The 131937-nt window shown below is 41.5% G+C and overlaps 1 protein-coding gene across 1 annotated transcript; it reads right to left on the reverse strand.

The window, feature by feature from the left end:
* Positions 1–23537: 23537 nt before the first annotated feature.
* Positions 23538–106646, reverse strand: gcgrb (glucagon receptor b). The gene is made up of 14 exons (XM_034239091.1): positions 106362–106646; positions 50149–50296; positions 49913–50009; positions 49722–49829; positions 38707–38795; positions 38364–38470; positions 36800–36956; positions 35315–35474; positions 30992–31052; positions 30736–30805; positions 27869–27957; positions 27609–27753; positions 25676–25717; positions 23538–25336 (listed from the first exon to the last, which is right to left on the reverse strand). Exons 2-14 carry the CDS (start codon positions 50200–50202, stop codon positions 24926–24928), a joined length of 1590 nt encoding a protein of 529 aa, XP_034094982.1. The 5' UTR covers positions 50203–50296; positions 106362–106646; the 3' UTR covers positions 23538–24925.
* Between the last annotated feature and the right edge of the window lie 25291 nt (positions 106647–131937).

Here is a 131937-nt window from a genome sequence, read left to right on the forward strand (position 1 = left end):
GTGGTGACATCAGATTTCTTTTTAACATCCTTTTCAAACAAATGCAGAAAGTTTGTTTTTTAAAGCGCACTACAAATAAATCTGACGTTGACCATGACCCTGTTAATATTTCGCATCACAGGAACATTTTATAAAAAAAATAATAACCTCCTGAAAACATTATCCAAATTTTGCTTTAAAAATGTTTTTCTTTGGTTATCATGTCAAATTGAGGGACCGTTTTTATAAAGAACATCTTTAATGTGTTACCCAACAACGTCCAAAACACATCCTTAGAATGTTGCAGGCAAAACGTTCCACCTTTGCTGACTTATCACATTAAAGCAGTGGTTCTCTTTTTTTTGACTTTTTCTGTCAGGCACCCCCTTTGGAAAAAAAAAAGAGTCTGGCCCCCCCAACACAAATAGTCAGGCTCAGTTGCGGCGCCAGAGATTTCTTTTGGGGGTGCTGTGGGGCAGCTTGACGTTTCGTAGAGGGTGCTCAAACATTTAGGGATTCCCATTAGTGTACCGGTCGCTACAGTGGAATTTTCTACTGCAACACTCCCCACGCAAATACACAGTGTACCCGCGACTGTTACAATGAAGGCTCGATAATCAGCTCACGGCATATAGGTGTAAGCAGGGGTAAAGTGCTATTTTTACAGGTGGTGTGTGGACCTCACATAGGGGGGTCCGGGGGCAAGCTCCCCCGGGAAGATTTATTTTTAAATATTGAAGTTAAATACATCAATCTGGTGCACTTTGAGAGCAAAATGAAGAGATCTATGGATACATCTCTCAACACCCATTTGAAACAGACCTGTTAACAGATTTACTTTTTCTTTAAGGATATTTTACAAATAACCCTTTTAAACTTTATTCTTTTTTTACTGTCATATAGTATTTCATACCTGTCTTTCATTTATTCTCTTGTTTTTGTATAACTATAATGATCATATAAACGTGTGCCTCGGAAATAATTGTTTACATTAATGGTGACCAAAACATTTGAGACCCACTGAGATAACACTGAGAGAGTCCTTTAGTTCACTGAGTCTCTCAGTCTGACAGGAGAGGACTCTCCTCCACTTTGTTGTTGAAAAAAACTCCTTATATCTGTTAGCGTAGCTCGCTAGCACCAGAAGCTAACAACAACGATCTCCAGTACCGGTGCGCTCTTTCTCTCGCTCGCGCACACAAAATGGCTCGTTCCACACACAGAGTTGAGCTTTAATGAAACACAGAGACCCAGACGTAATAGTACTGTACTGCATCATATTATTTTCGAATCAATACTTTTTCAAATTATGATTTTTTTTTTTTTAAATTCCTTTTTTTTATACGCATTTTTCCTCCTGGTCTCTTGCGCCCCCCCTGGCATGCCTCTGCGCCCCCCAGGGGTGGCGCGCCCCCCACTTTGAGAACCACTGCATTAAAGGAACATTTTATAAAACACTTTCCAAATAAACCACATCTCAGGCCTCATAACATCCTGAAAATATTTTCAGAATGTTGCTTGGAGAATGTTCTTCATTTGTTATCATGTAACATTGAGGGAACGTTTTATAAAGAACATCTTTAATGTGTTACCCAACAACGTCCAAAACACATCCTTAGAATGTTGCAAGGAAAACGTTCCACCTTTGTTAACATATCACATTAAAGGAACGTTTTATAAATAAACTTTCTGTCATCTCAGGCCTCAATAACATCCTGAAAACATCCTCTGAATGTTGCAGTTAAAACGTTATGTCTTAGTTAACCTTAAACCTTATAGGAACATTATTTGAAAAAATAAACATCCTAAAAAGGTTCTTTGAACATCAGATTAAAACGTTTCTTTAAAACCTTATTAGAACCAATAGGTAACGTTAGCCAAAGTTGTGAGAACGTTCCCCGCTAGCTGGGTCAGAGCCTCAGAATACTGAAATCTGTATTTTTTTAAAATATTTTTTTCCTTCTAATTTGTTATTGTCAGAAACATCCATTTGAATTGCCAAGAAATGCAATGCTTGTTCCAGATTTTTATTGAGCATCCAATCGACACATAATGAGGCTTACAGCGAAACCTTAAAAGTGAACTAACTGACTGCTGGGTTAACTTTGGTTTAAACATTTGTAGAATACTAAGAGCTTTATTGAGTAGGTGTAACCGTATTAAGGGTTAAACTCATAACTTTATAACTTAGGATTTAATGTAATTGTAAAACCATTGTGCCACTGAAAAGACAATAACAACTCAGGAGGGAGCCAATCTAGATTTCCTTTTGAGGGCCACCAGCTGCAGAGAGTTAACTAATTAAAGGGGGGTGGCCCCACAGCTGTAAGAACTCAGCAATCAGGTGTCCATTTTAGGTAGCACTTTCCTGGAGCGTCAGCGTCAGACTGACGAAGACTGACAAAGGAGGACAAAGGAGTCCTGTTGGAGTCAAAGACTGACAAAGACAAAGGAGTCCTGTTGGAGTCAAAGACTGACAAAGGAACCCTGTTGGAGTCAAAGACTGACAAAGACAAAGGAGTCCTGTTGGAGTCAAAGACTGACAAAGACATTAGAGTCCTGCGGGAGTCACGAGGGAGGCAAAGAGGAGACAAATCCTACTTTGATTGAGCTAAGTATTACTGGTGTTTTATTTTCTTTAGTTTTGTAGCCCCTGATGCTATAATCATGTGTATTTTCTCCATTCCTGTTTGTGTCTTCTCGCAATTATCACTGGCCCCGTGTATCTCCTAATCGATATAACCGGCCTGCTCTCGTCTATCCCACATGCTCCACTGAGATTCAACATCTAGTTTCAGGGGGCCTGTGGAACTGCCAGTCAGCTGTTCCTAAGGCTGACTTCATCTCTGGCTACGCTTCCCTGCAGTCTCTGGATTTCCTTGCTCTCACTGAGACCTGGATTACTCCATCCAACACATCCACCCCAGAAGCTCTCTCCACAGCATATTCCTTCACCCACACCCCCATACCCTCTGGCAGAGGAGGTGGCACTGGTCTCCTGCTCTCTCCCAAATGGAGCTTTTCCCTCTTCAAGCTACCTAACTTCACTCCTTCCACCTTTGAATTCCACGCCGTCACAGTAACCCATCCTATACAATTAACCATTGTTGTTCTCCACCATCCACCAGGCACCTTGGGGGACTTCTTGGAGGAATTAGATAATCTCCTCTCACACATCCCTGAAACTGGCCCTCCCGCTGTACTTCTCGGAGACTTCAACCTCCAGACAGGGAAGATATCTGAACTAACATCTCTTTTAACCACCTTTGCTTTCTCACTGTCTCCATCCCCACCAACTCATAAAGCTGACAATGTCCTTGATCTCATATTCTCAAGGAACTGTACTACTTCTAACCTCTCTGTAAACCCACTTCACACCTCCGATCACTTTTTCATTTAATTCTCTCTACCCCTTTCCAAACATAACAAACTAATCTCTTCTAACTCTGCACCTGTCCGCCGCAAACTTCGTTCCCTCTCCCCCTCTACCCTTGCCTCATCGGTGCTCTCAGCCCTCCCTTCCTCTGACTCGTTCCAACTCCTGCCTCCAAACTCTGCTGCAGAAACTCTCCTCTCTGCTCTTTCATCCTCTCTGGACTGTCTCTGTCCTTTCACATCTTGGCAGGCTCGTCAGTCCCCTCCTGCTCCCTGGCTAAATGACGCACTGCGTGCTAATAGAACCATCATTCGGGCAGCAGAGCGGAAACGGTAGAAATCCAAACACCATGACGACCTCCTAACCTATCAGGTTCTCCTCTCCTCTTTCTCTGCTTCGATCTCTCAGGCAAAAAGCACTTTCTTTCAAGATAAGATCCAATCTTCCTATTCCAATCCCAAACAACTATTTTCCATCTTCTCCACCCTCTTGGACCCTCCCAAAGCCCCTTCCCTCTCCTCCCTTCTGTCAAGCGACTTTGTTAACCACTTTGAAAAAAAGGTTGATGATATTCGCTCTTCTTTTTCTGACTCACCTTTACTCACCGCTGGGTCACCAGACCCACCGTTCACCCACACACTGACCTCCTTTTCCCCTCTCTCTCCAAGTGAGGTTCTTACCCTCATTACCTCTGCCCGCCCTACCACCTGTCCTCTGGACCCTATCCCCTCAAACCTCCTTCAGACTATCGCTCCTGATATTCTACCGTTTCTCACCCATTTCATCAACACTTCTGGTCACTTTCCAAACAGTCTTAAGGAGTCAAGAGTAAACCCTCTCCTAAAGAAACCCACTCTCAACCCGTCTGATGTTATAAACTACAGGCCTGTCTCTCTCCTCCTGTTCCTGTCTAAAACACTTGAACGCGCTGTCTTTAAACAACTCTCCTGTTATCTCCATCAGAACAACCTTCTGGATCCGCACCAGTCTGGTTTCAAGACAGGTCACTCAACGGAAACTGCCCTCCTTGCTGTCTCTGAGGAACTGCACACTGCTAAAGCAGCCTCCCTCTCCTCTGTCATCATCCTTTTGGACCTGTCTGCTGCATTCGACACGGTGAACCATGAGATCCTCCTTCACACTCTCTAAGAACTTGGAGTTTCAGGCTCTGCACTTTTCCTCCTCACCTCATACCTCAAAGACCGTACCTACAGGGTAACTTGGAGAGGGTCCGAGTCCGACCCTTGTCAATTAACTACAGGGGTCCCTCAGGGCTCTGTTCTTGGTCCCCTCCTCTTCTCCTTGTACACAAACTCGCTCGGATCTGTCATTAGCCCGCATGGTTTTTCATACCACTGCTACGCTGACGAAACCCAATTAATTCTGTCCTTTCCCCGCTCAGAGACCCAGGTCGTCGCACGCATCTCTGCTTGTCAAGCGGACATCTCTCAGTGGATGTCTGCTCACCACCTCAAGCTCAACCTTGACAAGACTGAACTGCTTTTCCTTCCGGGAAAAGAGTGTCCCACTCTTGACCTAACAATCAACATCGGCACCTCTATTGTTTCCCCGACTCAGACTGCAAGGAATCTGGGTGTGATCCTAGATAACAAACTGTCCATCACTGCAAACATCGCTGCAACAACCCGCTGCTGCAGATACACGCTTTACAACATCAGGAGGATACGTCCCCTCCTGACCCAGAAAGCGACGCAGGTTCTGGTCCAGGCTCTCGTCATCTCACGCCTAGACTACTGCAACTCCCTCCTGGCTGGTCTACCTGCATGTGCCATCCGACCTCTACAGCTCATCCAGAATGCAGCGGCTCGTCTGGTCTTCAACCTTCCTACATTTCCCCACACCACTCCGCTCCTCCGCTCCCTTCACTGGCTTCCGGTAACTGCTAGAATCCACTGCAAGACAATGGTACTTGCGTACCATGCTGCGAATGGATCTGGCCATTCCTACATCCAGGACATGGTTAAACCGTACACCCCAGCACGTGCACTCCGCTCTGCATCTGCCAAACAGCTCGCTGCACCCGCACTGCGAGGGGGACCCAAGTTCCCATCAGCAAAAACACGTGGGTTTACTATCCTGGCTACAAAATGGTGGAATGAGCTCCCCATTGAAATCAGGACAGCAGATAGCTTGCACATCTTCCGGGGGAGACTGAAAACTCATCTCTTTCGACTCCACTTCGATCGATAGAATTACTAACAAATAATTGCTAACAAAGCACTTATATACTAATAAAGGGCTGGCTTATCTAAAGCCAGTTGAGTAGTACTTGAAATGTTTTAGCTCTATGAAACCTGATGTGCTTATATGATTCTGTTTTCTTCAAGTTTGTATCTTGTTGGTCGAACGCACTTATTGTAAGTCGCTTTGGATAAAAGCGTCAGCTAAATGCAATGTAATGTAATATAATGTAACCATCCCATGTAAACGACAACCAAGATTTAAGTTTAACATTTGCGTTTTCATCTTGTCACCCCACATTTTCCATGATCCATTAACCCAAGCACTGCTCATTGCAGCTATTTATGGATCATTGAGAGAAAGAAGTATGGAAATAATGAGATGGAAAAATAAAATGGGAGGATAATGGGTGATGATATAAAAAACTTAAAACCGGTATTTTACAATAGCTGAACACAAGAAGACATGTCTTTAATAATAAGAATTACAAAGTAGTAGATAAAAGATCCCTCTGTTCTCATTTACCCATAAAACAGGAGATGGATGACGGAGAGCAACTCATTGTCAAAGCCCAGAGAGAACATTTCCCTCTCCTACACAACAACATATAAAGAAATACCCAGAGGGAGCGATGAGGTGTGAGTGTGTTGGTTGATGTGTGTGTACCACGGTTTGCAGTGGTTGAGGGAGAAAGATATGTTTTGTTTATGACGAACACATACAGTCTCAGACCCAGTGAGAAAATACAAAGGGAGATTCATGCTTCCTTTGAGGTTTTGTTGTCCATAACAAACCTCTTATATTCTGTTATACACACACAAAATGTATGCGCAGCAGAGGTTTCATTTACACAGGATGTTAAATTGAATCTGTCCTTTAATCAAGTCCTGCTGCCTAATGAGCATGTTTCACCTCTCAGAGATGTTGAGAGGAGGCGGTGAGATAGCAGAGGAAGGTGAGTGTGAGCAGAGTGTGATATGTGAGAGATGATGATGATGAGGAGGAGGATACAGATGTGCCAACAGAAATGGCTCCAGGCTCCCTCCCAAACTCATGCGTCAGCAGTTCCCCTCGGACGCTTAGAGGGGGAAGGAGTTCATGGAGACACAAATTATTGAGAAGTGGAAGAGTGAGGAATGAAAGTAAAAGCAACACATGTAGGAGAGGGAAACAGAGAGGGAACAAAGGGACGAAGAGGAGGGATATGGCCAGAGCCGCCCCTCCCTATAGGCACATCACGCAGACCTCACCTCGCGGATGGGGCCTCATCTTGCGAGGGTGCTTAATTTTGAGGAGGGAGCCTCATCTGAAGCTCAAATGCGGTGCACCTACAGTGCAAGCGCGCCACAGTTTCGCCGCTGCGAGGCTCCACTAGCACCACCCACCACACCCCCGGGCCTCATCATATAACTTTGCGTGGGGCCACAAGTTGGCCAGGGGCGGCCCTGGATATGGCGTTGGTGATGTGGCAGCTGCGGGTTACAAACTATCTATTCATATTGTCTCCTAAATTAATTCATGTTGATTCGGATAATTGTCTGTCTCAATTCTCCAACAACTTCTGTTCTCTTTGTATCTTTCTTGTCACATGTTAGCTGACTTTGGAGCTTCACTAAAATAATCACACTTGATTTCAACATTATTAATTAAAGTTGAGTGGGGTAAGATGAGTCAATTAAAAATGTGATAGAACACTAACCTTTACTTCAGGATGTCTCTTATCAATCAAAACAAAAATAATTTCACAATCACGATGGGCCATGAAAATATGATTTTTTAAAAATGGTGTTGTGGGTTAACTTGCCCCAGTTAAGGGACCCCAGTGGCTGCTCTCTCCATCTCCTCAGTCTTTCTCTTTGACTATCTTGGCATAATAGCTTTGCTACAATGTTTAAAATATTTTTTTTAAATCAGTTGTGGTAAACCACATTCAAACACAATGTTATACTACAGAGAGTTCACTTAACTTCAGTGCCTCATGGGGGGTTACGATGAACCACTGGCTTAATTAACCACAAAGCATCTGGCTCACTTGGCCTCACACATACTTTTTGGACAAAAAAAACATCTAGTTTCGTCCTTCCAGCTAAATGTGAATCATATAAACTCAACACAAAAAGTAAGGCAATTTGTGTTTGGTAGATGATTTCTATGTTGTACCAATACTTTTTGGCAATACATCTTATACCGTTGGAAAGCCTGTTTTCTTACCTTTCCAATGGTACCACATTTGTGAGGAACAAACATGTGTGGGATGAGCAGCAGAGCTGAGTATGTGCGGTGCGCCCATGAAAGATGTGACAAATCTCCTCTGCCAATGCCAAACAGCAGCCACTCTCTGGTCTCGTACGGCTGCCAGGGGCCTGCCATGACTGCCCTTCACCTTCAGGCCCGTTTGCACTGGAACCTCAACATGTGGAGGAACATTATGTTCAGCGATGAGTTCAGATTCTGCCTACGGCACATGGATTGTGGGGAGATCGTGTGGAGAAGACGCAGAGAACGCTCTGCTGATTGCTGCACCGATAGAGTAGGAGTGGAGAGGATGGAATGACCTGCAGTCCTGACCTCAACCCCATTGAACCCTATTTCGGGATCAGTTTGGCCCTGCTGTCCATGCCAGAGTGACCAACACAACCACGTTGGCTGACTTGGGACAAATGAAGAATGGGATGCCTGTGTTTGGTTCTTCCACACGCTACTGAGGCTGCTTGTTAAAGGAAGGCTCCAGTCATTAGATAGTTAATCAAAACTTCAGTATTTAGTTAAACATTATGTTTAAACCATACCCTGAAGAAATCAGCGATATTCTCCGGTAAATAATGATTTTATAGCTCTTTTTTATCAAAACCTGTATATTCAGTCAGGCAGCTGCCATTTTGGCCATTTTCAGTAGTCACGTGATCCGAAAAACTAGGTTGTGACGTCATCTATGCGTTCACTTTGTAAACACACAAACAGCTCATTCAACAAAAACATGGCGGAGTATTTGAGTTCGGACTCGTCAGCCGAGGAAGAAGTTTAGAAAAATAAAGTCCAGGCGGACTTACTTTGAATTATCACTATAGGTATTCATTCCATCCAAATATAACTGTAAAAAAAATAAAAAACATACTCTGTTATCCTCTTAGGCCCCACGGAACCGGTTCCGGGGCCGAAATCGCGTCATTTGCAGGAAACAACGTCTAAGGAACCTTAATATTTAATAAACTATGAATATTTTATATCCATATAACGGGAAAAAACGAATTTAACTGATCTTTTTCATTTTTTTCTTCAAAAAAAAAACACAATGCTAACAGTGAGCCTCTGAATTAGCCACGAGCGAAAAATGCTAACCTATTACTGCACCGAAAATCACTCCTAGCTCCCTTATTACTTATCCTGCACATCCAACACATCGTTCATGATCGTAAAGACACAGAATCTAACGGTGCCCACCTCAACACTGAAAGATACAAACTTGCGACGTTATCAACAAAAACGTACATCAAAACAAGTGGCGGTAGGTACTAACATGCGCTAGGCTAACATGGCTTACCTTGGTCTTTGTCTGGTCTAAACTGGTCTTCAATGGCATTACAACGATAAAAACGATGATGTAGTTAATCCATAGGTTAATATCCAATGTGACTGTGTCCCCTTTGAAATGTTCTGATAATCTATAAGCAATAAAACTGCAATTCCGTTATCTGCTGTCCGCTCTGTGCGCTCTGGGTCCTGCAATTCCTGCTTCCTTACGTAGTAAACAATAAGTAACGTCTGCTGCGTAATGGGCTTACGCTGGCTGGCATTGGCAGTGCACTGCATCCCCATTAAGTAATGGTTGATTAATAAATCCCATTTTATGTTTCATCATACTCTCAGAGTAGTCGTCCGGAAACTTGAAATGTTCCCTGCATACATGCGCCTGTGGATCTTTCGGTTCGGGCCGAGCACATTTCGCTAGCCACTGCCTCCGAACGTACTTCCTACGCTTACCCGTTGGCAATAGATGGAACCGAGCATTCCGTGGATTGTTCCTATCCGAATTGTGGCAATGTTTCGCGATACAATGAGGCATATTTCAATAGAATTGTGAGAGTAACTACTAACTAGAGTAAACAACATGAACAAAGCACATACGTCAATTTGTCCTCGACACCAAACGCATAGTTCACGTCACTTCCGGTAAAATAAGTCATGTGACTCGTCAAAATGGCGCCGCCCACAGGGTTGATGTTATTTCGATAATTAATCAGCTTAAAATCACTGATAACGTCATCGAATAAAAAAAAAAAAAAGAAGACTGGCAGAGACTGGTCTGTTTTATCGGATGATAATTATTTAAAAATGCGTGTCATGAGGATTGCCTCCCTTTAAATTAATTATTGTTAATAAATCAATTATTGCCAATATGTCTTTATTTATCAGACTTCAATCATCCAACAACACCAAACTAGAGTCAGCAGCAAAAAAAGCTGTTTGGCATTGGTAGAGGAGATTTGTCACATTATTCATGGACGCAACCCACATACTCAGCTCTGCTGCTCATCCCAAAAATGCTTGTTCCTCACAAATGTGGTACCATGGGAAAGGTAAGCATTGTTACAACATAGAAATCACCAAACACAAATTGCCTTACTTTTTGTGTTGAGTTTATATGATTCACATGGTTTTATACCTTACCTACCTTTAAACATGTACACTCTAAAAACAAATGCCTTGGCTCAACAAAGAAAATCAACGCAACAGTTTGCATCGATGTATATTGAGTTAAGACAACTTCTAATGAAATTGTCTTAAAGCAACAAAGTTATTTGAGTTAGGGGAGAAGGCTTTTCCTCTAGAATCAGAGGTGTTTTTAATTACCACTTACTTAATAATTGGTAGCATAAACACACGTTTTTAAGTTGCTTACTCAAAAGATTAAGTTGTTCCGACTAGTTTTACCACATGATTTAAAAGGAATTTTATGTTGTATGTACTTAATTACCATCATTGTGAACAAATATATTGTATTCAATAGTTTTTTTTCTTAGCTTTTTCATGTTTTTGCCTTTTAAAGAAAGAAATTAATTGATTCCACAACAAAGATATTAGGCAATTCACTTTTTATTTTGAACTGCAGTTGTTTATTTCAACACATGATGTTTCAATCAGGAGAGAATTAATTTAGTTTGAACATTTATTGACACATGCCATATGATAAGGTGCATGAACACCTGAAATCACAGCTGACTGCAGGAGAGAGGAGAACCATTTTATAGTTTGGCTGCAGCACAGTGATTGGCTTCTGGAGAATGAGGTGAAATGTAATTAAAGAGAACGCCTGTGATGAGCTGATTGTATGCAGCAGCAGAGTGAATGTATACACCCAGTCTTCCTGAAAGAACTTGCGCTGAGCTTCATTTAAATCTTGAAAAAAAAGATAAATAACACAAATTTAAATGGCCCCACAAATAATAAATAAACACATTAGCCATATTACCATGAGACATGGGGACACAGCAAATAAATGCTGCCATCACATCGAGGTTAGAGGCCTTTGCATATTTAAAACCAGTGCCAAATATGTAAAATCTGTAAAGTTTTTGTAAAACTACAGCAACAAACTCTCAATGGCCACCAACCTGCAGATCACACACATCCATTTGACAAAGATGTAACAAAGATGTTTACACTGCCGACAGTCATTATTTCAAACAGTATGAACACATTTAACGCAGATTGCTTGCTCATTCATTTGTTTCCCTCGACCACGATGGTTGCCATCGTATGGTCAGATCCTGGGGTGGACCGGTCACTGATGAAGGTGATATTCATGTCATTTTGAAGCACATTAAATAATAGGTTAGCGCATAAGAGATAATGAATTAGGTAATTGCATTCTTTTTAAACTCTTAGCTAATTCAGAGCCATTATTACCAGCTGCTAAAGCAACACTGGTATTGCTTTCCCCTATTGAGTCTGCATGTGTGTGTCATCATGGCAATGTGGTCCTGAAGACACACAGAGGTGCTTTTGAGTACTTTGCCTAGTGTTTAAATGCATGTGAACAGATTTTGTCAATCACAACCGTGCAAGTTTTAGTTTATCTTCTCATCTTTTTTGCTGGTTCCATATAATATGTGAACTGGTTAAGTGAAGAGCAGAAGCCACTTTTCAAATTTTACACAATCCTTTTCCCATGCCATTGCTGTCAACACCTATCCATGCTGAACGTTGCTAAGATATTATTGATTGGGGTGTGGCCAAAAGTGCAATATGCTTCAAAATGTAACTGACAGAGAGCAGTGCTTTTGTCCTGTGTTTTTACACTCTGCCCATGGATTTTATGTTATTTCAAGATTTTTAATTACGTCGCTAAACTCCTTGAAAAGGTCCTCTTCCTTTTCTCCAAGGTACACGACAAGGTAGCGGATGGCTATAGTTCTCTGCGTACTTCAATTGTATTGTGCTATTTTTGAAAAAGGAAAAAAAGAGAAATGACCTAAATGAATATATTCTGAATGGGTGACTGCCAACAACTTGCATTTCAATGATAACTCTAAATAACGATCCTACCTCAAGAAGCATGTCCTTGATCTGCTTCACCGAGATTCATTTTTAATAAAAAGTGATATCACAATAGTAACCAAAGTATTTTTACTCTCACAGTAGCCTCTACTACTTTGTGTCCTCTCACTATTCACAGTTCAAAGGCTGCTAATTTTGGTCAAACAGCAATTTGCCTATACAGTGCAACTACAAGGCTATCTACTGTATTTGAATGACAAAAGATGACACTCACCTTAAAATGTCCTTTGTATATTTCTATTTGTCTTAACTGTGGGAACTTGTCCCGGCATGTTAAGTGGGAGTGGACTTGAAATCCTTAACTCAAGGTGTAGAACAATGAAGTTATCAAGCCAATTGCATTACTTACTACAACTTGAATTTAGTTTAAAGTCAATTAACGCAGAAATCAGAGTTCAAATTACACACAATATTAAGTTGATGTAATTACCAACATTATTACGTCAACACAACTTATAAATTAATATTTGCAACTTAAAATGTTTATCTAAATCAATTAACTCACATTTTTATCTTGCAACCATGCATTTAATTAAGTGGATGTGAAAGGTCGCCTGAATTTGTTTTTAGAGTGTATGATACATAGACCTGGAAATATTTGCTTTGACATGACAGTAATTAGAACTGACATGTTGAACATTTACTTTGACAAGCAAAACATGGTTTATTGTGAAAAAAAACACATTTACAACTCTATCATGAGCTTCTCTCCATCACAGCCAAATATAAATGATTGGTGCTCAAATGGTCCCTGTGGATATCGGAGCTCAGTACTCACTCTTTGAAATTCAGATCCCATACGTTCCAAACATGGCTTTCCATTTCAAAGTATGGAATTTTCTCTATTTCCACATATAAAGGAATATGTTTCGATGATAAGTTCAAAACCATGACACAAGCACACATACAGGCATATTTTACTAAGCTTGTCCCCAAACCTGGACTCTTCATGTTTCGGCCAAACCGTCCACACACACACACACACACACACACACACACACACACACACACACACACACACACACACACACACACACACACACACACACACACACACACACACACACACACACACACACACACACACACACACACACACACACACACACACACACACACACACACACACACACACACACACAGAGAGCAACTGTTTGTCATTAATGAAACCTTGAACAAACACTGTGGAGTCTCTGTGGACACATTTCTCCCAAAATGTGCTACTGTTTATATAGACCACAGCATGAGAGAGGAGATAAGGAAAGCGATTTAACAGCAGAGCCCCCCGGAGGAACCAATGACTGCCAATATGTTACATTTAGTTTAATTTATACGTAATAAGATAAGGTCTTTCAAGCTCTGAGCTTCCTGTTTTGACTCTGATTCAGCAGTGTGAATTATTGTGGGCAGTAATCAAGTAGGCCGATTGTTCCGACCCATAATACGACCCACAGGAGCGTTTTCAATCAACGGGAGAGTCAGCCTGTCAACCCTGTCTCCTAAAAATTATGTTCCCACAGAACTAATCTGCATTCTCAATTACGTTTAATTAGAAAGGTATTTTCTCCCACGTTACGTTTGTTATGAACATATCTCAAATACGTTTATTTTCTACATATCTTCTAGAAACATATCCCACGTTACGTTTGTTATGAACGTGTTATGAACGGTTATTTTCTACATATCTTTGCCTTTTATTGTCTTGCTTATAATAATGATAATAGTAATTTAACAAATATCATTTTAGAGCACACATTTGAAATCGACAATCGGGCTCGATATATGGTTAAATTAAAATCAGTAGGCGAGGCTGTAATTTCGCCAGCTGTTACTCTCATGAGCGAGGCAGAAAATAATAGTTGTATCATGCCAAAAAGCTGCTGTGTCTTTTATTGCACCTCAAACATTAAAACAAATCCAGAGTTACGTTTTTCTGTACTTCCTCTAAGAAGAAAGGACAGTAACAGAAGATCTCTGTGGCTTCAGGCTTGATCGCCGTTCAAATGACAGCATTGGTTTCCCCAAAAGTGGGCAGGGCTGTAAAGTGACGTAGATTTTACTCATCTATTATTCAAAACCATTATATTTATTCTAACGTAAATTACATGCCAGTGTTTTATCTTTTTATTTAGAGATTTGTTTTTGCATGTTTAACTGGGAATGTTTTTACAGGAACAATACCGGAAACAGACGCAGGAAAGATCCTCAGCTCGGTGATTGGATTGTTTAGCCACAATGCACGTTGGGATATGGTGTTTATGCGGTGTGAAATCCGAAAAATATTTAAATAAAATAATACTTTATTCCGAGTGTTCTTACTTTTCTCGTTGGAAGTCATCACATACCGGCATTGTAATAGACGGTTCGGCTGCATTAAATATTACACATCTGCCGTAGTTCTTTATTTATAGAGCCCTGATGAGAAGACTTCTGGACAAACAGGAAGAAATGCCGCCAAAACTGAATATGTGACGTGAATCATAAATATATCAACAATTACACAACATCTTACATTTATTTTCACAAAATACGTCTCCTTGCAGTATCAACATTAATTCGGCTGACATTTATATTTGATCCAATTGGTAGATAAGTTATATTTACACCATGACGGTGCACAGCTGATAGAAAAGGACACCTAGTGGTTAAAAAACGTTGTTGAATTTCTTTGTTGAAATTATGTTATATTTTGTTGAAATTATGTTATATTTGATGAAAAAAATATTAAGAGTACATACATACATACATAGGGGGAAAGTAGAAGGTCAATGATAGTATAGAATAAATATAGAATAGAAAATATCAAGAAGATACTATAGTGATCTCTACAATATAACAGTTTAGTGCAGGACGTCCAAAGATATTAATAGGAGGATGTGCAAAACAGACAAACTAATAAGGCTTTATTTAAACATTAAAGGTCCCATGTCATGCTTTTCCGGTTATTGCCCGTCCCCTTGTGTGTTATGAAGGTTTTTATGCATGTAAACAGTCTGCAAAGTCAAAACCCTCAAAGTACACCCTGTAGCGAGTAAACTCTAACACAGAAAATACCTCCCCCAAAAGCCTCGTTGGAGATTTCTCAGTTTCCATTGTTTACTTCCTGCCCCGCGTGACGTAGCTGCACCGCGTGACGTAGCTGCACCGCGTGACGTCACTTCCTCTAAAATAAAATAAAAAAATAAAAGAGAAATGAATAAGTGTATACAAATAATTAATTATTATATCAATGTTATATTTTTCAGTGTACGTGGGTGAGCTGATGAGGCTGGTGTTTGAAGAAGTCTTTGAGGACCCAACACCCTTTGTGGAGGTGATGAATAAAATCAACATCCCAAAGGACCTGTCCACTCAATTTGACAGGCCCTCAAAGGAGGAAGTGGTAGCCCGCCATGTCTCACGTTTTAGTCTAGGGGCGGTCGGAAGCCCACGTACTGTCCAGCCAGATCAGGGAACTCCTGGCGTATCCGGCGGACCACACACGACGGGATGACCACTCTGATTCCTCGTCCCAAAAAGCCCCAGCACCAGCTTACGAAGCTGCGATAGGCCAGATGCCTAAAACGCCTATAAGAGGAGGAATGGATGATAACATATATGTGCTGTCCTGTTTTTCACCCTTACCCTCTGGCTGCTTGAACAACTGAATTTCCCCACAGGGATTAATAAAGGTCCATCTTATCTCATACAGTGTATATATACACATGATCAATTTGTACATTTATCAAAATAAAGTTTGATGGAACTACTTGATAGCCTTTCTTCCCTGAATTATTTGCTCCTAGATCATTCATGTATAGCAAACCATTATTTGATTTTTCATCTAATACAGTAGTAGTTTATTATAGCTAAAAATAACTTACTATTCTTCAGTTCTACGCCTCAAAGGTCCATAATCAAACCGATAAATATTGTGGAGGTTCTGCAGGGTGTAGGGATTGAGGCAGTTTGGTTCTAGTCCGGGGTGGTCAACCATGCACACAATGGGTTCTGGGACTTGGTGCATTCGTGTTAAAACCTATAGGAGGATAAGATATTTGTAACATAATACGTTTAGCAATTAAATCCAACTATGGCGAGGCAAAATAAACATTCAATTACTATAGAATAAATAAAAGGGCATATAGTCTATTGACTTGACAAGTATGTATGGTGTATATAATGTTGTGTGCTACTGTTGGTGTTTTTGTATTTGTTGTGGTGACAAACTGTTTTGACCATAATTCACCTTTGGTATAGTGTTGCCACACGGACCCTTTAGTGTGTGCTCTTAGGTTTAGCTTGCCATTCCTAGCTTGTCAGACAGAGCAGACATGTATTTTACCTGATTCTAAACACACCGCCCCCGACTCCCTTTCATCGGCACTACACTGTCACCTTTCTAATCTCCCTGCAACAGAGGTTTTCCACCTCGGTAGGCATCACTGCGCAGTTTCCACACGTGCACCTAAATAACAACAGTTGGAAAGTTTGGTTAGTCAGCGGACACACTTGTTACTGTGATGTAGATAAATGATGAAGTTCTAACATTACATCTGAAATGTAGCAGCTATACAAAATTAAAACGTTCCACTGTGAAACCGCCTGCTGTATTCTTGTTTGGGACGGTGGATCAGGTACATCACGGTCCGTTTCACTCTCAGGGTCGGACTCCGGTTCGTACATATATGGCTTTACTGACGCCATTTCATTTCTGCTACTCCGCTCAGAGCCGAAAAAACACCATGGGCTAAGTACCCGCTAAACCACTTTACGGCAGATGTCAACAGGGGCAGAGCCTCTCTGGTGGTTGACAAATCAGAACAGAGGGGCCGAGCTGACCAATCGGAGCACACTGGGCTCACAGGGAGGGGGGGCAAGAGCTGCAACGAGCCCTTTAGTGGAGAGAGTGAATTCACGTAGTTTACAGAGATGCTGTATGCGAAACAATGTGAGTTTGGAAAATTGCACAGTATAAATCTATTCTAGTAGACATTCAATGGAATTATGATCAGTGGAAATGGCCATGACATGTGACCTTTAAAGAATACTTTAAGTTAAGTTCTTCTTTTGAATAAGAAAAAAACGTTGGGGGTATCCACAGATAAATATTAAGTCTGACAAAGTACAATCACCTTCCCTGAATTTGACTCAGGTGTAACTAAAGTCTGATTTAAGTGTTGTTTATATTTCAAATCATTAATCAGAATCTGCAAAGTAACTAAAATAAATGTAGTGGAGTAAAAATACCAGGTTAACCTCTGAATTGTAGTGGAGTAGAACAAAGTAGTATGCTGCTGTAACGAAAAACATTTCCCAACTTGGGATCAACAAAGTATATCTTATCTTATCTTATCTTAAGATGATCGATGGCTACTGCCATATTTGCAAAATGTGCCTCTGAACCTTGACAAGGGCATGTTTCAGGCTTATCAATGAATAACAGGAGGGGTCACAGGCATAAGACCAGCTGTTAAACAAAGCTCTTCTGACCTTAGCTGTCGTGGGTATATTAATGCTGCCCATTATGGACACAAGCAATTTTCACCCATTTATTAATTATATGTTTTAAATGTGATAACACCAATGTGTTTCGTATCCCCTAAACCTCCAGGGTGTACACAGTTTAATACTGGCAACTTCTAATTGTGGAAAATACGAAAACGTCTTATAAAACTACAATTCCCAGTAGAGACGTGCCATAGAATTTGTTGCGAAACACACAATAGCCAGCATGTGTAATTCTGGGGGGGGAACCACGGCATAATCTGCCGTGGTTCCATTCCATTTCAAAGAGCTGTTTGACGCTCGGCGTAACCTTGTCGCACTGCCACTCCAACATCCAATCACAGGGCTTGAGGACTAATCACGGGGTTTGTAAAGCAAGGCGGATGTTGTAGTCCCAAACGATAGCTGGGGATTCTGGGTAGTGTAGTGTCTTCGGAAACTGTAGTGTCTAAACTCCCAAAAAACGATGTGTTTCTCCGAATCGAAGGTTAAAAACACAAAAGCATTGTACACAATTCAAACCAATCAATATTGTGTAATTAACAAGGATAAACTGATGTTTTTTTAGTGGATGAGTAATGCAGATATCACTGTGTAATCATTTGACAGTGAGGGGAATACATCCGGTTTTATTATGAAAACTTAGAGACCGGAAAAACTGTTTTCACCCCATGAGGGTTGACGCTAACTTTACATGGAAGCTGCCGCATATACACGTTATCCTGGTGAGACCTCAAATCATCTTCGTAATATTTATCAAACTATAGATCCTACACATCCACTGGATGTGGATAATAGTACAATATACACTTCTCGCTAGAAATTGAATCAAAAAGCATTTTAATGGCCAAACTATTCCACAATTTAGGATTTTCCAGAGAGGGTTATTTGGGAATAAACGTCCCTCCGGAGCTTTTGCAATCAACGGGAGCATGTTGTTTCTTACACGACCACTAGAGCACCTCTAGTGGTCATGTAAGAAACAACATACACATAGGCGGCGCGTGAGGCTCAGGTTTGGGAAGGCTAAATAACTTGTTTTACCTGACGCTGCCCGCCTCCGGCGTCTATAGAAAAGAGATCAACTCAGTGAAAGCAGTGCACCGCCTGCTGACCAATCAGAGCTCAGTGTGTGGAGTTTAAATCTATCAAGTCATATTACAGGATAAAGGAAATACAGTTTAAACTGCCGTATGTAGGGAAGACGCCGACGTGTCACACTTATCATTCATATCACATCATCAATCAGATCATCGATCATATAATATCATAATATATCATATACAGTGGGGCAAAAAAGTATTTAGTCAGCCACAAATTGTGCAAGTTCTCCCACTTAAAAAGATGAGAGAGAGGCCTGTAATTTTCATCCTACATAGGTACACTTCAACTATGAGAGACAGAATGGGGGGAAATAATCCAGGAAATCACATTGTAGGATTTTTAATGAATTAATTGGTAAATTCCTCGGTAAAATAAGTATTTGATCACCAACAAACTCCACTATGGCCAAGACCAAAGAGCTGTCAAAGGACATCAGAAACAAAATTGTAGACCTGCACCAGGCTGGGAAGACTGAATCTGCAATAGGTAAGCAGCTTGGTGTGAAGAAATCAACCGTGGGAGCAATTATTAGAAAATGGAAGACATACAAGACCACTGATAATCTCCCTCGATCTAGGGCTCCACGCAAGATCTCACCCCGTGGGGTCAAAATGATCACAAGAACGGTGAGCAAAAATCCCAGAACCACACGGGGGGGACCTAGTCAATGACCTGCAGAGAGCTGGAACCAAAGTAACAAAGGCTACCATAAGTAACACACTACGCCGCCAGGGACTCAAATCCTGCAGTGCCAGACGTGTCCCCCTGCTTAAGCCAGTACATGTTCAGGCCCGTCTGAAGTTTGCTAGAGAGCATTTAGATGATCCAGAAGAGGATTGGGAGAATGTCATATGGTCAGATGAAACCAAAATAGAACTTTTTGGTAAAAACTCAACTAGACGTGTTTGGAGGAAAAAGAATGCTGAGTTGCATCCAAAGAACACCATACTGTGAAACATGGGGGTGGAAACATCATGCTTTGGGGCTGTTTTCCTGCAAAGGGACCAGGACGACTGATCCGTGTAAAGGAAAGAATGAATGGGGCCATGTATCGTGATATTTTGAGTGACAATCTCCTTCCATCAACAAGGGCATTGAAGATGAAATGTGGCTGGGTCTTTCAGCATGACAATGATCCCAAACACACCGCCCGGGCAATGAAGGAGTGGCTTCGTAAGAAGCATTTCAAGGTCCTGGAGTGGCCTAGCCAGTCTCCAGATCTCAACCCCATAGAAAATCTTTGGAGGGAGTTGAAAGTCTGTGATGCCCAGCGACAGCCCCTCGTCCTCGTCCCCTCGCGCCACCTCAGACCTGGAGCAGGCTCGACCTCAGACCAGCGGCGAGGAGGAGCTGCAGCTGCAGTTAGCTTTAGCCATGAGCAGGGAGGAGAGTCAGAAGGTAATACACACACACACACACACACACACACACACACACACACACACACACACACACACACACACACACAAACACACACACTCAATGATTAAGCTTTTCATTCCAAACCAAATTCCAGTCACTAAAGGTCCATGAACCATTGCGCAAAAATTGAATGTAGCCTTTAAATGTTTATTCATTCAATTTTAATGAATATATTAAATCATTAATTCAGTCATTATAGTGGCCTTATCATGGCACTAGGTAATGATAATTTCCTCTATCTCCTTTCAATCACACCTTTACCCTCTTCATTCACACTTTGGATATCTCCATAGATCTAAATATTTTTCAGGGATCATGTTGTTGGATACATTTATGGAGGGAAGAGAATCAGCTTGTTGGTCTCCTTGGATGGACGGAAACATAATAATAATAATAGATTTAATTTGTTAACGCTTTTACAGGTGCTCAAAGACGCTTTACAGATATAGTGAAGGGAAAAGAAAAGGAAGGAACAACAAATAAATAATTAGTTAAAATTAAAGTCAATAATACAAAAACAATCACACATTAAAAGCCAGGTTGAAGAGGTGAGTTTTTGTGAGTTTTTTGAAGGTGGTGAGGTCACTGATGGGTTGTGGGAGTGAGTTCCAGAGGGAGGGGGCAGCGACGGAGAAGGCTCTGTCCCCCCAGGTCCGGTGATTGGTGCGGGTGGGGATGGATAGGAGGTTGGCTTCTGATGAGCGGAGGCAGGGAAGGGGCGTGGTGGTGCAGCAGGTCTGTGAGGTAGGGGGGATACTCGAATAAGGCAGAATTTATCATTTGTGTCAAAATGTTATTGGATTGAATATTTTTTCATACATTTAAAATACCTTTGGGCTGGTGGTGTGGGCCGAAATTCACATATAAACATTGCTGTGAAGTGTTTCCTCAATTAGCCGTATCCACCTCTCACAGATGGCTTTAGCAGATTGATCCAGAGAGAGCGGAACACAGGATGGAAGATGTTTTTTGCCCACTGTAATATGTTTTCAATGACCTCCTGTTTACATAATGTATTTTCCACTATCCTCCCTGTAGACTTGCAACATCTGAACCGCCCATCTGGAGCATTGGCTGGCCCCAGTAGTTAGACAAATATGACAGTCCCTAAAATAAAATAGTTTCCGGCAAGGGAGGAGTCAACACAAACCAACTATTTGATCTGTTTTTGTAGCAGGGTGGGTTGAGTCTTTATTGTCAGGGTTTGAGTTTTGTGTGTATAGTTTTGGGGTTATTTTGCTGTTCTGTTCTCCCTGTCTCATGTTTTCCTCCTTGTTTCTTGTCTGGTCCCTCTCCCTGTGTTTTCCTTCCTGTCATTAGTTTCCCTGGTGTGTCTGATTGTCTAATTGTGTTCACCTGTTGCCCTTGTGTTTCTACCTCCCCTGCCCAGCTGTTTCTTACCCCTCTCTGTATTTGGTCTTGTCTTTCCCTGTGTTCCCCTGTCGGTTCATTGTTTTGTCTTTCCTGTCTCCCTCCATGTCAGTCACCGTCAGCTTTTTGGTATTGTATCTTCCTTGTGCTTCCTTTGTGTTTTTTGCCATGTTTTTGCCATCAGCTTTTAAAATAAAGCTCACTTTTGTTTTCTAGACCAACTTACCTTTTTTGTAGTCTGGTTTTGGGTCCTACCTTTCCCAAACCGTAACATTTATTGGTCTGAGCTTTAAGTAATGAGACTCTGGTTACTCATTAAGCAATCAGTAAAAGATTGTTTCTCTTTTGGTGATAGATATTCTTTGTGAGGTTGGGAAAATACCAACAAGGTTTTAGTAAAAGCAGATTTCCTAACAGACTGGTCAAGATTGTGATGCTTAAGAAGATTTACTCAATACTTAGAAATACTAACTAACTTGGGATGTGCTTTCAAGGTCATCAATAATAGTCACACATAAGAACACGATATGAGCAGTCAAAATACTTCTTTATTAAGGTGAGCTTGTATTCTGTGGCCCTATCATCCAAGAGGCGTACAATTATCTAATTAAGGTGAAAAAATTGGTATTTGAGTCTTTCTACCAGATGGTTAGTTGATTAAAACATATTAAAAACACATTTTAACATTAATACAAATCTACCTAGGTTACCTAATGCTATCGGTTGTGCAAATTTGCTTCGAATAAACAGCGGGAGATGGAACGACAGCTGAGCGCACATTCATTAGCATCACAGCCTACACCTAGCAGGATTAGCTGAGTTCTCATAAGAAGAGATGAATAAACACAGAAGAATAACTCGTATTTAGCTATACGGTAATTCATTAAGATAATAGAGCACAGATTTCAACCAACTTCTAATTGTTTCTGTCGCAAAATGGTCAAAATATCTATTTAGGCTTATTAATCATACATTTGACAGAGGATAAAGTTATTTTGCAAATAGGAAATTGTTTATCTGGCATGCTTTTCAATTCAGTATTGAGAGAAAGTCTGATCTCTCTCTCAATACTCACAGCTTAAAAAAACGCAGATAACGTTTTATTCATTTTTTGATATCGCTATCGGTGTATTTATTTATCCTAACTATCTATATTTAATTTCCCATTTAGTTTGGTGAAGGCGATGGGCCCTAACTCAAAAGAGAATGAATGCAGTAATAGCAAAGACTCCATAATTGAATCCAAGATTAACGTTATAAATAATCTATCATGAATCTTGAATGCATTTATTCATATAAAACAAATCCTAATTTGAAAATGGCAATGGATGTTTTTAAGAAAGGAAAATGTGCAATACATACAGAGCCAAAGCCAAACCCTTACTTTCAAAATCCTCCCATGCATTCTCATTCTGTAGTCTTTACATACAGTAGGGTGACATTCAGGCGATTCCCATGAGAGACATTGTGATATGATAAATAATCATGCAATATCCTCTGCTGGCTTATTTTACAGCCACGCAGTGAGCCGCCTCCAGTGGTTTATGTTCTCTGTTATATGTTAATACAGGCATGGGGAGGGAGGCTTTTCAGAGAGATTACAAGATCAATCACACACAAGAACACCCTTACAAAAACACACATTATTGACATGTATGTGCAACCGATATATAATTTATCCGCCAACAACTAGTTACCCTCTGCGCAATAACACGCTGAGCAGTCATTATAATTTCATGTTGCATCTCCAATGAATCACGTACTGTATCTTGATTGATGGTAAGTCCACTGATTGGCTTTGCAGTCAACAATGATGGGGAATAACTGCCCTATGATATGCATGAGCACACCGATATTTATTCAATATTTCAGCCAATGTTGAAACATAGTCGGGTTTTTGTTGTCAAAAGTACGTCAGCAAGTGACTGGCAGACTCACTGCATAACTGCGGAGGAATGACACTCATATCTCTCTATACATTGACAACACTTCCTGACACTTTTTTGCTGACAGAATTCAGTTTAATTGGATCCACAGACATATATGAGACACAACAATTTGGCTTTTATATAAAACTTTTGACATTTTTTTGCTTTGGACCCCGTCCTGACATTTGCAATATGGAAAGTAAAGGACAAGTACAATCATGTTTGTGTCTTTCTCAACGTAATAATTCATGTTTATTCTTTTCTGTCACCTGGACTGCAAGCGAAAGCACAGAACAACAACACATCCCTCCACCAACACGTCCTTGACTCTCTAATACCGGTATTAACTTTTATTACAAGTTAGTTTAATATGTACAGTTCTCTCTCTTACACTTCAATTGAGTGCTTGTTTACTATCTTTGTAAAAATCCTTGTTGGTTTCAAAAATGGATAATACCAAGAATTAAATCCAGATCCGATTCCACATTTTCAAGTGAGTCATGTGTTGTTAATGTGGATTTTGAAATGGAGAACCTTTTTTTATTGTAATTGGACTATTATCCATTGTGTAAAAAAGCACTTCATGTTCTGTTTGCCTCCATTCAACAGAATACTGTTTGACTGAAAAGCAGTTTCTGGTGGCATATTCTTTAATTACATATATACACTTAAATATCACCCATAATTCTCCATTGTCCTTATACATTCAGCCACAAAACTCAGTTTAAAAAGAAAGAAAAGGGGTTATTATAAACACAGAAGGGAGGACAGGAATGTGCATGAAGGATACCAGAATAACTTAAACATTCAAGTCTCTCTAAAGATCAAAGCAACTTCTTCCTCAACACATCAATAGTCGGTAATAGTTCTGTCCTCATCCTGTTACAAACAAGACATCACGAGTCATGCATGTTGAAGTCACATTCAGTATCATGACACCAAAAGAACAAAAATAAATGTTTTTTCTTGGCACTTTTGAGATTTTTTTGTAGAAGAGTACCACAAATGAGCATCCATTGCTGGAACCTTTCATACAACACAAGTGTGACTCACAACTCACGACGACAACATCAGTACACATGACTCATGACATACGAGTGATGTGAGCAGGGTCCTATTGGGAGTCCTCCATATGTACATGCACGCACGCACGCAAACACACACGCACACGTGTACACACACACACACACACACACACACACACACGCACACACACACACACACACACACACACACACACACACACACACACACTCTAGTCACCATTAGAAAGCTTATTTTGAGTGTATTGAATCTGAAGTGAATCGTTCTTATTAGCTTAAGGTCCCAAAAACATTAAATATTAATTTGCAGCAGGCTGGTTAAAACATTGTGACCTTTGGGGTCCTCTTTCTCTTCCCACTCAGGCTGCCTTGTTTGCACATGTTAAAACACTGATCCGAAACATCTATAAGCACAGTTTTATTCTTCGTGACGAGGTCTTTACAGCAGGCCGCCCTCAGACATTAGTCTCCTCCCCTTCAACAGTGTTTGTGTGCAGCTTCTCCTCCAGAAACGCCTCCTCTGTGGCCGTGCTCACGTGACTGCTGGCGCCCCGGTGTGGCAGGAAAGAGAACTGCAGGGTGTGTCTGCTCTTTGTGGTCCCGCCGTTCCCCGTGCCGTTGCTATAGGAAACCACTAGTCTGCGGTTCTCCTCGGGTGCGGCTGAACAGGAGGGCTCAGCTTTGTTGAGGCGAGGCGAGTCACCGCCGGGGTCGCTGGCGTTGTTGTCGTGGAGATAGGGCAGATTGCCAGTGGCAATACTGCCGCTCTTGAGGTGCGGCGTGTGGCTGTGGGTGTGGCGGTACTCCTCGTCAATGTCCTTACCCAGTTTCCACCTCTTCCACTTTTTTAGCATCTCTGACTGCACCTGCAGGATGGGAAAACAGCGGACAGACGAATGAACATATGTGATGAAGATTAAATAAGACACCAAGCACTTCATCAGATGGATTTGTCTTGCGTAACATTATATTTAAAGGTGTAGAGATGAGCTGACATAAGATGTTGTGTCTGTCGCACGTTGTAGACAAAAGGATAAAGTGGATTATTAAGATTTAGAGATACACCAAGGAACGATAAAGGCTGGTAACAGAAATGCTGATGTAAAATGTCTAGTTTATCAGCTCTAAAAGAGAAAGGGAGGAACTCCAACGATAGCAGAGATTACATTAAGGTGCATCTTGATGTGAAAGCACATCTGTCTCACCTCTTTGTTGATGAAGCAGTACAAAATAGCAACCAGCAGGCCCTGAAACACAAAGTGGAGTTTTAATATTTCAGTCATGGAAGATACTGGTGATGAAACCAATGATACGCACTTTGTACTGGGTTTTAACGGACAGAGGTCTAACTATTTCATCTGTTAATTATTATCAACAAATACCCTGGTATCACTTTGGCCTTTATATTACTCCAAAGCAAGCCTGTTGTGAAGTGATTTCAGAACAAACAGAACATGTGTATCATATTTAAATTAGATGGCACACAATGCCAAAGGTCTTTGTTACTAAGTTAGACAAGCACAACTTAAAGGTGGGGTAGGTACGTTTCAGAAATCGGCTCGAGATACACTTTTTTGTTATATTCCATGGAATGCTCTTAACATCCCGATAGCAATGAATATTAAGTGCTTTGACAAAAAAATCCATAACAAAATGTCATCTGTGGAAGCTGTAGCCGGGCCGGCTAAACGGATTGGATTGCCGCCCTGTCTGTCAGCCTTCCATCTCGTGCACGCACAAATGTATCTCGTGCCCTCATTGGGCGTGCCGTCATTGGGCGTGCCGTCATTGGGCGTGCATTGCAGCAGTACTTCAATGACTCGCCAGCAACAGGCGGCCACTTTCACCAGTCTGCTGACGTCATGTGTGCGTTCATGTGTGTTGGAGGAGGTGCTCTGTAAGGAAGTCTGAAGGAAGGGGCGGATTCTTTTCGGCTGTGTACTTTCAAATTTTAGTGCACTCGAGCCGGTTTCTGAAACGTACCTACCCCACCTTTAAAGAGTAGGCTATATAAAAAACTTCGTAGTGAATATTCTTTTGGATGCTGATTGACAGGTTGCTGTAATGCACCAAGGAAATCAGCAATGCAACAACAAAGGCATGGAAGAATAGCAATCACAGCAAGAAACAATACAGGTTTCACATTTTTCAAAGGGATTGACTTTGTAGATTTTATAAGGAAGGAAAAGAGTGTAGTTGTTAGACCTCGAGGGAAAACATCATTCATTTGGTTGAGTGACACTGTATGTAAAAGAGAAACATGGTTATTTAGAAAAACTCCACTGGGCATCTTTAAATATGAATCCTATCAATCCATTATTCATCCATTTGTACAGCATTTTACGCACAGTTACTTGTTCCCAATTAAAGAAATGTTGAGAAAAGGAGAATATGATACTGATTAAACACAGTTTGACACCAACACAGAATAAGATCATTTAACGGTCACCTGTTATGCAAAATCCACTTTTTCTTGTCTTTTACATGTATACATAAAATGGTGTCCCCTCTGTGTTAAGTGATTCAGAAAGTTTCAGGTAAAAAGATTCTCTCACTTTTTGTCCTGATCCATTTATATAAAAAACCTGTCTGAAAATGAGCTGATCAGATTTTGGGCACTTTGTGATGTCACAATGCTTTGTTTGGGTTGTGTAACCATTAGCCAATCACCATCCAATAACCAGCCACCTTATCACCTGGATCTCATCTTAGAGCACCATTGTGTTTTTTAAACCAATCATCTCGCAGAGGGGCGTGGCCAGCAGCAGCTCATTAGCATCTAAAGTAACAGACACAGAATCAGCATTTTTGGAACAGGGCTGAAACAGAGGGGTTTATGGGATGCTACAATGGATGATCTGTTTGGTGTTTCGAGCCAAACTATTCAGAGACATGTTTTGTATATATCTGAGACCTATAATATATTGTTGAGAAAGGGTATAATATGGGAGCTTTAAAGTAGACTATTTATTACAGATTAATCAAAAAGTAATACTTAATACTAGTCAGATGCGTTTAAAGAAATTACAAAAGGCTAAGGAATTACTTTGTATACAACATAAACAATTAAAACAGGAGAGAACACGGATAGACACACTGACATCAATATTTGAGATTCATGTGGAGGTGAGCTCTGACCTGGAAAGAGTTGAAGAGCAGGTCGCAGAAAAGGCGAATGAGGCGCAGCATGGAGCCTTTAGGGACGGACTCATCGATGACGAAGGTGAAGAGGATGGCGTGAATCCCAAGGAGGGGAATGAGGGTCAGAGTGGACTTTGCTAATCTGGACCAGGGAAAGACAAAGAGGGAGATAACATCATATTTCCAAACATGTTAGACACTGCTCATTCTGCTTTGTTACGACTTTCACCAGGTTTCAAGATCGAGGCAGGACTCACCTGAACTTGTAGTCAGTGTATCTCATCTGATGAGCTCTGAGCTTAGACATCAGGATTTTGATGATCCGTATGAATATGAAGACATTAATCTGTAATAAGAAGAGGGGGGGGATCGAAATGATGCAAACACATGCGTTCTGTAAATGTTTACATGACAAAATAGGTAAGAGAGACAGATATTCCCCAAAATGCCTTTCTGAATATTTCTGTGCTCTGTGGGATTTCAGCTGGCAACACACACCACACACACACGCACACACACACACACACACACACACACTGTGATGTAGTGCAGACCCTCTCCAATGACAGAGAACATTAATTATTGCAGCACTCAAGATATTAGCGCTCCAAATTTGGTATCATGTGTGTTGTCTCAACAGATGTGTTGGTCCAAATATGTGTGAGTGCACACAAACGCAGTTTATTTAGGTGTGAATATGTGTGTGTGAACTTTAGAGTTGTATTGTGGATTGCTGGAGGATGACATACACAACTGTTCGGCAACTAATTCAGAGATTACGATTAAGAGAGTTTTTCCACAGAGCACAATCTGTGTGACTTCCACAGTGTATGTATGCCACTTACGGGTGTCTGGATATTTCAGCTTGTGTGTGAACACACGTACGCTTTTGCATGAGTTCACAAAGGTTGCTATGTGAATGTGCACTTGTTCTAATACTGTAAGTGTGTCCATCCATAATGTTGTTTGTCACTATGGGAACAAGAGGCAGGAAACACACAGGTGGAATACCTCTACTTATTTATGTTTGGGAACGTATGTGTGTGTGTGTGTGTTTTGGTTAATTTTATTATTGGATTCTCACTATTATGAAGGTGTTGCCAGTTTAATCTATAAACAGACTCACACTAGGCCGTGAGATGGCTAACAAGATAAAAAAACTTTAATCAAACTTAAATGCTTCACATAATACTTCTCTTTTCCAGAATACATTTTTAGAAGTTTAATATCCTCTTTACCTGGTAAATAAGATAGAAGATAATACACACAAACATCTGTAATTAAAACATGTTTAACAAAAGAGGAATTTTTGGTGCCAATTTATTTTTATTTTTATATTGTGTAAAACTGTGATTCATTTCTTGCTACATTTTGCATGGTTCACTTCAGTGAAAACCTGAGTCCAGTCACAGTCTGTCGTCCCCAGGAGATCTAAAGTTCACCCAAACACTTGACTGAACTGGCTAATTTCATTATTTTCTACTCCATAAAATCATTGTTGGACGCCACACCCGACTGCACGGAGAGGCATTCTGTCGATATTATCTATAGTACTCAGCGAGGAGGGATCATAGTGGCACTGATGTACAAGAGGGGATGCGGGGAAACTGCGAAATTAGGTGTCATTCTAAGAGGAGTTTTACACTCGCAACCCAACTTCTATAAACTTTCTAACATGCATACGTTCATAGAAGCACATAAAGCATGTTTTTAAGGGAGACATTTTGACATGTCATAGTAGGGAAATCACAGAGGTATTTAATCACATGAATTATGGATTCATCTAACTGAGGGGAGGTCCTGCTCTTGTGGCTCATTAAAACGCTAACTTGGACACTTAATGGAACTGGGCCATATTAGCATTTTCATGTGTGCTCTTTCTACACAGGTCAAATTGTCTGCTGTGAAAAAGTTAAATAGTGAATACTCTCTCTGCCTTTTCTGCCTGTGGCGGGGTCATGAGGAAACGGTTCACACCTTTGCTTTCTTCCTTGGGACAAATATTTGACTTTTGGTTGATGATACAGCTCTTTGTTATTCTCTTTTATCATGGCTGTGCAGCCCGGTATTTGACAGTGTCTTTATTCACAGCAACTTCTGCCAAGACTAGGGTTGCAAAATTCCGGGAATTTTCAAAGATGGAAACTTTCCACGGGAATTAACGGGAATAAACGGGAATTTATGGGAATAAACTGGGAATTTTCTAAATTGAAGGATGGCTCTTCATAGGGAAACATAGTTGGGGAAAGTATATTTTAGCATAATATTGACTAAAACAAACAGATGCCATTCAAGTACACTTGAATATCCATGCCATAGCACACTGCTTACTGCATGGCTATTGAGACCACACAAAGGTTCGCAACAGGCTCACAAATGTGAGAGTGGAAAAACTGGTTGGCATTCGGGCAAACCTGGCTCTTTGAGCCTGACACAGAGCCATCCTCAACAAGGCTGGACAGTGACACTGAAGAGGAAGACTCAGAGTTGGATGTTGATGAGGCCCAGGAAGAGCCCGTTGACTGAAAGGCTTTAGCAAAAATGCAGAGGATTGCTTGAAGGAAGATGTTCATGTTTAATGGGACATTTTGGAGGGAGAAGGGCTCTTTTCATTTAACATTTTGAATGGGACTTTGTGGGGATCTTTGGATGGGGGGTGCATTTTTGTTCGTTTTTTAATGAGTGGGGTTGGGGTGGATGAGTAACATTTAACTCAACATTCCTGTTTTCGTTCTTCAATGAAACAAATAATTGTTCAATAAAATAATTAAAACTTGTTCTGTTCTACTTTTTTTTTAAAAGTTAAAAAAAAAAAATCTGTTGAAATGTCATGTTTTTTTGTTTAATTTTGCATTGAATATTTCTGAAATTCCCCAGCTTAACTTCCCATGGAAACTTTCCGGAAATGTACCGAAAACTTTCCGCCCCTTTGCAACTCTAGCCAAGACACACTTTGTGAATGTCAGCTGCTGTGTGTGTCTGTTTGGGTTTGTGTGTTTTTGCGTGCATCTGTAGCTCCATCACATGCCAGCACACTCTGTACCTGAATTTACTTTGACCATTTGTTCAAATGTATAGTGACAGGCAGAAAATCATTGGGCAAGGAACAAACAGACAGACTTACCAGATAAGCAAATAGTATAGGGGAACGGATAATCCACCAATATCCCATGTTAATATTCCTCTCCCAGCACCTACACACACACGCACACACACATTATACATTGTAAATGATTGCTGTTTTTTTTTGTGATTTTGTCACAAGATATTCATACAGTGTGGTAGGAATTCACAGATAAAAGCTGTTACATTCAAACTGCCTTACATATTATGTAACAATAGCATTATTGAATGCTATTACTGTATGAAAAGTGACTTACTCTTCGTTTTCGTACAGATATTTCACTGTGATCCACGGCAACACGAATATGAGCGGTGCACCTGAGAACGAATGTGAGAGTGAACGTTATAAAGTTGTTGAAACAAAGATTAATGATGATATCATGGAAATGGTGCTCCTGATAGATCATCTGCCACACAACTTAATACAGTTTGAGCTATATTTATTATTTTACCCGGTTATCATGATGACAATATTTAATTTTATTGTTCAGTATTACACATGATGATGAGTTTACAAATCTCATTATCTCGAGACTAATAATTCTTGTTTCCCCAATGAGGACATGGAAGGTCTTTAAGTATGAAAGTGTCTGTCTGCCTCTGTAAAGCTTTATCTAATCTGTTCATGAGGCGGGTCTCTTCTTCAGACATGATCTCACCAACAGTTGGACCATCCAGTGAATATCTTAGTGAGACCACGATTTGTTATCTCCGCTCAGTGAGGAGCTTCATAATCAGGGAAAACAGTGTTGGACATCTCAAGATAACTATATCATTTAATTGGAGTAGCAAGCTACAAATTAAATATGAGCATCATAAAGTCATTAACAAGAACATTAAGATGATGTTCCCAAGAAAGCACACATGTTTTTGTTGTAATTATTATGTGTCCTGACAATTCATACTTTTTGAATGAATATATTTGAATTTGTTGATGTACACAATATTTTTCACAGTCTTAACCTACATGATATCCCACTGTCTTGGGCAGTATTAGTGCAAAGTAAAAGAAAAAATAGAAAGCCCTTTGATATTCCAGAGGGAAATCTGAAGCACTTGAGTCAGTCAGTTAGTCTGTCAACTACAAATGTGAAAATGAAATAAATGTGAGAGTGTGCAGTTAGAAAAAGGTGAGATAATCAGTCCTCTGTGGCCAGCTCCTCATCTCTCCTTTTTATTTGTGTTGGCTCCTTATCCTCGCTTGAGACTTAATAACGCAAATAGCTTAATGAGCGGTTGGTCGTCAAGTTGCCTTGTGGGTAACGAAGGTACCAGGTTTTGACGATGAAGTATGTACTGAATAAAAAAATAAAAAATTCTGCTCTCGAGTGTGATACTTTTAGAAAAAAAATTGTTGTTATTAAAAACGATCTCTTTGTGTTTGCTTGTTTGTTTGTCACTAAGTATCATCACTTCAAAACAACTGTTGACAGGAGGCCCTTGCTGATTTGAATCACTTCACTAAATTACCTGACTGCCTGAGAAAGGATACTTTAATGTATCTTGCTTTTCCACTAGGGGTAGTTCCGTCTCAGGGCTACTTTTTCACCTTTTTTCTGGCCCTCCAAAATCAAGGTTCTTACCGGGCCAACAACCGGGCTGAATATGCTAAACTAGTGGCGTAAACACTCTTGACTGGTCGGAGAGAATCGCTGGCAAGGGGGCTACAACAACTACAACAAAATGAACATATTTTACCGTGATTTAATTGTAATACAGTACACGTTTCAAAATGATGCCGAAGCAACAACATACTGATACCGGTCTGCAGAAAAGACGGCAGGCACATTTTTTTTTTAAATGCGTGTTTTCTGAATGGAGATTGGATCAATCAGGCTAAGCTAACGCAGTATGCTCTGACAGTCCACACTCACAACAACGGCCTACAGACATAAATAAACCCGCGACTGTATTCGCCATGACACAGACAGTCTGTGGTTTGTACTTGTTTAACTTGTGTCCAGTTTCTGAACAGATATGAGGAGCTGTGATCTCTGAGTGCTAACAGCTAAGAGAGGGGTCTGCCTGCAGACCTCCACTCTCAGTACAGTTCCGGTGCAGACCTCCACTCTCAGGACACCTCCACTCTCAGGACAGGAAGTGCACGCTAAGAATTCCAAAATAAAATCACCACTACCAGTACAGTGCCACTTTCCAAACAGGAAATGCACGCAAATACAAAATAAAATCGGATCTTGACGGATCGTGACACTTATTATATACATATGTATATATCTATATATATATACAGACACCTTGTATTGTTGTTACTATCAGTACAGCCGCAGCGCCACTTTCCGAACAGGAAATGCACGCAAATACAAAATAAAATCGTACTGACACTTATTATCTACAAAGATATATTTATTTATATATATAAATACGACATCTTGTATTGTAGTTACACCAGCTAGACAACAGTGGAAGGTTCGAGAAATAACCGTGTTTGCCGGGTGCACCGCGGCGGAGGTGGGAAGGTTCCAGCTGGGAACCTCCACCCCGCTGCGGGACCCGTGGGACCCCTGGACGGTGCGTCTTGGTCACGCTTCATATCGGCCGGCCCGGGAAGGAAGAGACACGTAGAGTGGGGGAAGTCCCCCACCCCAACGCAGCACACCCTCCCGGCCATCAGAGTCGAACCCGCAATTCGGAGGAACCGACCGCCAGAGCACCGGCACTAGGCCGGGCCGGTGTGGAGGCCCTCCGACAGTGGGTCGCGTTTGCCATTCGATCAGTGAGAGGAGAGGAGAAAAATGCAACAAAAATTGTCAAAATCCGTTAATATATGGATGAGTGGGGGGAGGGGGGGGCTGGACACAGACCGTGGGGGGACACCCGAGACCGGGCAATGTCCCCGGTAGAAACCGGGTGAAATGGCCAAAAAAATGTAAAATAATAAAACCGGGGAAAAGTGAAAAAAAGTGTCCGAAAATAGGCACTCGTGAGGCGGGCAGAGTCCCCTGTCAACTCCCGTTACATTCCTCCATGGTGTCATTTGAGTGAAAAACTTTGGCTGAGGGGGTCAAACGGGCTTGACCAAGGCCGACCCATAGTGCACGGTGGGCGGACTCATCACCTCCGTGATGAGTCTCCATTGTGATTTGAAAACTTCCATCAAACGAGTCCTTCGGTGGGCGGGAAAAAAAACGCGTCAGAATCGTCACTTCCTGTACTGACAGTGGAGGTGTCCTGAGAGTGGAGGTCTGCAGGCAGGCTCCCATGACAGCTAACGGCTGATGTTTTGGTTTTGTGGTTCGCAAACTTCGCATTGAAGATGACGTCACGGCAGTTTTACGCAGCGCCGCTCGACCCACCTACACTGCGTTACGGTAGTTACGACCCCTGTTACTAAACTGTAATGGAAACACAGCATAAACTGAGCCTGACCTACCAAGGCCTAACCATACCGTACTAAGCCGTGCTAGGTCCTGCAGTGGAAAAGTGCCATTAGATACTTGTTGACCATCCATGTCCGAATACTTCCTGTTGCCGTTAACCTTGTTCCTTTGAACAACTGCTCAAATAGACTGTTTGCTGTTCTCCTTCTTGGTAAAATGTATGTTTTCTCTTCTCACTTAGTTGAACTGTATTTGTTTGGTTAAAAAATAACAGCAATACAGGTTATTTTATAAGTGTCAATGTCTATGTTAGTCATTTTCTAATTTAGATGTAATCAGCGCATTGGATGGGCATCATCAGCCTCATGTATATTGGTAATGAAAAGAAGGTTGATGGGCCGTCATCACTTAAAGGTGGGGTATGTCATTTTGGAGAAACCAGCTCGAGTGCACTAGAATTTGAAAATACACAACCGCAAAAAATCTGCCACTTCCTTACAGAGCCCCTCCTCCAACACACACGAACGCGCACATGACCAATGAGGGCACGAGATAAGTTTGTGCATGAGATGGAAGACTGACAGGCAGGTAGGCCATCCAGTTACTTTAGCCGGGCCGGCTAAAATGATTGGTCGTGCTTTTTACAGCGCTGCGGCTTCCACAGATGACATTTTTTTATGTATTTATTGTCAAAGCATTTCATATATTCATTTCTATCGGGATGTTAAGAGCATTCCATGGAATATAACAACAAGTGTTAATGAAATAAAATACATACCCCACCTTTAATCACATGGTTGATCCACGATGCAAGAACTAAACCTCTTATGGCCATAATTATTATAATGGGAGAGAAAGAGTGTAAAGAGCCTGTGGCCTCCAAGAAGACCTGAGGGCGGCAGAGAGTCATACTTTAAAGAACAAACTCAAGAACCACCTTTTTGATTTGATTTAACAGAATTTTATTTTAGTCTTATCTTATTCCTTTTTATTCTTATATTTATTTGTATTTTTTATTTTATATTATGAACTGTTTTTTTAATCACAAAGCTATGTGTTACTCTGGTTATACCTTGGAAGGAGGGGGATAGTATTGTTTTATTTTTTGTAAATTGTGTTTGGTTTGTGAAGCACTTTGAGTTACCTTTGTGTATAAAAAGTGCTGTATAAATAAAGTTTGACGATTGACGATTGAGGAATCAAATTGCCGATAACACCCAACAGGTGAGCAGTTTTTCTTACCCCAGCCAATGGCCAGATAAATGTAGAAGTACTTCCTCTCGCTGAACACGGTGATGACGAGCAGGCTGTGCAGGTAGATGCCCTCCACCAGCAGCCAATAGTTGTTGGCCATCACGCTGTACTGCATCATCACCATGGCACCTCGACACCACGTAACAGCCTGAACACGACACAGGATGGGGGTGGTGCGAAAAAAACAGTAAGCCAAGGAGAGACCTTCTGTTATTCTACACAAGATGGAAATTGTGCAGCGAAAATACAATGCTCAGAGTCCTTGTCCCTGTCCTTCACATCACGTGTTTGATTCTAGCACACAATCTTTGCTCACAGCAGAATATGTTGAAACACAAATCGTTTGCTCCTATTTTCAGAAATAATAAAATACTTTCTGCACATTAAAGGGGCTTATTCTCATTCATTTGTTAAAATCTGTGTAAATGAGCACTTCTGCTAAAATAATCCTTCCACCTGGCAGTTGAGGCATATGTAGATGCAGATTACACAGCATGAATATCAGGCTAAGGCTGGTCATTTGTATCACCACTTGAGAATGTGCAATGTTATGTTGAAAAACCAATGCATTAGTGACTCTAAACTGTGAAGTGGATGGATTATCTTGGAGCAAACTGCTCACTAACAAATATGTGCACATCATTTGAGAGGCATTAACTTGTTGAGTGCATTTAAAGTTCTCCTGAAAAATGAGAGTGAAAACAAATATGCGGTTTTTATGTGTGTGCTCAGTGTGCAATATCAAACCAAATAGATTTCCAATGTCGCTTACACTTCGGCACTTTCGCAGGAAATCACATTTGTTGTAGTGGCCATTTTGTCATTATTAATGTGAAATGTACGCAAGGCCGTTTGTACCATTTTAAATAAGATAAATTGCATATATCTCCGAAGCAGATGTAGAGAAGCTTAACAAGAAAGGAGTTAGAGGAACTTGAGGGATCGGCATGTGTTGGAGTTTCTGGGTTTTGTTTTTCTCTCTGATATTAAATATTCACAAGTTGAGATGTATTCTCTATGAGCTGATGATGATGTATGACATTTCAAACTAATATTGTCCTTCAGACTTTTCCTTGGGGATTTAACTTCCATTCATGAATCACTTGTAGGGGGACTCAATATTTATTGCTTTGTATAATAGCTCATTTCTCATCAGAACCCTATTAAGTTATGTATCTAGCTGTACAATTTGTAAAAGTCTGTTGAATGTATTCAATGTCCAAAAAGAGGTTGTAACTGCACATATTCAAGAAAAATGTAGTAGCCTAGACTTTGTATGTGCCACAACCCACTGTCACATATTCTCACTATACACTGTAGTGAATTTACAATATGCCCATTAACAGAGCAGGAGGTATTGTGATGTTACCGCAGGGAGAAATGTCCTTATAGAAAGGTATTTCTCTCGTGCTAAATAGCTGCACATCAACACATGAATAGGCGGTGAGGCTGGCGTGATGTTTTGGCTCTGACCGGTATGTTGACCCAGGCTTGTGTCCGGGTGTCCCCCCCGTTCCTGGGGTCCAGAGTGAGGGTCAGCAGGGCGTCTTTGACCAGGATGGACACGGCTCTCAGGATGAACGATGCGAACAGGTTCATGTGGATGTTGTTCCTCATGCAGTGCAGCTTCCTGGTGCAGAGTTGACAGTGTGTGAAATATTTGGACTTTGATATGTTGTATCATATCACTGTAGTAATGCCTGCAGGAACATGACTCTAACACATTCTTCATGTGTTCCTTCCTTATTCCATCAGAACTTACACTGGCTGTCACTATATTGTTTTACACAATGTACCATACCCATCCTGTTCATATTGTCATGTCTAAGAAACTTATTGTGAAAGTTTATTCTTTATGTTAGTTTTGTCATGTCCCTTTGTTCTGTGCTTTATGTTTAGATCGTTAAGTAATTCTCCCTCTCATTTCAGGCCTCCACGCTCCCCGCCCCTATCTGTCTCCTGCATCCGTGATTGTTTTCCCCGCCCTGATTGTTTCCACCTGTTCCCCTTACCCTGTGTATATATTGTGCTAGCTCCCTCCTGTCCATTGCCAGTTCGTTTCCTCATTCTGGACCAGCCTACTCCACGGACATCTCACGTACCTTTAAGCTCTTGATCTTAGTTCTTGTTTTTCCTCAAAAGAGTGTTATTGTTTTCCCTGTTTTGTTACTGTGTCAATTCCAGTAAAGTCTTTATTTTGAACACTATCTGAGTCTGAGTTTGAGTCGTGCATTTGAGTTCATGCCTCAGAGTTCACTCCTTGACACATATTCATACTGTTATATCTTTCTTTTCTTAATGCATATGTATTTATATATTCATACACCTATATGAATATAATAGGCTATATACATCTTATTTAGTTTTATCATGCAGCACATCGTGTCCTATTTTCTGGAACAGTTTTTAAAAAAAAGGTATATCAGGTTATATTTTAAATGTGCAACTGCATGTAATTTATATATATGACAATAAAACATCTTGAATATTGAATTCTGTCGTTCATTCCTTGTTTTTGCATTCCCTGTTTCCCTCCTTTCTATTACTAAACTTATTTTTCCCTGCATCATTCATTCATTGCTTCTTTTTCTTTTCCTTTGTCCTGTTTGTTCTTGTTTTTTTTCTACTACCCCCTTTCTTTTCTTCCCCCTTAATTCATCCCTGCCTTTTCTTCCTTTCTTAGCTTGCTTTGTCTCTTTTCATTTTTCTTCCGCCTTCACGTATTTGTATTCTTCTATTGATTACTTCACCCTTTCTTTCTTACTTGGTAGGAAAGCAAAAAGGGAAAGATTTTTCCCTAATATTATTAATCGCTTCTTTGTCTCTGTTATTCATGCCCTATCTCCTTGCTTTTTTCTCCTTTTCTTTTTTCCTGCCTTCCTTTCTTCTTCCCTTGGTTTCCACTTTATTCTCATCTTTTTCACAACCATTATTGATTCCTTTCCTTTTGTCTTTTCGTTCTTCTACCTCTTTTATCCTCCTCTCTGCCCCCCCCCCTCCTCCTCCCTTCCCTGTTTACTCCTCGTACATGTTGTACCTGAAGGTGATGAGGATGCCCAGGGCCAGTAGCAGAGCCCCCAGGGAGAGCGAGTAGCCCACTGTGTACATGATGCGTAACTGACTTAGGATGCGGCCATACTGCTGCTGCAGAACAAATGGAGAGACATAATCAGTTTCATCGACACACACACACACACACACACACACACACACACACACACACACACACACCTACTACACACCTACACACACACACACACACACACACACACACACACACACACACACACACACACACACACACACACACACACACACACACACACACACACACCATTTTACGTAAATGCGCACAAAGACACAGCACTGTATACACACACCTCACCAGGGTCGTCCTCACACTCGCTGGTATTCTTTCGCGCCCACTGACCGTCTTCACTGCAGACTCTGTAGACCCGACCCTGCTGAACTGTGAGACATTTGACATTACATTTGACATAAGGATGTTATGTGTAGCTCCCACCGTTCAGAAGTGTCTTATGCCCCTTTCACACCAGAGCTTTTTCAGCTCCGGCTCGGAGCTGGAGCCTGAAAAGCGCCGGTTTTTCCTGTTCACACCGCAGCGGCGCCGGCTCTTAGCTCCGGAATCCGGTTCACTTCCAGCTCCAAAAAATTGTCGGTCTAGAGGCAAGAGCTTCGGAGCTAAGAGGTGGCGTCGCTTACGTCTCTCTTACGTCGAGGCGTGCAGGAAACTAAACCCACCTCCCCTGAACATGGGTCGACTGTCATGCCTGCCTACAAGCAGTAGTGCTTATAAACACACTTTATAAGGTCAGGCAACACTAACCAGGCTTCGTGTGATTCTGTTTATTTGTACCTTACTTTGACCATCCGTTCACTGTTATTGATCATTGTGGAGAGAGGCAGACGTGTTGCTTTGTATTATAGCAGCTATCAGATGGAATCAATACATGGGCTGCACAGGTTGTCGTGTCCGACTATCACAAGTAGAATCATAATAAAAATACGCCGGTAAAATGTGCCTGTAGAAAACGGTTTATGCCACAATAGGATAGCAATAGCAAGTAGTCAGTTTAGCTTCGATTGCTATGCTAACATCACCCATTTTATACCAGAGAAACTTTCATAACAGCGTTGTGATGCCAAACAGCGTCAATTCAGACTGACACACATTCAGGGGAACTGGGGATATGTATCAGCTGCTTGTGTGAGTTGGACAGTGAATACTTTAGTGCGGCCGCTGCAGTGTGAGCTAACCGGGTGCTAACGGGAGAATAAACTCCCGTGGAAGATCAGCACTGCAGCGGTCGGTAAATGCTGCAGAAACACATTAATAAACAATGAACCACGGCACTCTGGAGCAAAGTATAAGGTTGGAGAAGTCGTTATAATTTAATCTGGCTTCGTGTGATTAAAAGCAACACGATCATCGACCCGACGCAGTTGTTGTTGTTGTTGTTGTTGTGAACGCCGTAACGCCGTTGAGGAGCAAACCAGCGATGTAAACGGTGAGGTCATGACGCAGCAGCGGCAGCACCCAGTCGGGCTCTGGGCGGTGTGAACAGAGCGGGAGCAGAAAAGGGAAACCGGAGCTGAACCAGAAAAGCTCCTGCTCGGAGCTAGAAAGGGAAAAGCGCTGGTGTGAAAGCCGCATTAATACCCTCACAATCATTTCATTTAGTGACGTTATTTTATCTGAAACAAAAATAAATTGTCAATCCTTCATATGGTTAAAATGAAGCTAAAGCAAGCTAAGCACAAAGACAAGAAGCGGGAAAAAGGTTAGCCTTGATAATAATGAAGGTTAAGGCCCCATTTACACGGGAACGCAAACGAAACGCAAACGACCCGAATTCGATGTCAAAAAAGTATTCCGTTCACACGGATATGGCTCAATAAACGTGTCCCTTCACACGAGACCGCTCGACCCGCTGGAGACGCTGTAGTACATCTGCCGGGCCTGTAAGTGGGGCTGTCCTTCCGCCACAAAATACACAAAAAGCAGCGAAGAAGACCCCCGAGCATGGTTGCCCTTCTGTTCATTCACCGCGGTGGATTTAGTAACATATAGTCAGAGTTGGGTGTAACTGTAATAATATTACTTTTGTCGGTAACGGAGTAGTGTAACGCGTTACTTTTATAATTCAGTAATCACACTACAGTTACTAACATTGCCCCGACACGCGTTACTTCGTTACTTTTATAAAATCAGTCATAATCACTCTGACAGACAAGAGGGGTTTCCGCCGCAGGTTTATATGTACGTAATCTCCGCGACCGCGACTTGCGCGTCCACATCTCCACGTGCAGTGCTGCATAAACATGGCTGAGTCAGAGTTAGCGATAACTTTCGAGGGGTGGAGGTATGCCCATTATTTTGAGTTCGTCCGAAGACTTGACAGGAATGTGACGGTGAGGTGCAAACTGTGTCCAGGCCAGAAGCTGTTATCCACTGCTGTAAACACCACGTCAAACCTAAACAAGCACCTGCAAAGAGCACATGCTAAGGTGAAGCTAATAGCTAAGGACCCCCGAACCCAGGATGTTGTGAGTGCGCTGCCGCCGACTCCGAAGCAGCAAAAAATAGAATTTGGAGGACCGGTAACCAAAGCAGAGATGGACAGGGTTGTAGCATCCTTCATAGTCGAGGAAATGTTTCCCATTTGCACAGTGGAATCACCATCTTTCAGAGATATACTCCACCAGAGGAGGTGGCACTGGTCTCCTGCTCTCTCCCAAATGGAGCTTTTCCCTCTTCAAGCTACCTAACTTCACTCCTTCCACCTTTGAATTCCATGCCGTCACAGTAACCCATCCTATACAGTTAACCATTTTTGTTCTCTACCGTCCACCAGGCGCCTTGGGGGACTTCTTGGAGGAATTAGATAATCTCCTCTCACTCATCCCTGAAACTGGCCCTCCCGCTGTACTTCTCGGAGACTTCAACCTCCAGACGGGGAAGATAGACAAACTAACATCTCTGTTAACCGCCTTTGCTTTCTCACTGTCTCCGTCCCCACCGACTCATAAAGCTGGCAATGTCCTTGATCTCATATTCTCAAGGAACTGCGCTACTTCTAACCTCTCTGTAAACCCGCTCCACACATCCGATCACTTCTTCATTTCATTCTCTCTATCCCTTTCCAAACATAACAAACTAATCTCTTCTCATCCTGCACTTGTCCGCCGTAACCTTCGCTCCCTCTCCCCCTCTAGCTTTGCCTCGTCGGTGCTCTCAGCCCTCCCTTCCTCTGATTCGTTCCATCTCCTGCCTCCAAACTCTGCTGCAGAAACTCTCCTCTCTACTCTCTCATCCACTCTGGACTCGCTCTGTCCTCTCACATCTCGGCAGGCTCGTCAGTCCCCTCCTGCTCCCTGGCTAAATGATGCACTGCGTGCTAATAGAACCGTCCTTAGGGCAGCAGAGCGGAAATGGTGGAAATCCAAACACCGTGACGACCTCCTAACCTATCAGGCTCTCCTCTCCTCTTTCTCTGCTTCGATCTCTCAGGCAAAAAGCACTTTCTTTCAAGATAAGATCCAATCTTCCTATTCCAATCCTAAAAAACTATTTTCCATCTTCTCCACCCTCTTGGACCCTCCAAAAGCTCCTCCCCCCTCCTCACTTCTGTCAAGCGACTTTGTTACCCACTTTGAAAAAAAGGTTGATGATATTCGCTCTTCTTTTTCTGACTCACCTTTACTCACCGCTGGGTCACCAGACCCTCCTTCCACCAACACACTTACCTCCTTTTCCCCTCTCTCTCCAAGTGAGGTTCTTACCCTCATTACCTCTGCCCGCCCTACCACCTGTCCTCTGGACCCTATCCCTTCAAACCTCCTTCAGACTATCGCTCCTGATATTCTACCGTTTCTCACCCATTTCATCAACACTTCTCTAACTTCTGGTCACTTTCCAAACAGTCTCAAGGAGGCAAGAGTAAACCCTCTCCTAAAGAAACCCACTCTCAACCCGTCTGATGTTATAAACTACAGGCCTGTCTCTCTCCTCCCGTTCCTGTCTAAATCACTTGAACGCGCTGTCTTTAAACAACTCTCCTGTTATCTCAATCAGAACAACATTCTGGATCCGCACCAGTCTGGTTTCAAGGCAGGTCACTCCACAGAAACTGCTCTCATTGCTGTCACGGAGGAACTGCACACTGCCAAAACTGCATCCCTCTCCTCTGTCATCATCCTATTGGACCTGTCTGCTGCATTCGACACGGTGAATCATCAGATCCTCCTTCGCACTCTCCAAAAACTTGGAGTTTCAGGCTCTGCACTTTCCCTCCTCACCTCATACCTGAAAGACCGTACCTACAGGGTGACTTGGAGAGGGTCTGAGTCCGACTCTTGTCAATTAACTACGGGGGTCCCTCAGGGCTCTGTTCTTGGTCCCCTCCTCTTCTCCCTGCTCACCACCTCAAGCTCAACCTTGACAAGACTGAGCTGCTCTTCCTCCCGGGAAAAGATTGTCCCACTCTGGACCTAACAATCAACATCGGCACCTCAGTTGTTTCCCCGACTCAGACTGCAAGGAATCTGGGTGTGACCCTAGATAACAACCTGTCCTTCACTGCAAACATCGCTGCTACAACCCGTTGCTGCAGATACACGCTTTACAACATCAGGAAGATACGTCCCCAGCTGACTCAGAAAGCGACTCAGGTTCTGGTCCAGGCTCTCGTCATCTCACGCCTAGACTACTGCAACTCCCTCCTGGCTGGTCTACCTGCATGTGCCATCCGACCTCTGCAGCTCATCCAGAATGCAGCGGCTCGTCTGGTCTTCAACCTTCCTAAATTCTCCCACACCACTCCGCTCCTCCGCTCCCTTCACTGGCTTCCGGTAACTGCTAGAATCCACTTCAAGACACTGGTACTTGCTTACCATGCTGCGAATGGATCTGGCCCTTCCTACATCCAGGACATGGTTAAACCTACACCCCAGCGCGTGCACTACGCTCTGCATCAGCCAAACGACTCGTTGCGCCCTCGCTGCGAGGGGGACCCAAGTTCCCATCGGCGAAAACACGTGGGTTTGCTGTCCTGGCTCTAAGATGGTGGAATGAGCTCCCCATTGACATCAGGACGGCAGATAGCTTGCACATCTTCCGGCGCAAACTGAAAACTCATCTCTTTCGACTCCACTTCGAGCGTTAGAACTATTAACGAAGCACTTTTATACTAATAAAGGACTGGCTTACCTAAAGCCAGTTGAGTAGCACTTGAAATGTTTGGCTCTATGAAACCTGATGTACTTATATGATTCTGTTTTCTTCAAGGTTGTGTCTTCCTGGTCGAATGTACTTATTGTAAGTCGCTTTGGATAAAAGCGTCAGCTAAATGCAATGTAATGTAATGTAATATACTGCGCAAAATACAGGTAACAGGAGACAGAGGACAGCCATGGTCAGACAGGAAAACATTCAGGAGCTATCTGGATCAGTCGTATGCGACAATGGAAACTGAACTAAAGAGAACATTTGAAACTTTAGAATTTGTGTCTACCACTGCTGACATCTGGACTAGCCACAATAAAAGTTTTTTGGGAATGACAGCACACTGGATTGACCCACGCGATTTCCATCGTGAGAAAGCCGCAATTGCTTGCAAAAGGATTAAAGGACGACACACATATGACGTTATTGCTAGTGAAATTGAACAAATTCATTCAAAGTTTGGACTTTCACACAAAGTCACCGCCACTGTCACGGACAATGGATCCAATTTTGTCAAGGCTTTCAAGGTGTATGAGCAGCAGCATCCAGCATCAGATTCTGACGAGGGAGATGATGAAGTAGATCAGGGTGTAGCCTTCACAGATGTTGGAGAAGTGCTGTCTAGCAACCTAGAACAAGGACAGTTTTCTCTACCTCCACACTTGAGGTGTGCGTCACACACACTAAATTTAATTTCAGGCAATGATGTTGAAAAATGGCTTACATCAAACACCGAGTCCAAATCGGTTTACAGAAGTGCCACTGGAAAGTTCTACCGTGGCATCTGATCTCGTCGAGGATACGTGCAGAAGGAAACTTATCGTGCCGACATCAACAAGATGGAATTCATTCCATGATGCCCTATCCCGCCATCCCAGAGTTAAATATTATCTGTAGCCGACTGGGTATTAAAGCCCTCACTGAACGGGAGCATCAATTCCTCAAGGAATACTATACCATCCTGAAACCACTCACAGTGGCGTTGGATATTCTGCAAGGGGAAGACAACTGCTACTACGGCTGTCTTCTACCAACGTTGGCAATTCTGATGTCTAGGACATTGGCACTACAAACTGGGCTTTCCCGGATGACAGCAGGTCTGCCAGATGCCATAGTAACGGTAAACCGAACATAAGATTTGAAATATCAGAATGCATGGATATTTTTTTGTGAAGCTGCAGATTTATGTTAACTAAGCTACATGACACTTGCACTTATTTTTCACCAAACACTATCCCATTAGGCTGTTTTAATTGTAATCCTAAATTAGGCTCATGGGAATGTGCTGCACACTTTTAAGTGTGATGACTTGATGTAGCCTATGGAAATATGTTGCTGCCTGGTGATGATGATGATAAATAGGAGCGTATTCCCTCAAACAGCTGCCTGCATGCAATCTGCGATTTTGTTTAGCTATAGGCCTCTCAAGTTACAGTATAGCCTAGCTGACCTATCCATCTTATCCAATATTTCTATCGTAGGCCATCAAGAGACGGTTTGCACCCGTGCTTGACAGCAGAGATGCCCTTCTTGCTGCTGTGACGTTGCCAAAGTTTAAAGTGCGATGGTTTATGGAGGAGGGAAGGAGAGAAGCTGCACGGGCGCTGCTGACTACAGTGTCGTTCTGCACCCGGTGGTGTGGAGCCGGGTGCGTCTCATCAGGAGTCTGCCGCCTCCTACAGCACGTCCGCTGAGAAGGATTTCTTTGTCTTCGATGAGATGGAGGGAGATACAGCTTCCTTAAACTCTGAGACAGAAGTCATTGACTATTTTAAGTCAGGGTCAGAGCTGGCAGTCTTGAGCCGTTTCCCTAATATAAAGCGCATCTTCCTGAAATACAACACCGCTACCCCATCGAGTGTGCCGGTTGAGAGACTTTTCAGCCTAGGCAGTCTTGTGCTAACACCAAGAAGAAATCGGTTATCCGATAAACTATTTGAGAGACTCCTCCTAATGCGTTATAACCACTGCTTCAGTGACAAACACATCAAATAAGTGTGAAGTGTTCAGTCTGAGATCATGAGAGGGAGTGTGGCCTATGTTCACAGCCAATGCCACTTTGGCCTATTTTCGCTTTTGATTGTTATTAATGATGTTAAAAGGCCATGTTGACTATATTGTATATTTTTTAGCTTACTGTTCAATTAATGAAGCTCATGCTTTAGGTTGTGTTCTTTTTCATTAGCCTTTAGGCTATTTGCTAATAGGCCTTTTTTTTGTTGAGGCAGTCAATATTTGTGTATTTAATGTGTTATCAAGGCCAACCTCTTATTTAGTTTTATACAGGCTATTTATTTGTAAAGTATTTGTTTATTTTGCCAGTGTCACATCACATTGATATGGCCCACTTGTTCCGTTATTACACTTTTTCTCTTGAAATGTTCTTTAAGTTTCACAGACTGTTAGCTTGTTGTGGTAGGCTGGTAGCCTATTTTATTAAAGAGCATATAAAAAGAAAGACTTGTGTTATATCTTCCTTATTGCAATAGTAATTGGGGGTGCAAGTGGAGTCTCGCAGAGGCAAAACTGTGGCGCGCTTACACTGTAGGTGCGCCGCAGTCTGCGTGATCTGCCTGTAGGGAGGGGCGGGCCGGCCCTGCGAGTAAAGTAACGAGTAAAGTAACGAGTAAAGTAACGAGTTACTTTATGTAGAGAGTAACGAAGTAGTGTAATACATTACTTTTTTTTAAAAGTAATATGTAATATGTAATATATTACTTTTTTTTAGTAACGACCCCATCTCTGCATATAGTTCATGTAGTTCTCCATGTCCACTTGTTGCTAATGGTTGTGGTAGAGGAGCTGTAGATTTTTGCACTAACATCTGTAGCATGGTCAGTAGCAGTAGCTACTGATAGTAGCAACTGACCATGCTACAGATGTGAGCAGCAGAGGTGGGGAGAGGTGGGGCTATGGCTTCATCGTTATCAGAAAATTATCGTATAGGACGTACACACGGAGCCGTTTGGCCCCTCTGAGCGTTCCGTCCGCAGATCTATCCACCTTGGGATCCGTTATCGTTTTAGGGGTCCGTTTCCGCATTTCCGTTACGGCCTCGTGTGAACGAACGGGCTATACAAAAGAGAAAAGTAGCGGATACAACCCGTTTCGTTCCCGTGTAAACAGCACCTAAAACTAGCTCACAATTAACATGTCACAGTTTAATTATTGAACCCATTAAAAAGTGATTAGGTGGTGGTCTACTACCTGGAGTAGCTGCTGGTTGCCTGGCAACTGCATCTCATGCAATTGTACAGCACATAATCCCCTGTCAAACTACCACTCAACGTTTTTAGACCTCAAATTACTAATATCTCATTCACACCAACGCAACTCCGGTTCAAGCTCCGTGCTAGAGCTTTTCAGGTTCAGAACCGGTTCTTCGGTTTACCTCCGGCTCTTTTCACACCGCCCAGAGTCCGACTGGTGCTGCGTCATTGCGTCATCGTTTGCGTCATGACGTAACCGTTTGCGTGCCTGCTTCATAAAGCCAAACCGCGCGGAAACCCCTCACAGCTCACAACGACAACAACAACAATGGCCGATTGTGCTCCAGCTTCCTCTGTACCTCTTCGGAAGACCAGATTCCCAGTAGGTAGCTGGTCTCTTCAGTGGACCACTGCTGCTTGTTAAGTTTCTCCATCGTTGTGTACAAACTGGATAAAACGCGGGCTTTGTGTTGTTGTTCAGGAGTTGATCTGCTCCCGCCTCGACGTAAGCGTGACGTATGTGGTGCTTTTGCTCTGGCCGGACAATTTTTTGGTGCTTGAAACGAACCGGATTCCGGAGCTAAGAGGCTGCTCCACTGCGGTGTGAAGAAGAAAACCCGGTGCTTTTCAAGCTCCATCTCCGAACCAGCCCTGAAACACCGTTGGTGTGAATGAGGTATAAGTGAGCTTTATAAGTCTTGTCAGGTTAATTGTATTTTTTTAGGTCTGGGCAAAGCCAGTCTTTTTGCTAAGCTAGCAGACAGTAGCTTCATGTTTACCTTACAAACATAAGTGGCATCAATCTCATCTAACTCTTACATAACCCGAGCGCGTCTTAACTCCTGTTCTGAAGTCTTTACACTGGCTTCCTGTGTGTCAAAGAATAGATTTCAAAATACTGCTGCTGGTTTATAAAGCACTGAATGGTTTAGGCCCAAAACACATTTCTGACCTCCTGCTAAATTATGAACCATCCAGATCTCTCAGGTCTTCAGGGACTGGTCAGCTTTCTGTCCCCAGAGTCAGAACTAAATATGGAGAAACAGCGTTCAGTTATTATGCTCCAAATATCTGGAACAAACTCCCAGAAACCTGCAGGTCCGCTGCAACTCTGACTACTTTTAAATCCAGGCTGAAGACTTTTCTTTTTGTCGCTGCTTTTAATTGAAACTGAGCCGTTATGTTCATCAGTAAAGTGGAACTTCTGTGTGAACTATTCATATCTTAAACTGCACTGTAACTTTTTATTCATGTACTTTTTTATTCATGTATTTTTTCTTTTAATGTTTCTTTTATTATCTTTTCTTTTTAATGACTGTTTTTAAATGCCTTTGTCTGAATGTCTTTCATTTTTGTAAAGCACCTTGAATTGCCTTGTGTTGAAAGGTGCTATATAAATAAATTTGCCTTGCCTTGCCTAAAGATATTTCCCCAAAATGTGAAACTATAATTTTTGTTTTTTTATCGACAAACACGTCTTTTTTTTCTCTGTTATTATGAACCTTAGTTTACCCTTGTGTTTTTTTCTGGGTTAGCCGTGGTGCATTTTCGAGCATTTGGATGTCATTGGGTCATTGTCCAACAACCTGTCCTCCAGTTATCAGATAATGATATTTTGTTTTTACAATGATTAACCAAACTAATAATCTGATCAGAGCACTTACAGTAAATTGCCAGATGTTCCGTGCATTCATGTGACTTGTTTTTATTATCAAATAATTAGCATGGATTAGCCAATTTGTCTATACAACGGTAAATACATATTTTCCATTTCAGTTTCCCAGATCCCACTGTGATCTTTACATGTTTGGTTTTGTCCAACCAACAGTCTAACATCCAAAGAGATTCCCTTTACGTAAAGAAGAAAAAGAGAAGGAGTTGGAAACAAGGGTTTGACTATACACTTGCTGGAGAAAACAAGGAGATCCCCTGCTGCTACTCCACAGGAGATAACAGGTATAATCCTCCCCTCACACCTACCTGCTATCAGGGAAACCTGAACATGAAAAATAACAATTCTATGCAGGAAGAGCAGCAAATCTTAGAGCCTCATGCTTCATGTATCAACAGTTATCTATCTGACAGCCTGCACACTAAGGGAACATGAATCACAGGAGATACTGTTTGAAGCCTTGACACCACTTTCAGGTTGATAATGAGAGTGGTAGCTGACTGATACGTATCACACCAGTTGATGACGTATCCACTCTCTTCTCACTACTGCATTCACTCATCAGAAGGATTATTTTATTTTACTAAATTACAAGGACATATGAGCTTAACTGACTGAATGACTTTAATGAAAACACGTTAAAGAGCACGTGTTCTCATGCCCCTCAGTGCGTCCTTGTATTTCTCAAACTAATTCAAATGAGTTACATACAAGTCACTTTGTTTCCACTAAGGTGTGTTAAAGAAGAGCTTTAGTTTGAAAAGGGGGAACATTTCTGCATACTGGAATTGTTCATTTTAATTAAAGACATATTATTTCAGTTATATTTATGACATTATATGTAAACCTGGTTACATTTATCACATTGTTGCATATGGCACTACTGATATATTCTGTGTATTTTTAATAGATATATTTGCACTCTTTTCCACGCTGCCACTGCTACACAACTATTTCCTGCAGGCAAAATAAAATGAATCTCTTATATCATCTATTTCTAAAGGAGTACTCAACCCCACAACTACTAACACTGTGTTATATAAAAAAGATGTTCACATTCCTCTACGGAAAATAATGAAAAAAACTGAGAAATTCTAAGTAAATGGGGGCCACGTTTAAAAACAGTACGTTTATTTCAAAACATCTGGCTCAATTAGCTCTCACAAAACTCATACAGAGTATTGAGATCAAGTTTTGCTATCTATACTTGTCTGGTATTTTGATCCTTTGTTCACCTTGGCTGTGGGCATTTTCTGTTAACACACATACCTTTGCGGTACCATGGCAGGAACCATGGGCAGGACACATTGACAGTTGTTCCTGGGAGTCCATCAGGCCAGCAGACATACAGATCAAAGGTCCGGTTACACACCAGCCCTGCAGCGGAGAGCAGGTCTGTGAAATCATGCTACTTAATTCTACTGCAGAAAAATGCTAATGCTGGGAGGAGAGGGGCTCACCGGTGGCGGGGGGCGTGGCGTTGAGGTAGTCCAGGCACTGGTCTTTGTAGCTGCTCCACTTCTCCTTCACAAGCTCCAGGGAGTTTGTAGAGAAGACCTTCAAGAAGAGGAAACGTCATCAAGCCTCGTGAAGTTTCAGCAACACCATCATCACATTTTCTACACCTTCATCTTTCTAGATCAAAGACACATCTCCTTGTGGTGTGTGAAAACGAAAGAGACACTATGAGTCGTACCTTTGTGCAGCTGCAGAGCAAAAGCAAGGCCAAGAGGAGACACACCTGGGACATCCCACTGACGCTGGGAGGATGGGGGTGGGTGGGGACCAGAACACAGAGGAGACCCGACACATGAGGCGGTCTCAGCCCTGTCTCTCCGTGTGGCCTACACACACAATATGGAGGAGCTTGTTAGTGGAAAGGTGTGTGTGTGTGTGTGTGTGTTGGTGGCCTTTTGAACTGCAACTGAAAGAGAGACGGAGTGAAATGATGAAGATATCGGTGAACAATGACCAGAAAAAAGTTACAACCGGTGATGTACTGACTGCTCTCTCACACACAATCCTTCACAATGGAAGCTCTGTATGAACAAAGATCTTGTGAACCCAAGGTCCTTGGTCAAAAACATACCTTTTCACACATTTTTTCTAAGCATTGAGTGCGAAAATGCAGCACAAAAGCATCAAGCATGGATGTTTAACATATAGAAAGATGGGATTGGACAGCAATGGTGAATGGATCGGCGTAGAACATGTACCCTATTGGAAGAACAAATATGTTTGTGTGCATTTGTCTATGCATTATGGAAAGTATACCTCATATAAGGTCTGGAAATCAATAGCATCAAATTACAGGTAAACATTTTTGTGTTTGTGTCATTTCCTGTAGATCGTCTTCATCCATGAAGTTGGAGAACAAAACGAAATCTGAAACGTTTCTGCAAAAAACACCTTGACCATGGAAACATTTTTGGCTAAAACGTTTCAAATTCCACTCTGTTCCAGTCTCGGTGCTTCTGTTGGAGTGCCGTAAGGAAGATGTGTGTGTGTGTGTGTTTCATTGTGTCCAGTGCATTGAACTGCTGTACCTGCCTGAGATCTAAGCCAAACATCGATAGCCTGTTGTGTTAGCACAGCAGAATAAGACCTTCATTTTGAAACAGAACAAACAGCCATTCAGTAAGCTGCGGCTGTTTTTTTTCCAGTAACGTTGGGTTACGTATGGTAACCCTTGTTATATTCGCACAGGCGGAGCCCTCTACTGGACTCTATGGGTACTACCTTACCCTGCGAGCATTCTCCCACTGAGACTTCTATAGACGTAGCCGGCCTTGGGCGGGCCTACCTGAATGCGCGCGCATCACACCGTATAAAAGGAGGCCTCACCTCCTGACTATCATCCTACACCTCTCTTCAGCGAGCGGAATAGGACAGACAGTGCCCTGGGTAGAGGGCTCCGCCTGTGCTAATATAACAAGGGTTACCATACATAACCCAACGTTATATCTCTCACAGGCTCCGCCCTCTACTGGACTCTATGGGTACAGTGGCTGGAGCCGCGATGTATACGCGCACTGTCGTCCAACAACAATATTCCACCCTACTGCCCCTGACCGGCTTTTATGGTCAGCAGCTGCTGCCCCACATTCTCCTTTAACCCGGTTGTAACCGAGGAGAAATCTGGGCTGTGGCTGACAGAGCACACCCTGCTGCGCTTACCTCGCAGAAAGTGTGCTCAAAAAACAGTGCCGGGGGACCCCCCCCCCGCCCATAGACGGATGGGGACAGCCCCCTCGGCCCCGAATGGGCTTACTACACGCCTGCCTCCCTGAATCCCTAAGGATAACAGGGAGAGCGTCAGAGCCCACGTCCCACACTCAAACACTGACCCCGTGCAGAGTGTGTGGACTAAAGTGTGGAGGGTTACCCCCCTCCTGCCTCTCGACAGGAGGAGAGTAATCCTCCAGCCCTGTAAGGGCCCAGTGCGCCCCCCCCCCACCCCTCCCGGGACCCTCAGAAGGCCCGAGAACAGCGAAGGCGCATTACGTCCGGGGAGGGGGTCAGATGCCAACTGACCCACAACCCCCCTCCCCCCTACCAGTCCTGTGTTGCCCCCGCAAGCACAGACGAGGAGAAAGAGCCCGACATGTCCAAGAGATAAAACCTTATGAAGGGGCCTGGCGTCGACCAAGACGCCGCTGTGCATATATCCTCCACACTCACACCGTTGAATAAGGCTGTTGACGCAGCCACAGCCCGTGTGGAGTGTGCACGAACCCCCGTGGGGCAGGCTCTCCCTGCCTGTCCGTAGGCATGTGCAATGCACTCACAGAGCCAGCCTGCCAGGCGTTTCTTGGACAGAGCTTTCCCGATCACCCCGCCCCCGAAGCACACGAACAGCTGTTCGGTACGTCTAAGGGCAGCCGTGCGCTCCACATAACATGCTAGCGCACGCACCGGGCAGAGGAGGTGCAGTTTAGCTTCCCTGGTCCCACCATGGGGGGGAAGACTAAAACCCCCTAACTGAATAGCCCTTGACCTGAACGCACTCCTTAGGCTCTTGGGCACAAAGGAGGAGTTCGGTCTGAGTGTTGCGCCGCTCTGGTCACCCCGAATCTGTAAACAGCTCGGGTGCACCGACAAAGCAGTTAACTCGGACACTCTTTTGGCTGACGTTTAAGGCAAGAAGCAAAGCTGTTTTCCACGACAATGCTTTCAGAGAGGAGAGCTCCAGAGGCTCAAACGGCCCAGAGGCCAGAGCCTCGAGCACTAGGGGCAGGTCCCACTGTGGGGTGGAGGCGTGCACTACTGGGCGCAGCCTCCTGACCCCCTGTAAAAACCGCAACATCAGTGGTTGACTAAAGGCTGACCTGCCGCCAAATCCCTCATGGCAGGACGAGATGGCTGCTGCATACACTTTCACTGTTGAATGCGCAAGCCCTCTGTCCACCAGTAACTGTAAGAAGGATAAAATAGAGCCTAACTCACAAGATAAGGGCTCTATTCTCTGCTCCTCACACCATCGCTGGAATCCTAGCCACCTTGGCCTGTAACAGGCTGTGGTGGATCCAGCTCTAGCTGCCTGGATAGACTGAATAACACTATCAGACAATCCACCCTGTCTCAGCCTGTCCCTCTCAGGAGCCAAACCTGGAGAGGACGGCCGAGAGTGGGTAACGCCCCGATTGCACCTGCCTCTTGAGACATCGCCCCCCAGAACTGGGGAACCGCCCAGGGCTGGCCCACCTTCATCTGTGTCATCTCTGAGTACCACGGCGCCCCAACGCGCCACTAGGATGACTGACAGACGTTCTCGCCTCACTCTCCTCAGGAGGGGGAAAATGAGACGCAGCGGTGGAAAGGCGTATAGCAGCTTCCTTGGCCATGGCTCGTGTGCAAACGCGTCCACCCCCAAGGGTGGGTCGTCGCTCCGAGCCACGGAGAACCACAGGGCACAGTGGCTGTTTCGCCGGCTGGCGAACAGATCCACTTCCGCTCTCCCGAACTGGGCCCAGATTTGCTTCACCACCCTCGGGTGAAGCACCCACTCGCCTGGCAGGGGGCCGCTCCTCGACATGAGGTCGGCCCCTCTGTTCTCCAGTCCCGGGATATGGAGGGCTCTCAGAGATAACACCACCTCTGAAGCCCATAACCACAGTTCCTCCGCTGTGGTCAACAAGGCGGCAGATCGAACTCCGCCCTGCCTGTTGATGTAAGCTACTGTGGTGCTGTTGTCGCTCCTGACCATTACATGCCTCCCTTGAATTAGGGGCCTGAAATGCTGGAGGACTAACACTACCGCCCGTAGCTCTAGGAGGTTGCTGTGTCGAGACTCTGTTAGAGCCCAGCGCCCACCTATAGCGCTCTTCAGGCAGGTCCCTCCCCATCCTGTTCTGGATGCATCCGTGAACACTGTGATGTAGGAGGTCACCCGTCCCAGTGGAGACCCCCTCCGGAGGTGATCCGGAGACCCCCAAAACCGGAGGTTGCCCTCCACTGAGGGGGGGGATGGTCACCAGCCGCCGCCTGTGCCTCTTGGGATCCAAGCGCAGGCTGGAGAACCACCTCTGCAGGCGGCGCATATGTAGTAACCCTAACGGGACCACCATGTGAGCAGCCGCCATGAGACCCAATGTCTGCATGACAGTAAAAGCTGTCACTGTTGCCCCCTGTCGCAGCCTGCGCACCCCCTGAAGAAGGGACGCACGTCTGCTCTCTGACAGGGTGGCGCGCGACGCGCCTGCATCGAGCACCACACCCAAATACAGCGCCCGTTGGTGAGGTATGGGGGTGCTCTTTTTCCAATTGATCGCAAAGCCCAATTTGGTCAGGTGTGTGATCAATTGTGCTGTGCAAAACATTTCCTGTTCCCGTGACCCAGCCATGACTATGAGGTCGTCTATGTAAAATAAAACTCTCATGCCGTGTGCGCGCAACGGTTGAAGCGCTGTGGCCACACATTTGCTGAATGTGCGTGGGGATAGGGAATAGCCGAACGGCAGCCTGTTGTACTCGTAGGCTATTCCCTGGAAGGCAAAACGCAGATACTTTCTGTGCTCTGGAGCAATTTCTACATGAAAGTACGCGTCTTTCAGGTCGATGGTGGTGAACCAATCGCCTGGCTGCACAAGCCCCAGTAACTATTTCATAGTTAACCTGCGGAATTTCCTGCAGGAAATGTGGCGATTCAGGCCGCTGAGATCTAGAATAGGTCTAAATTCCCCTGTCTTCCTGAGAACCAGGAAGTACATGGAATAAAGATCATTTTCTCTGTGCTGAGGGTGCACAACAGACACAGCCTGTTTCTGCACCAGAGCCTGAATCTCTGCTGAGAGGAAACACATCTCCTCCTGGGAGGACAGATTTACCTCTTGCATGCCCATAAAAAAGGTGGGTGTGGGACACCCACAAGACAGTGGTCCATGTGATACATTGGTACAGTGTATAGACATGTGGTACAGTGGGACGCTGCAAAACTGGAGTGAATGGCCCCGTTTCAGCGTCATGTCCCTCCACCTTGTAAGCACACAGCTGAGTTTCCATTCCCCAGAACATTGTGTTAATGGACAAGCCCTCAGGTGTGGGGCAGCAGCTATGAAGCTGTGATACTCTCTGGTGACCCGTTTCGCCGCAACAACTCCCCGCGAAGGGAAGATTTGCCCATGGAGGGTTGACACAGAAAGGGCCGATTATTTACTGAGGACCCTGAACGGACCGCCGCGCGCTCTTGTGTGAGCGCGCGCTCCACCCTAATGCTGTTCTCACCACTACGGTAAACAGCATTCATCGGAGTCTTTATAGGCGTAGTGTGTTTTACTAAGGTCCCTGAACGCACCGCCACGCGCTCTTGTGTGAGTGCGGGCTCCGCCATAATGCAGCCTTTACCACTACGGAAAACTGCATTGGAGTCTTTGCTCTAGGCGTAGTGTGTTCTCTGACAGCAATACGCCGGCCATAATGTCCCTGTACCCGCCTAGTGCTCTCCCTTAGATAGCACTCCCTGCGGTTCATCCCTCTCATCTGCGCATGCCCACTAGCCACCTCCTTTACAGGAGCTTCAGCATGGGGCAGCGAATGGGGAATTTGTACGGTTAACATTGTGTGTAAGTGTGGCCCTTGTGGAAACAAAAGACACTTAGACTTGGATACAGATCAACCTCATTTTTATTAGAAAACGTAGTGATCTGTGCATTATACAGGGAGGAGGCGGGATTCGCCCCCTCGTCCCGGGCGGAGAGATTTTCTCCCCCCGCCAGCCAGATCCGTAAAGACGGAAAGCCCGTCCCCGTGAGTGCCGGCACGCCGGTTCCACGGGGTGGGCCGAAGAGGTGGAGGGCGCCGCGGGCACGGGATCTCCGTGTCGGCACCTCTCCCTTCGTCTCACCTCTCTACTGAGGTCTTTGAACGCACCGTGGCCCGCCCTCGGGGGAGGGGGGCCGCGCGCGCCGTCACAATGCCGTCTCTTTGAAACGGACATTATGGGGAAAAGTGGAATTGTGGAGAGAAATAACTCTTACTCTGGGATAAATGCAATAGTCTTTACTGAATGCATTTTTCCCACACACATACCTCACTCCAGAACTAGAGTTTACAAACGTAAACCACCGTTCTCCTGCGGGGGTCCCTGAACGCACCGCGGTCACTCTCACGAGGGCCGCGCGCCCACGTATTAATGCTGTATTTCCCATTGCAACGGTGAAATGCATTAATCGGAGCTATTATACCAGGCAAGGTGTGTTTTCTGACAACAGCACGCCGGCAATAGCGTCTGTTGAACCCGCACAGTGCTTTGACAGCACTCGGTTTATTCCACTCACGTGCACACGCCCCCCTGCTGGCTCCCTATACTGGGGTTTACAGCGGGCCGGGGAGTGTAGGACAGTGTATCTTCCTCTGGGAATTGGCAAGAAGCAGCCACGCTGCGACTACTCCTCATCCCGTGAGCAAGGAGATCGAGCCAAAGAGCCCTCCGTAAACACGGGGGCTCCCAGGAGATCAACACGATCCTCTTTGGAAAGTGCCACGCGGCGTGATATCCCAGGGACATCACACGGCGGGCAGCGGCGGCGGCCTGTGATGAAGTAGGGTCGACCCTATATCATGTGAAGCCACCGAGCACCGGTCCCCGGGGGAACCGGGCCTGGGGCAAGGCCCGTGGACCAAGCTACTTATTCGGCCTTGCGGCCCAGTAATCGCTCTGACCTGGTGAGGCGGGGGCATCTCTAGCAATGAGTGAGTAGCCCACACACCCGCCGCCATGATCATCATCCAGGAAGAGTACAGCCCTGGGCGGTGGACTTCCATGGACGCCAGACCCGGAAGGAACGGCGAACGTGAATGGCACCGCCTCGGCCATATCCTGGTCCCCCAAACACTCAAATCTAGCAGTGGCGACTCCCTGGAGGTATGATAACTATTTTTAAACGTCTCTCAGTCTTTCGTGGAATGACTTCCGCTGCTGAAGAGAAAAGGATGATAGTCAGGAGGTGAGGCCTCCTTTTATACGGTGTGATGCGCGCGCATTCAGGTAGGCCCGCCCAAGACCGGCTACGTCTATAGAAGTCTCAGTGGGAGAATGCTCGCAGGGTAAGGTAGTACCCATAGAGAGGCGAAGTCACGCCCATCTACTTCCGGTCCATGCGACCCCGGAAGCGAAAAATTATACATTGAATTCAATGGAGAGAGAAAACGTATCTTTTGATCCCGTTTGAATTGTGCCACGAACTACACATATGATGTTTGTCAATCTTAAACAATAATTTCCATGTAAAAAAAAGTCACAGTTTGTCGTAAAACTGTTGAGATATAAGACTATGAAAAATACGCAACTAGAAAGACTACAAATCCCAAATCCCATTCTGGGTCGCGTAAGTGATGTCATAGGTGATAATGCTCCAAGACTGGTAGCGACTCGCAATTAAAGCAAAGAAGAAGAAGAAGATCTCATAACTGATTTATTCCCTCCAATAAATATAAGAGATTGCTCCAATAAATTCACTTTTACAAGATGCCTGTGTGCTTTGTACCAGGTTGGAATCACAAAAGTGATCATACCACTTGCTCGTTCTATCGCTTCCCGTCTGATGAAAGGACCAGGAGTCGTTGGACCAAACATATCAGGTAATATACATGTTTTGCATGGAACATAGTCAAGTTAGCTACCTAGCTAGTAGCGAGCACGTTAGTTAGCATCACATTACTTAGCCTTGTCATTTGTATTAGCCTTAACATGAAGTAAACCAAAATGTTAAACAGTAAGAGTAGTCATGATGGTAAGTATTTTGTGAAACATTTGAAGAGTAGCCTATCGCCACCTCCACCAGGTGCTAAGGGGGCGGGAGGTAGGCTAACGCCACATTAGCATCGGCGATATTTTCTACTTAATGCTATCTGCACAAATGGTTAACATTGAACATTAAAAGATCAGGCAGTTCAGGGAGAGTCGAAGGCAGGCAGGCAGCTTTGCATGACATTCTTCTGGACGTGTTTCATTGTGATGATAGTGAGGGTGAGTCAATCTGTTTGTTGGAAAGACAGTAGTTGAGTGATTACGGAGAGAAAATTATTAAAAGAGATAATTATTCAAAGTGTTGTTACTTTAAAGTGTTGTTACTGACCTTTTTCTCTTTTATTTTCTTTACCTCACCTGTAACTGCTGAGACCCTGAGGAACATGCACACTGGACTGACCTGCTCTGGCAACCTGATTTCCACTGTACGTAATAGTATTTGGTTATGGTATATTATTTATATACATCAAAGGCACAATGCACCCCCCAGAGACACACATGTATTGAGTGTGATATTTTGCATAGGTCATGTGAAATCATCTTTACATACTAGAAAACTGTAGGAGCGGCAACTTGTTTTGAAATTGAATTTTTAATATCCGATAATAAAGTTGATCTGTTTTCTTTATTCTTCTGTCTTCCCAGCTCCATCCATCACCATTCTCTGTTCCTGCAGGTCCTGCTTGCTAATCAATGCTCATATTTTTTTACACAATTACAAATAAAGTCAATGTATTGTATGACATGAAGTTGTGCTTCATTCTGATAATCAATAGTCAATAATAATAAATTCATTCTGCCTTCATTCATTCTGCCTTCAACTGCACAATGATTGTGGACTGCACCGACATCCATGTAGCTGCCCCCCAGTAAGATGAACCAAGCAAAGAGGGTCACCATCATGCCCAAGGACATCCAGCTGGCCCGCCGCATCCGCGGAGAGAGGGCTTAGACTAACCTGAGACCAGCACACCCAAACACAACGGCTCTTTTAAGAGCCACCTACAGTTTCAAAGAGTTGCAATCCTACGTTATTATAATGATTAAACGGGTTCATGTATCACTTAGTTTACTGAACCGTGATGAATGAAATAAATTAGTGAGGTAGTGGTTTACTGAAGTTACAAAGACATTAATATATGAGTAACAGGTCAGTGTAAACACAAGCTTCTGTCAATTATGGATCATTCAAACTATTTATATAAAAATATGTAATAAAGTTCTAAAACAAGTATTCGGTATATTCCTTGATAGCTTTTGGAGAAGGTTGTTTTTAAGTTTACTAAAATCTATCGTTTCAACTGTTTCACTTTATAAAAAGGGAACAGGTGAGTAGAGCATCATTGAGTTTCTTATTCTGTCAGTAAATTATCCAAATGAATGTTTTTCATTATTTTAGTCAACCCTAAACAAATTGATTGTACCTTTTAATAATGACCTTACATGGTCGCCAAAGTTAAATTAACTTCAGAAAATCAAATCTGTTCTGAGAAAAAAACGAATAAATGTTTAAAGATAGGAACTTGCCATCCCACTGAAAAACAGTCCGTAGAGATTTAAAGGCGTAGTTGTAGTTCAGTCCAATGTTTCATTTGGATTCATTTGACAACAGTCAACTATTTTCATAAAGAATATATATATTTTTCAAAGTTAACTTTATTGTCAATCTTACTCAGTTTGTGTTTATAGACAGAGAGATCAAAAAGACATTTCCAACAATCCCAAATACGAAAAATTAAATTATACAATTTACAGATATGTATACATATATATATATATCCTATATACACCATAATGTATAATGATGGTGTATGATGTAGAAATAAGTGTGGTAGATAACAAGTAAATATACATACAGATCCATGTTACATTACATTACATTACATTGCATTTAGCTGACGCTTTTATCCAAAGCGACTTACAATAAGTACATTCGACCAGGAAGACACAACCTTGAAGAAAACAGAATCATATAAGTACATCAGGTTTCATAGAGCCAAACATTTCAAGTGCTACTCAACTGGCTTTAGGTAAGCCAGTCCTTTATTAGTATAAAAGTGCTTCGTTAATAGTTCTAACGCTCGAAGTGAAGTCGAAAGAGATGAGTTTTCAGTTTGCGCCGGAAGATGTGCAAGCTATCTGCCGTCCTGATGTTACAGCAAAAGATGGAATAACTAAGAAGCACGCAGTATAATAATAATTACATGCAACAATTAAATAACTGCTCAGCATCTCCACCACAATCCCAATCTGCTGTGTCCTGTTTTCCTCCCCTCTGCATAACACCCCATCACACAAACCAAACACAACGCAGAGTCCGAGGGTGTTAAGAGTATGTTTATTTAAATGTCCTCCTCCCTACTGGCCAACACAGGGAGCATATGCTGGGTGTAGAAGTTCTCCAGGAGGAGGAGATTTCCATGCCATGCAGGGCCTTTGGGGATGGGGATGATGATCGCCTCCTTCGTGGTCCACACAACAAAGTAGCAGAGACTCCGGTCTGTGATGTGCAGCTGCCCTTGGACCTGGTGCCAGTATGGGTGATTCTCCTTGAGAATATGTGACCCACCCTCCTCACGGAGACAGAAGGATGGTAACTGGACTGCCTCCGCGATGGTCATGTTCCTCTGGCTGTGTGAACAGTGACACTTCACCTCCAGCAGGGCAGATGGCTGCACAAGTCCATCGGGTGATGCTCCCAAAACACCCGACTCACTCACAAAGAGACCAGACTCGAACACTGTCACCCGATAGGCCTGCACAAAAGCCTTCACCCCCGTTTACAACCCCCCAGTTGACAGCCATGACTCCGTCCAAGTTGTACCCCCCAAGCACCCTCTTCATGAGGGACGCGCATGGAGTGGATGAAAGTCCCGACCGCAGCACAGCACCAATATTGCTGGACTCAACATCTGTGGAGCTGATCTGCCACATGGCAAATATTGCCAATGCTGCAGCGTGGCTGCATTTGTACATCCCCCGTACACAATCACAGACAGCGCTCTGCATCGCGCCATCGTCTCCCATGCAGATCTGTAAAAATAAAGTAAGTACCATTTGTTAGCATGCTATAATAGATTGAATGAGCAATAATACAAGGATGGTCTGGATCTGGGGGTGGGAGGGTTTATTTTTCCATAGTTTTGTCCTCTTGTCTGATTGTTGTTATTGTTTGTTTTTTCTCTATTTTTTGTAATTTGTGTTGTATTGGTTGTGATTGTACATTGTATTTTTCTAAATGTGTATGAATACATTTTTGAAAAACAATTGATCAACAATAAAAAAGGATTTGGTCAGGATCTAGACTCAGTGTGTAGTTTATTAATTAATCAATGCTCTCTACATTAGGAAAACACATACCAGTGTACCAGAGGGAGTCACACACAGCTGTGCCTAGATAACCAAAATCCTTGAATCTACACACAGCAAATAAACTCAAATGACACAACGAGAAAAAGGAGATCACACATACAGTATAGTCGATATAAAACTGGGTGCTTCAATCTGAAGAGCAACTAAAACAAAACACGGGAGTATACCTTGTTCTTGTGAACACTAATGTTATCCACAGCATACACAGAGACCACGAATTTCTTAAGGAGAAAACTAGTTACTAAAACAAAACATGTTAGTGTACCTTGTTAGCTAATGTTAGCTAGCTGACATTAACGTTACACATTGCACTCATATTACTCACCGAAACCTTGTAAAGCCGGTCCCGCATGCTGGCTCTTACAGAACCGACTAACTCCCCTTTCGTGTATGTACAGCTCTCAACATGCCCAGACTTGTAGTGATGTTCACCTCGTTTTATACTTTTTGCCTCATTCTGAAAGAAACAGGTGAAATTTGCTAACGTGACGGCCGTCTTTGTGATGGTGACGCGTTTTGTGCAAGACCAGCGACCTGTAGTTCACTGAGCGGTTTCACACAAAAAAATGTGTAACTTCACAGTTTTACGACACATTTTAATTTTTTTGACTTGTAAAATGTTCTTTTAAATTGACAAACATCATATGTGTCATTCGTGGCACAATTCAAACGGGATCAAAAGATAACCTTTCTCTCTCCATTGACTTCAATGTATAATTTTCCGCTTCCGGGGTCCCATGGAGGCTCCCGGAAGGGGAGGGACTTCGCCTCTCTATAGAGGGCGGAGCCTGTGAGAGATATAACAAACCTTCTATTTTGTGGTGTTACAGTAATTACCTTCTTCTTTACCATCACATGCAGATCTTATCAATTGAGGGAAGACAGAAACTTTACATGCTCCTGTAGGCAGATTTCATGTTATCTACATGTTTGGTACACAATTTGTGAGATTAAAATGTACCGGGATGATAAATGTTCATCGTGAAACCTAGTTATGATTTGTCAGTGATATAAATACGACCATAGATTATGACATGGAGTCATATTTTAGGCAGCTATTGACTCAGGTTACACTGGAATTCATTTAATAGGGCACATAACAACAACTGTTCTGTGCTTTTTTATTCTCATTGTCAACAAATCGCATAAAATGACCAAAACCTGCTTTACTAACACGTAGTGTATTCACTTAAAAGCCCCATATACTGTATTGCTCTGTTACATGAACCTCTATTGTTGAACAACACTTGTTAAAAACACATCAATGAGCCATATTGTGTGACTGGGTGACATTTCCATTCATTATGACAAAAACATACACTGTTTAGAGTCAATCGCTCACAGGATGTACTGCTAATATCAATACTCACTAGACCAGAGCATGCACTGTATCAATGCATTATGTTCTTCGGTTTGACTGAATTACTTAGCATGCTTAGGGATGACGCTAAATAAAGAAATACAAGTAGAAGGAAACTGTGTTGGTGCTGAGAGACACAGAAGGGCTGGAGAAGTATGCAGAGAGTATTGGGAGACTGACGGATGTGTTATTCATTGATCATATCAGCAGTATTATCCTTCATGGTGTACATTAGACAAATAAAGTCTGGACATGGTGCTTCTTTTATAAGAATCTCTATGTGGAAGACTTTGCTTCATCTTTTGGGGTTTCTAGTTTTCTGGTCACTGAGTGATAACTGTGAAATATTATTCCTTTACCAAACAGGTCATATTTTCGGTTTATCTTGTTTGACTTGTTGTTGTTTGTCTGTCTAGCAATGATACAGAAAGTGTTGGAACGATTTTCATTCAAATTGAAGAGTGTAGAACAGGCAAAGGAAAAACCTCTTATATTAGGAGTGGATCCTAACGGACAAATACACACATTATATTTCACTTTTCTTCATATTGTGAAATAAGGAATGGGTTTGCTGGAGGTCAGCTCTCTGAGTGCCCTTCTTATTTATATTGTTATACATATTAATTATAAAGTGTTAAATAAGATGTTCTCGAGGAAAACTGTCATTGTTATGTATTCTCTGTTATAAAATATAAATGATGCCTGCTTGTGAATAGTAACAATCATTCCTAAGTCAGGTCATTTTCTGTTCCAACGTGTATTGTTGGTTTAAAAAGGATCTTTGTAATCTTCAGTTTTATGTGATTTAATCTCCTAACCTCCGTCATATGAACAGTCACATGCAGAGATTTACTTGATTTACATGGTAGCTGGGTATCTGTGTGTGTGTGTGTGTGTGTGTGTGTGTGTGTGTGTGTGTGTGTGTGTGTGTGTGTGTGTGTGAGCATGTGTGTGCCGCTGGCAGCGCCTGTGTGTCTGCTTTGTGTTAACCACAATACAGAGAAGAGGATAGTGCATAATCACAGGATTGTCTCAAACTGATAGCCTTATCGACCTCTCATGGAGGTTTTACATTACACACACACACACACACACTCCAGCGTGCTGTGGAATGAAGATGTCCTAATGCCTTTTGCAGCCTGTGAGGGTAGCACCTCGGGTTGCTAAGGCCTGCAATTTAATCCTGTGTTACAGAGGACTGCTGCTACTTTTGGATGAATCTATCCGTGTTATTGGATTCAGTCTTTGTATCTCCAAAATGTCAGCCCTCCTCCAGGAGTGAATACAAATCTGCATTGCCTTTTGATTGGGGAGCATTTTTGAGTTGCTTTTTTCTGGAGGGTTTTTGTAGAGGATCTTTATTTGAATGAGTCCCAAAAGGCTGTAAAGGCTTCTCAAAACACCCCAACATCTTTTGGAGCAAGTAAAAAGATAATAAATATTTCTTTAGAGAGTATGTGCTGACGTCACTTGCCGGACAGATTGAGTGGCAAAAGGAGTAAAAAAGCATCCTGCAACATGGCAGCTGTTTAAATGGCAAACTGCGAAACCGACTCTTTCCCATTCTAATATGTGTTATTAAAGCTGAACCCTACAATTGCAATTCATTTGGCGTAGCAGCAGCAATTTTCCTTCAGTCACACAAACCTTTATTTTAACTTTGAGCCATTACTGAGCCAATACTCACATCCTTCTTCTGAATAACCACTCTGGACATACTTTTACATGACGTCCCTGTAATCATATGATGAATACGGAGCTGTGTATTTGTTTGTCTGTGTTACTGTATCCAGGAGAAAGAAAAAAGCACAGGTAGAAACACTAAAGCAAGCAAGCAATATATATGCACACCGACGCTCACTGGTTTTTAAAAATGAGTCAAGGCTTGTTGCTTTGGAAAATTCCACTATATTGTGATGTTCATGTAAAACAAAAAGGACTGGCGCTCTCTTTCTATGTGTGTGTGTGGTCATTGTAGAAGTTACATTTGCTTAAACAGACTTAGATTGCGTTGTTTATTTGTTACACCTACACAACAACACACACAAACACACATACATTTCTCTCTAGGGAAAAGGAGGTGGCCCTATTAGCTCATAATGCAAATCATCAGCAGATGAGGCCGCTGTGTCCTTCTGCTCTCCTCCATCTGCAGTTTAATTAAACATTCCTGACAACAATACTGCATTTGACAAATGTCAGTTTGTCAGTCCCTTTCACTCATATTGGTCATCATCTTCATAAGACCAGATTGTACTTTTTCATTGTCTCTCTTTCTCAGTCCGTATCCATGTGTCAGAAGTCAGAACCTCTCCTCCCTCACATTTCCATTCAAGTGCACAATATGTATGTTTGTCCTGGGGAAAAACACAGAAACAAAGCAGGAAGGAGAAGCAGAAGGAAGTGGAGTGGAAATGTGTGTCAGCAAATCATTGTATAATCTAATAAAATCTACTTATCACACATCAAGGACCTCGAACGATCCAATGACCGATAATGAAGTCAATCAGGAAAACAAACCTCTCCTCATTACCATTAAGGTTCTCATTAAGGTTATACTGTCCATGCTACCTTCTATGAGCACCTCCCAATTATGTTTTTTAAATCAATAAGCCTCTCTGTAATTACGCAGTATAGAGGGTATGTAGGCAGCAACAGACAGGAGTGCAGTGGCTGTAATGGAGTTAAACAGAGCTCTAATTATGTTGTTTCTGCCTCTGTGAGCTGACAGCCAACTGCTCTGGAGCTCTAATACCATGATTTGTACTCGCTTTCTTCACTTAATTTACCCTCTCTATTGCTGACTTTTTGTACACAGATTTTAAACTACATGTTATTAGGACATCATTAAAATGTGAAGGTTTGGTTCACCATGGTGACAAAAAGGACATGATTCATCACTTGCCACTTGTGGTAATTTGTATAAATGACCTTTGTTTTGTCTATTATTAGTCAAATTGTGTTTTCATCTTCACTCATTTCCCTTTATATTCTTTGTCAATATGTGTCTTATTGTGAAGGTTGTAGCTCTTATTTTGAAGGTGACATATCTTTAAGGGCACTGATCTGACTTTTTAGTTATCGATACTGATACCTGAGCTTAAGTGTTTGAGTCAGAATTGGCCCAACATCCATTTTCTGTAGCTATTCATCACTAATGTCTTTTTAATCAAGAATAAAACATAATAAGACCACAGAATATGTCAATATTTAGTTTCACATTAGGTTAAATATTGAGTAAATTGCCCTTTCAATTCTCATACAGTCATGTACACTAATTTGATGTATGTCTTTTGACGACCCTCATACATCTCTCTGTCCTGATTTCTGCCCTTTTTAGTAACAGTAGTTAGGGCAGATAAGCCTAGTGACAGTCACAATCATTTGTGTGTGTGTGTGTGTGTGTGTGTGTGTGTGTGTGTGTGTGTGTGTGTTGTGTGTGTGTGTGTGTGTGTGTGTGTGTGTGTGTGTGTGTATTTGTGCGTGTGTGTTTGTGACTGTGCATTCAAGCGTGGAAAGCTTTGTGTTATGATTGTGTTATGATTAACTGAGGTGACCCAGTATCTGCTCCTTCAGCACATGTCACGCATCACAAACAGAGCTGTGGCATCTATTTTTCTTTCTGTTCATGTTATTTTGCCTATTTTGTCTGTCTTGTTCTTGGTTCTCCTTGTTCTTCCCCAACTTGTCTTCTTTATAACTTTGCAACCATTCAAAAGCAATCTGGATTCTCAGACATTTCTAATTTAATGTTTGCCTTCCTCAGGGGAGAATTGTCTGACCATCTTGTTTCCTGCCTCGATCCATGGGAGATTAGTTTAGTGGGAAATACACAGAGATAGCAGATGGGTTTGACAGAGACAAACACCAGTCCCTGCATGTCATCTATAAGCACCTCAATTTAAACAATAGCTGATCAAAACTCTTTACAATAGATCTAATAAACACATTAGCCCAATGCTAAATAACTCTGTGACCTGCACTGTTTTGGTATATCAGCCTGTAACGTCCCATAGTATGCGGAGTGCATTTAGAAACGGAATGTAGAAAAACACAGCGGCTTCATGGTTCTCATATTAAAATAGTGGAGATAGTTTGGCTCCCAACACTGATATCACACTCAAATCATACTCCTTCCACTTGGAGACATCTGGGATGGAAAGACTTTTGGATGCTGCCGATCCTCTGGCAGATGGTCAGGGCTGCTTCGAGCTGACAAATGAGCAAAATCATGCACTGTTAAGATTTCATAATGGCAAACATTGCATCTGAAGTGTCCAGTGGCGATAGTGGATGAACCCACATGAGCGTCGTAAAAGTTGTGTGTGAATGTGAGGAGTGTGCGAAAGAAGGGGAGAGGAAGACAGAGCACATTGGAAGGGAAGGCTTGCCCAGTACATACCATTCTCAGTGTCCCGTGGAGAATGCCAAGAGCCAGACCCTAAATCCTCAGCCATGTGCTCCCCGGACTCCTCCATAAAAATGCTTTACTTATACCACAGTTATCCTGCTCACTATATATTGTCCTTCAGGCTCGCATTGCTCCCATATAAACCCTCTCTCCTATGGAAACAAATGACAGCACATTCCCCTGCCAGCACACACACAAACCAGTTAATAAGTAGAAGATGCAGTGAACTACCCCATGTTACCTGCTGTGGGTTTATTCAGCTGTTTAGGGGGAGAAATGCAACAATATAAGGTAAATTCGTTTTTTACATGTTTGCTTCACTTTTTGCCAAACTGCTATTAAAATATCAATAACGCAAATATCAATAAGATATAGGAACAGTTTTAGGTTTTGGGAAATAAAGTATGTTTGTGCAGAGAGTTAGGAAAACTGCTGCCACTCTCATGTGAGGCAGCTGCGGCTCAGGAGGTAGAGCGGGTGGTCTGCTGATCACAGGGTCATAGGGGCATGAAAACAAGCTGACACAACACCACGCTAAATTCAGTTCATAAATTTGACACTTAAAAGTTTCCTTTTCAAAATATATATCATTCCCTTTTTGGAAATGCACATGAAACACTCTTACCATTGGCACCTCCACAGCTATTATTTAAAAACAAAATACTTTCCTTTTTTAAAGTTTGCTTTTTCCCCTTAAACTGTGGGTTTTCTCTGGAAGTTTTTCCTTGTACGATGTGAGGGTCTAAGGATAGAGGGTGTCGTTTTTCTCATACTGATATTCTGAACAATCTGTGCTGTTGTATTTGCTGTAAAGTGTCTCTACTGTAGGCTATTTTTATTATATGTACAGCACTTTGGCTCGACCAAAAATCGTTTATAAATGTGCTATATAAATAAAACTTGATTTGATTTGATTTGTGCTGGTATTTCTATTTTCCCAACCAGTGATGAATAACACCAGAAGCAAATGCCAGGAGATTTTTCAAAAAAAAGATTTATGATTGGTCCTGCACAAGGCAAAATTGCCTTCTAGGTAAAGATATGAGTCGTAATCAGCGACGTGCAGTCAGGGGAGGCAGGGGAGGCAGAGCCTCACCTGTCATACTACAATGTAAAGGAAAAACAACTAAAGAAAAACTAAATAGTAATAATAATAAAATGTCTCCACTGATCTGTGTTGTAAGTGTGATTTATGTTTGATTCCAATCGCTTTTTATAGTCAAAATCAGCAAATTTGCCGAGCTCCGCTACAACTACGGGTAGCGATGAGAAGTGAGGCAGGGACGAGCCCTGCCTCTCGTAAGCCCACAGTAACTGGCTGGAGCGCGGGCACTAATTTAGCGCGGGCACTTATTTTGTGAGCGCGCTCAAGCCAGTTACTGTGGGGTGAGGTGAGGCACAGATGAGATCTGCCTCACCTCAGAATGCGTCACCCCACAGAAACTGGCTGGAAAGCGGGCCCTAAGCGCATGCCTGCACCATCTCACTGTATGTCACCAATGTAATGTTTTTAGATCCCTTTATTACATTTATCCTCGCCATCCATAGTCTCTAAATAACTTATTTCACGTATATATGATATTTAGGCTCGCTGGTCTCTTCATACAACGCCAATGAAAAAAGCATCAGGGGAGGCAGCCATAACCTCTGCCGCACTGAAGGGGGCGCATGTGAGCCAACAGGTTCTTGTTGCTACTGTTATTCTACGCTGAGACGGTAGACGCAACAAACTAGACTTTTGAAACTAGAGCAGGGGTGCCCAACCAGTCGATCGCGATCGACCGGTCGATCGCGGGGAGATTCCCAGTCGATCGCGAGATGTGTCTAAAAATAGAACAACAATATTCTGTTTTATCGTTAATGTCCTGTAACATAATCCTCCTGTGGCAGAATAATGCACTTGAACGCATCAAAGCTTTGTGATTGGCCGGCGTGACCCCATGTGTCGGGGCGTGGCTGGTGAGCAGTGGGCAGTGCACTAGTTCGCTAACGTTGTCCGTAGGAGTGACAGTCCGCACACACACAAGACCGCAATTATGGCAGAAGCAAAACATATATAATTTTCACTCCGAGTGGGAGGATGATTATTTTTGTATCTTTTCCAATTCAAAGTCCATCTGTCTCATCTGCAATGCGAGCGTGGCTTTATCGAAGAAGGGTAATTTAGGAGCGGCATTTCAAAACAGTGCACAAACGCTACGAGACGGAACTCCCTCCTAATTCTGTCCTACGCTCCCAAAAGGGGAGGGGCCTGAAAGGACAGCTAAATGCACAGCAGTCCATTTTCACCAGGCCCAACAACAAGAGCAAGGCTGCTACCAGAGCATCTTAACGTGTCAGTCACGTTCTTGAGAAACACATGAAGTCTTTCAAAGACGGCGAAGTTGTGAAAGAAGCATTCCTGGAGGCTGCCGATGCGTAATAAAACTAACAGTAGCATTTCAACAGGTTTTTGATATGATGAAACTCAAGTTAGATACCGTTATTAATCAGCTGTAAGTTTGAGTTTGTTTGAACTTATTCATTATAATTATTGTACAAAATGGTATAATAATGCAAACTTAAATTGATTATAGTCTATTATCAATTCAGGTTAAGAAACTAGTGTTGCTTGCATCCTATTTTAAAGGCATTTCTTTTTATAATCTACTAAAATGCAACAAAAAAAGGGTTTGATTCTATTAATTTTGTCTTTTGTATTGCACTGTTGCAGCAGATTCCTGTGTAACTTCAGATCTGAGTTGTCTTATTAGTAAGCCTAATTTATACTTTTGTAGCAACACTATTTTTATATAATGGCAAAGAAAGGGTTCAGAGTCTTTTCTTTTCTTCCTGTGTCATATGTGGCAGCACTGTTCAATGTTTCTTGAAAACATTACCCACTGTAGTATGTGACGTGTGAATAAACTCCAACTCTGTATCAACAACACTGTTGTGTAACTTCAGTTAAATACTTGTATGTGTGTAGATTAGAAAGAGGTAAGATAAAGGATCTGCAGTATTTTATGAAGTATTCATCGTACAAAGGTCAGTTTTATACAAGTAGAAGTGTGTATTTACCTGGTAGTAGGCTGTCAGTAATGGCTACGCCTCTCTATTTGGACTGGTAGATCTTGGCAGACTGGCAACTTTAAAAGTAGCTCTCGGCTCAAAAAAGGTTGGGCACCCCTGAACTAGAGGAAGATAAGGAGGACTTTTACAAAAAAGTAATAGAGATTGTTGTCCAGAAGGATAGCATGGACTTCATCTTCAAGGCAAGGCAAGGCAAGGCAAGGCAAGGCAAGGCAAGGCAAGGCAAGGCAAGGCAAGGCAAGGCAAGGCAAGGCAAGGCAAAGGCAAGGCAAGCAAGGCAAGCAAGCAAGGCAAGGCAAGGCAAGGCAAGGCAGGCAAGGCAAGGCAGGCAAGGCAAGGCAAGGCAAGGCAGGCAAGGCAAGGCAAGGCAGGCAAGGCAGGCAAGGCAAGGGCAAGGCAAGGCAAGGCAATGGCAAGCAAGGCAAGGCAAGGCAAGGCAAAGGCAAGGCAGGCAAGGCAAGGCAAGGCAAGGCAAGGCAAGGCAAGGCAAGGCAAGGCAAGGCAAGGCAAGGCAGCAAGGCCAAGGCAAGGCAAGGCAAGGCAAGCAAGGCAAGGCAAGGCAAGGCAAGGCAAGGCAAGGCAAGGCAAGGCAAGGCAGGCAAGGCAAGGCAAGGCAAGGCAAGCAAGCAAGGCAAGGCAAGGCAAGGCAAGGCAATGGCAAGGCAAGGCAAGGCAAGGCAAGGCAGGCAAGGCAAGGGCAGCAAGGCCAAGGCAAGGCAAGGCAAGGCAGGCAAGGCAAGGCAAGGCAAGGCAAGGCAAGGCAAGGCAAGGCAAGGCAAGGCAAGGCAAGCCAAGGCAAGGCAAGGCAAGGCAAGGCAAGGCAAGGCAAGGCAAGGCAAGGCAAGGCAAGGCAAGGCAAGGCAAGGCAAGGCAAGGCAAGGCAAGGCAGGCAAGGCAAGGCAAGGCAAGGCAAGGCAAGGCAAGGCAAGGCAAGGCAAGGCAAGGCAAGGCAAGGCAAGGCCAAGGCAAGGCAAGGCAAGGCAAGGCAAGGCAAGGCAAGGCAAGGCAAGGCAAGCAGGCAAGGCAAGGCAGGCAAGGCAAGGCAAGGCAAGGCAAGGCAAGGCAAGGCAAGGCAAGGCAAGGCAAGGCAAGGCAAGGCAAGGCAAGGCAAGGCAAGGCAAGGCAAGGCAAGGCAAGGCAGGCAAGGCAAGGCAAGGCAAGGCAAGGCAAGGCAAGGCAAGGCAAGGCAAGGCAAGGCAAGCAAGGCAAGGCAAGGCAAGCAAGGCAAGGCAAGGCAAGGCAAGGCAAGGCAGCAAGGCAAGGCAAGGCAAGGCAGGAAAGCAAGGCAAGGCAAGGCAAGGCAAGGCAAGGCAAGGCAAGGCAAGGCAAGGCAAAGGCAAGGCAAGGCAAGGGCAAGGCAAGGCAAGGCAAGGCGAAGGCAAGGCAAGGCAAGGCAAGGCAAGGCAAGGCAAGGCAAGGCAAGGCAAGGCAAGGCAGAGGCAGGCAAGGCAAGGCAAGGCAAGGCTAAGGCAGCAGGCAAGGCAAGGCAAGGCAAGGCCAAGGCAAGGCAAGGCACCAGGCAAGGCAAGGCAAGGCAAGGCAAGGCAAGGCAAGGCCAAGGCAAGGCAAGGCAAGGCAAGGCAAGGCAAGGCAAGGCAAGGGCAAGGCCAATGCAAGGCAAGGCAAGGCCAAGGCAAGGCAAGGCAAGGCAAGGCAAGGCAAGGCAAGGCAAGCGCAAGGGCAAGGCAAGGCAGCAAGGGCAAGGCAAGGCAAGGCCAAGGCAAGGCCAAGGCAGGCAAGGCAAGGCAAGGCAAGGCAGCAAGGCAAGGCAAGGCAAGGCAAGGCAAGGCACGGCAAGGGCAAGGCAAGCGCAAGGCAAGGCAAGCAAGGCAAGGCACAAGCAAGGCAAGTTTATTTATATAGCATTTTCAACACAAGGCAATTCACAAGTGCTTTACAAAAAATGAAGAGATAAGAAAATGGCATTTAAAATCAGTCATTTAAAAGAAAAGCTAATAAATAACATTAAAAGAAAAAAAAATACATGGCAGTCAATTAAACATTTAAATAAAAAAGTACATGGTAAAAGTTACAGTGCAGTCTAGATGTGAATATATCAATTAAAAGCAGCGACAAAAGAAAAGTCTTCAGCGGATTTAAAAGTAGTCAGAGTCTGACAGCGGACCTGCACGTTTCTGGGAGTTTGTTCCAGATATTTTGGAGGCATAATAACTCTGAACGTTGCTTTACCATGTTAGTTCTGACTCTGGGGACAGAAAGCTGACCAGATCCCTGAAGACCTGAGAGATCTGGATGGTTCATAATTTAGCAGGAGGTCAGAAATGTATTTTGGGCCTAAACCATTCAGTGCTTTATAAACCAGCAGCAGTATTTTGAAATCTATTCTTTGACACACAGGAAGCCAGTGTAAAGACTTCAGAACTGGAGTGATGTGATCCACTTTCTTAGTGTTAGTGAGGACTCGAGCAGCAGCGTTCTGAATCAGCTGCAGCTTCCTAATAGATTTTTTAGTGAGACCTGTGAAGACACCATTGCAGTAGTCGAGTCTACTGAAGATAAAAGCATGGACAAGTTTTTCCAAATCCTGCTGTGACATTAGTCTTTTAATCCTAGATATATTCTTTAGGTGATAGTAGGCTGATTTAGTAACAGTTTTAATGTGACTGTTGAAACTCAGGTCAGAGTCCATGACTACACCTAGATTTCTGGCTTTATCTGTTGTTTTGAACATTGCACACTGAAGCTCAGTGCTAACTTTTATACGTTCTGACTTGGCTCCAAAAAACCATTACCTCAGTTTTATCTTTGTTTAATTGGAGAAAGTTCTGACACATCCAGTCATTGATTTGTTCAATGCACTTACTCAGTGTTTGAATTGGAGCATAGTCTCCTGGTGAAATTGTCACGTAAATTTGTGTGTCATCTGCATAGCTATGGTAACTTATTTTGTTTTTTTCATTATCTGAGCCAGTGGTAGCATGTAGATGTTAAAGAGAAGAGGCCCCAAGATGGAGCCTTGAGGAACCCCACATGTCATATTTGTCAACTCAGATGTGTATTTACCTATAGAAACAAAGTTGTTTCTTCCTTTAAGTAGGATTCCAACCAATTCAGAACTGTTTCCGAAAGTCCCTCCCAGTTTTCCAGTCGGTCTAGTAATATGCTGTGGTCACAGTGTCAAACGCAGCACTGAGATCTAATAATACTAACACTGAAGTTCTGCCACTGTCCTGTGTTTAAGTGGATGTCATTAAAAGACCTTTACAAGAGCAGTCTCAGTGCTGTGGTTTGGACGAAAGCCTGACTGGAACACATCAAACAGTTATTTAAATGCAAGAAATTACTCAACTGTTGAAAAACAACTTTTTCAATGATTTTACCTAGAAATGGGAGGTTGATATGGGCCTGTAATTGTTCATTACTGAAGCATCTAGATTATTCTTTTTTAAGAGTCGGTTTAATGACTGCAGGTTTTCAGGGCCTGTGAAAAATACCTGAGTGAAGAGATTTGTTTACTCTATGAAGTAGATCTGAGGCCATGCAAGGCAAAACATCTTTGAAAAATCCTGTTGGAAATAATATCAAGGCAGCAAGAGGAGGATTTCAGAAGTTGAATAATGTCCTCTAGGTTTTTATCATTAATCTGATGGAATTGTGTCATGATGTCTGAATTGATGTTACGTGGAGATAGGGACAAACACATTTGCTGTTCCTGATGCAGAGGCACTGACTGCTTGTCTGATTTTCTGAATTTTGTCAGTGAAAAAGGAGGCAAAATCATTGCACGCCCTGGTGGATAGAAAATTCAGAGGCTACTGACACTGGGGGGTTAGTTAGTCTGTCGACGGTAGCAAACAAGGCACGTGCGTTGTTTTTGTTTTTTGGTAATGATGTCAGAGAAGAACGATTTGTCGTGCGTTTTTCCATTCCAAATTATAAAGGCCAAGTCTCCTCTTTATAGATTTCAAAGTGAACCTGGAGATTTGTTTTTCGCCACCTGCGTTCAGCTTTTCGACATTCTCTTTTTTCTGTTTTTCACGGTCATGGCCTTTCTCCATGGAGATATTTTCTTGACAGACACTTCCTTTAACCTAGTTGGAGCAATGGCATCTATAACATTTTTAATTTTTGAATTAAAATGATCTACTAGCTCATTTACTGAGATGTTGGCAGGGGCAAGTGTGGAAGAGAAATTCTGAGTAAACATTTCCCTAGTATTTTCAGTTAAATATCGCTTTGTGGTTACCCTCTTTTTGAACATTTTTGTGAACAGAAATAGAGCTCTCAAAGAAAACACAGGAATGGTCAGAGAGTGCAACATCAGTCACCACAACCTTAGAGATATTTCACACCCTTTGAGATAATTAAGTCCAGAATGTGCCCCTTATTGTGCGTGGGCTCCGTCACCATGCTGAGTCAGTCCATAGCTATCAAGAACACAAAACAGTTCTTTAGCCCCTCTGTCCTGGGGGTTGTCAACATGGATGTTAAAATCACCAACAATGACTAGACGGGTCAAAGTCATACACACTATAGACAGCAGTTCAGTAAAGTCATCAAAAAGCTTGCACAGTATTTGGGTGGTCTATAGATATTTAGGAACAGAGCTCGAGAGGAGCATTTCAGCCGAAGGGCCACATATTCAAAGAATCAAAGTTTCCATATGCTGTCTTCCTGCATTGAAGGGAATCATTGAACAGAATAGCAACTCCACCCCCCTTTCTTATGCATTCTTTCCTGACTCATAAAACTAAAGTTGGGAGGGTTGATTCGATAAGAACAGCTGCACTGTTATTTTGTTCAATCCAAGTTTCTGTTAAAAACCATAAAAATCGAGATTGTGCTCAGTGATAAAATCATTGATTACAAATGTTTTTCCTGCCAAAGACCTGACATTTAATAAAGCTAGTTTAAGTTTGTTAAACACACTATCAGTCATGTTTTTTGTAACAAGCTGTGGCTGACATGGAATCCACTGCTAAATGAGATACACTCACACAAACGTTTGAGCGCTTCCTGTTTCTATGATTCACCGCTCTTAATCTATTACCTATCAACACAGATATCGGCAAAGCTACTGGCAGGCAGGGGCCCCGACATGTCCTGGAAAGAGTTGAGAGTGCCATACGCCCTTGAGCCTGGACCCATCACATATCAGTAAGAGTTTGTTGTGTTTTGTACACACACATCCTTATCAGGCTTCGGAGACTGCAGATGCCCCCTCGAAGGGATGGGAGGTCGTCGACGTAGGCACGGTGATGGAGACGGGCGAGATGGTGCGGGGGTAGAGGACATGCTGCCAGGGGGGGGAGGTGGTAAAGTCAAGGTAAGACCACAATTGTAATGAAAATGGGATCTTACTAAGAAAGAACAATCCAATATTTAGATTTGGGGTATCCTTTTGTTGAACGGTCTGTTTAAAATGAATCGAAGCATCAGACTAAAAAAGCTTTTGAAAATAACCGAATATTTCGATTAAGGTCAAAATATAATATTTGTAAATCTGACCTCTGAAAGAGTCAGTTGCCCTCACCAGCCATGAAACCTCACCCGCACGTCACTGGTCGTAATAGATGACATTTATAAGGCAATTTTTCGCCACATGTGTTCACTCATCATTAATTGCACTCGGGCTACAGATCACTCTCAGAAAACGTTCACCAATATCTTTTCACCTAATATTATTTAAATAAAGCTGGAAAGAATATATTTTGACATTAGAAATAATTGTTTACCTAGCATGGCTCCCAACGCTCCCTGCCATCAGTGTGTGATTGTATGCATGAATGCATGAAAAACCTTTTTGAGGTCTTTTGAGAATTGGTTACTTTTAAATCCAGGCTGAAGACTTTTCTTTTTGTCGCTGCTTTTAATTGAACTATTCATATCTTAGACTGCACTGTAACTTTTATCCATGTACTTTTTCTTTTAATGTTTAATTGAACTATTCATATCTTAGTAACACTGTAACTGTTATCCATGTATTTTTTCTTTTAATGTTTATTTTATTAGCTTTTCTTTTAATGACTGATTTTAGATGCCATTTTCTTAATGTCTTTCATTTTTTGTAAAGCACTTTGCATTGCCTTGTGTTGAAAAGTGCTATATAAATAAACTTGCCTTGCCTTTGGACAAAAGTGCTTAATAAATTAGGCCATTTATCGGTTAGCTTAGCTTAGCATAATGTCTTTAGACTTTGTACAGATGTAAGCTAGCTGCCTCCGGCTGCTTCATTACTGTACAGACATTGGAGTGATATAAGTCAGTAACTCTCAGTAGTAAAGAAAAAGAGTATAAAACAAAATTAGGAAACATGATATTTTGTTCAATACAGTTTGAAGGTAATGTACAAACAGCTTGCATAGCCCAAGTGACTAAACAAAGCTATTCTGATATCCTGTCCTCACAGTGAAGCTGTGGGCTTCACTCTCCAACTCCGGCCAAACAGTAGAGACTAAGAGACTATATAACCCTTAGAAGCCAAACTAAAATCCAGCTATACCTATACCTATACCTGCATCCTGTAAACCAAGCTAAACCACATCCTAACCAGCCTCTCTACTGAAAACACAAAAAGTGATCAACCCTCCGATCAAACTACACTCTAAAAACGAATTCAGGCGACCTTTCACCTCCACTTAATTAAATGCATGGTTGCAAGATAAAAATGTGAATTAATTGATTTAGATAAACATTTGAAGTTGCAAACATTAATTTATAAGTTGTGTTGACGTAATAATGTTGGTAATTACATCAACTTAATATTGTGTGTAATTTGAACTCTGATTTCTGCGTTAATTAAATTCTAATAAAACTAAATTCAAGTTGTAGTAAGTAATGCAATTGGCTTGATAACTTAATTGTTCTACACATTGAGTTAAGGATTTCAAGTCCACTCCCACTTAACATGCCTGGACAAGTTCCCACAGTTAAGACAAATAGAAATATACAAAGGACATTTTAAGGTGAGTGTCATCTTTTGTCATTCAAATACAGTAGATGGCCTTGTAGTTGCACTGTATAGGCAAATTGCTGTGTGCCCATTTCCCATGGTAATATGGCTAATGTGTTTATTTATTATTTGTGGGGCAATTTAAATTTGTGTTATTTATCTTTTTTCTCAAGATTGAAATGAAGCTCAGCGCAAGTTCTTTCAGGAAGACTGGGTGTATATACATTCAATCCGCAGCTGCATATAATCAGCTCATCACAGGCGTTCTCTTTAACCTATTACATTTCACCTCATTCTCCAGCAGCCAATCACTGTGCTGCAGCCAAACTATAAAATGGTTCTCCTCTCTCCTGCAGTCAGCTGTGATGGTAGGTGTTCATGCACCTTATCATATGGCATGTGTCAATAAATGTTCAAAACAAAATGAATTCTCTCCTCATTGAAACATGTGTTGAAATAAACAACTGCAGTTCAAAATAAAAAGTGAATTGCCTAATATTTTTGTTGTGGAATCAATTAATGTCTTTCTTTAAAGGCAAAAACATGAAAAAGCTAAGAAAAAAACTATTGAATATAATATATTTGGAGCAACTTAATTTATAAATGGTTGTCAACTTGTGTGTTCACAATGATGGTAATTAAGTACATACAACTTAAGAATACATTTAAATCATACGGTAAAACAAGTTGGAACAACTGAATCTTTTGAGTAATCAACTTAAAAATGTGTGTTTATGCTACCAATTATTAAGTAAGTGGTAATTAAAAACACCTCTGATTGTAGAGGAAAAGCCTTCTCCCCTAACTCAAATAACTTTGTTGCTTTAAGACAATTTCATTAGAAGTTGTCTTAACTCAATAAACATCGATGCAAACGGTTGCCTTGATTTTCTTTGTTGAGCCAAGGCATTTGTTTTTAGAGTGTAGTAAAACAGCATTAACTGCCAAAATGTCAACTATAAATGACAATTAAAAAAGAATAGTAATCCCATTTCAGTAGGGTGTCAAATATGCACAACACTGGTAGTTGACATTTACACAATCAAAGGACAGATGAACCAGGGCTGATCCATAGTGTCTCCTAAGCCCTGTTTCCAGTTGAGAGAAATATCACAAGCGAGAGTGTTTATAGTGTGTGTCATATCCAAACTAACCAACAAACCTGACTGTCATGCACTTGCCAAAGGTGCATCTGCTAAACACATCCTGACACACACCGTCAAACCTGTGACAAACACCAACATGAGGGACACAAACCGGTCTTTGGCAACCTGATACGCTAAAATAGATATAAATGGTACATAAAATACACATCAGCAGCTCTTCTCATGGGCTTTATAATGACACAAAAACTAATAGAGAAACATAACAAGCTAGCAGCAAGAAGCTAACAGTCCTGTGCCACTGTTCCTGTTAACAGCTCTGTTTCCATAACTCAACTGTGCATGTGTTCAGCACCTGCATACATACCTGCATGTGTGCTGTTTGAAGGAATGGATGGAGACAATCATGGCATCAACATTGTGCTCACAGTAGCCTACATCAAAACACACGCAAGAGGATGGGGGGGTGGGCAAACAGAAGACTGTCTGTCTGAAGTGTTAACATGTGTTATCTGTATAGAGAGTTCCCACACAATAGCTTTTCATTATTCCTCTTTATATTAATAACTAACATGCATTGAAATTGGTCCTTTTTAAGTAATCAGGATATTACCCTTTAGAACTGAGATGGAATGATGAGCTTTTTAAAACAGTAAGTTGGAAAATTGTTTGAAAGTCGAAGCACATCAGCCATGAATGAGACAAAACGCAAACTGCATCCTGCAATCAACGCACACATCAAACAGACTACCTGATTTGAGCTTAATACTGTGAGGAAGGAACTGTGAAAAGAACTGTGAAAGAAGCCAAAATGCAAAACTGAACACAGACTTTGCCTTGAAATATAGTTGTATTGTTCTATGTTGAGTACTTACGCCTACTAACATCTCCTGATGAAAATACAACTTTTCAATTCAGCTCAGTCATGTTATTATCCAAAATGGGAAACTTTGTTAGCAGATATAAAAGTGCAAAACAAAAGATACAAGGACGTATTTTGTCCAGAAAACATTCAGGTGTTTAAAAATGTTATTCTGTGCTGCATGCTGTCAAAATGAGATGTATTACATCTCGCAACTCTTGGCATTTTATGTTGTGATGTACTTTTAAAAGTATTTCATTGTTCCCATCATCAATTTATCCCCCTCTTGTTTTTACCAACATTTGCTTTTGTTTTCCTTCTGTTTCCATAAAGACCCATCCTATAGTTCATTATGAGGGTAATCATAGTGATTAATAATGCGCTCATAATTCCAACAGAATGTACTAATAAATACAAATAATGCTTTCTGATGCCTGAACCTTAAGACGGATGAGACATTTAATGATTCATCGTGATTATTGGCAATAACTTTAATGTCTACATCATCAAAATACACAATTATATCATTGATGTTAATGTCCTTACCAACAGTAAGGCCTATGCCATTGATCTAGTCTGGATTTGTAAAGATCAGCAGATTATTGGTTTTGTTCCATGACAACCCCTTCTCATTTACATTTAAAAAGATGCATAATATCAAGCTGATGTATCCTCAATATCTTTTTGGAAATCTATCACACTAAGTCAATATACTCAAATGTAAATAATGTATTTAAAATGTTACATACAACCAGTTATTTCACCAGGGAACAAACTGTTAAACAAAGAAGAAACAAAAAGAAGAAACTGGAGCTTCACATTGAAAATATGAATGGGAACTAAATTCTCTCATTTCTGCCTAATGGGCATTATTTGTAACAGGGAATTTGTTTGAGTATGAAAAGTGAGCAAAGTAAAGCGGAGAAAGAGAATGTGGGGTCCATTCTTCTCTTTCAGATGAGAATATTTCTGATTTAGTGAGGAAACATAATTAAATAAGCTAAATAGACCCATATGTGCCAGATGCCTCTAGAGATACACAAGTATCTCTGTGTGTGAGTGAAATAGACACAAAGAGAGAGAGAGAGAGAGAGAGAGTGTGTGTGTGTGTGTGTGTGTGTGTGTGTGTGTGTGTATGTGTGTGTGTGTGCGTGTGCGTGTGCGTGTGCGTGCGTGCGTGCTGGCTTATAACTCAACTCAGAGTATTTGGCTGCAGCTTCACTCCCTTTAAATTATAATAAAGATAATTTAATTTATAATGTTGTCGTCAGAGAATGCTCAAAGTCGTAAGACCACATCAAAAACACAACTGAATGTCCTGTTAAACACTGGCACTAATGTAAAGGCTAAATGAGTCTCCTGTGAACAATTTCTCTGTTAAAAAAACATTCAATGTAAAATTACCAGCAGACTCAAGATATGTCTGGAACTGAAAAAAGGGAGCTTTGGCATGTAAAGTCAAAAACAATTCAAATGCACAAATACTTAACAATTGCTTTATGAGCTGGATGAGGGGATCAGGGAATTTAGTGTAAAATCAGTTTAAGTGCCAGCGATTTCTTTTCCTAATCACTTGAGGCAGAGACGTCTATGAAGTGGTAATTTAATTATTTCAAATGTACACAAAGTAATTTTTATTGAGCTCCAATAGGCTTTTAAAGTTAAGAGCTTTAATGGAATGCAAAATTAAAGGGCTTCCTTTTATTTTGCATTTGGAAGATTTCAATAAAAAACTAGAGAATACAATTCCTGAAGAAATTGCTAGTGGGAATGCTTTATGCTGAAAATCTGACGCTAAACTGCTATGCTGAAATGTAATGTGTAAGAAGAAAGTGAAGAATTTAGATTGAAATGTAATGTGTAAGAAGAAAGTGAAGAATTTAGATTGAAATGATACATGAACACAGGAGGCTTGAATGTGTGATGAGGGAAGAAAAGAAAGTAAAAAGGCTTGGAAAAGCAGCAGAATATTTGAACTGCAAACTTCTGAACTAACTTGATGGCGAATGATCTGTCGCCATGGCAACGGCATTTGATGACACCCCATAATACGCTTAGATGCGTTGATGGCTGCATCGTTACCAAACCTGTGAAGTTTTGGGGCGTTTGGAGCATTTTCACTGAAGTTATGAGAAAACCGTGTTTCATGGCGAGCATTGTGTTGCCTGCCATGGCAAAGGCATTTGAAGAAATCTCAAAACTGTCCCATAGATGTCTTCACGGCTGGACTGTTAGCACAAATGTGAAGTTTGAGCACTTTTGAAACATTTTCATAGGAGTTAAAGCGACATCATGTTTTATGGCGAGGGATGCGTTTCCATGGAAACGGCATATGGTGAGATCTCAGATTTGGCGTAGAGCTGTTGAGGCATGGACCGGTGATATACAAGTGAAGATTGGGGGACGATTGGACCGTGTCGATTGGACTTACAGCCACATCGTGTTTCATGGCGAGTGGTCTGTCGCCATGGCAACAGCATTTGATGACACCCCATACTACGCTTAGATGCGTTGATGGCTGCATCGTTACCAAACCTGTGAAGTTCTAGGCTGTTTGGAGTATTTTCACTGAAGTTATGAGAAAACCGTGTTTCAAGGCGAGCAATGTGTTGCCATGGCAACGGCATTTGAAGAAATCTCAAAAGTGTCCCATAGATGTCTTCACGGCTGGACTGTTCGCACACTGCTTTCTGAAGTCTGCTGCTCTGAGCATGTCAGTTGGAGTGATGACATCATCGTGTTCCATTACACAGGTGTTTATATTTGAACTAACGAGGTGTGCAGAGATCACAGGTTTCCATTGTTCTGAATGAGAGATAAACCTCTTACATGTGAACGTTTTGTGGAAGAACCGTAACAGATATCTGTGAAATTTCAAAACGTGAAGCATGTCAAGGAAGTTGAGTATCTGAAGTGTAATTTTTGTGTAGTTTCGGGTTAATAATGTGGCCTTTTTGGCAGTTTAACTAAAGGTGTGCGGCTGCTACCGTGAGGAAATATCTGCCTGAAATTACAATGGGCTTCAATGGAGGAATTTTGAACGTTTTTGTCACTTCATGCCCTCAAGAGGCATTTTGTTTAATTATTTTTTGCTTAATTATTTGTCATTTTTCAAGCTACGAGATGTTTTCCTATGTTTGTCATGATAAATTATGTCTCAGGAATGTAGGGTTTGGGAATTATGGCAGTTTAAAAAAAATATATGAAGGCAAATTTCAAGATGTTCTACCCTCTAGCTGTGACATCACACACTCTAGTTAATGTTAAAATCTGAAGAAAACCTCTAAAACAAGGTCTGAACAATGTTTAATATCTCTAAAAGTAAGAATCAGATTTAAAAGTTGTTTTACACGAATAATGTCAGAAAGATCTGTAACATTTAAAGTTGGAATGAGGTTTCTGAGTGAAAGTATGAATTAGCAGTTGAAGTCGCATGAAGATTTGTTGAAGTCTGATGATTTCCTCCATTGACTTCAATGTTAAAAATGTGATGTATTATGGGATGTATCTCTGGAATTATGAAAGTTATGAATGAGAAAAGTAATAGCCATCGATTCCCGACCGAGCTGAACGTTTTGATGTTTGAACGGAGTTTCTCTGCGAATGTTCAATGCGGGAGGAGAAGAGGGCCAAAATAAGTCGGGCGGAATAATAATAAAAATGTTGTCCGTAGAATAACAGTTAGTGGGAATGCTGTTAACAGCATTCCCACTAAACAATCAGCCGCCTTCTCAGATTTGCATGCAGGTAGAACCCTTCTCAGTGTGTTGAGAGTTAGTTTCAGGTCTTCCCAGGGTTGGACGAAATCAAATCTTAACTAAGTTAAAGGCCCTGCGCTCCCACACAGGTGTTTGTAGCTATCCTGGCTGATCAGAGCTGGAGTGAGTGAGCTGTGCTGGGAGTTTGCTAGGAGTATACCTTTTATCACAGCAGACATCTTTAACTGTCATAAAAAGAAAAGCACAGGTGCTGCTGAGAAACATTGATAGTGTAATGCAACTGGTGGACTGCAGCCGTAAATAGCATTATTTCTCCCACATGTGCTCATCCTGCCATGACATGTCTAAATGTCTGCCGTAAAAGGGAATAAGATTCAAAGATATAGTCTTATTTAACTTTTGTCCCTTGAAAGTTAACTCCCTTTCAGTTAAATTAAGAGTTCAGAGTTCACTTTTATTCAACACTGCCTTGTGTATTTTCTATCCAAACATTGATGCAATCTTCGGTAATGAAGGCGTCATTATTTCATGATCATCTTGTTTTGTACATGAGGATACCCCTCAGAGTCTGTTTAAAGTATGATTGCGCTCCTCAATATTAATTAATTACTCACATCTAAAACATGACATGCATCTTTTATTCAAGGCTGAATGTGGGGCAGTCTTTTAGGACAGGGGGCTATTGAGATCACCTCGAGTTCAAGTCATTAAACAGCACAAAAAGAATCAGCGGATGAGTAAAACCCTGTTTGTGTGGAGCATACCGTGTAATTAAAGTCTGAATGTATTTTATTGAATAACACTTCGCACCATGTTTAGATTCATTCAGCATTTTCTTATATACTGGCAAGTGCTAGCAATGGGTTTCAAAGGTTAAGGAGACGTCTTGCAAAGGAAATTGTATACTTCTACAAAGAAGAAAGACATTTTAGAAACAGAAATGTAAATCAGTGGGCCTTGAAAGCAGCTCTACAGGACCTTAACCTCTGCGTCATGAGGCATGCAATAAGCCTTCAAACCCACACTATTGCTGTATAATGACACACACAGGCAATATGGTCCTGTATATCCTTCCCATATATCTTGTAATCTCATATCTAACAGTTTAGATGAACAGATATCACCATTAAACTTCCACAATTACATTAGGACAATTATTTTGAAGTTTTCATCTTTCATAATTCTTCTTTCATTTTGTTGAACCATTAGAGGAAATTGTTTTTACAAAGGGAGTTTTGGATATCTTATTAGAAATACAAGGTTTTATAAATCAGGCACAAAACAAAATCCAGTTTTTTTTTTCTTCCTTCAAGTGTTGGAGGCAGACTAAGCCTGTTGAGTGTAAATATTTGTGTGCAGCAGCAGGTTTGTCATAGCTGCTGACTCTCTGCAGGGCAGGCTGGGCTCCATTAATAATGGACAGCGGGACGGAGCTTGGACAGGAGCACCGAGCCGCAGAGAGGGATTATGGAAAGAACGGTTGGATTGAAGGCCCAGCCCGGCCCGGGAGTGTGGAACGTAGCCACAGACCTACTCCTTACCTCTAACCAATTCAGGTTCCAGTGGGGACCTTTCTCCCTGTGTGCCTCTCCACCTCTGTTTCCTACTTCTTACTTGCTATCCTTTTCCCTCAACCTATCCTAAGGGAGTGCATGTATGTAGACACGTTAGTTTAGCTGCTATAGGCTTGGACTGTTGGGGGGGGGCACCTTACTCCGTCTTTCTGGCTGTTTGTACCTGTGTACTCTCATGTTCCGATTAACCCAGTTTCCCCCAAATCTCTTTTTTGTGTCTATATATACGCCGGGATCCTGAGTCGAGGCTAATCATGTTGCTGTGGTCGTGTGTCCTGGATCCTCTATCCTGAGCACTGGATCTGAGTCCTGGACTTCGAGTCGTGGCTGACCCTGTCTCTGTGGTCCTGCCTGACTCTCACCATACTACTTCCCTGATGGCTCCCACAGGATTGCTGACATCCTCGTGGATTCATCTTCTTATTTTCGACACATGCATTTCCAAACATTTTGACTACCTATGTTGTAAATGTATTATCTTTTCAATTTACACACGGCATCTATTGCACGTCTGTCCGTCCTGGGAGAGGGATCCCTCCTCTGTTGCTCTCCCTGAGGTTTCTCCCATTTTTCCCTTTAAACTGTGGGTTTTCTCTGGAAGTTTTTCCTTGTACGATGTGAGGGTCTAAGGACAGAGGGTGTCGTATTGTCATACTGATATTCTGTACAAACTGTGAAGTCCACTGAGACAAATGTAACATTTGTGATATTGGGCTATATAAATAAACATTGATTGATTGATTGATTGAACATAGACCCTGACACTCAGGTTACATGGACTGTGACTCTGCAGGGACCGGGACTCGGCGGTCCCACAGTTGAGTGGAAAGTCATTTCGCCCTGAAACACTGATGCAGAGGCACACAGGGGCGCCGCCAGGGATTTTGGGCCCCATGAAAAGATATCACATTGGTTACTTAAACATTTTTTTCTTTATGTTCTAAAATAGTTTGGGCCCCTGTCAGTCACGGGCCCTTAGAATCGTCCTAACTTTTCACCCCCTTACGGCGCCCCTGGAGGCACAGACTATTGACTGTTCACTAAACCCTACCCACCTAGATATTGTTGTTACACGTGTCAAGGTGTATATTTTAGCACTGCATTAATATTCTTTGATAAAGACACCAGATTTACCGCTTAAAATAGCAAGTTATTTTTTAAAGGTCACCTATTATGCAAGATCCACTTTTTCACGTCTTTTATACATACGACACGATACGATATTACTTAATTTGTCAGATCAAGTCTGAAATTTGACTTGCATCACAGCAGCTCCATGTCCAACATCAACAGACAAGTATCCAGACACAAGACATGAAACACAAACAACAAACATTTAACATAACAGCACAATCAGTGAGAGAAAAGCTGCTCAAAGAGCCTTCAGCGTGCATTTGATCTGGGATTTAGCTCTGTGTTTACTGTGAGGATGGACTGATGCACAAAGGAGTGCTTCAGTCTGACTTTATTGAATCGTGGGACCCTGTATCTCCGATTAGATGGTAGCATAAACATGTGTCCCCTCTGTGTAAAGATATTCTGAACGTTTCAGGAAAAAAGATTCGCTAACTTTTTGTCCTGATCCATTTATATAAAAACTATATAAAATGTATACATCTGAAAATGAGCTGATCAGATTTTGGCCACTTTATGATCTCATAATGTTTTTTTGGGCTTGTGTAACCATTAGCCAATCACCAACCAAGGTACCCCCCCCCCGCCTTATCACCTGAATCTCCTCCTAGAGCACCTTTGTGTTCTTTTTAACCAAATATCTCTCAGAGCGGCGTGGGGAGGGGCTCCTTATTTTCATCTAAAGTAACAGACAGAGAATTTGAAACAGGGCTGAAACAGAGGGGATTATGGGATGCTACAATGCACGATCTGTTTGGTATTTCGAGCCAAACACTTTAAACAATAAAAAAATCTAAAACAGCAACTATATGCTGCAAGGCAAGGCAAGGCAAGGCAAGTTTATTTATATAGCACTTTTCAACACAAGGCAATTCAAAGTGCTTTACAAAAAATGAAAGAGATTAAGAAAATGGCATTTAAAATCAGTCATTAAAAAGAAAAGCTAATAAAATAAACATGCGTCTGATTGTCCCTTTGGGCTCTCCTTTAATGAAGAGCAGTGCAGCAATACTCTCCTTCAAATTATATGAAAACATATGTCCCTCTCATGCTACCTCCAGGGCTTTACTATATATTGGTATACCCACAATTCCCTGTCCTTCTGCTCTCCACTCTCTGTCCCCCTCAGCATGTATGTGTAAATGCATTGAATTAATATGCTAAATTTTATCAGTATAAAAACCCATAAGCCTCATAAGCATTGTTTAGTGTTTATTTTTTCGGCCGGGTTGATAATTATTATGTTGCATGCATGGTTACATTTTTATATACAGAGCATGACTGAAGGGGCCTGCAGACAATTATGTGAGTGAGCGTGAGTGCGCGGTTGTGGCCTCGGTCTGCGAGCCTATGCATTACTGATGTTGATTAGGGAAATTAAATACTATGAACAAATATGAACAGTTGGCCACACAGTATGGACGATGTGACTCTCTTTGGTGACACCATATCATCCAACACCTCACATTAACAGCCTCCAGAGCATCAGCCGATTTCGCCAGTGGGTGGAAACATGCTGTTTTAAAAATGCAAATGAACTGTGTAGTTTCTACTTTTAGAAATGAAGACCACTAAGGACACAGCTTGCGGCATGAGATCAGACGTAACAGCCGTTAATATAAGAAGTAACAGTGTATCGAGCAAGAAGACGCATGTGTTACTGTCAGATGAGCCATAATGTTGGAAATGGAAATGAGTTCACTTATGGAGGAAACTAGGCCCAGTTCACTAACCGCGTGTCTTCTGTGTACGCATCCTGTCTACATTAATTTCCATTCATTAAAACGTTTTTGCTAAACTTTCCTCACTTAATGAACAAATGCAAATTTAACATGCATAGAAAAACTATAATTTGTTAAGATGGTTTGGTCTTACAACAAACCCTTGCCATTCTTGTCCTTTTTATGAAGGTTTTTACAGATGGGTTTGCTCATATATAATGCATAGCCTGATTTATAAAACATTCTATTTCTAATAAGATATCCAAAACTCCCTTTGTAAAAACCATTTCCTCTAATGATTCAACAAAATGAAACAAGAATTATGAAAGAAGAAAAATAATCGTCTTCATGTAATTGCGGAAGTTTTATGGTGATAAAAACTGTTGGATATGAGATTACAAGATATTGAGGGCAGGATATATAGGATCCTTTTGCCTGTGTGTGTCTTTATACAGTAATAGTGTGGATGTTGTTCAATGGTTTTGTGACAGGCACAGTAAGAACATTTACCTTTCTATTTCTACCATTTCTCTCTTCTTTGTACAAGTATACAATTTCCTTTGCAAGATGTCTCCTTAAACTTTGAAACCCCTTCATACTGTAGCACTTGACAGTAACATGGAAAATGGTGGATGAATCCACCACTAAACATGATTTGAAGTGTTATTCAATAAAATACATTCAGACCTTAATTACACACTGTGCTCCACACAAACAGGGTGTTTTACTAATTTCGCTGATTATACCTCTTCTCGTGTTGTGTTTGCTTGGCAACAGCTTGAACTCAAGGTGATCAAATTAGCTTCCTGTCCTACAAGACTGCCCGAACATTCAGTGTTGAATAAAATAATAAACACAGCAGGAGTATTTCTTTGTCAAAAACACCAATCAGCAGGAAATGAAAATAACTGCTGAGACCTAACAATGATTAACATATGACAGTGTGTGTGACTGGAAGGAAGGATATGTACAAGTCAGCGAAAAATATGTGCTACTGATAGAGAATGATAACTGTGAGGTTTGATTGACAGCACTCTACCTCGCTGTCTTTCTGCTTCAAAGCAATATGACAGAGGAAAAGGTGAATGAATTTGAAAAGGGCTCCACAGGGCCCGGTTGGCACACTGAATGTCATTCATAACATAACGTCAGAACACAAGAGCTATGACAAGCGGCTTCATTAAGATATCAACATGAAGCCTCGGCCATCCATCCAGCCTCAGGCGCTCTCTGTCAGGAGATTAAGAAGCAAACAAATCTGTAGGGAAATCAATTATGGCAAGGAGAGTGGATACACACATATAATATAATAAGACATGTTGATGAGTGTGTACATTAAATGACTGACAGAGTAAAGAGAGGCTGATCCTCAGCCAGCAGCAGAGGCCTTAACGCAAACAGTTTACTGTTACTAAAACACTATTTGTAACTAAGCTTTTAGTTGTGCAGCTCCACTAAATTGGAACAGTCTGCAAACATGTTTAAAACTGAGCACTTTGGTTCCCCTGCATCATTTTAAAACTCGGCTGGGTGACATGCTGTTTGATACTCATGGTACCTGTCTCTGTAAATAGAGTTTGTAAACTGTACCCTGTACATTATGTTGTATGTCATCCTTATTGTTGTTCTGTTGTTTTTATGTTACATGTGTAACTAATGTCCTGCAGGTCACCCTTGAAAAAGAGATCTTTTGATCTCAAGGGGCTTTCACCTGGTTAAATAAAGGCTACAAACAAACAAATGTATACCCACTGCAGTTCTTATTTGTATTTCTTCATTTCACACAAGAAAGGTTTTCTTAATCATTTTGATCATCAGATGTCATACAGTAGTTCTGATTGACAGTTTTACCTCTGTTCCAAATCAGTGACTTTCTAAATGGGGCGGCGGTGCGAAAGTCCATAGGGAGTTGGCTTGGGAACTGGAAGGTCACCAGTTCAAGTCCCGGAAAGTCCAAGTACTACAGAGGTGTTCCTGAGCAAGGCACTCTCCCTACACTGCTCCCCGGGCGCCTTACATAATGGCAGCCCACTGCTCCTAACATTAGGATGGGTCAGATGCAGAGATCTTTCACATTTCCCCTCTGTGGGACAGATAAAGGTTTAAAAAAAAAGACATTCTGTTTTTGACCCTCATTACTCTGTCCTTCAATGATGCAACTATAGAAAAAGAAAAGCGGAATACATTTAAATTTAAAACCTTTTTCAAGTCACCGGTGCCTGTATCATAAATGAACACTATGGTGTGACTAAAAACCTACCGAGATAAAAATACAAAAGGTCAATCAAACTGTGTCAGATGTACCTGTGTGTCACACACAGGGTGACTAACAACCAGCTTAATATTTTTGTCAGCTTTCAGTTTTGGCAAAAAAACAAACAGACAACAACGCAGCATCCCAAACACAGCCTCCTCATTCATTTCAAATAGGTCATCACAATAAGGTACTGACTCAGAGTGTTGGGCAACACAGCGCAACGGCATCCAGCAAGGCTCTGTGTTGGGCAACTCAAATATCTGTAAGTTCCCGGTCCTGATAAATCAAACTTGAAAAACATTGTATTAACAGTGTTTAGGTTGTGATCGCTATGTGAGTGTGATAAATTGAAGGCTGTAAAATCCTTCTTCACAGTGGTATAAATCACAGAGCAGTGTGCAGGCGTCTGATAAGCCTTCAAACTCATGAATCTATTACTCAAACCAGCCTTTCCTGCAGCAGCAGCAGCAAGAACCTTCCTAAACTTTTTCACACTTAGAAGCAGCTCTCCTAGCTTACAATATCCCTGTATGGTTTGGGTTTGATGATTTTTAAACCTACTTCTGGCAAGGTATGATTGTTTATTCTCACAGCTTAATGCTGACCATGTGGTCTACACTGTGGTCTACACCGCTTCAGAAATGTTTCAGTGTTTCTGCAGACTAACAGCACAATAAGCAATCAGTTAAAACAGGTCTAAGCTAATCATAACAAATACTGCTCATTTCTGCTTTATACGGGGGTGATAAGATGTATTGTCAGATCTAATGAGCCTTAGTGGTATCATGAAATAATTATCTCTTTAATTGTCTTGTCCTGTCAGCCCCCTTTAAACACTCACTATGGATATATGTTAGGGCTGCTCGATTATGGCAAATATCATAATCTCGATTATTTGGGTCAATAATTGATTACACGATTATTAAAAACGATTATCCATTTACTGTGAACAGTATGTTTTTAACAGTTGATTACCCTGAACTTTAAGAATAATTCAACTGAAAAAAAAAAGAAGTAATTAAAAAAAATAATAGTAATAATAAAAAAATAATCGTTTTATTTCGATTACGTTGTTTTTGTAATCGTTGCAAACCATGATCGTAATTGCGATTAAAATACGATTAATTGAGCAGCCCTAATATATGTAATATGGTTTCATTTTTAATTGGACTGAGATATGTGGATTCACTGTGTTATCTCTACGTTTTAAGAACTTCTAAAGCATTTCATAAATGTCATCTTCATCTTTAATATGATATTGAACCAAGAAATCTATTAAGTCATTTATCTGCATGAACTTCCAGGGCAGCAATTATTATTTGGTAGTGACTATAGGTACTTTAGGTATAGCCCTAAAAGGAGTCGATTAATTGTGTGGTCTTATGTTGATTTTAGTAAGACAGTAAAACTGAGGGACTAAGTGCTTGGGACAATGTATTCTCATTTTACGGTATTTTTGCATTGTGGTGGTTGTAGTGACAGTAGAGGTGAATGTCCGGGAACCCTGTGGTCAATCATGAAGAAGACCCTTTAAGATTTTAATCAGCCTCTTAATCCACCACGATTAAGATCTATAACATATTGATCTGTGTTTGGCAGGCGCTCCACACACTGACGCTCATGATGGAGGTCAGCTGTCCAGCCGAGGCTGATCGTTGCACTGATTTAGTTGAGATTGTTCATCAGGATGTGACCGGGCAGGGTAAACCCACACGAGTAAATTTCAACGGACCTCAAGTGGGATTAAGGTTTGTAATAAAATGACTTGTTTTCCAAGGATCGATATCCTTGCTGCTCTAGTGTCCCTGAATGTGTGCCATGAACCACGATCGGTGACCTGAGTCTTTGCTTTAATCACATGTAACGGAAACCAAACACGGCAGCAGCTACATGAGGTGGCAATTTAATCTGCTGTAAAGCTTTTGTAGCAAAAAGTAAATTGCAGATATCCAGCAGACAATTCTAAAAGGTTTATGAAAATACTGTATCCCAATGCCCCATTTTTCTGTGCACTTGTTCCCCAAATTCAAAAGAACCCAAATATAATCCACTTCCTCCATCTAATATTAATTATTCCATTTTCCAACTTCCTGTTCCTGTTTGGCCACAGTTGACTAATCCTGGAAACCATCAGGATTGGAAAACAAAGACCGGATCATGTTAAAATACCTTAAATTAAACAAAAAAATCACAATATAATTTAAAAATCATAAAGTATTTTACAAATACTGGATCAAGTAAACACACTTAAAATGGACAGTGTGCAATACACATTTAGACATCTCTGGTGCATTAAGTGATGTGTGTCTTTGGTCTGGGATGATCAGGTAAAAAAGGGAATAAAAATGAAATGCACAACCAAATATATATTATTTTTTATTATCATTCCCTGTTCCAAAACCTGGCTCCTAAATTAATTAATTACCCAACTCGACCCATCTCTGTTATGCTAGTAGCATGAAATGTTTTCAAACCTATAGTCTTCAGAGGTGCTCAACACTGATTTAAATGACATCACTTGATGTATTGTTTATTATTCCTCAAATCCTTTAAACCGAATTGAAAGTATTAAAATTGTCCCATATAATTCTGTAATTTAGATGATGGTGATTTTAGATACCGAATAACATGTTTTGATGTGTTATTGATTTAGGCTGTAGAAAAGGCCCCAAAGTTATAGTTATTGATATATATTATTTTATTATACAGAGTTGATACCTGTTAAGTTGTGCCTTCATAGTGGGGAGGGGCTAACCCACGTGTTTTGGGTGACGTCATACACACATCAGAGGGTAATGTGCGTCAGTAGTTGCAGGAAAGTTATGCCATCTTAATTGTCGTGTTGTGTGCGTAAATGAACGAAAAACCACACACACAAATATCTGTATGTCTGCCTAAATCAGTAAAGAAGTCAAGCCTCATCTTAGCTCCTCATTTCCTCTATTCTGGACCTTTGGCCTTAAGTGGTGTTCTGGCCGACACACCGGGGTGAACAGACACAAAACTAGTGCCAACACTGAGTCATCTCTAACTCTCCACTACATAGGCACTTCCCGTTTATCCAGAGTTTAACTAGAACTACACATAGGCCACTTGTAGTAGGACCTGATGTGTTTAGATCAGCCCCAACTAACAACAGACTGACAGAAGGATGGTAAACAGAGAAAATGTTGCAATTGCTAATATGTCTGCTATTCTAGCATGAACAATGCCATGGATTGTTCAAGGCACAGTTACATAGGCTACTAATGTTTCAGCGCCAAGGGACAGGACCATGCATTCCTACTAGACCAAACCTCAGTGAGATAATGAGTCAATAAATCATGTTTACTTGACTAACATACTCCACTACTAACAGCCCCTCTGCCCTGCACTCTCTCTGCTCCTCAGGGAAGAAGAGGGGGGATGGCAGGTTAACAAGGAGCGTGCATTTGATCATTTTGCTAAGTAGGATGACATCCTCCCTCATACAGTATGCCCTACTGATTGTAATAAGCCTTTAGGGCTATCTGTGTTCACCCAGTTAGATAGTTATGGCTCCTCCGTCCGTAACTGAGAAATCATTCATACATTTCCTGTAGTGTCAGAGTCCCTCTCCCTCTCTGATGAATGAATCACAGTGATGGCAGTCTGCATTAAATACCCTGCCTGTTATTCAATCAGAGGATACACATATAAATGATTAAAGATTGTGAAATTATCTAGCAGTGATTACACGTGATCAGCAAAAGAGACACACATCCTGCCAGTTTCACTCACACATATCTAATCAAAGAAAATCAGGCACAGAAAACATTATGGATGAGAAAAAATTCACCTGAAAATATTGTTTGTTTGTTTCAAATACTATGCCATATATTTCATAGAAAACATGGATTCATTTGGTAGGACGATTCTACCAGAAGAAAAAGTGACATCTATGTTACGAGATTTCCATTCGAAAAAACACATATTTCTGGAATGCATATACTGTATCTCTGGTAAAGATATAACTTAACATGTTTCCCTAATGCTAAATTCACAAGTCGTACAGAATCCTTCTGGAGGACAATTTAAAATACTGTGTTTGTTGTTTAATTTGGATGACTAATTGTCCAGAACCTCATGTTGCATTCCTATTGCCTTCCCTAAAGTTAGGCTCTAACTAAAAAGTCAACTTCGAGACGAACAGGACCGGTTTTTCGATTCAGGAAAACTGCTCCATATTTGCCATCCAATGAGTAATGCTTCTAGCATGACTGAAGATAAAAAATGAATAATTATTTGCTGCATACTGTATACATTATTACATTTCCTTACTGTGTTTGTTTGTTGTTGCTGTATTTTTCTTTTAATAAAGAAAGTTTGCAAGTCCTATTATTGTTGGCCACTCAGCAACATACAGCCAATTAAATCTAAATACAAGTTTAAATTATTTTTCCACTTGTTTTCCTGAAGTCCCTGTTGTACTTTAACAGCAGAGTGTGCAGATAGTTGTTCAACTTTACAACTCTTTAATTCATTGTTAATTCACCATTAATTTGTCACTGCCAACATAAGCTCATTGACACTGGAGTGGATGGACATTGGGATGAGTTTCCCGTAGAGAGCAGCTATATGATAACGGTTGTCCCAACAACAGGAGTCATGACGACAGACGAGCAGCATGACTAAAACATTAGTTGGGAGTCGGTGAAAGACATAGTAAGTGATATCCTAGGGGTAAATGTTCACCTGTCTAATTATAAACACTGTCTTTCAAATAACGGCACACACACACACACACAAAGAATGCATGGAGGTACTCAAGAGTGAGACAAAAACTCTTACAGGGCATGTAGTGTAATGACGTCCATTACCTACATTGTAGAGTCACCTTTGAAAACAGGTTTGAAAAACATGGAGAGTTAAATCCATCAGCCATTTGTTACTGTCCATTTAAGTACTTCATGAGTCAGTGGAGTAACAAGTGTCAGTTGGGATTTGTCTGCGTAAGCAAACAGCAGAGACAGCCCATCTGTGTTCATGGTGTCAAAATGTCTTGTTTGACTCATAGACATCACAGACCAACTCTATCTACATTGCATCTCTTCCTCCCTCCTCCGTCTCTGTCCTTCCTCGTAGCTGTGTACAGTAGATCACATTATCTATTAGCACTTCATGTATATGTCATGTTCGGGCACCTAGTAAGGATAACACCTGGGCGCCTCCCTAGGGAGGTGTTCCAGGCACGTCCAGCTGGGAAGAGACCGAGGGGTAGACCTAGGACCAGGTGGAGGGATTATATCTCTTCGCTGGCCTGGGAGCGCCTTGGGATCCCCCAGTCAGAGCTGGTTGATGTCGCCAGGGAAAAGAAAGTTTGGGGCTCTCTGCTGGAACTGCTACCCACGCGACCCGACCACGGATAAGCGGGAGAAGATGGATGGATGGACATCATGTATAATGGATCAGCTTAGAGGCAGCGGATCTCGCCAGCTTTACTTGACATTGCTCCCAGAATATCTTTGGTCCATTTGCGGCACTTAGTGCACACCTGCAGCGCTGTGGAGAAAAGCTTTCTGTTCTCTCGCTTTCCATGCAGAGAACAAAAACCTTTCTCTCCTCTTTCAAAAGCTTCAGTGAAAGAAAAATAACTATGCACTTTAGAATACTTTTCTTGAGACGTATTTTAAATTGGCCTACAGTACACTGTAGTTAATAAATGGCAAACACTAATTACCCATGAAAAATGGGAAATGTATGAGTTTTTCTTATGTGTCGAACAGCAAAAACATAAAACATATGGGCTCAGAACAGTCTCATAATAAACACATGACCACAGAAGGATTCACACTTGTATTTCATGATCCGCAAAAGGATTCACACTTGTATTTCCGGATCCACACTTGTGTTTTTCAATGCACACACAAATGTGTTCCGTTTCATATACATGTAAATAAAATCCAAATACAGAAAAATACAGCTGCTTTATTTATGTCTGTATGAAGTTGTTGTGAGTGTGGAGGGAGCAGCTACAGGTTAGCTTAGCCTAATCGATCAGTGCACTACGAAGCCAGTGTTAGACAGTGAACTTTCAACGGGGGGAGCCCCACCGGTCATTATCGGCCGATATTCACTCTTAATACACTGAACAAAAATATAAATGCAACACTTTTGTTTTTGCTCCCATTTTTCATGAGATGAACTCAAAGATCTAAAACATTTTCTATATACACAAAATAACCATTTCTCTCAAATATTGTTCACAAATCTGAAAATATCTGTGATAGTGAGCACTTCTCCTCTGCCGAGATAATCCATCCCACCTCACAGGTGTGGCATATCAAGATGCTGATTAGACAGCATGATTATTGCACAGGTGTGCCTTAGGCTGGCCACAATAAAAGGCCACTCTAAAATGTTCAGTTTTATCACACAGCACAATGCCACAGATGTCGCAAGTTTTGAGGGAGCGTGCCAGCAATTGGCATGCTGACAGTATTTATTTGTCTGCTTAATATAGCAGCGTTTTATGTTGAGAATGATATTGCAAAGTGGGGTGTTTATGACAGCTGAATATAATTTGATATGAATAAATATTAATAATATAAATAATAAGGCTGATATTACTGTATTCTTATTGTCAAGAAATCCAATGAAAGGCCCCCAAAAGTATTAAAGGGCCACTTGAAGGGAACTGGGGAATCATCTCAAGGTTTCTCGAGAAAATCAATGTCAAACTATATTTAAAAAAAAAATTCTAGGGGCTACATTTATTTTCCAGCACTTGTCGTATAGTCTATTCCTCTTCTCTTTATCGGTTGTATCATGCTCCTCTTTCTTCACACTTTATTGTATTGTAGCTCATCAGACATAATTTGTCATTTAGTGAAGACAAAAGATACCTGAACGCTGCGCTGTGCCACTGTGAAGCCTCCAAGAGGGGGAGTCGAATGAAAGTCAAGGGTGTGGGCGAGGACTAGCGGAGAATTGTTCAGCTGATCACACACACACTTAAGCATACACATACCCACCGACACATACTGAACAGTTTACTGATGGGCAGAGGTGGGAGAGGTCCAATTTTGCGCTTCAAGAAAGAAAGTGAGAAAATAAAAGGAGAGTCAGACTGGGGTAATTTGAGAGCGAGCATTTCAGACGGAGGGGGGAGAAATGTAGTGGCACATACACGGATGATTTATCTACAGTTTGTGGGGATTGAATAAATAAAAGGAAAGGGAAAGGAGGGGTAACAACATACAGCACAAAAACAAAGGGAGTTTATTTAACTGACTCACTTATCAGACGTATTATTACCTTTAATGGGTGAAATGGGCGAGATAATTGATTTAGACGCGGGGCAGGATAACTGAAAGTCATAGAATGAAAGAGGGAGTAGTGGAGTCATGGATGACGCAGGAACGTAATGAATGAGATGGACTGATTCATGCTTTTCAATTTCACTGTCCGTCAGAGAAACTCACAGAGCAGGGTGGAGATTAGATTGATCCAGATACTCATTAACGAACACACACACTGAAGGCACATGCATGAACGTCACAGTATGGATGTATGAAGGCTAATAGTCCTATTTGAAATGATTGTTTTGCTCTTTATGGCTGCGAGTTAACAATCAGTTTGCCATATGTCCAACGAGTGTGTCTGTACCATAGAGATCAGATGACTGACACGTAATATTGACGCTGCTCGCTCCACTCTTCAGTGTCCTAACTCTATGCATACTTAATTTTTTAACAGCACAGTATCTTGAAGAAATAGGGTGCTGCTATCATGTTCCAGATCTGCTAAGAACATTTTTGATTATTAATTGTGACAACCATCTTGCTCACCTTAACAAAGTTCCTTAACCATTGCCTTAACAATTGCTTATTTGCATATATGACAGAGCTCAATAGAGAGTTTTTCAGCGTGTAAGCATATGTCCTAAAACTTTACTATTTTGTTTCAACCTCAACCAAGCAGCAACTAGGCAGAGAGCGACTCGACTGGTTGTAAAAATATGTATAGAAGTCTACCAGAAATTGTTGTTACTTCAAAGTTGATTTATTACCTCAGTGAACATTATCCTTGCTAGTTTATTATCTCAAATGCTTGTTTCAAATCTTCTTCAATGCAGCATTATGTTCATTTAGTAAAAAACGGTCACATTTATAGTGAAAAAGACAATAAACCACACCAAGGCCATCTTGTGATTGACGGGCATAGCTAACAACAACAATTAACAGAGTAGACACCGCAAACGTGAAAAACAGGAATTTAAAGATTATTGATACTATCTTTCATGACTTCCAATATTAAATGGTATACATGTATTGTGTACATTGTATTCTGACATTGGGATGCAGTCTTTTCTCACTTGCACTCAGTCTCTAAACATTTAAACATATCTTATCACCATGTTAGTGTGAAAACATGGTGATAGTCCCTTTATCAGATTTGTGATTATTTGTGGATAATGCATGCCAACTACAATTAAAACAAATTCCTTGCTTCACCTTTACCTCCATGTCCGTAGATAAAATTCAGGCATTTAAAACAACTGTAGGGCGAGAAACTCTGCGATCATTTCCTAGATTAATTAACCACAGAGGCTTTAAAGTTTAAACTGAAGACATCAGCATCAGACCAAGATTCATTTAGGTTATAGCATGTATAACAGGGGCAATCTACCTCTAATGTGCTTTGAATGTGCGTGTGTGTGTGTGTGTGTGTGTGTGTGTGTGTGTGTGTGTGTGTGTGTGTGTGTGTGTGTGTGTGTGTGTGTGTGTGTGTGTGTGTGTGTGTGTGTGTGTGTGTGTGTGTGTGTGTGTGTGTGTGTGTGTGTGTGTGTGTGTGTCCACAGCATGCGTCAGAAACCAGTCTGGGTCAATGTTGATTAAATAAACAATTGTGTTTATAAAGCAGACCTTCTTTCAACACGCGTGCATGAACCATATACACACAGACACCTCTAACATGCTACGCTGTCACACCACTTTGCTGTTGTCACTTGTGATAAAGAGACGGCCTTTTACAATGGAATAAAGTGCAATTTCAAAACCTCAAACACCACCCCCATACACACATACAATATCAACAACAGAATCAGGCAGGGAATATTTAATAATATAAACTAGAGAATGCAATTCCTGAAGAAAATGCAAGTGGGAATGCTTTATGCTGAAAAGCTGACACTGAGCTGCTATGCTGAAATGTAATGTGTAAGAAGAAAGTGAAGAATTTAGATTGAAATGATACATGAACACTGGGGGCTTGAATGTGTGATAAGAGAATTAAAGAAAGTAAAAAGGCTTGGAAAAGCAGCAGAATATTTTAACTGCAAACTTTTGAACTAACTTGATGATGAATGATATGTCGCCATGGCAACGGAGGGATGCGTTTCCATGGAAACGACATATGATGACACCCCATAATTGACATAGAGCTGTTGAGGGCCGGACCATTAACCATCATCTGAAGTCTGGTGCTGTTTTGACCATTTTCATAGGAGTTACAACAACATCGTGTTTTATGGCAAGGGATGTGATTCAAGTGATTCCATGGATGCAGCCAATGGTGATATGTCAGATTTGGCATAGAGCTGTTGAGGCATGGACCGGTGATGTACAAGTGAAGTTTGGGGGAGAATCGGACCATGTCCATTGGAGTTACAGCGACATTGTGTTTTATGGCGAGGGATGCGTTTCCATGGAAACGTCATATGGTGAGATCTCAGATTTGGCGTAGAACTGTTGAGGCATAGACTGGTGATATACAGGTGAAGATTGGGGGACGATCGGACCGTGGAGTTGGAGTTACAGCGACATCGTGTTTTATGGCGAGGGATGCGTTGCCATAGTAACACCACATTACGTAACATCAGATTTGATGTAGAGCTGTTCAGGGCCACAGTGTTAACCATCATGTGATGTATGGTGGCGTTCTGAGCATGTCAGGTGGAGTTATGACATCATCATGTCATATCTCCAACACACAGGTGTTTATGTTTGAGCTAACAATGTTATGAAACACCTGTGCTTGAGCCCAGAGATCAAAGGTTTGCATGGTGATGTGCAGTAATCAGTGAGAGGAGAGCCTTTCCATTGTTCTGAATGAGAGATAAACCTCTTACATGTGAACGTTTTGTTGAAGAACCGTAACAGATATCAGTGAAATGTGAACGCATGAAGCATCTCAAGGACCCTGAGCATCTGAAGTGTGCTTTTTGTGTACTTTCGGGTCAACAATGTGGCTTTTTTGGTAGATTAACTAAAGGTGTGCAGCTGCTGCTGTGAGGAAGATCGGCCTGAATTTACAATGGTTCTTAATGGAGACATGTTGAAAGTTTTTGTCACTTCTAAACCATCAACGTGTATCTTAGACCCAATTCCAACTAAGCTGTTGAAGGAAGTCTTTCCATTAATTAGCACTTCTTTATTAAATATTATGAATATGTCTTTATTATCAGGCTATGTTCCACAATCATTCAAAGTAGCAGTGATAAAAACCGCTTCTTAAAAAGCACAACCTCGATCCAGAGGTTTTAGCCAACTATAGACCTATTTCTAATCTTCCGTTCCTCTCAAAATTCTTGAGAAAGCGGTCGCAAAACAGTTGTGATTACTTAAAAAACAATGATTTATTTGAAGATTTTCAGTCTGGCTTTAGAACACATCATAGCACAGAGACAGCTCTGGTTAAAGTCACAAATGACATTCTAATAGCCTCAGACCAGGGTCGTGTCTCTATTCTTGTTTTGCTCGATCTCAGTGCTGCATTTGATACTATCGACCATGATATCTTATTGCAAAGACTAGAGCACTTAGTTGGCATACAGGGAACTGCTTTAGGCTGGTTTAGGTCCTATCTATCTGAACGCTCTCAGTTTGTACGTGTCAACGATGAATCTTCCACGCAAACCAAAGTTAGCCATGGAGTGCCTCAGGGCTCAGTGCTCGGACCTATTTTGTTCACATTATATATGCTTCCGTTAGGCAATATTATAAGGAATCATTCTGTACATTTTCATTGTTATGCGGATGATACTCAATTATATTTATCAATCAAGCCTGATGAAATTAATCATCTAAATAAAATTCAAGACTGCCTCAAGGACTTAAAAACGTGGATGACCTTAAACTTTTTGATGTTAAACACGACCAAAACTGAAGTTATTGTACTCGGCCCGAAGAATCTACGAAACAAACTATCTAAAGATATACTAACTATGGATGGCATTAATTTGGCCTCCAGTGAGACTGTAAGGAATCTTGGTGTTATATTTGATCAGGATTTATCCTTTAACACCCACATAAAATCAATTTCTAGGACCGCCTACTTCCATCTACGTAACATTGCAAAAATCAGGCATATCTTGCCTCAAAACGATGCAGAGAAACTAGTCCATGCATTTGTTACTTCAAGGCTGGATTATTGTAACTCCTTATTATCAGGGTGTACCAAGAAGTCAGTTAAGTCGCTTCAGCTGATTCAAAATGCTGCAGCTCGTGTACTAACCAGAGTTAGGAAAAGGGACCACATTACTCCTGTTCTGGCTGCCTTACACTGGCTCCCTATAGAACACAGGATAGAATTTAAAATTCTTCTTCTCGCCTACAAAGCCCTTAATGGGCAGGCACCATCTTACCTTAAATAACTCATTATACCCTACTGTCCTACTAGGGCATTGCGTTCCAAGAATGCAGGGTTGTTGGTTGTCCGGAGAGTCTCTAAAAGTACAATGGGAGCCAGAGCCTTTTCTTATCAAGCTCCACATTTGTGGAATCAGCTTCCAGTTTATGTTCGGGCGGCAGACACCCTATCCGTTTTTAAGAGTGCACTTAAGACCTTCCTTTTTGATAAAGCTTATAGTTAGGGCTGATTAGATTCAGCCCCTAGTTTTGCTGATATAGGCTTAGTTTGTCGAGGGACAACTTACTTCTTCCTTCTCTCCGTCTATACCTGTGTACCTATCTCATGTTCCGATTAACCCAGCTTCCCCAAATGTCTTTCTTTTTGGTGTCTATATACGCCGGGATCCGGAGTCATGGATGATCCTGTTGCTGCGGTCCTGTGTCCTGGATCGCGTGCCCTGGATCTTGAGTCGTGGCTGTGGTCCTGGATCATAAGTCCTGGATGGATATCCTCGTGGATTCATCTTCCTATTATACACACATGCATTTCCAAACATTTGGACTACCTATGTTGCAAATGTATTATCTTTTCAATTTACACACGGCATCTATTGCACGTCTGTCCGTCCTAGGAGAGGGATCCCTCCTCTGTTGCTCTCCCTGAGGTTTCTCCCATTTTTCCCTTTAAACTGTGGGTTTTCTCCGGAAGTTTTTCCTTGTACGATGTGAGGGTCTAAGGACAGAGGGTGTCGTATTGTCATACTGATATTCTGTACAAACTGTGAAGTCCACTGAGACAAATGTAACATTTGTGATATTGGGCTATATAAATAAACATTGATTGATTGATTGATTCATGCCCTCAAGAGGCATTTTGTTTAATTATTTAGCTTAATCTATTCTACACACTCTAGCCTTAACGAGCTTGCGCAATACACACTAATGTTAAAATCTGAAGAAGGCCTCTTTACCAAGGTCTGAACAATGTTTAATATCTCTAAAAGTATGAATCTGATTTAAAAGTTGTTTAATATGAATAATATCAGAAAGATGTGTAACATTTTAAAGTTGGAATGAGGTTTCTGAGTGAAAGTATGAAGGAACAGTTAACAGTTGAAGTGGCATGAAGATTTTTCAAGTCTGAAGAGTTTCTCCATTGACTTTCATGTTCAAAATGGGATGAATTATGGGATATATCTCGGGAATTATGAAAGTTATGAATGAGAAAAGTAATAGCAATCGATTCCCGACCGAGCTGAACGTTTTGATGTTTGAACTGAGTTTCTGCGATGTGGAATGTGGGAGCAGAAGAGCAGCAAAATAACCCGGCGGAATAATAATAAAGAATTTATCCGTAGAAGAACAAGTAGTTGGAATGCTGTATCAGCATTCCCACTAAATAACATCTGGATGAATGTGTGCACAGTTACTGTATGTTTATGCAAAATGTGTTTGTTGGTGATGTGATGTAGCTTGCAGAGACAAAAGGTACAGGGTGCTCTTGTGTAATCCGTTCCGCAACGCACCCTGATGAATACATATCAGCGATATCAAATGGAGGAGTCTACAAAAGAAATAAAGTGCATGAAATATTCAAGACTTTCTTTTTACATCAACCTTCTTCTCTCTTTGAGCTTCTTAACAACAGTCCACAACACAAATCTTCTTATCAGCAATTTGGTTCATACGACCTCTGTTTTTGCACATGCAAATCTCTCTGGCTGAGTGGTTCCACGCTGAAATTACGCACTTCTTTCAAGTTATATCTGGCCAGAAATTGTGACAAAGTATGCTTGTGTTTGGTTCTGATTTGAGGTAAAAACACAGATTGACATCTACAGTAGTGCTCAATATCTCCACAAGGTAAACCTTTTACTGGGGGAGGATGGGTATTTATTTTTGCATTGCAACATGTTAAACATTTCCATCAGCTTCAGCTGTCTGTTTTTTACTTACGTTTTTTAATCAGCTTGCTACTCAGCACACATCATTTATGTGAATTTTACCTTGATCCACCCTCACCATTGAGTACCTGGTTTTATCATGGCTTCCATTATGTATTGTATGTAATGTATTTTCCTTTGAATGTCTTCTAATGTGTCATTGGCTGAATGTGATATTATGTGTCAAAGAAAAAACTCTGCCTTTTGAATCCAACGAGAAAATGAAGTACTTTTTTATTTCAATTTTGTCTCTGTATTTTGTGCTTTTAACAAATATCAGCATAAAGTAAGATGACGGACATGGTAAACGTAACACCTCATAACTGCAGCATGATGAGAGCATTTAGCTCAGAGCCCCGCTATGTTCAACTTCATCAGATAGCTGAAAGCAATTTGCAGACTCTTATGAGTTGAGAGGCTATTTCCAGTTTTCACGGCAGCTGTGCTTGCCCTGTCTCTCAAGTAGGCTTCAATCAGCATTCACCTAGTCCTTCATTGATTCAATCTCCAGCTACATGAGATGACAAGATGATAGTAATCAACAATGTACGTAACAAAATGCCCCTGTACGCTCTGTTTTTATCACAAGGGCCAAATCAAATCCAAACCGAATACATCGCTCAGCACCACATCATTTGGTGGGCGTCAATGACACCATTTTGATCACATTTTATTGTACATACTGAAATAATCAAGGGTTGACCATTTGTGTTGAAAAGTAGTGGGGACATACTGTAAGGTTTTGGGTGAAAATATCATTTTTTTAAAGCAGTCTTTAAACATATATGTACAGTATGAGTATGGAATAGTTAAATATAACCCCTCTTAAAGGGGCTCAACATAGGCTTTTACAGGCTCGACATAAGAAATGATAAATATTGACCATAGAAATAACAGCTATCTGTATGCATCTTTCACAGAGAAAGGATGGAAAACTGTGTCAAGAAGAATCCATGTCAAGAATTTGTTAAAGTTACTGATTTAATATAGATTTCATTTCAGGTTTTTTTGTATTGTAAACACATTTTTTCAAAGTGTTCTTATTCGTTACGTCGACATGCATCAGTGCCGTGACCAACCTCCACTGAATATTAACTTTAAAAATGTAAGTTTGTCATAGTAAATACCGGAAGAGACAGGAGGGAGCAGTGTGCCATTACTAGCTATGTTATCTGCAGACATTAAGTGGAAGTCTGATTTACTGTAATGTATAGCTTTTAAATGTAAGCCTTACTTAGTTCCAATTATCAACATAAGTTCATAGGTCAAATCGATCACTTTCTTTAAACAATGCCCCCCACAGGCTCCACCCACAGCTCTTGTGATTGAGACTTGTCCGCTCTTCACAACAACCCTCCATCTCTGTTTGCTTATTTAAAAAAGACTTTAACCAGTGAAACCTCAAGCTTTCTGACAATAGTTTCAGGAGGAAGAGGATAATATAAAAAGACATTAGCTAATTTCATCCAAACCAACGTCCAAGACCAACGTCTGTTAATCAATATCTGTCCTTTGTAAATGTGCGCCTACCCATCCTGACCAAATCAAATCCCTGGCCATCATACCATTACAAAAGAGTGGTCTGATATCTGAGAAACCAGGGAGACCTCAGGCAGGACAACTTAGGATATTACTTCTTGGAGATGGGGGGGGTGAAAGGACGCAGAGGGAGAGGAAGGGCTCTGAAACAAGTACAAGAACACATTTGGGGCAGTTCTTGCAAACCAGGTGTACCGGCGCACAATCTGCAAATGAAGACAGATGGGATGATACATTGTTCTTAGGACAGGCTTCACTAATGGACAATCACATCAGCATCTCTCATCCCATTTTAAATACATTTTCGTGAGAGTCCAGGTCAGCTTCTCCAAGAACAAACCTGTCAGTGAGGTGCAGAGAGTCAAGGCATCAGCCCCATTTTTTATAAATGTACTTAATGCACCATGGCATGTGTACATTTTTACATATGGTTGAAAGTACTTTTATTCATTATTAATCTGCTGATTGTTTAATTGATTAATAGTTTCCTACATCCCAAGCAATCTGTTCAGATTGCATTCATTATTTTGTCCAATATATTCCATGTATGTCATGTATTACAAAGAGGCACTTTCTACACATTTTTGATTGAAGAAATTACTAAAACATTAGATTGATAATTAATATCTTTTTTAAATAAATATTCTGCAAAATAATGTATTGATTCACAGACTAATGGTGCAGCGTTATGATCACAGAACAATAATTGGATGATCTGGATGTAATAAGATTTTCCTTATTATAGCATCTGCACACAATTAGACCCTTATAGGGATATAACATTGATTTGTGTCTGATGTGGCCTCTTCAGGCTTCTGTAAACTAACTGATGATCACCACAGGGCCACTCTCGGCCCCTGAGGGCATATTACAGGGACCCTGGTTGCAGCTGCATTAGGCTGCAATAACTCTTCTGTGCAGATGTCAAATGTAGGCACCTAAACAACCGGCAGTGATTGTCTAATGTCTTCGGATTCTATGATTACCCAGCACAGTATGGCGTGTCTTTACGTGGTGATAACAAGACATTTAGGGTAAATGAAAGGAAATTTAGTTAGTGGAGGTAACAAACCATTTTCATACAGTTTCTGAATGTGTGTTGTGTGCAGCAGTCACATTTGAATCGAACTTAAAAGCATATTTACACACATCATGTAATCAGCTTTATGCAGCACTTCATATCACACAGCCCAAACCAAAAGAAGCCAATATCAATAAGAATTTGCATATTAATGACTTTCATGAAAACATAAGCCATAGAGAGAGAGGAAGAGGAAAAGAGAAGAGAATGACTACTAAACTTTTCATAAATACATTTAAAGGGATCATGCCGGTATGCCATTACATTTGCCATGAGCAGATAAGATTTAACATCTAATACAATATCCATGGATTCATATTCTGTCTTATGTCTTTCTTACACTTTCAAAAACGACTTCCCTGTCCTGGACACCAACAAACAAAAATACAAAATGTACATAACAAACACAGTACAACGTGTATAGATTTAGTTTTTTGTCTAGCTCCACAAAGCAAATAGTAACAATAAAATACAATACCATAAAAAATAGAAAAGGTTCCCAAAAAGAAACAGTAAAGGAATATTCCAGCATGTTTAAGAAAGAGTAAACAGAGAACCAGCATAAACTGCATCATTTATATATTATGCAATGGCAGGTGATTTAAATGGTGAATGATGTACACGTTATGGATCACCATGGTAGAAAGAGAACAAGCAGAACCTGGCTTGCTGTTCAAATACAAATAAGACAAGTTGCCTGTTGAAAGAGGAAACGTTTTTTTCCTCTTTCTTTTAATCTAAATTCGTTAATTCCCTCATCTAACACACACATATATACACACACACACACACACACACACACACACACGCACACACACACACACACAAACCATAGCTTCTAGAACACCTCCAAAAGTTTCAGAACAAAATGTCGTTTGGACCACAAGGAGGGAGAAAAAGGAAATAAACTCGTATAGGCTGCATCATTCGACACACAAGCTCCTTAAAGCTTTGATGGAATAGCTAGAGTTAAGATTAACACAGCAAACATTAACAAAAATAGTTTTTACCTAAGCGTCCAGACCTCCTCGTGCGCCCCTGGCACCCCCACACCGCGCGCTGCTCATCTCCCGGCCCGGCCCATCACCGCAGGTACTGTCCGGAGAGCACAGCACATCACCGTGTCCGAAAGTGGATATTTAAAAAAATAACTCTGACGTTCAAAATAAAGAAAATAGAAAGAAAAACTGGACTTTTGAGTTCTCAACTTTCTGTCCAGGCTGCCTTCTCTCAGTACATTCATATAAACCACTTTCCTAATAGAAATCTCGCTTCTGTTTCAGTGGACTGAAGTGTGTCCGACTGAGCGAGGCTGAACGGTTCGCTGATGGGGCTCTGCGCTCCAGATTTTCGTCAAACTAGTCAGGATATCCAGGGTACTTCCGGTGAAGAGTTTCAAAATAAAACAAAAAAATATGTATTTCAAGGTTCATGGATGAGTAACCATAAGCACACAAATGACAATGTTTGTAAGCCATCTTTGTCATTTAAGGTCTTACATTTTAAAACTCCTATAGCAAAAGAGTACCATATTGTGTACATTTGTTTTTTTAAAGCAGCAGATAAAGGCCTGCAAACATTTGGAACATTTATTGGATAGTAAATCCAAAAATGTAGTCATCCTAACCTACGAGAATATTTAATCAGCGTAAAATGCATGAAATATAACCTGGCCTATAAGAAAACCTAGATAAAACGTTTTTATTGATACTACAATATTTACTGTCATAATTGTCAGAGTACGAGTTTGACTTATTTTTAATGAAGCGTTGCACATCTGCTCTTATGAATTTAAGGAACTGCTTGTGCTTTAATGTAATTTATTGTGAGTCTGTCATGGGCGTACATTTGTAGGTATTTGATAATCTCCTTATAAGTCAAAGTTCAAGGTTCAAGGTCCTTTATTGTCAAACTAACATAGCTACAATAAAGAACCTTGAACCTTGAACATTGTCTTATACGGAGATTATCAAATACCTACAAATGTATATCATTATGTGATGACACACAATAAGGGTTTTCTTTCATCTGTAACATCTACACAATGTGCCTGGACATAATACATGCTGGTTTAAAGTTAAGGTGTGTTTGTTTCATTGAATTGATCACCATAATTGAGGCATTGTTATTGTTACAGTGAATGTTTTAATGAATGAGTGCAACAGTTAGGAATATAAAACAGCTACAGTAGTATGAAGTTGGCTTGGAGGAAGAGGTGGATGGTTAATTTGTTCCAAGGCTGCATTAATTCACTCTTACGGTTGTCAGGTTTTCTTTCCTTTCTGTAAAAGTCACACAATGAAGGTGGATCTAAAGTTAGAACAATTGCATCTCATCTGTTATATATGAATGAAAGTCATTGTTCGCTCATTGATAGATTTTAAAGAACAATACATCGAACTGCATGTAATGATCATGTTTATTAGTGCCATTGTACTTTTGTGCCTTTATTTTTGAAATACCATTCAATACACTTCCGGTAAGTGTTTTCCTGAATGTCGGCAGCTTTATCCAGGTCGGTTCCTGGCTGGTCTTTCTAATTGAATGATCCTTAAGTCATTGAATATATTTTATTTTCTGACAGAAGGACTTTAGGTAGTGATTGTAGTGGAGGCTTTTATTTAAGATATGCTAGATATAAATAGTGTCTCCCCATAGTGTCTGCACTGGGAAAAAGATGCAACGGTAGGATACATTGCAGGGGGGTGTTGAAAGGTTACACTCAAAGGTGTGGGCAGCATTCAACAGGAAGAGACTTCTGAAGCATGAAAGCAAAGTGAAAGCTGCTTCAGAATTCTGATCAGTCTGCCCCTCTGTCCCTACCCCCCTTCCCCCGGGCCCATTTATTTCTGAGGATGTTTCCCGACCTACCATTTTCCACCTGTACACCACTTGATCTGCTCTGTGTCCTTCTGCATTTGGGTCCTCAGTCCTATCGAAATGACACCATGAGACACATGCTGATGAAGCAATGAGACTTGTGAGAGAAACGATAGTGGAGACTCTGATTGTTATCTCCTCTCTGACTCCAGTCCCATGACTTCCAGCCTTTAAGACTTGTTGCATCATATCATAGGATGCTCAGCCACAAGAAAAGGGAAAATGAGGTAACGTGAAGTTCCCTGGTGCCAAGTTTACAGTGAAATCAGTCATACAGAACCTGCCATTTTTGTAAACAAAATATTAAAACAAATGAATTCACATTATAGCTACCAATGTACTTGCAAATTACATCTCAGCTGACTTTGTTAGCGTTTTGTTTAGTGTTATTTCCATTTCCATTTTTAGTCATACATGATTTACACTCGTGGACTTAAAGACAGGAATTACATTTTAAAAATGTTTAAAAGGGTATTTGAGTGACATAACTCATTTCCATATGTCTTGGCTTTAGTCAGTTGTACTTTTGATGAAGGAGTTGAGTTCTAAAGTGTCCCTGTCGGACAATCATTTACATGTGTATGCTACTCTACAATAATAACAAGACAATGTGGTTCATCATTTTCCAGAGAGACTTCATTCAGGGTCAGTGCCCATTCATTAGCAGCATAATCTCGCTTATTTCACGAAGCAAAGGTTATGAAGAGTGAACCCAATTGCAAAACAAAATTATAAAGTCAAATGTAGGCTTCAAGCAGCTGCAGTGCCTTTTACAGTAGGCTATATGTGACAATTGGGACTGGGCAAACAAATTAACATTATGTAATTCCTTGGAAATTACATATTGCAAATTTGCACCCCTTCTTGTGTGACAGGCACGTGCACACATCAAAGTGGGCTTGAGCCCCTGCCCTTTTTCTTCCTCCAGAGAAAGTGCCCTTTTCCCCCCTTTTTAATTGTTTTAATAAATGAAGATATATATACTGCTGTTTGCGCACAGTTTCCCTTTCCAAAAATATATTGATTGAATACAAAATAAAAATATAAGGTCAGGAGATTAGACTGTGAAGTTCCGATGCTCTCTCTACCCCTACATTATATTTGTGTTTCTTGTACTGATTTTATCTTCATTTGTTTATTGGATCGAGTCTTTTTTATTGACCCATTGGATCAAGACTTTTGATTGGTCCATAGGAATTAACTAATTTGATTTGCCCATTGGAATCCCGTCATTTGATTGGCCTACTCGATCCACATTATAATAGGCCCATTTGATTGAGCCATTTGATTAATCCATTTGCACTTAGCAGGTTAACCTCATCAACATTATATGGGTTCAGCTCAATGTCAATGTAAGAACTGGCAGACTGTGAAGCTTTTGCACTTTAGTGGAATGCTGTTCACGTGACCAAGCATTGTTTATCATGAATGAGAAACATGTCTTTTTTTATGTTTTAGGAATGTTTATAAGCACAAATCTTGTAAGTAAATGTACAAATGTGCAAACATACACAAACACAGTGGTGTAGTGGGCATTGGACTTATTTGGAGCATGATCTTTTTTTTAATAGTCTAATAAATATAAAATCATTGCCAGTCTTATCAGTTGTAAGTGTGTATTTGTTGTAATAATGACAAAAACATAATACATTTCACCGTAATTATAATAAAAAATAAAAACGATTTTCCTTAAAAAATGATGATTCGTCACATCACGCTCGTGACCCCGCAGCGAGCTGGCCGTGGGTGTGTCAGTGACACAATCACGGCCAGCGAGCCACCCGCAGGTTTTGCGGCAGCTCTTTCCCTCAAGAACGCTAAGGAAAAAGCTTTATAATGGCAGTCAAATATTTTTTACTTAACTTCTTTTCTAAAAAGAATATAATTCACAAGAAGAAAGAGGCTAGCAGCACCGAAGCTACAAGTGAAGCTGCTACTAGTACTACATCACCAGAAGAGCCGCCTAAAGACGTGGATAATGCTAGCACTAACGTTAACGTTAGCTGCGCTAGCAACGTTCCCCTGGCTAGCTCAAGCTCACCTTTCCCAGAGGTATGGACGGAGGAGATGTGGCGGAGGATACAAGAGGCATAGGCCTACCCGTGGATAGACTGCAAAGCTGGGAAACTGGGCTTTAAAGTTTGTTCATCCATTTCGGATGTATCAGTCTTCAAAACGCAAGGTGTGTGTGTGTGTGTGTGTGTGTGTGTGTGTGTGTGTGTGTGTGTGTGTGTGTGTGTGTATGTGTGTGTGTGTGTGTGTGTGTGTGTGTGTGTGTGTGTGTGTGTGTGTGTGTGTGTGTGTGTGTGTGTGTGTGTGTGTGTGTGTGTGTGTGTGTGTGTGTGTGTGTGTGTGTGTGTGTGTGTGTGTGTGTGTGTGTGTGTGTTTGTGAAGCAGCGCTGTCTGCTTATTTGCAATATAGGCTAGGCCTAATCAGAATAATTTCAAGTCCAGATTCAATGTTGTTTGCATAAGTAGGCTATATTTTTGGTTTCGTTTATTTAATAAGTTAATTTCAGGACAACTTTGGGATTTTGTTTGTTTGTTATGAATTTTAAATAGATTTTGAAAGTGGAGATAGAGAGAGAAGCAGCGCTGTCTTCTTAGTGGCAATACTGTAGCTTATGCAATTTAGACCTATAAATTGTTTATGTAACTTATGTGACTGTGTGTCCATGGTTTTGAGTCTGTGTGTGTGTTGAGCGCAGCGACGTCTGCTTTTTGCAGTAGGTAACTAAAGTAGGACTAAACATACCGGTAGTTTCTGTGGACCTGTCTGCCCGTTTTGTGAGTGCACTGCGCGTGTGCGCACTTGTTTGGGATGACCTGATTAAAATAGCGTCCCCCCAGTAAAAAAATCCCCACTACACCACTGCACAAACATGTATACTTTTGGAGTCCATTTATATGTTTCATTCTGTGTAATGCATCTACTCAGTGTGATTGATACACTGTGATTCAAGCTGTGCAATCAGGAACCATCACAGTTCCAGAGAGAGTTCAAAGCTGGAAGAAACAAACTGAAAATGTCTTCACATTTTTCTGTCAACTGATAATAGTTTATTGAATTAGCAAATAACAAATTCATTTAGGCCTCTCTCTTTCCAATGCACACACACACAACCACACACACACATACACAAACACATACATGAACCCCAAATCACCACACACACAGTTTAAATATAAAAAATAATTTACTTATGATTGACTTCACGAGTCTCGATGAGGAGACAAACAAAAGGACCATTGAAATCTGAGCTGAATTCCATGGAGAAAGGCAACTTTTTTTCCGTCTGAAAATCATATCAAGTTTTTCTTATTCCCTGAAGTCATCACTGCAAAGCTATCTGAGTCATTCGATGCTCCTGCTGCAAATAAACTGACAGCTCTGATCTGAGGTTCATAAAGATATATCTGGGCAATTAACTGTTAAACATTGTGCAGATGGCAGATCTTCAGAATAATAGGACTCTTTGTTACCATCTGCTCAATTTGTTTGATTTATTCTTAATTTCCCTCACCAGTTGTGATGAAGCTTCCTTCAATATTCATCTGTTTGTGTGTGTGTCTCTGTGTGCGTATGTGTGTGTGTGTGTGTGTGTGTGTGTGTGTGTGTGTGTGTGTGTGTGTGTGTGTGTGTGTGTGTGTGTGGTGTGTGTGTGTGTGTGTGTGTGTGTGTGTGTGTGTGTGTGTGTGTGTGTGTGTGTGTGTGTGTGTGTGTGTGTGTGTGTGTGTTGGAGAGAGAGGGAATACAAAAATAAAAATGAACTGTCATGTTAGTCAGACTCCCAATACTGTTTCTTAAATTAAAAAGTAATTATATTATGCCAGTTGATCAAAACTATTTGCCGAATACAAATGGTCCCTTCATCTTCGGAGTGTCATTTAAAACCCATCACGCAACAGTTATCAAAGTCCGTGATAATTTTTCACTGACATTCATTTTATTAATGTATAAGTTTGAATCGATGTGTCACCCCAAGAAGGTACACATTTGATCCATGCTAAAAATAAAAGCATACATTACATCTGTGAGGTTTCCAAAACCCCCAAGGAAATAAAATGCATCGCTGCAGTTCACTGACTCCATCGTTACCCACAAACCATTGAGTTCTGGCCTATTACAAAAGAAGAAAAGATATTATCAGCGTCAATATGAGGTGTCCTTTTCCTCAGCGCCTTTTGATTTCCGCCACCACTCAACTGGTGCCATCCAGCACTCAAAAATCCCTTCTTTTGTTCTTCATTGATGTATTTTCCCAGTTCCCCTATTTTCAGTTTACCTCCCTGATGGACGGTGACATCAACATATAATCCATTTCCTGAGGACATCTTTACACAGAATTCACTGTCAGTAATTGCATGTTGTATGTCTCTGAAACCTTCTCCTAATTAATATAGGTACAAATTAGATCTTAACAACTTAATATCTTAACCTTTTTTTATGATTAATGCATATGTGGAAGTCTTGTTGTTCAGCTGCGAACAGATATTGTATCTTATTGTGAAACTATGATGAAAAACCTTTGAGAGAGATGAGTGTGTAGTCACAAGGCAGACAAAGAATGTTCTTGCTTTTGTTCCATACTCATTCCATAGTACTCGACTTTATACATATAAAAAACACAAATTAACCTTGACGGAACAGGTGTCTGTGAATGTTTACATTTTAAATTGAATGAACTGCAAACTACCTTCAAACTAGATACTTTGAATTGCCTTAGATAATTACTTGATGATCGTGTTTAATACAGGGAACTGCTTTAGACTGGTTTAGGTCCTATCTATCTGAACGCTCTCAGTTTGTACGTGTCAATGATGAATCTTCCACGCAAACCAAAGTTAGCCATGGAGTGCCACAGGGCTCAGTGCTCGGACCTATTTTGTTCACATTATATATGCTTCCGTTAGGCAATATTATAAGGAATCATTCTGTACATTTTCATTGTTATGCGGATGATACTCAACTATATTTATCAATCAAGCCTGATGAAATTAATCATCTAAATAAAATTCAAGACTGCCTTAAGGACTTAAAAACGTGGATGACCTTAAACTTTTTGATGTTAAACACGACCAAAACTGAAGTTATTGTACTTGGCCCGAAGAATCTACGAAACAAATTATCTAAGGATATACTAACTATGGATGGCATTAATTTGGCCTCCAGTGAGACTGTAAGGAATCTTGGTGTTATATTTGATCAGGATTTATCCTTTAACGCCCACATAAAATCAATTTCAAGGACCGCCTACTTCCATCTACGTAACATTGCAAAAATCAGGCATATTTTGCCTCAAAACGATGCAGAGAAACTAATCCATGCATTTGTTACTTCAAGGCTGGATTATTGTAACTCTTTATTATCAGGGTGTACCAAGAAGTCAGTCAAGTCGCTTCAGCTGATTCAAAATGCTGCAGCTCGTGTACTAACCAGAGTTAGGAAAAGGGACCACATTACTCCTGTTCTGGCTGCCTTACACTGGCTCCCTATAGAACACAGGATAGAATTTAAAATTCTTCTTCTCGCCTACAAAGCCCTTAATGGGCAGGTGCCATCTTACCTCAAAGAACTCATTATACCCTACTGTCCTACTAGGGCATTGCGTTCCAAGAATGCAGGGTTGTTGGTTGTTCCTAGAGTCTCTAAAAGTACAATGGGAGCCAGAGCCTTTTCTTATCAAGCTCCACATTTGTGGAATCAGCTTCCAGTTTGTGTTCGGGCGGCAGACACCCTATCCGTTTTTAAGAGTGCGCTTAAGACCTTCCTTTTTGATAAAGCTTATAGTTAGGGCTGATTAGATTCAGCCCCTAGTTTTGCTGATATAGGCTTAGTTTGTCGGGGGACATCTTACTTCTTCCTTCTCTCTGTCTATACCTGTGTACTCTCATGTTCCGATTAACCCAGCTTCCCCAAATGTCTTTCTTTTTGGTGTCTATATACCCCGGGATCCGGAGTCATGGATGATCCTGCGCTCCTCTGTCCTGGATCGCGAGCCCTGGATCTTGAGTCGTGGCTGTGGTCCTGGATCATAGGTCCTGGATGGATATCCTCGTGGATTCATTTTCCTATTATACACACATGCATTTCCAAACATTTGGACTACCTATGTTGCAAATGTATTATCTTTTCAATTTACACACGGCATCTATTGCACGTCTGTCCGTCCTGGGAGAGGGATCCCTCCTCTGTTGCTCTCCCTGAGGTTTCTCCCATTTTTCCCTTTAAACTGTGGGTTTTCTTTGGAAGTTTTTCCTTGTACGATGTGAGGGTCTAAGGACAGAGGGTGTCATATTGTCATACTGATATTTTGTACAAACTGTAAAGTCCACTGAGACAAATGTAACATTTGTGATATTGGGCTATATAAATAAACATTGATTGATTGATTGAATTAATTATATTAGTCACTGGATTGTTGGTCGTCTGCCTTTAGATGTGTGGTTCTTGTATGGACTGAACTGCATTTTGTTTTTGTTGGCCAAGCCGTTGGGAGCATTTTGATGGTTAAGTATCTTTCCCAAGGACCCATCGATAATGCAGGGGCTGGGATCGAACCATTACTGCAGTCGCTAGTATTCTAGTTGTGGGGTTTCCTTCTGTTCACTGGTCCTCCTAGGAATAGAGTTGTCCTCAATGAGGGCTACCTGGTTTAAAAAAGTGAATAGAATAATAACGAGTGAGGAACTAATAAGCAAAGCATGTGGAGCTGCTGACTCACCATGAAGTGGTGGATTCCTGAAGGTTTTAGCTTAGAAAAATGTGAGTACTTGATATTATTCTTGACTTTTGAAGCGGTTTTGTATTTAGATGTTCTGGATGTCTGGCATTTAAAAGCAATGTTTTGTTAGCATAAGGTGCCCCAGTCAATTGTCAGAATAGCATAAAACATCATTATGTGACTCAAAAAGACACAATACAATATAAGCAACATCCCACAAAAACACACCTCGCCCTCGTCATTTACACATTCAAACACACACATCCGACATCCAAACATGTTGATTTATCATAAGCGGAGAGCTAAAAGAGCGCGGCCATCTACACAGACACATTAACTTCTGTCCTGGCACCCTTGAGTGTCCTAGGGCAATTTTGTCAGCCAGTTTGAGTGTACCCTTGATGCAGCTGTTCAGAAAGGAGTTCTCCACAGAGTGACCCTCCATATTGGATCAGATCCCCAGGAGACTGAGAGGTCACTAAACCACACTGAACCCCTGTAATGGTGGAGCAGAATAGTCGATTGAAGTTTTCCCTACTGGCTCTGAATGACCTTATCTTGACCTTAACCTGTTAAGCACTGAGCCTGTTTTTCAGGTCTCAGGCTTGAAAATGACATTTCCAGAACAAATGACCATAACTACACTTCTAAAAGGGGGAAATTAATAATCTTTTTTCTCAAAGTAATGATAAACCTGTGAGTTGGATGTAGAAAATAATCAATATAGAAGTTTTTTATTTTAAAGAAAATTCAGATTGAACATAGTAAAAAACTGTAAATGATGGTGTCCGTCCAAAAAATATTTTTTACTTATAGTGAAAACTACCCTTGGATGATGGTAAGGTAGACTAAAAGCTTTAGGAACATATAATAAGTACCCTGTATCAAGATTGATGCAAAACAAGTGACATTTGACCTTTTTAGAGAGGTTTAGCAAATAAAACATCCATTTGGGTGGAAATGGGCGTTTTTACCGTTTCTCTAGAACCCATTGGTCGATTTTGGTGATTGACATCTCTTTTTGACCGTTAGAGCCAATAGAATCGAAGGGGAATTTCCACATACACACACACCTTACCATTGAGAAATGAGAGCTATGCGCACGCAGTTTTGCATGAGACTAGGCCTGTCACGATAATTAATTTTTTTGGACGATAAATGTTCCCGGAAATTATTGCGATAAACGATAATATTGTCGGCACCGTTGTAAGACCATTTTAGACCACTGACATAATGATAATATATAATAATAATTGAAGTACATCCTTTCAAACAGAACTTTTGTATTGAACATTCAACATTGCAAATGAAATGTGAAATAATATTCAAATATATAAATTATATATAATAAATAAAACAAATTTAATTATAAAAGAATAATTAAATCACACACAACCAAAACAATCAATTAAATAGACTCAGGCTGGAAAGGCTCTCTCATATATATATATATAAATGAATAAATATGAGCACACATTGTCTCACAAGCAAAACAAACCTCCTTAAAAGAGCAGTCAAGTGTACAGTCCACTGTCCATACAAAGACCCAGATGCCTCAACAGGCCATATCCGAAATCTGTATCAATCAAAGATTTCAAGCAAGGAACACCAACATGTTTGAATTGTCGGGCAAATGCATCTTTGATTGCAAACTGTAGGGAAGGTGGGGGCTCTCGAGCTGCCTTGTTTGCTCCCAGCTGAGGGAATGGGGTGGTTGTGTTTCAGGTGCAGTTTAAGGTTGGTCGTATTGCTAGCTTTTGTTGCTACCTTTTTAAAACAAATGCGACACACCGCCCGGCTCATTCAAATCCGTAGGTTCGCCTCGTTGATTTGGCTTAAATCCAAAATATTCCCACACCGGAGATGTGGTATTAGGTTTTGCAACCACTTCCATTTAACCCCTCGAGTAAGTCACACATTGTCTCCTGCTTGTCGCTATATTATTAATTTGGATGCTACACAGCTACACGTGCACGCGGAGTGTCTGACTCCTGACCTGGCTGTGTGTGTGAGTGTGTGTGAGCCCCGCTCCTCACAGTGCGCCTTGCCGGCAGACACAACGCGAGCGTGCATGCCCGGCAGACACAGCCCGCCTGGCTAAAATGCCGGTCACATCATTATTTAAACAAACACGCATGTAAACGGCAATTTATCGAGCTCAGAAAAGTAATCGAGTCCATTTTTATTTATCGCGCGATAAGTCCATTTATCGATTATCGCGACAGGTGATGAGACCGAACCTATCTCTCGCTCTGACATCTGGAAACGGAAAAGCAGGTTTATTTCTTATGGATTATCATAAATCATTTCAAAGGGACACAGACACATTGGATTAACCTATGGATTAACCTTCAGCAGCGTTTTTATCGTTTTAATGCCATTGAAGACCACTTTTGACCAGACAACGACAAAGGACATGTTTTGATGTCTTGTTAATATCTTCGCGTGTTCTTATCATGGAGTGATAATGTAGGTACCGATCGATTCTGTGTCTTCTCACTATGCAAATCGATGGGTTGGACGTGCAGCTACGATAAGTAATAAGGGTGTTATGAGTGAGTTTCTGTGCGTTAGCATTTTTCCAAACTTGGCTAATTTAGAGGCAGAGCGTTAGCTTTGTGGGTTTAAAAAAAAAAATAATAATAATAAAAGATCAGTTAGCTGAGTTTCTTCCCGTTACATGGATATAAAACATTTATAGTTTATTGAATATTAAGATGCCCTCAGACGCTGTTTCCTGCAGATGACGCGTTTCCCCCCCCCGGGGGAAACAGGGTAGAACAGGTTAAAAAAGGAACTTTACTGCAGATAAAGTCCATGTGGTGGGAACAGTTATTTGTCTATGTGCACCCTGACGTATTTGAATGATGTTTGCATTATAGGTCTGAGAGTAATTTTAACCAGAGCAATATGGTTGTGTTGTATTATTTTCTCTGTTTTGAGAAGTGAGTATTTGGCATTCAGGTCAGATGGTCTAAAAAGGCGAAGAGCTAACAAATCCTTGTGGAGCGCCACAGTGGAAGAGATATGGAATGAACTCCAACTGTTGCATTTTGAAGAGCAGTATGTGCAAACTAGTATGGGTTCAGTTACTTTCTTGAGAGAACATGTCAAACAAGATTCTCTCGTCATTAATGTAAAGGTTAGGGCCAGAAGTCGACACATTTGTCTCCGATGTCTTCATTAATGTAAAGGGTAGGGCCAAAGATTGAGAATCATTAGACTCTCTGAAGAGTCTAACTCATCAGATTATTGATGGTGTTTACATGGAACAGCTGCTCTCTCTTATTGTGGACAAAGGGTTGAATTCTAACGGTTTGCTTGAAGATTTATAGGAACTGATGATGTTTATAAAACATTTGTCGGGTGTATTTTTCTTAATTATTACACATCTTAAAATCCTGCTTTTCTCCAGTTTTCAGGTTTTTAAGTCAGGAAATGTATTTCACATATTTTGCAATCGTTTAGTTATTTGTCCATGGGTGACAGTGGATGTATAGTAAAAGGTGCAGTGGTCCCATTGAGGCTGCATATGTATTAAACCCCATGACTGATCTGCTAAATCTTTTTCAGGATATATGAATAAATAATCCTTGAAAAAACCTTGAAAACGAATCGTGTGTCATACTGTACACCTGAGGTATGCCTCTGTAGACATGAAAGGATGTCTTTAAACCCACCATTTGAGTGTGTTGCTATGCATTGTAATATAGCTTAAATAATTAGTTCGGCCTTGAATGTAAAGCAACTCAATCCGAAAATAAAACATGAACATGAATGGGAATCATTATATGCATATATGCAAATGATATGGTGTATGTTTTCCTCTCCTCACATTTCTAAGACATGGTTTTAATAGCTATTCCCTATATATTTATTTAATGCCCTATGAGACACTGCCGCAACAATCTGCAAGTAAAAGCATGCACACACATCCAGACCATGAGGGGATGACCCTGAAAGGGAGCAGATCATGAACAAATTTTATAAAATTGCACAATTCAAGCCTCCAATATCTAGTTATTTTACCCTGGAAGTAAATAATCCTGAACCATAAGTGAAAATGTCAAAATAAAGAAAATGTGAGTGAATCAGAGCAAGGGAAGGGAAAGCAGAGACACAAGATCATTAGGTTATTAATGGAAGGGTCACAGACACTTAAGACGGAAAGTTAATTGGAGTCAGCTTGAATTCATAGATCAGTCCTTTCACACAAATAAGGCGTGAGTGCACATATAAATGAATATATAACACACCCACAACATACATGTGAGTGTCAGAGAGAGATTTTTTCCCCCTGTTGCACATCCAATTTATAACCTTATTTTTTGTAGATGGATCAGTCTTAATAGTAGGGCTGAAATATGTGTTCTGGCTTGTGTGTGAGGGAGAAATACAGTCGACACACAATTCAATTACACACTGCCCCCTAGCATTTCTTATACTCTTTTCTAACAAGAAATACCATACCATGCTCTGCATGCTCCTGTTTTGTTCCAAACTCAAGTCCAGATGGTGGCAAACTGTATGCACCTCTAATGTGTTTGCCAAAATGAAGAAGAAAGAACATTGTTTTTCAAAAGGGTTGTTTAAGGAGATTTGCTATTAGGGTCATTGTCAACATTACATGTAATTTATCAAAGTCAATAAGACACTCACTGTTGAAGGAATACAAAGACAACCACATTTTGTTGATCTTCTGGCAACAAATGTAATGGTACCAACTGGAATAAAGTTCTGGGGCCTCATTTATAAAGGGATATACGCTCAAAAGATGGTGTACGCCAGTTTCTACGCAATGTTTGCGATTTATAAAATACTAACTTGACGGGAAAATGTGCGGTCCTCCACGCAAACTCTAACCCATGCGTACGCACTAAGCACAACAACGGGAGAGACGAGAAACTGCGACACCGTTGGCAGAAGGAAGAATGGAGAGAAATAATACCATAAATAAAATGTTACCTCTCATTTATCATATAGGCTAGGCTATGAAGAATTCATTTTTCAAACATTGATTAAAGCCAATCTTAAAATGATTAAACAAACGCCTGTTTGAGACTCCTCAGTGCACACAAAAACATAACTTGGAGAAATAAATAAATACGGATATGTTATTGAAAACCATCTCGAATATGTTGTGTTAATGTTATGAAATGTTTTCTCATAAATGATGCGGTAAGCAGGAGGACAGAATTACGTCTAAACTGACGCCGTTTTGCATTTCTATAGGTTGTATACGAGCATGGTTTTATATACTATCATGTTTAATCGTGTTTTATGCCGTTTGCCAAGACTTGATAAGTCGCTCGTAAAACACAGGAGGTATGGAAACTAAGAACACCATATGTGGTAAATTGTACAGCTAATATAACACAACACATTAGTTGTATTTCCTTTAACTGGTGGATATAGAGTTGCTGCGGGGGGGGGGGGTTGAGACGCACAGGAGACACCTGGAGTGGAGACGCTGCGCACAGCTGATCGACAGCTAGAACACAAACCACCAAATACAAAAACATAATTCAGATCCAGTCGTCATGACTCCACACCGGGGGGATTCCCCATTCACTTCTTACAGTTTCTCATCAAGGGGGTGTCTCCTGTCCCCGGTACAAACACACTGCCTGAGGAAGCTATGTGTATTGTTTTTGTCATTAACCTTTTTCGGGCCATTTATTTATTTATTTTGGTGACGATACGACCTCCATGCTGCTACTCTGGTTCAAACTGCATCCACCAAACAATATGATTCTCGACCTCCCCAAAATAACCAGAATCTGACACGGTGCGAGATGTCTTTTTGAGCTGTTCTGTCGTCATTTCCTGCGATCTTCTTCATAAAGTTTGATTGATTGATTGATTGATTGAAAAGTTTATTAACAGCTTGTATATTGGGTACAGTACAGTACAGCTCAAAACATACAATTGTTAAGGGGATGCAGTCCAGAGAAAGACTTTCGTCTTGTTTACATCAGGGTCCCCCATTTCCAATTCATCATATCATTTAAGACATATAAGACATATTTGACATACAGATGGCTTATTTACAATTTACATACAGGTGGTTTTTTACATACAGATTGCTTATTTACAATTTTCATTTTAGATTTCGTTCTAATACATCCTAACCGGACATTTAAGACATACCAAGTCTACAGATATACAGTTAGTAACAGAGTCTAAAATGCGAGTATATACATAGATGGGGGGGGAAGCTGTCCATTGAATGACAGGTTGAGATTTGTACCATTACCGGGGCCAGTTTTGCAATGCTCTCCCCCGAAGGTGCTCTTTAAGAGAGGTTTTGAAGGTAAGTATAGTTTTACTTTCCTTTACAGTTGTGGGAAGAGCGTTCCACCTTGATGTGGCATAATTGCGAAACGTGTATTCCCCCTTTTTTGTGCCAAATCTGGGTTTCACATGATTTGTGGAGCTCCCTCTGGTGTTATGATCATGGTATTCCTTGACCTTTGGGAAGAATTTTGACATGTACATGGGTACCATAGAGGTGTAGTGGATCTTGTAGACCAGGCCCATTGCAAGTAGCTGTACTCTGTCGTCTACTAAGCCATCCTAGGTTGTCAAAGTGGGCAGAGATGAGGTGGGTTCTAGATGAAAGGTCAAGCAGTAGTCTGACCAGTTTATTTTGCGATATTTGAAGTTTTATTTTTAGCGCCTTGGAGGTGCTATGGTACCATGACGTGCAAGCATAGTCATAGTACCCTTGAATGAGTGCTCCTGCCAGAGTTTTCAGGGTGTTTTTGTTTACCAGAGAGGAGATCCGGTATAGGAATCTAGTTCTTTGATTGACTTTTTTTATTACATTGGATGCCATTTTGTCACAGGAGAGGTTTGCCTCAAGAATAGATCAGTGTTTCCCACAGATCTGAAATATACTTGGGCGGGTGGTGGCAGCGGGCGGGGGGGGGGTGCGCAAAAAAAAAAAAAGTTTTCATTTTGTATAATCATTTTGTATAATCATTTTTGCGTAAAGATGGCACTCAAGGGCACACTAGTGGTGGTGTTCCTGGCGGGATTTGAACTCACAGCCTTCCGATCTTCAGCCCACCTCACTATCCATTAGATCAATCACTACCCTCTCAAATGGAAATATGTGTTTACATAAATGGTGACCACACCGTTTGAGACCCACTGAGAACTTAAACTAAGTTAACTATCTAAACACTCAGAGAGTCCTTTACCTCACCTGAGCTTGAATGACACACAGAGACCAATCAAGGGCTTTGATTTATGATCTCTATGACAGTGGCCATGTTGGCAGGCCACATCATGTAGACCAGAGGTGCCCAGTACGTCGACCGCGGGCGACCGGTCGACCGCGGGGGCAATGCTGGTAGATCGCGAGTCATTCATAAAAAAAAAAATCCTGTTCCGTTAAAATAGACAAAACAGGTTTTGATCCCTCCTCCCTTGGCCTCCCTGCCACTTAATTCAGGAGTTTACTTGATTGACAGAAAAAGCGACCTATCGCTTTCCAGTCTGTTAACCCAGAATGCAAAGCGATACAAAATCAGTCAAGTGCCGGGAAAACTCAAATTAACAAACAAACAAGAGACAAACAACAAAATGAGTGCGGGACCGAGCAAGAAGCTAAAGACATACCACTTCCACCCAGAATGGGAGGAAGAATATTTGTTTGTGATGTCACATTCAAAGGTTATTTGCCTTATTTGTAAAGCAAGCGTCGCTCTGCCAAAGAAAGGTAACGTGGAGAGGCATTATCGGAGTGTTCACAAGGCATATGACAGCGACTTCCCTCCGAGTAGCGAGTTGAGAAAGAGAAAGGTCTGTATTATTGCTACACAAATATTATCTCGCAATCTTAGTGTCGCCAACTCGTTTCTAATATGCAAAAAGACAAACAAATGTCGGTGTATTTTCGATCTTTCCAATCGAGACGAGATCTCTCTCCCCCGTCTGTGCGCGAGGGGGCGGGGCAGTTTACACACACGCGGCTGCTACAAGCAGCAACACACGGAGGAGATGGCGGAGAGAAGCGCTCCAAGGTGTGGTTAAATGTGACCCGTCTTGAGGTGGACAATGCTCCTTGCCAAGAGAGTTCAGCATGTGAGGGCGGGAACACGAGCAATGTGTCAAACATTTAGCAAAAGTGCTCCACATCCAGACGGAGGAATGCACCGGGTTCGACTGTCTTTCTAGCAGCTCTGTAGCTCCATCCACGAGTAACGTTTCCACGTCAGGTGTTATGTATGCTAGCAGCAACACACGCAGTTAACTCAATGATTCAAACATGGGTTAATGATTAGAGGTAATTGAGTTACTCTTTATTTTGTTAAAGTTTCAGCTATTCTGTTCACAGTTCTGTCATCAGATTATTTAATACGATTTGTTAAAACATTGTTGTTTCTTTTGATGTGAAATATTATTTATTTAATTTAAATAAAAAGCAATGTTAGTTTTGTTCACAATTTGTTAATTTAATAATATATGTATTTTTGAATCAAGTATTCATCTTTATTGTCTTCATTGTTAGTTTCCACATGCCTAAAACAACCTCAAGCTAAATCTAAAAGTTGATGGCTAAACAAGAGGGTTTGAGAAATTGTGCAAGCCATACAGTAATAGTCTGAATAGTCGATTAGTCGTTTCATTAATCGATAGATGAATCGATTATCAAATTAGTCGTTTGTTGCAGCCCTATTATCCCATGTATAAATAAAACGTGTTATTCAGCAACCCTTGCAATTTGGGATTTTATTGTTGGTTGGTAGACCTCGGTGAGCTGGTCATTTCAAAAGTAGCTCACCAGCCCAAAAAGTGTGGGCACCCCTGATGTAGACAGCCAGTCACCCTGTGTGAGGCAGGCCACTTAACGAGGCGAGATCAGAGCAAGGGAGCGAGGGATCATTGTCCACAAGTTAATCGATCGCAGATGGCGTCGTGGTCACGGACGAATACAACAAAAAAAATACAAAAAAACGTATACAAAAAAAAAAAAAAAAAAAAGGGTCGCGAAATATACTTGGGCGGCCGTTAATATACCTGGGCGGCCCGCCCAAGTATAGTCTATGTGTGGGAAACCCTGTAGATCCTAGGTATGTAATTTCCTTCTTACTTGTGACAATAATGTCACCCACTGCAACTGAGAAGTCGTCGGATTTGCTGAGATTATGTTTCGAACCGAAGAGAATGGACTCTGTTTTACCCAGGTGTAATGATCATTTATTATCGGCGAGCCAGGTGCAGATTCTGCCGAGCTCGGAGCTGAGGCTTTTTTCAACCTGCAATCTGCTCCTGTCAGAGACCAGCAGGGCTGAGTCGTCCGCGAACAGGAACAAGTTGCAGTCACATGCTGATGACATGTCATTTGCATAAATTAGGAACAGTAACGGACCTAATATGCTTCCTTGTGGAACACCACAGCTCACTGGGAGGGGGGGGGACAGAGTACCGTTTACCTCCACCATCTGTTCTCTCCCCTCCAGGTAGGACCGCATCCAGCTCACCGATAGTTTATTAAAACCAATTGCTTTTAGCTTGTCAATCAGAATGGGGTGATTGACAGTGTCGAAAGCCTTTTGTAGGTCCAGCATCACCATGCCGCAGTACTTGCCCTCGTCCACCTCTTGTTTGATGTGGTCGCTCAAATAAAGAAGGCATGTGTCAGTGGAGTGGGATGTTCTAAAGCCAGATTGAAATTCATAGATTAGTTTATTTTCCGCGAGGTACTTTTCGACCTGTTCATATACTATTTTGTCCATGACTTTCGAGATGGAGGTAAGTATAGAAACAGGGCGGTAGTTGCCTGGGTCCAATTTGCTGCCCTTTTTGTGCAGGGGGGTTACTCTTGCAATTTTGAAGTCTTTGGGTACTTTTCCCTGTTTTATGGAGAGGTTAATTATGTGAGCTATGACTGGTGAGATGGCGGTTGCTGTGTCTCTGAGGAATTTGGAGGGGATATTGTCGTGGCCAGTGGCCTTGTTAGGTTGGAGGGCGCTCAGTTTAATGAGTACCTCTGCTGTTGTTACCCTTGCTAGACTGAAATCATCTTTGCGTACCCCTAGGTTTTTGTAATAGGTCATGATGTGATCTACCCCAAAAAGCCCTGAGTGGGAGGGTAATTTATTTACAAGAGTTGTGGCTATGTTTGTGAAAAAAATGTTCACGTACTTGGCCACATCCAGTTTGTCTGTGATGAGCCGGTTATCTGTCTTTATGTTTAAGTTAGAAAATCTCGTTTTGAGTTTTTTACTGCGCCAAACTGGTTATTGAGTAATTTCCAAAGTTCACGGGGTTTATTTTTGTTTTCCTCAGTTTTGACATTGATGAAATTCTTTTTGGCAGTTTTGATCATGGAGCTTACGTCATTTCTTAGTCTGTTTCTTTCCATTTTTAGTTCAGTCACATGGGCCTGGAGTTCACTGCTCGTGCTTTTGGAAAGCATTGACTGACTTTTATGAAACTCAGAGCATTTTTTGTCTCTGGTTTTCATGGCGGTCAGTATGCCGGAGTGCATCCACGGCTCAGCGCGATTTTTTATCCTGGTTGTTCTTAGGGGGGCCAAATCATTGAGTATTGCAGTGAATTTGTTTTTGAAACCAAGCCATGTTTCTTCAACTTGTGTACCACTGAGCTCATCTGACCAGTCCAGGCTCTCCAGTTCTAGGTTAAAGGCCTCGCTAGAGTAGTTTTTTTAGGTCTCTAGATATGACTGTTTTGTGACAGCCGGCCCTTTGTTTTAGCTTTTTGCGGGTACAGAATATCATATAATGATCACTTAAACCGCATACTATAACCCCTTTACTGGAGATCCTGGACCTGTCAGAGGTCAGAATGAGATCAATGGTAGTTTGTGTTGTTTCACATACCCAGGTGGGTTGGGTGATTAGCTGGCTGAAGCCGTGCAGATCACAAATCCTTATGAAGGACTTGAATACGGACGTGTCTTTATGTTGCATATCTGTGTTCCAGTCTCCAATAATAATTGTCTCTACATCCCCGACATCAGCCAAACACCCATCTAATGTATCATAAAAGTCACTCTGTTCCGGTGGTCTATAGATTGTCCCGACTATTACAGATTTAGCATTGTCAAAAAGAATTTCAACCCACACAGATTCAATATTTTCATGATGCAGGTCAGTACGGTTTTTGAAATTGGTGTCTTTATGTATGTACATGCAGACACCACCTCCATTCACGTTCCTGTCCCTTCTCACTACAAGATAATCTTCAATTTCAATCTCTGAATCTGTAATGGAATTGTCCAATTTGGTCTCAGAAAAGCCTAATATGCTTGCCTTACCGTTCATGAATAGCTGCCTGAGTTCAGCCAGTTTGTATCTCAGGCTGTTAGTGTTCAGATGAAAAATATGTAGTCCATTTTTGTTGCTTAAATGCACAATGTCGTCAGCTTGCAGATATGTGTCTTTGTCCGTTACAGCAACCGGCTTGCCGTGGTGTTTGGAGCGGTGGGGTGGTGGGGGGAGGGGGGCTCCGTTGTAGCTTTAGCCGTTGATATGCTAGCAGGGTGGCTAACAACATGGCTAACAACATGGCGGATATTTGTTCCCTCGGATCTCGGTTCTCTTCCTCTCGTCACTGCCTCATGCGTGTCTGTCTGCCGAGGCGTCCCCGGGGGGATGTCGAAGTCTCCGTTTACTTCTCGGTCTCCGCTGTCTCCACGGTCTCTGTTGTCGTCGCGTAGTTGTTGCTGCAGCGGAAGAGATGCTAGTTGTGATGATAGCTCCTCGAGCCTGCAGGACTGGCTTCTTGTTTGCACCGGGCCCGGATTCAGATGGATGTCTCCCGCTAACAATAAGACCAAGACGATCATACTTCTTCGGTCTAGTTTGCCTGACGGGGGTAAGTACTTTCGTGTCGGATTTGCAGTTAATAATGCATGAATGCTTGCACTTCCAAAAGCGAGGTGTTTCCTTTCCCAGCCGTTGAGAAGGTAAAAGTCATTGTGGTTCATTTTATCCCCGCTTTCATTACTCTCCTTCTCTAAGTGATGTTGCCTCATTGATGAGTTGAGGTAGGAGTCCATAGTCCATATTGTCAGGAGGATGAAATATGTAAAAAATCGTGAGGAATAACCTCCAAAGCGGGAGCTCTCGAAAATGCGACCACTCATAGCGAAACCGGATGCAGTAGGTCCAAAGTTGAGAAAGAGAAAGGTCATGTATTATTGCATTTGCTACACAAACATTATCTCGCAGTCGTAGTGTCGCCAACTCGTTTCTAACATGCAAAAAGACAAACAAATGCGTCTATGGTCGGTGTATTTTTGATCTTTCCAATCGAGACGAGATCTCTCTCTCTCCCCCCCGTCTGTCAATCAGAATAAATGAATGAATGGGCGTTTCTGTATAGGCAAATATGGGCGTTACGTGAAGCCCGCAAAAGCTGCACCGCATTTCGAGTCGGTTGTGTCGGCGTTATACATGAGGCCGTGCGTAGGATTCACGTGGGAAGGTTGCTTACGTAGTAGAAATCCGAAAAATAGGTCCATACATTTTCCGCCACTTCCCGATTCACCAAACATTGCGCACCGGCGAGGAAAGTGCGTACAGCACTTCCTACGCCGTTTTCCCTTTATAAATCACAACCGACTCGAAATGCGGTGCAGCTTTTGCGGGGTTCACGTAACGCCCATATTTGCCTATAAATAGTCAAAGAAACGCCCATTCATTCATTCATTCTGACTGACTTTATGAAGAAGATAGCAGGAAATGACGACAGAACAGCTAAAAAAGACATCTCACACCGTTTCAGATTCTGGTTATTTTGGGGAGGTCGAGATAAATCATATTGTTTGGTGGATGCAGTTTGAACAGGGGAGCAGCATGGAGGTCGGATCGTCACCAAAATAAATAAATAAATGGCCCGAAAAAGGTTAATGACAAAAACAATACACATAGCTTCCTCAGGCAGTGTGTTTGTACCGGGGACAGGAGACACCCCCTTGATGAGAAACTGTAAGAAGTGAACGGGGAATCCCTCCGGTGTGGAGTCATGACGACTGGATCTGAATTATTTGTTTGTATTTGGTGGTTTGTGTCCCAGCTGTCGATCAGCTGTGCGCAGCCTCTCCACTGCAGCAACCCTATATCCACCAGTTAAAGGAAATACAACTAATGTGTTGTGTTATATTAGCTGTACAATTTACCACATATTGTGTTCTTAGCTTCCATACCTCCTGTGTTTTACGAGCGACTTATCAAGTCTTGGCAAACGGCATAAAACACGATTAAACGTGATAGTATATAAAACCGTGATAGTATATAAAACCATGCTCGTATCTACAACCTATAGAAATGCAACACGGCGTCAGTTTAGACGTAATTCTGTCCTCCTGCTTACCGCATCATTTATGAGAAAACATTTCATAACATTAACACAACATATTCCAGGTGGTTTTAAATAACATATCCGTATTTATTTATTTCTCCAAGCTATGTTTTTGTGTGCACTGAGGAGTCGCAAACAGGCGTTTGCTTAATCATTTTAAGATTGGCTTTAATCAATGTTTGAAAATGAATTCTTCATATATGATAAATGAGAGGTAACATTTTATTTATGGTATTATTTCCACATATTTCTCTCCATTCTTCCTTCTGCCAACGGTGTCGCAGTTTCTCTTCTCTCCCGTTTTTGTGCTTAGTGCGTACGCATGGGTTAGAGTTTGCGTGGAGGACCGCACGTTTTCCCGTCAAGTTAGTATTTTATAAATCGCAAACATTGCGTAGAAACTGGCGTACGCCATTTTTTGAGCGTATATCGCTTTATAAACGAGGCCCCTGGTCGTCACATTCTGTGATTGATGGCAGCTGGACACGACAGGATCATTTCGCCTGAAGTGTAACAGACAATCTGGTGTACACAGGTGATGCATGCATGTCAATGAGATGTTTTTGAGTTATTGAAGTATTGAAGTAGATCTCAAGTAATCTCCCATTGTTGTTTGTATAACACTGATCTGTTTCACTCAACCTTTCTATCCATGATTTTCTTTCTTTTTAATGTCTCATTATCACACAAAAGCAATTTTTTTCTAACCTTCCCACACACATTTTGTTCCCATTTTGGCCACTTTGGGGCACTACAACAAGGTAGGAACACACCACTGACACACAGTTTAATCTATTTAAAGTTAGTACAGCTGTTGGTAAAAAGGTCCATTCATTTGGAGTCATGTTTGTCTCGATCTGATGAATTTGAGGTTGAATATTATATCTTGCCTTTTTTTCTCTGAACCCTCGACCATCCTCAGATTAAACTGAACTGTCGCTAGCCTTTAGAGTCCCATACTGGCCTGTGAAGTGAGGAATTATATACTGATCCACCTGGCACCATCAATGCTCTCGCTTAGAGTGTCTACATTTCTGAGTGAAAACAAATCACCTATACAACATAATAAAACTGTTACTCACATATCTATTGCGTCATTACAGTGAACTACTTTTACTGTAGCAGACATATTCTACTTTTAGCCTTTTATATGTTATAGCTAAAGGGTTAGTAAACAGTTGAATATTTATACATCCAGCAGAGACAAGATTCACTCTTATTTTAGCTTTGTTTTGGTCTCCACCAACTCCGGAGCGACATAACTGGCTTTGGACTTTCTTCTCAAGCTAACAATGTCTGCTGGTAGTCAGGGCTGGATCATACTTCTCTGTGGCTTCATTACAAAACTTTCACATTATACAAAATCGTCAGGAAACATTGTTTATGCTTTAACTATTAACACATTTTAGTTCTTCATATTATAGAAATAACTTTTCTATCGAAGGAAAATGAAACGTGTTGATGATACTGGAAATAAAACTTCAGTGCTCTTCCTGAACGCTGTGCGTCATTTCTGCCACACATAGGGCCACTTTATTCAGCTTTACTTGTCTTACTTTATTCTTTCAAGGGTGAGGTTAACAGCTTTACAAACACCTTCAAAGATTCTCTCATAGAACTCTCTTTCACATTTTTACACCCATTCACACACACTCACAGTTATTCTAAAGTCAAAGCCTTGAGTAGAAATTGGCCGTTCACTAGTTCATGTTGCTTTTCAGTGTTCCTTTTGAAACATGAAAACAAATGTTTGCTCCAGTAACAAGATCCTTCATTGACATTTGAGGACATGCAATGATAAAATGTCCCTGTAAGGAAAAGGGTACATCAAATCATGTTGAATAATTCTATTTGAAACATTTGGCAAGGTGTTGGCTCTATAGCAGGGGTGGGGACAGTGGCGTCGCCTGGCCTGGGCATTCGGGGCTAAAGCCCCGGACAATTCTCCCTCAATAATATAATACATTGACCGTGCTTTACGTGAAATTCATCATGACACAAGAGAGGACGGCAGGACTGTAATTTCCCGTGTTCAGTGAATGCAACAGAGGCATGACACCAGACCAATCAGAGAGTTGCATGGAAATAAACGTGTGCTTGTGTCTTTCAAGCTCGGCTCTGTGTGTGTGTGTGTGTGTGTGGCAATAGCGCATTTAGTGTGATCGAGAGAGGGAGAGAGGTGCCAGCAGGGACCGTGTTGTTAGCATCTAGTTAGCTAGCTGCACTAACGGACATAAGGAGCTGTTTGTTCCACAACAATCTGGAGGAGGGTCCTCTCCTCTCAGACTGAGAGACTCAGGTGAGCTAAAGGACTCTCTGAGTGTTTAGATAGTTCACTTTAGTCTTGCATTCACACCATAGACTGTAGCCTATATATAAATGGACGTAGGGTCCGTGACGTCACCCATAGGATTCTGCAGAGTTGCCGAGGCCCGAGAAGCCCTTAGTAGGCGGAGTCGGCCACTAACGGCTCGACAGTGACGTCAGAGTTCAACTCCCGCCTTCTCCAGCCTGCTCCAAATAAGGGCAAAGAGGCGGAGCCGAGGCGGGACCTGCTGCCACCGAGCTGGAAGTTCCAGAGCTAGCTGAAGCTACCAAGCTAAGCTAACATGCTCCCCATCTGCACACTCCCGTCGCATTTTACGTTTCTAAGGTAAGCGGACATGAAACTATTCAGCAAAACTATAAATAATAATCTAAGTTATTGAGTTTTTAGAATAATACTTCAGAATCTTAAAACCCCTTAACGTTTGTATGCAATTGTGCTAAATTCAACACTGGAATCAAGCAAATATTAATATGTTTGCATGACATTAGTTATTTATATTTTGATATCACTTAATTACACGTTTAATACATTTAAGTCAAGCTAAGGTACATGTGATGGTAGCTAGGCTGTGATGCCTCCTCCAAACAGCATAATAACCAGACTGTATCATTAAAACTAAGTACCAGTTCTAGATCCTTGACTTTAGACAAACAATTCAAAAGACAAAATGTATTTAAAGACCAATCTTTATTTGAATGTGCCTCTTAACCTGAGATATTAGTTATACAGTAATAGTATTGACAATCTAAAAAAACTGAGCAACTCAACAGTCAACTTTATATTTCTTATTGTCTACTCTAAAGCATTTATTATTTTCATTTTCCCCTCTCATATTCAGTGTGGACGGATTGAGACAGTGTGGTGTCCAGAGAGCTGCAGAGACTTCAGGGAGAAACCTCCGTGTGATGGACGTCCTGTCTGTTGGTTTGGAGAGGACTGAGGGTCTTTCCTCTGCGAGGAGGACCAGGCCTGATGGAGGAGCCCATGCTGGGCATAGCTGATACCAACTGCACAGGCCTAGTCTGTCACGTTATTTGACTAAATGTGTTTACTTATACATTTAATAGGTTTACACCTTCTGTCCATATGTGCTTTTTATTTAAAACATGTTTGATTACGTTTTGGTTCACATTTCAATAAATTGTAATTGTATTTGCACTCCTTTTGTCCATTATTTTTACTGAAAATGTTAGATTACACATTCACATCTGACTGAAGATTGGCCCCATTTATTTGTGACATTGCAAACTCTGTGGTACAAGGCACAGGTGATGTGAAGCTCATAAAGTGAGGCAAATAGAAATAATCAGCTGA

The sequence above is a fragment of the Gymnodraco acuticeps genome, unplaced genomic scaffold (assembly GCF_902827175.1).
Source record: "Gymnodraco acuticeps unplaced genomic scaffold, fGymAcu1.1, whole genome shotgun sequence".
Lineage (NCBI taxonomy): Eukaryota > Metazoa > Chordata > Actinopteri > Perciformes > Bathydraconidae > Gymnodraco > Gymnodraco acuticeps.

Bases quoted from the DNA above. Each gene is read 5' to 3' on its own strand.
- gcgrb (XM_034239091.1), bottom strand. From the start codon at position 50,202: ATGTCCCAGGTGTGTCTCCTCTTGGCCTTGCTTTTGCTCTGCAGCTGC. The intron at 31,053-35,314 runs GTAAGAAAAACT...ATTCGTTCTCAG, and splicing joins TTATCTGGCCATTGGCTGGG to GTGCACCGCTCATATTCGTG. The intron at 27,958-30,735 runs GTAAGTCTGTCT...TTCTTATTACAG, and splicing joins CTATACTATTTGCTTATCTG to ATTAATGTCTTCATATTCAT.